The 114014-nt window shown below is 43.5% G+C and overlaps 1 protein-coding gene across 1 annotated transcript; it reads left to right on the top strand.

Moving 5' to 3' along the window:
* The first annotated feature begins 10857 nt into the window (after nt 1-10857).
* On the top strand, nt 10858-98789 carry LOC115205263 (vascular endothelial growth factor receptor kdr-like). Its single transcript, XM_029771039.1, has 30 exons — nt 10858-11441; nt 29659-29746; nt 31114-31316; nt 34259-34386; nt 35599-35758; nt 35859-35995; nt 36086-36269; nt 36742-36868; nt 37086-37255; nt 38740-38896; nt 45028-45142; nt 51903-52011; nt 53263-53550; nt 54964-55110; nt 58003-58131; nt 59198-59304; nt 66739-66862; nt 67467-67571; nt 70219-70332; nt 70511-70599; nt 70803-70956; nt 72227-72324; nt 73106-73228; nt 73748-73859; nt 75934-76033; nt 80924-81029; nt 83885-84006; nt 85132-85210; nt 85855-85955; nt 96453-98789. The coding sequence occupies exons 1-30, from the start codon at nt 11381-11383 to the stop codon at nt 96634-96636; spliced, it is 3921 nt and encodes a 1306-aa protein (XP_029626899.1). The 5' UTR covers nt 10858-11380; the 3' UTR covers nt 96637-98789.
* The last annotated feature ends 15225 nt before the right edge of the window (nt 98790-114014 follow it).

The following is a 114014-nucleotide window of genomic DNA, read 5'->3' as shown; positions in this document are numbered from 1 at the left end:
TTTCTACTGTATTATTGACTGTATATTTGTTTTACTCCATGTGTAACTCTGTGTTGTTGTATGTTGTCGAACTGCTTTGCTTTATCTTGGCCAGGTCGCAATTGTAAATGAGAACTTGTTCTCAACTTGCCTACCTGGTTAAATAAAGGTGAAATAAATAAATAAAATGTATATAGCATGTGTACAAACACCTGCACGGCATCAGCCTCAGGCAAACCAGCATTAACTGTAACAATACAGTGTCATTCAAGCTTACATTTTGTTATGTTTTATTTTGACTTTATTTATTTATTTATACATTTTTTACCCCTTTTTCTCCCCAATTTCGTGGTATCCAATTGGTAGTTACAGTCTTGTCTCATCGCTGCAACTCCTGTACGAACTCGGGAGAGGCGAAGGTCGAGAGCTGTGCGTCCTCCAAAACACAACCCACCCGCACTGCTTCTTGACACAATGCCCACTTAACCCGGAAGCCAGCCGCACCAATGTGTCGGAGGAAACACAGTACACCTGGTGACCATGTCAGCGTGCACTGCGCCCAGTCTGCCACAGGAGTCGCAAGAGCGCGATGGGACAAGAAGATCCCTGCGGGCCAAACCCTCCCCTAACCTGGATGACGCTGGGCCAATTGTCAATCTATGTCTCTCCGAGTGCTCATTGACTCATTGACTCTGGGGCTGATGAAAACCTTGGATGCCACGATAGTGTAACAGTGTAGGTTCCGTCCCTCTCTTCGCCCCAACCTGGGCTCGAACCAGGGACCCTTGCACACATCAACAACTGACACCCACGAAGCATCATTACCCATTGCGCCACAAAAGCCAAGGCCCTTGCAACGCTAGGGGAACAACCACTTCAGGTCTCAGAGCGAGTGACGTCACCGATTGAAACGCTATTAGCGCGCACCACCGCTAACTAACTAGCCATTTCACATCGGTTACACTCACCCCCCTTTTGACCTCCTCCTTTTCTGCAGCAACCAATGATCCGGGTCAACAGCATCAATGTAACAGTGTAGGTTCCGTCCCTCTCTTCGCTCCAACCTGGGCTCGAACCAGGGACCCTTGCACACATCAACAACTGACACCCACGAAGCATCGTTACCCATCGCGCCACAAATGCCGCGGCCCTTGCAACGCAAGGGGAACAACCACTTCAGGTCTCAGAGTGAGTGACGTCACCGATTGAAACGCTATTAGCGCGCACCACCGCTAACTAACTAGCCATTTCACATCGGTTACAATAGCTTTGGAGCTTGGTATTCCCACTCAGCCTCTCTCTGTGTTCATGGATGCTAGGGCACTGGACGGCCGCTCTATAGGGGAAGTCACCCATAGTACTGTGCCCATTCAATTATGGGTTTCTGGTAACCACAGTGAGACAATACAGTTCCTCCTCATTACATCTCCCCATGTTCCGGTTGTTTTGGGATTTTCCTGGCTTCAAAAGCACAATCCGATGATTGATTGGACCACAAGCTCCATCCTGGGTTGGAGCCCATTTTGCCATTCCCACTGCCTTCAAGCAGCACAGCCTTCCTCAAGTCATCTTCCTCAGGATGTTAGCAAAACTGTGGATGTCTCTGCTATCCCCACAGAATACCATGACCTCCTGGAAGTGTTCAGTAAGGCACTTCCCTTCCCCCGCACCGTCCTTATGATTGTGCCATTGATTTTCTCCCAGGCACTACACCACCTCGGGGTCGATTGTATTCTCTGTCTGGACCAGAGACAAAAGCTATGGAGGAGTACGTCCGTCCATCTGCATCTCCTGCCGGCGCAGTGTTTTTCTTTGTGGAGAGACAAGACCCTGCGTCCGTGCATTGACTACCGGGGACTTAATGGCATTACTGTCAAGAATCGTTACCCCCTACCTCTCCTCTCCTCGGCGTTTGAACCTCTCAAGGAGGCCACCATATTTTCCAAGTTAGCCTTCGAAATGCCTACCACCTGGTTCAGATACGCGAGGGGGATGAGTGGAAGACAGCCTTCAACACAGCCAGTGGACATTATGAGTACCAGGTCATGCCATTTGGACTCACCAACTGCTGTTTTCCAGGCTTTGGTCAATGATGTGCTTCGGGACATGCTAAACCGGTTTGTGTTCGTGTACCTTGACGACATCCTGTTTTTTTCCCAATCTGCACAAGAACACGTTCTTCATGTCAGACAGGTCCTTCAGCGCCTCCTGGAGAACCAACTGTTCGTGAAAGCCGAGAAGTGTGAGTTCCACCGCTCTACAATCACCTTTGTGGGATATGTCATTGCTGAGGGCAATGTTCAGATGGATCCTGGAAAGGTGAAAGCAGTGGTGGATGGCCTCAACCAATGTCCGTCCAGGGTGCAGTTGCAACGGTTTCTTGGTTTTGCAAACTTCTACCGCTGTTTAATTCGGGACTACAGCACCCTGGCGGCCCCCCTCTCGGCACTCACCTCTCCCAAGGTACCGTTCAAATGGTCTCCAGCTGTCGACAAAGTCTTTGTAGACCTGAAGCATCGGTTCACAACAGCACCCATCCTCATCCATCCTGGCCCCTCGCGTCAATTTGTGGTGGAAGTGGATGCTTCGGATGTTGGAGTGGGGGCCATCCTGTCCCAGCGATCTGCCCAGGACCAGAAGCTTCATCCCTGTGCCATCCTGTCCCATCGTCTCAATCCTGCTGAAAGGAACTACGATGTTGGCAACCCGAGAACTAATGGCGGTGAAGATGGCGTTGGAAGAGTGGAGGCACTGGCTGGAAGGAGCAGGACAGCCAATCCTGGTCTGGACCAAGCATAAAAACCTGGAATATCTCCGTACAGCCAAGCGCCTCAACTCCAGGCAGGCCCGGTGGGCCCTCCTGTTCACCAGATTTAACTTCACCATCTCCTACCACCCAGGGTCAAAGAATGTGAAGCCTGACGCCCTCTCCCGCCTATACAGTTCCTCTGCCACAACCTCGACCTCTGAAACCATTCTCCCTACCTCATGCCTTGCTGCCACTGTGGATTGGGGTATTGAGAACCTGGTCCACGATGCACAACACTCCCAGCCTGGACCTGAAGGGGGTCTGGCTAACCGGCTGTTTGCCTAATCCAGTCCGGTCCCGGGTCCTGGAATGGGCTCATTCCTCCAGGCTGACCTGTCATCCAGGGTCCCGTACACTAGCCTTCCTTCGACAACATTTCTGGTGGCCCACAATGGTCCCTGACGTCTCTGCCTTCGTCACCGCATGCACTGTGTGTGCTCAAAACAAGACTCCACGGCAAGCTCCTTCTGGCCTCCTGCAGCCACTACTGGTTCCTCATCGTCCCTGGTCTCACATATCTCTGGACTTTGTCACTGGGCTCCCTCCGTCTGATGGCAACACTGTCTTTTCTGACGGTAGTCGACCGGTTCTCCAAGGCCGCCCATTTCATCCCTCTCCCCAAACTACCTGCTGCCAAGGAGACGGCCCAGCTTACGGTGCAGCATGTCTTCCGTATCCATGGACTCACGGTCGACATGTTCTCTGATCAGGGTCCTCAGTTCTCGTCTCAGTTCTGGAAGGCATTCTGCACCCTTATTGGGTCGTCGGCCAACCTGTCATCCGGATTCCATCCCCAAGCTAACGGTCAGTCCAAGACCTGGAGACCACCTTAAGGTGCCTGGTCTCAATCAACCCCACTACCTGGAGCTGTCAACTGGTCTGGGTGGAATATGCCCGGAACGCTCTTCCCAGTTCTGCAACGGGACTCTCCCATTTCGAGTGCTCCATGGGGTATCAGCCTCCACTCTTCCCTGAACAAGAGCAAAAGGTCAGCGTACCCTCGGCCCAGATGTTTGTCCTCCGATGTCGACGTACCTGGAGAAGAGCCAGGGCGGCTATTCTCAAGACCAACTCCAGGTATCGTCGACAAGCGGACCGTCGCCGGACCCCAGCTCCCCACTACCACATTGGGCATAGGGTAAGGCTGTCCACACGGGACCTGCCCCTTCGGGTAGAGTCCCGCAAACTGTCCCCTCGTTTCATTGGCCCTTTTCCCATCTCCAGAGTCCTGAGTTCCACTGCTGTCCATCTTGTGTTACCCCGTACCCTCTGTATTCACCCTAGCTTCCAAGTGTCTAGGATTAAGCCTGTGTCTCACTGTCCTTTGTCTTCTGTCTCTAGGCCCATCCCCCCCCCCCCTGGGTTATCGGTGGCCAGCCAGCCAGCGTATACGGTGAGACGCCTCCTAAAGGTTCGACCACGGGGCAGGAGTACCTGGTTGACTGGGAGGATTATGGCCCGGAGGAGAGGTGCTGGGTCTGTTTCACCTGTGATTGTCTCCACCCCCTCCAGGTGTCGCTTATTTTCCCCAGTGTATTTATCCCTGTGTTTCCTGTCTCTCTGTGCCAGTTTGTCTTGTATGTTAGTCAAGTCAACCAGTGTGTTTTTCCCGTACTCCTTTTGCTATTCTCTTTTTGATAGTCTTCCCGGTTTTGACCCCTGCCTGGCTCTGGACTACTTTCCGCCTGCCTGATCATCCTGCCTGCCCTGACCTTGATTCGGCCTGCCCTTCGGTACCTTTTGGACTCTGAACTGGTTTTGACCGTTTTGCCTGTCCACGACCATTCTCTTGCCTTCCCCTATTGGATTAATAAATATTGTAATACTCCAACCATCTGCCTCCTGTGTCTGAATCTGGGTCTTGCCTTGTGTCATGATAGTTACACACTCGCCTTGTGTCCCTCACTGAAAATAGAAATGAGCTGAACTATTTACAAATGGCATTCGTGTTGGTTTTACATCCCAGGTGTAGATGATTAGATTTCACTTTCACCATAGCTTGTGCACGTCGTGATAGTCTTTGAAGCAGTCCCTCTCTGCCAGGAAACAAAAGCAAACTGGCATTTCACCATTTTTTTACCCCTGTGTTTTGTGCAATACTTGCAGTTCTTTCTTTGGCTTGTGTGTTGGATAGTGGCGCTCACCTTGATTGGGGGTATTGTGATGTTTGTGAGGTTGCTTTGGGCCCCCAATTCAGCCATTAGCAACACCAGCTGCTCTCAGAAGGCCAACTGGGAGAGAGGGGTTGACCTTTTGCTTTGGCCATCTGCTTGTGGAGATTTATTTAACTAGCCAAGCCAGTTATGAACAAATTCTTATTTACAATGATGGCCTACACTGCCCAAACCCGGACCAATTGTGCACTGGCCTATGGGACTCCCAATCCCAGCCGGTTGTGATACAGCCTGGATTTGAACCAGGGTGTCTGTAGTGATGCCTCTAGCACTGAGATGCAGTGCCTTAGACTACTGCGCCACTCGGGAGCCCTACTGAATTCACTGTAGCAATGTCCACAAAATGGTAAAAAAAAAAGGATTCCATTTCACAAAAAGCAGCTTGTCAGTCCTGATCCAATGTATGGTCCCCCTCTTCGATGTCTGTGTCATGTTGTTTACCTTGGTCTTGGGGAAACCGGTTCTGTTAGGACGAATGGTGCCACAAGCCCCTATTTTCTTTTTCAAGAGGTCTATTAAAAGCATGGGAGGAGTATAAAAATTGTCCACAAAGAGCTTGTACCTACTTCCAAGTAAGGGCAAGTCCATCAGCTGCATGACAGAGATAACTAAGGCCCATACCAGTGGGTGTGATAGATTTTAAGCAGTCCCCTTCTTCTGGTCATTCTTCTGATCCTTTTGTGGGTCACTCATGTGAAGAGTACGGTTGATGGCCAATAATCGTTTTTCCTCATGATGGAGGTAGGGAACTGGAACCGATAGAGTGGGGACTTGCTCCAGTTGTCAACTAGTCTTGATACCTTTACCAGCCCCATGTAAATCACCAAGGAAATGTAGTTGAGCATGTCACCCATGGTGACAGGTTTCCAGGACATCTTCCTTCCCCCCTGATGCTTCTTGTCCCCATACTTGTTGGTATTACTAATTTGTGTTCCTAGTACAGAGGTGGTAAAGTAGAGGAGAAACAGCTGTAAGGGGGTGTATGTTTCATCACTAACCAACTGGGCCTTCAGGTCGTTTGGGTTTAAACATAAATTGTTATGGCTCCTCATCATCTTCAAGGAATGTATGCCACCTGTCATCAGTTTCATCTCCCTCTGTTGTGCTGCTTCCCACTGCCTCTCCCTCTTCTCTGTTGAGGCCTAGATCTCCTCCCTGCCCCCGCACCTCCAGATGATCTTGCAGAGAGGGGAGTGGTGCCAGGGCCTGCAGTGGGGGTGGTTGAAGAGGAGTGGGGTCTTTGTCGAGTGGTGGATGTAGAGCCATCAGACGGGATGATTGACATAGCAGTGAGGGGTGAAGACCTTGACCAGCGGGGGCGCTTGCTGGGGAGGGGTGGCTCCAAAACGTCATCGTCCAAATCCTCTGCATCCTCCACTCTGTGGTGAATACAATAAAGGGATATATTGTTGTAAGACACCCAGAATTACAGTTGACTAAATTTACTAAACAACATAACTGTAAAGAAAAACACCAAGCCTAAACTTTATCTGTGCAGTGACTCACATAGAAGGTGTGAAGCACACACACAATGCAAACAGTAACACTTTGGAGAGAAAAGGCAGAGGTGAGAACCACAAATAAACAATGGCCATGAGAGTTTAGTGGCCTCTCCAATGATGAAACGTAGAACAGCAAACAGTGAACTAATATGAAACCGACAATAAGTTGACACCCATTGATGGAAAATGATCTGCCATTTTTTTAATAAGGGCAAATTATCAATTTTTTTAATAATATTATTATTGTTTTTTACCCCTTTTTCTCCCCAGTTTCATGATATCCAATTGGTAGTTACAGTCTTGTCCCATCGCTGCAACTCCCGTACGGACTCGGGAGAGGCGAAGGTCGAGAGCTGTGCGTCCTCCGGAACATGACCCCGCCAAGCCGCACTTCTTCTTGACACAATGCTCGCTTAACCCAGAAGCCAGCCACACCACTCTGTCGGAGGAAACACCGTACACCTGGTGACAGTGTCAGTGTGAACTGCACCCAGCCCGCCACAGGAGTCGCTAGAGGGTGATGGGACATGGACCGCTGCGTCACTCAGAGGCGCCAAATGATCTTTTCTCTTCCAACATATTAACAATCGTTTATTAAGTCATGTCATAGTTTGCAATAATTATTATTTTGATGAAAACTGAATTTTGCTTCTAACGTATTTACAAGTTACATTGATATCCCTAATTAATTGTCTCAATAAAATAATACAAAATTGGGCTAGCTTTCAGGCCTTTGGGGTGGGTTTTGAGTGGTCATTGACCTAAAAATCTTAGCTAGACCTAGCAACCCTGCACAGGAGTACAACAGTCTGCATGCCACATGAAGCACTGACGACAGACAGGGAGGGAGGGAGGAAGGGAGGAACACGTCACAAAAGGAGAAAGTCAGTGATGATGACAATGGCATGAATCATGTATTTCACAACAAAAAGTGAAGGTAGCGTTAAATGCTAATTTGCCATCTCTGACTACCTAGCTAGCTAGGCTACCCAGAGTTCGCTCTCAAATTTTAAAAAAAGTAGCTATGAACTCACATTTCCCATTTGAGACAGACAGGTGTTAAAAATACAAATAATGTAAGTAGCTAACGTAACTATTATCTCGCTAGCCAGCTAGCTAATGTTAACTGCTAGCTAGTGTTCCAGTCAGATGTCACAATGACAGCTGTAATCTTGGCATCGCACGAGCTACTCTCGTTAGGCGATGAAGAACTGCACAGGGATGTGGAGAGCAGCCAAAATGAAGGTGAGCCACCTGCCAGACTGAAATCTAGCTTGTCGTTATGATTGAAGCATCAAATTGTCAGGCAGGCCTAATTCACTTTTTATAGAAATAGTGTTTATTTTTGTCAAAATTATTTTGTAAATGAAATTGAATGTAAACATTTTAGAGCTGAAAAATGAAGTATACTGTTCTTTCCCACTTCTAGTGAAAACTTTTGGTGCAATTCTATTTTACACCCACAAGATGGTGTCAGATACTGGAGCACTGTAGCCTATCTATACTCTGATCCAAAATACAGTCTATTGAGCTAGGCCAGGGATGAGCATCGTTGATGGGGGTGGGGGCCACAAAAATTAAGAACTCATGAGGGGCCGCAGTGGCTCGCAGGTCTGCTCACCCACATTCATTCATATGCAAAATTTTGTTGGCTAACAAAATCAATAGGGGCCACCCGGTCGGTAATGATTACTACAAGTTTAGGTAGCTGGCCGCTAGACTAATTCACCAATTGACTGACATAACAAGAAAACTGCTGATGCACTACCAAATTTCGAAATTGTGCCGTGTGTATTCCACTATTCTAACTCTTAACAGTATGTTGAGACCCCAACTCAGTTCCAAAAAAAGTATTTTTATTTTCTTTGGGGCGGGGGGCTATAAAAAGGGGGCAGCGGCCACCAGTTGCCTATCCCTGAGCCTGGCTATCCACCATGGTCTATGTAGGTTAATAAAGATACAATGAAGATAATAAACTATTAACAAAAAACAACAACCTTTTTTTAATCAAATGGCTTTAATATAACTTTAAAATAAAAGTCTTGACATAGCCTACATAAAATGCAATTCCCAATTACTCCAGGTCAAGGTTACAACAGGTAAAAGTTACATATTAATCAAGGGATGATTGTTGGATGATGCTTTGTAAACGTCAATCAAAACAAACTGAACATAACCCGATGGCCAGGACATAGTGCAGTGTACTGCATATGTCAAGAGGTTTTCCACCTTCCTTTGCCATCGTATGACAAAGAGACTTTTTGAATGAGGGGTATCATTTACATCCTATTCCCATCATGGTCATTTGGTCACCGGCGGTCAGGGCCTCACTGAAGAAAGTCTTTGTTGCTACTTGCGCTCATTTTACTAAGCCTTTTATTGTTGGAACAGAGGAAAGACTGCAAGCTGCGTGTGTAGAGGTGGCCCTCTTATTGTGTTTCCTACCGCAGATTCTAAAATAAAACGTCTTAAAACCTCTCTCCTTTCAGCTCTCCACTTCCAGCAATTGTTTCTGCCTGAGTCTTATCTAGCTGCCCTCCCTTTCCCAAGGGTAATGTGCCCTGTTCTCTGAAGACTCCATCATATTAGTGAACACACTGCATAGCAGCTAGATCCTCACTCTGGGTGGAACATGGTGACCACATGACCAGTCTCACACGTTCTCATGTGGTCAGGAACAAAAGGTTTGATGAAGAAAATAACATTGTTTCATCATATTTTGAAGTCAGATTACATACAAATTGAATATATCCTCCTGCCTTTTTGTCCTCTCCATTATCTGTGGTCAGTGAGATGTCTCTATTTATTCTTCACTCAGCCCATAATCATGGCCTCTCTAGAGGATTATGTAGCCCATAGTCATGGCCTCTCTAGAGGATTATGTAGCCCATAATCATGGCCTCTTTAGAGGATTATGTAGCCCATAATCATGGCCTCTCTAGAGGATTATGTAGCCCATAATCATGGCCTCTCTAGAGGATTATGTAGCCCATAATCATGGCCTCTTTAGAGGATTATGTAGCCCATAATCTTGTGGTAGGCCAATCTATGAGGTTTTTTTTTTCAACCTTTAAATTTTTTTTATTGACACGTAAAACATACCACAGGCCAGGGTATTCTTGATGTATGATTGACTTATGTGCGTCAGTAAAAGTGATTGAACCTGCATTTCTGGACATATTATTTACCTTCAATAATCTGATGAGGGTTTTGACGTGTATTATACTGTCACATTCATGATTAATTCCTCCTATCTAGAGGGAGAGTTAAGTCATCATGATGTGTGATGTGCAGAATCACACACATTTGCAGAGCAAATGGCATTACTCCCACTACAAGTCGAGTTTTATCAATTCTTTCCCATGTTCTCATGTACCATATCACAATTTTTCCCACTGCAGGAGAAGGAAGAATGTTGTTCTTCACAGATCACGGCGTAAGTACTGGGTCTCACCTATCAGTTGTCCAGGGGCCATGAGGGAACACAGCCCAGATTGGCTCTGCGGTACTGCACTGCTGCTCAACTCCTCAGAATGGTAGGTCATGCAGGTCTTGAGTTGTGATGGGCGGAAAGGTGAGGCAGGATGTTCTTATTTACAGTTCCTGCCACAGAGAGCTGCCAGAGCCATTTGTTGCAGTGATTGAGGAAAACAGTCTGCTGCACATCCACACGCCATGGGGTGCTGCTTGGGAACAGAGGTCTCCTGCCACGTACAAAGTGTTGCCGGTATTTACATTTGATATAAAAAGCTGCATATCCTGTTTCCAAAGTTAAAAATAAATCCAGCAAATATTTATTGTAAACATTCGGACCAATACCTTCTATCAGATATGACAATGGTTGTTTACTTTTTGAAAGAAAAAAAACATCTCTGACATGCTGATGGTACCCCAGACAAGATTATCTCAACTTTTAGATACAAGGATTACTATTTTCAATTGATCAAGGTCAAGGGCGGGCACAAAACCAAAGTAGCCGGTTTTACATTCACTTTATACAACGTTGTGACTTGTTTGGGGCAATAAAGGGCTGTGTAAGTTGGTGAATTGTGAAACAGTAAATTCAAGAATTGAAATTCACTGTAATGTTGACGTTGCACTAAATGCATCTGTTTTTGGTGTCTGACTGGTTCATTCAAATTCTTTCTCTTCCTGTCAGTGAATTCTTTCAAAGGTTCTTCACGTCATTCAAAACCAATAAAACAATGCAAATGTTTGATGTAGAATAGGTGAGGCCAACACGTCATCAATAAATATATATATAATGTAGGCTATTCACATGTCATATACAGTGAACTAATGTAGAACTTGATTCTAGAACGTCACACTGTCACTGCAGTTTGTCTTTGACGTTGCGTCCTTCCTCTGTTTTTCACTATAAAGACTCGGCGCGTGGACTGCAAGCAGTGCTGAGTACAGGGGCGGATAAGACATTCTCAGACAGTTGCACATGAATTAATCAACACTACCGTTGTTCAGAGGATGAATGGCTGATTTTGCTCTGTGTTTTGTTTCAAATCTGAGGCTTTTGTTTTATTCTACAAAATATTTTAAGAGTCACCCACTTGGTGGCAATGCTTGTTTAAATTCCTTTCACTCAGTTCCAAAGAGTGGAGGAAAAACGTCTCACAGGTCGCACCTGCCCTCTGGGACTGCACTCATCTGTCTCTTCAGTTGCAAGTACTAGTCGGAGTGGAACCAAAACTGCACAGGGGAGCTGTCCTGCAAAACAAGCTATGGGATGCGTGGAAAACTGCTGAGTTTCTTACATATTGATCTAAGGATTTTTGGATTAAAAACTGAAAGGACATATTTTCATTTATATCACTTTTGGACTGTTACCTGAGAGACTATATCGCTTTTTATTCTTGGCTCTTTCTTGGGATTTTCTGAGGGTATCATCGGTGGTGGACAGAATGGCCCTGCTCAACTGTGCCAAACTCTCAGTCGTCTTTCATTTAATCACAACTATAAGCGGTAAGAATTATTCCATATGTATCCAGAGAAGATTTCTCCTTTTATTATTTGGCTATTCGAGTTGGACCGCAGTATAATTATGTTCCTTGAAGTCATTTAAATTTAATGTCTCTACATTTGGTGATTTATTTTCCTGTATGAATAAATTCAGATTGATATTCACATTTGTCTGTTATTATGCTGGAATGCAGCTTATTAATGAGCAGAAGACGTTTTTCTATTCAATTTGTTTCGAATGGTTTGAAGAGATGAACTAAGTTTGTTTTGGACTTGTACCCTTTTACGAAATATGATGTTGATGCGGCAAGGATAATCTTGTAAAGCATGACCATATCACACAATCCAACTGAGTTAAAATGTCACCTGTTGCTGAAGTTGAATGCACATGTTGTTTCTTGGGATTGAAATTCCATGTCGTTGAAATTGAGTCATTATGATAATTCAAGTTCATTGAAACGTCCAACAATCCAAGGTTGAGGTTCTGCAGTTAGGAATCCATACACGTATGGACATTGCAGTACAACTTGTCACCAGTAGAGGTAGTCACTTTCCATTGAAGAGGGGATGTAATTGAGTAAACGCTGCTGTGGTGTGTTACCTCGGTGAACTTATTACCTATACCTATGAGTTTATTACCTATACTTACCTATGAGTTTATTATGTATATCTATGACTTTATTACCTGTGCCTATGGATTTATTGGATTTATATAAGTTTATTACCTATACCTACCTTTGAGTTTATTACCTATACCTGTCCATGAGTTTATTACCTATACCTACCTTTGAGTTTATTACCTATACCTGTCCATGAGTTTATTACCTATACCTACCTATGAGTTTATTAGCTATACCTACCGATGAGTTTATTACCTATTCCTACCTATGCATTTATTGCCTATACCTATGCCTTTATTACCTATACCTTCGAGTTTATCACCTATACCTATGATTGTATTACTTATACCTACCTATGAGTTTATTACCTATACCTACCTATGAGTTTATTACCTATACCTATGAGTTTATTACCTATGCCTACCTATAAGTTTATTACCTATACCTACCTACTGTATGAGTTTATAACCTTTTCTGACCTTTGAGTTATTGCCTAAACCTATGAGTTTATTGCCTTTACCTATGAATTTATTGCCTAAACCTACCTATGAGTTTATTACCTATACCTATGAGTTTATTACCTATACCTATGAGTTTATTACTTATACCTACCTATGAGTTATTGCATGTACCTATGAGTTTTTTGCCTATACCTATGAGTTTATTAGCTATACCTACCTGTGATTTTATTTTCTACAGTACTGGTCAAAAGTTTGGACACACCTACTCATTCCAGGGTTTTTCTTTATTTTTTATATTTTCTACATTGTCGAATAGTAGTGAAGACATCAAAACGATGAAATAACACACATGGAATCATGTAGTAACCAAAGAAGTGTTCAACAAATCAAAATATATTTGACATTTGAGATTCTTCAAAGTAGCCACCCTTTGCCTTGGGGACAGCTTTGCACATTCTTGGCATTCTCTCAACCAGCTTCATGAGGAATGCTTTTCCAACAGTCTTGAAGGAGTTCCCACATATGCTGAACACTTGTTGGCTGCTTTTTCTTCACTCTGTGGTCCAACTCATCCCAAACCATCTCAATATGGTTGAGGTCGGGTGATTTTGGAGGCCAGGTCATCTGATGTAACACTCCATCACTCACCCTCCTTGGTCAAATAGCCCTTACACAGCCTGGAGGTGTGTTATGAGTCATTGTCCTGTTCAAAAACAAATGATAGTCCTACTAAGCGCAAACCAGAGGGATGGTGTATCGCTACAGAATGTTATGGTAGCCATGCTGGTTAAGTGTGCCTTGAATTCTAAATAAATCACTGACAGTGTCACCAGCAAAGCACCCCCACACCATCACACCTCCTCCTCCATGCTTCATGGTGGGAACCACACATGAGGAGATCATCTGTTCACCTACTCTGTGTCTCACAAAGAGACGGCGGTTGGAACCAAACATTTCAATTTGGACTCATCAGACCAAAGGACAGATTTCCACCGGTCTAATGGCCATTGCTCGTGTTTCTTGGCCCAAGCAAGTACCTTTTTCTTATTGGTGTCCTTTAGTAGTGGTTTCTTTGCAGCAATTCGACCAGGAAGGCCTTATTCAAGCAGTCTCCTCTGAACAGTTGATGTTGAGATGTGTCTGTTACTTGAACTCCGTGAAGCATTTATTTGGGCTGCAACCTGAGGTGCAGTGAACTCTAATGAACTTATCCTCTGCAGCAGAGGTAACTCTGGGACTTCCTTTCCTGTGGCGGTCCTCATGAGAGCCAGTTTCATCATAGCGCTTGATGGTTTTTGCGACTGCATTTGAAGAAACTTTCAAAGTTCTTGAAATTTTCCACATTGACTGACCTTCATGTCTTAAAGTAATGATGGACTGTCATTTCTCTTTGCTTATTTGAGCTGTTATTGCCATAATATGGACTTGGTCTTTTACCAAATAGGGCTATCTTCTGTATACCAACCCTACATTGTCACAACACAACTGATTGGCTCAAATGCATTAAGAAGGAAAGAAATTCCACAAATTAACTTTTAACAAGGCACACCTGTTAATTGAAATGCATTCCAGGTGACTACCTCATGAAGCTGGTTGAGAGAATGTCAAGAGTGTGCAAAGCTGTCATCAAGGTAAAGGGTGGCTACTTTGAAGAATCTCAAATATCCAACACTGTTTTGGTTACTACATGATTCCATATGTGTTATTTCATAGTTCTAATGTCTTCACTATTATTCTACAATGTAGAAAAAAGTACAAATAAAGAAAAACCCTGGAATGAGTAGGTGTGTCCAAACTTTTGACTTGTACTCTATACCTACCTGTGATTTTATTACCTATACCTATGAGTTTATTAATTATACCTACGAGTTTATTACCTATACCTTTGAGTTTATTACCTATACCTATGAGTTTATTACCTATACCTATGAGTTCATTTCCTATACCTACCTATGAGTTTATTACATATACCTACCTTTTAATTTATTTCTACCTATGAGTTCATTACTTATACTTACCTATGAGTTTATTAACTATACCTATGAGTTTATTACCTATACCTATGAGTTTATTAACTATACCTATGAGTTTATTACCTATACCTACCTATGAGTTTATTACCTATACCTATGAGTTTATTACCTATACCTACCTTTAAGTTTATTGCCTATACGTATGAGTTTATTACATATACCGATGAGTTTATTACCTATACCTATTTGTTTGTTGCCTATACAGATGAGTTTATTACCTATACCTATGAGTTTATTACCTATACCTATGAGTTTATTACCTATACCTACCTATGAGTTTATTACCTATATCTATGAGTTTATTAACTATACCTATGAGTTTATTACCTATACCTATGAGTTTATTACCTATACCTATGAGTTTATTACCTATACCTACCTATGAGTTTATTACCTATACCTACCTATGAGTTTATTACCTATACCTACCTATGAGTTTATTACCTATACCTATGCGTTTATTACCTATACCTACCTATGAGTTTATTACCTATACCTACCTATGAGTTTATTACCTATACCTACCTATGAGTTTATTACCTATACCTACCTATGAGTTTATTACCTATACCTACCCATGAGTTTATTACCTATACCTATGAGTTTATTACCTATACCTATGAGTTTATTACCTATACCTATGAGTTTATTACCTATACCTACCTATGAGTTTATTACCTATACCTACCTATGAGTTTATTACCTATACCTATGAGTTTATTACCTATACCTATGAGTTTATTACCTATACCTACCTATGAGTTTATTACCTATACCTACCCATGAGTTTATTACCTATACCTATGAGTTTATTACCTATACCTATGAGTTTATTACCTATACCTATGAGTTTATTACCTATACCTACCTATGAGTTTATTACCTATACCTACCTATGAGTTTATTACCTATACCTATGAGTTTATTACCTATACCTATGAGTTTATTACCTATACCTACCTATGAGTTTATTACCTATACCTACCTATGAGTTTATTACGTATAATTATGGGTTTATTATCTATACCTTATTAAGTTGACTGTTCCCACTTAATCTCAAATTTGTTCATTCATGTTGGTCGTTTCTTGTGTATCAAGAATCTGTATTGGACATTGGTGGAGTTATTTCTCAGATGTGTTACAGTTAACTAGGCCCCTGGAGGAGGTGAAATATATTTGAAAACAGAACCATTGTTTTCACTTACGGTGAAAATATTTATTTCAGCATTGTTATCATGTGGATCTCCAGAGTGAAAGGTTGTTCAACATCTTGAGAATAGAATGTGTTTCACAAAGTAAACCACATTGTTATCACTTGCCAGTTCCAGGGTCGTGATGCCTCTCCACATAAGGGAGTGAACTTTATTTATAATAAGGCTTACATGGAGAAAATTGGACCTCTGAAATGGAAATTATGGCCCTCCCTTCAGCAAAATATATTTTACGCAAACAATCCCTGAACGCTTAAAAAAAACAAGTGACCCTCCCCTATACCAAAATAATTAACACATAAATGGGATAGCAAAGAACATGCCTACTGTTTATCCTCACTTCTTGGACAGACCAGAGCCTTAGATATGCAGTTTTAGAAACAGTTTTTTGTCCTGTAAGCATTGCATGGCATTGCAGGAATTTTGATAGCGCACAGGGCTTCGGGCCAGAAGGTTGTGGGTTCGCAGACCACCGTTGACAAGAGAAGGGTTGGAAAGATCTATAAAAGCATTGAATGAATCTATCCTTTCATTTGCAGGTCTGAGAACACATGACCATTAATAAACATTTCATGCAATGCTACATTATTTTACATATTAGCAGTATCTTTTTAATATCACAAAAATTACCAAAATTACAGGCTAAGAATGGATAGAGAGCTAGGCCTATGTGTTCATCTCATCATATTTCTCTAATGCCAAATCCGTGTGTCTTGTTTGCAACAAAAATAATTAAATCTGAGATGTCATTAGGAATCTGAGCATGGTACTTTCAAAAGTTATGCCTACCTTTCCACCCCAGGCCTAGACACAGAAAAATGTAAGCTTTAACTGCTGGCTACTCTTCTTCCGTTGCTTAACCCAATGAGAGAAGTGTTTCCCCAAAATCTGTCTGGGTTTAGACTAGGGATGCACAATATATCGGTGAACATATTGGAATCGGCCGATATTAGCTAAAAATGCCAACATCGGTATCGGCCCGATGTCTAGTTTAACGCCGATGTTAAAAACCGATGTCAAAGCTGCCGTGCATGCCTATATGACGTAATAACGCCACATAAAATTTTGCTCTACACATGCAACACAGCATCCCTAACCTAGCCCACAATGTCTGCTGTGTGGATCAAGCAGTCAACAAGTCGAGCAGTCATTTGAAAGAGGAATACAATTTCAGCAAGACAACTCAAAGGCAAAATCCATTAAAGCCAAGATAATGGAATTCATTGCCCTTGACAATCAACCTTTCTCTGTCGTGGGTGATGAGCACCGGTACACACTACCAAGTGTGCTATTTTTCAGATGTTGCCCTACCGGAGTTACACAGTAATAGCGCCACTGCTATTAGCTTCACGACATACATACTATGGAACGCCGTTTGGGTCTTTGCGTGTCAAAAAAGATACAGTAGCACTGTCAAAGCTGTACAAAAAATTCTGCAAACAAGCAAACACCGGCCACAAAAGATGTGTTTACAATACCGCGTTGGTAATAAAGCATAATTTGTTCGACCGCAACTTCTGGAATAGCTAGCGTTAGCTTGGTACCTAGCTAGCACCAATACAACCAGCCTGAAAACAATGACCAGTAGAAACGGCAATCATTTTCATCATTCTTAGCAATGATTTAGGAATCCTTGTGAGTAAGTATTAGCTAGGTTGCCACTTGTTGTTCACCTATTGAAATGTAACAGTTCATGAAAATAAATAGCTAGCCAGCTACTTAACACTGTTCCCAAAGCAAACGTTATAAGCAGCCAGCTAACTTCATCTGGCTAGCGAGGCTCGACCGGACCGGGTTATGTGTTGTGAAGCTAGCCACAATAAGGATTAGGCACAATAGTGGAATTTGCGGTTTGCCTTTAAAATAAAAGTGTGTCATTGACAGTGATGCAAATGAATATAAATAGTAGAATTACTCCATACTTTTATTTTGAAGGCTAACCGCAAAGTCCACTTTTGTGGCTAATCCTTATTGTGGCTAGCTTCACATAGATGGGTCCGACCACCATTAATCAAATAAGAACTGTCTTATGAACGAGGGTTATTTTATATGATGACACCTAGCTATATAAACACAGCAAAAAAAGAAACCTGTTTTAGATAATTAGTAAAAATCCAAATAACTTCACAGATCTTCATTGTAAAGTGTTTTAACACTGTTTCCCATGCTTGTTCAATGAACCATAAACAATTAATGAACATGCACCTGTGGAACGATCGTTAAGACACTAACAGCTTACAGACGGTAGGCAATTAAGGTCACAGTTATGAAAACTTAGGACACTAAAGAGGCCTTTCTACTGACTCTGAGAAACACCAAAAGAAAGATGCCCAGTGTCCCTGCTCATCTACGTGAACGTGCCTTAGGCATGTTGCAAGGAGGCATGAGGACTGCAGATGTGGCCAGGGCAATAAATTGCAATGTCCGTACTGTGAGACGCCTAAGACAGCACTACAGGGAGACAGGATGGACAGCTTCGCGTTTATTGTCAAATGAATGAGCGTTACACCGAGGCCTGTGCTCTGAAGCGGGATCGATATGGAAGTGGAGGGTCCGTCATGGTCTGAGATTGCAGGCAATCTCAACGCAGTGCATTACAGGGAAGACATCCTCCTCACTCTCATGCGGTACCCTTCCTGCAGGCTTAACCTGACATGACCCTCCAGCATGACAATGCAACCAGCCATACTGCTCGTTCTGTGCGTGATTTCTTGCAAGACAGGAATCTCAGTGTTCTGCCATGGCCAGCGAAGAGCCTGGATCTCAATCCCATTGAGCACGTCTGGGACCTGTTGGATCGGAGGGTGAGGGCTAGGGCCATTCCCCCCAGAAATGTCCGGGAACTTGCAGGTGCCTTGGTGGAAGAGTGGGGTAACATCTCACAGCAAGAACTGGCAAATCTGGTGCAGTCCATGAGGAGGAGATGCACTGCAGTACTTAATGCAGCTGGTGGCCACACCAGATACTGACTGTTACTTTAGATTTTGACCCCCCGCTTTGTTCAGGGACACATTATTCCATTTCTCTTAGTCACATGTCTGTGGAACTTGTTCAGTTTATGTCTCAGTTGTTGAATCTTATGTTATTTACACATGTTAAGTTTGCTGAAAATATACGCAGTTGATAGTGAGAGGACATTTCTTTTTTTGCTGAGTTTAGTTAGCTAGCTAACTATAGCTACTGAAACAGATTATGTCGTTTTGCTATGTTTTTGGGGAAGAACATTGTTTGCATCCATGAGCTAGCTAGCTTTTTTTAAATGACCAGCACTGTAGGTGAGCGAGACAACTTTACCAGCATCATAGCATACGTATCGATGAATTGTTGTGAAATATGAAATATGAGTGATAGTGTAATCAATGTGTAATAACAAAAATTTATGAACGTGTTAAATTATTATGTGACGTGCAGTCATATTCAGATCCTGCTTGGTCAACAAGCATTTTTGACACGTCAAATAGTGTTATTATTTGAGGTGTATCTTTTTTGACATTAAAAGACCCAAACGGCGTTCCATAGAAATCCTGGTTGAGAATGAAACGACTGAACAAATGAACAACGAAACAGCACAGCAAGTAAGTGAAAGAAATACGTTTTGATTATGTTTTACTGGTAATGGGGACATACGTAAATGCCAACAAAATAATTTTGGGGTCAGTGTGTGTGTGTGTGTGTGTGTGTGTGTGTGTGTGTGTGTGTGTGTGTGTGTGTGTGTGTGTGTGTGTGTGTGTGTGTGTGTGTGTGTGTGTGTGTGTGTGTGTTTGTGTGTGTGTGTGTGTTTGTGTAACCCTTATTTAACTAGGCAAGTCAGTTAAGAACAAATGCTTATTTACAATGACGGCCTACACCGGCCAAACCCGTACAACGCTGGGCCAATTGTGCGCCACCCTATGGGACTCCCAATCACAGCCGGATGTGATAGAGCCTGGATTCGAACCAGGGACTGTAGTGATGCCTTTTGCACTGAGATGCAGTGCCTTAGACCGCTGCGTCCATGTGTGTGTGTTAACTGTTTAACTGTAGTAGAATGCTGCTTGGAAGGCCGCAATTTTTTTTTATATTGGTTATCTGTATCGGATTTATTTGGCAAGGAAAATATTGGATATCGGTATCGGCCAAAAATGTCATATCAGTAGTTCAAACATTTTCTATTGTACTTAATGTGAATAGTTTAATCAATAGATTGCGACAGAATTAGATTAATTCCCAAGCAAAGTCATTTTTTTGTCTCCTTGGCTACAGAAGGTTGTAGTTCAGCCTCTGAATGTCAAAGAAATTAAACACTAATGTTCCCATATGCATCGGAGTCACGTCTTTCCCGAGTATTTTACAGCTTGTTTCTAGAATATAGTATTGCGGACCAAAGCGTTGTTATAGATCACTTCATTAAATTGGATCCGTTTTATTTTCTTACAAATCTTAAGCTAGCAAATGCGTTTTGCCATTTTCTTTAATATAAACGTAGGCCTATGGCATACCCTCTCATACCCCCTAAATTCGAGTCTCGGTTTTAACTTAACAGCCCTTCATTGACACAGAGGTAGGCTATTTAAAGAGTGCATGGTGGGTGGAGGAATTGACCGACAAATCTATGGATATTTTTTAACTTTTTAAAATATTTTTTTTCACCTTTATTTAACCAGGTAGGCAAGTTGAGAACAAGTTCTCATTTACAATTGCGACCTGGCCAAGATAAAGCCAAGCAGTTCGACAACATACAACAACACAGAGTTACACATGGAGTAAAACAAACATACAGTCAATAATACAGTAGAAAAATAAGTCTATATACAATGTGAGCAAATGAGGTGAGATAAGGGAGGTAAAGGCAAAACGGCCATGGTGGCAAAGTAAAATACAATATAGCAAGTAAAACACTGGAATGGTAGATTTGTAGTAGAAGAAAGTGCAAAGTAGAAATACAAATAATGGGGAGCAAAGGAGCAAAATAAATAAATAAATACAGTAGGGGAAGAGGTAGTTGTTTGGGCTAAATTATAGGTGGGCTATGTACAGGTGCAGTGATCTGTGAGCTGCTCTGACAGCTGGTGCTTAAAGCTAGTGAGGGATATAAGTGTTTCCAGTTTCAGAGATTTTTGTAGTTCGTTCCAGTCATTGGCAGCAGAGAACTGGAAGGAGAGACGGCCAAAGGAGGAATTGGCTTTGGGGGTGACCAGAGAGATATACCTGCTGGAGTGCGTGCTACAGGTGGGTGCTGCTATGGTGACCAGTGAGCGGAGATAAGGGGGGACTTTACCTAGCAGGGTCTTGTAGATGACCTGGAGCCAGTGGGTTTGGCGACGAGTATGAAGCGAGGGCCAGCCAACGAGAGCGTACAGGTCGCAGTGGTGGGTAGTATATGGGGCTTTGGTGACAAAACGGATGGCACTGTGATAGACTGCATCCAGTTAGTTGAGTAGGGTATTGGAGGCTATTTTGTAAATGACATCGCCGAAGTCGAGGATCGGTAGGATGGTCAGTTTTACGAGGGTATGTTTGGCAGCATGAGTGAAGGATGCTTTGTTGCGAAATAGGAAGCCAATTCTAGATTTAACTTTGGATTGGAGATGTTTGATGTGAGTCTGGAAGGAGAGTTTCCAGTCTAACCAGACACCTAGGTATTTGTAGTTGTCCACATATTCTAAGTCAGAACCGTCCAGAGTAGTGATGCTGGACAGGCGGGCAGGTGCAGGCAGCGATCGGTTGAAGAGCATGCATTTAGTTTTACTTGTATTTAAGAGCAGTTGGAGGCCACGGAAGGAGAGTTGTATGGCATTGAAGCTCGTCTGGAGGGTAGTTAACACAGTGTCCAAAGAAGGGCCAGAAGTATACAGAATGGTGTCGTCTGCGTAGAGGTGGATCAGAGACTCACCAGCAGCAAGAGCGACATCATTGATGTATACAGAGAAAAGAGTTGGCCCAAGAATTGAACCCTGTGGCACCCCCATAGAGACTGCCAGAGGTCCGGACAACAGGCCCCCCGATTTGACACACTGAACTCTATCAGAGAAGTAGTTGGTGAACCAGGCGAGGCAATCATTTGAGAAACCAAGGCTATTGAGTCTGCCGATGAGGATGTGGTGATTGACAGAGTCGAAGGCTTTGGCCAGGTCAATGAATACGGCAGCACAATATTGTTTCTTATCGAGGGCGGTTACGATATCGTTTAGGACCTTGAGCGTGGCTGAGGTGCACCCATGACCAGCTCTGAAACCAGATTGCATAGCGGAGAAGGTGCAGTGGTATTCGAAATGGTCGGTAATCTGTTTGTTGACTTGGCTTTCAAAGACGTTAGTAAGGCAGGGTAGGATAGATATAGGTCTGTAGCAGTTTGGGTCAAGAGTGTCCCCTCCTTTGAAGAGGGGGATGACAGCAGCTGCTTTCCAATCTTTGGGAATCTCAGACGACACAAAAGAGAGGTTGAACAGGCTAGTAATAGGGGTTGCAACAATTTCAGCAGATCATTTTAGAAAGAAAGGGTCCAGATTGTCTAGCCCGGCTGATTTGTAGGGGTCCAGATTTTGCAGCTCTTTCAGAACATCAGCTGAATGGATTTGGGAGAAGGAGAAATGGGGTTGGCTTGGGCGAGTAGCTGTGGGGGGTGCAGTGCTGTTGACTGCGGTGGGGTAGCCAGGTGGAAAGCATGGCCAGCCGTAGAAAAATGCTTATTGAAATTCTCAAATATAGTGGATTTATCGGTGGTGATAGAGTTTCCTATCCTCAGTGCAGTGGGCAGCTGGGAGGAGGTGTTCTTATTCTCCATGGACTTACAGCACTATAGCACTATACATAGCACTATAGCCTAATTTAATCTGTCACAGAGGTAGGCCTACCTCTTATTTCTTAAATAGCATTTTTTGGACTAGGTCTAATAAAAATAAAATAAAAACAGAAGAAGCCTTTGACTCTCCTCCTGAACTGCTACAGTAAGCCTTCACAGCACAGACATTTTTCTTTGATCAGAAAGAGCAGAGCAGGCCGGGGCTCAGGGTTGGAATACTCATTGCATTGTGTAATGCAGCCTAGTTTTATTTACACCATCCCAAAGCAGCTATTTTAGAAATGCATGCACTTCGTAGCCTATAGGCTATGGATCGTTTGATTGAGACCGCACTAAATATCCTATAGGCGCATTTGATATTTCACGGCCAGCGGAAAATCAGAGATCACGGGCGGCATTGGGCACACATCAATATATAGCCTAATAAGCAACTATTTTTAAAACACTGAGAAATATAGACATTTCATCAATTACTAAATGGCATGACCCTCCCCTTGGCTAGATTAAAAACAAATGCTAAACCCTCCCCTTGACTGAAATGTAAAAAGCATGACCCTCCCTCATTTTCCTACAGGTAACCCATTCTGTACATTCGATCCGTCCCTGAACAAGATGGAGCAGTACTTTCTCTACGTTCTGTCTTGCCCGGTGTGCAACACAGATATATCTTCCTCCCAATGTCCAAATAGACATCACATCCAAACAGAGGAAATACTGGCCCCTCCCTCCCCTGCTACTTTTTCAGTATCTCTAGCTTTATCTACACTGTTTCCAAGTAGATTTCCTTCACTGTCCACACGCAGACCATGGGAAAAACACAAGGAAGAAACAGACAAGGGGTGGGGAGGGCAGGAGGCACCCTGGAATTGTTCTGGCCAATAGAGGTCACGGAAACATGACACACTATGCTCTCAGTGAAGCACCGGTGTATGTCAAGCCCCAATCTCAAGACAATGAGGCTGAGCAAAGGTGGACCATTGTTTCTGCATGGCGGTTGGCTGTATGGTAGAGCCATTAGTAGTAGACTAATCTCAAGACTGAGGCAGATGTGGAGAGGTTTGGTCAGTGGGACAGGTACAGTACAGCACCACAGAGATGGGGGGGGGGTGATTTGTCCTCTACAATCTGAAATAAAGCCAACTAAGTTGAATAACAGGCATCTATCTATTCCTTGGGTTAAATGAGGAACACACATTTAAGTTGAATGCAACTGACTAGGTATCCCCTTCCTCCATTTACATTATAGTATTGGTGGTGCTACTTTGTTTAGCATTGAGATTGTTGGTGGATTTGTAAGGCAATGCTGGTGATAGGTGAAATAGGAAGCGTTGATTACACTGTAGATGCTTGAAATGGGTAAATCCTCTTTCCTATTGCTTTTTCCCCTGACACACACACCAAGCGTCTCTGATTCTCTTTGATTGACTGCCAACATAGCCACCAGTGCAGTGTTATTCCAAGGTGAAATATGAACTGAGCTGTTGGTGTTTGCAGGTTCCTCAGATCTCTTACCTCTCCTGTGCATGATGGATTCTTGTATTGGGAGATTTCTACCAGCACAGCAGAAGCACTTCAGTTGAATCTGGATGTTCAGTTGCTATTGCTGTTGTTAACAGGGATGATAGCAGCATCCCTCTCTATAAGACATATATCTCTCTTGCTGAGCCAGCTGTATTTTTAGTTTTAACCCCTGCATGGGATTTCAATTTCAAGAATCCTCCTGGCTTACACAGTGGAAGAGCTCGTAGGAATCTGAATATACAGGATCTTCCTATAGTTAACCACGTTTAATTCTATATAACCAGGAAAAGCTGACTGGCCACCCATCTTGGCCAGATGTTCCTTTATTCTGCTTTTTTAAAGGGGAGGCTAGGGCATTCTGTCTCCAAACTCCCAAAGCTAATCTACGGACTAATAAAAAAGTCACTCTCTCTTACTGTTGTCTTAACCATATTGTTGGCAGAGTGCAGTGCTTTCTGAAGGACCCAGTGTGAGAGTGCTGTCACAACAGTTAGAAACTAACTGCACAGTAAATAGTAGTAACAACTTCTTATTTTGGCAGGTGGTCCCCACTCTTGTCATGGTTTTCAGGTCTCCGCTGTACATCTGCCACCAGAGCATAAAACATCTTGTGAGTTTGTCTTTATGTTTTTCTGTTCTGAAAGACTCAAACTAGAGACAACTCACCGTGAAATACCACTGTCTCAGAACGACATCGCAGCGGGCTGTATCGTCACACCATGAGGCAATGAACTTGAGGAATATAACAGCACAGGACAGGTTAACCCAGATGTAACCTTACAAAACCTTTATAGCCCACCAACTGTGAGCCAGTAAAGCCTGGAAATAAATAATGGAACATTTTAAGTTCCTTTTCTGGGAAATTCACAGCAACATTAAAGCCAGTTGCTTAACCAAAATATATTGTGATGAATGTGTGGAAATATTGTAATGTTCCATTGAGGTAAAAATGGTGGCCCTGAGCACCACAGTGCGATACAGGAAGCCAGTGATCATGTCGGTGGCCACTGACTGACTACCGCTGACTACTGTTGTGCTTCTCTGCTGTATCCATGGACACACTGCAGCGAAGATGACTCACAAGCCTCTGACCTTTCTCTTTCATAAAGGAGTGCCCCCCCCCCACCATCCTCTCTCTCCCTTTGTTCTCCATGTTGGACATACAAAGAGATGGAGTGGCAAGGTTAAACGAGGGAGTCATTATTCCACATTGTTGTTTTTGCCTTGAAGACCCCAAAAAAGATCCTTTCCTCCTCACTCCAGAGATGGCATTGCTGGTACATGGTAGGACAGGAAGCGCAGGGAGACATGTACCAGCCGCAGATGAGGGAATTCCGTACATTATACCCTGCACTTTAAGGTGTGACTGGGGATTTCCTCACAAACACAGTGACAGTACAGTCATCTCATACCGTAATAAATAATAGGGTTTTATTACATAGAATCAGACATGAGCTGTTGGCCGCTAGCCTGGACTGCCTGGCACAGCCACATTCAGACTCCCACTCTTGTTCTCTCACTTGCTCTTGCTTTTGTTCTCTCTCTGTCTCTCTCTCTCTTCCTCTTTACGCAGATTCACATTGGGTTCAGCAGTTTCTTACCCAAAGGATTCAACATCATGAGATAGTTGTTGTATTACACAAGTGTTTGGCAGTACAGCTGAAACTATTTTGGGGGTTTTCAAGAGCACACTGATTTCCATGGGGACTAGACACAAAGATAGGGGTTGGATTCGTTTAAAAACGGTCAAATTAGCAATGTTGGAATTGGTCATTGTTTGGAGGCCTTGTTTGTTCTCTGTTCTTTGTTTTCTGTTTGGCTTGACCACAAACACTTCAGAATAGAACTTGGAATCCCGTCATTTGGGAGCGAAAGTCCTTCCTGGAATGTAGCGACTGCAATGTCCTGTGCTGTTTTCCCAGCTTTAACCTGTAACGTGTACGCTAAGAATCGGGAAGCAAGTACAGAGACTGAATTTAATAAATAACGGCACATGAAACAAAACAAGAGTAGCATACAGACATGAAACACAGAAACAGAGTCAATAATGCCTGAGGAAAGAACCAAAGGGATTGACAGATATAGGGCAGGTAATCAGGAAGGTGATGGAGTCCAGGTGATTCTCATGAGGTGCAGGTGCGCGTAACGATGGCGGCAGGTGTGTGTAATAATGAGTAAACTGGTGACATCGAGCGCCGGAGAGGGGGAGCTGGGGTAGATGTGACATTACCTACAGGTGTAGGATCTAAATTTGAGCCAGTTTGCTTCAGCAGGAAAATAATCCTGCAGCAGCAGGAAATGAATTATTATGTTGATTATAGTTAATGGACTTTTTTTGTAGGGATGGATAAGGGCAAATCAAGTCTGACATTTTAAAGTGGGAATTGCAAACTTTAGAAGCATTTTTAAACCTATCGTACAAGTTAGCATTAGAAATTTCTCAGCAACAAAAGAGTAATCCAATTAAAATCCTACATCTGTAACATAGCAGGCGAAACACCTGAGCGGGGTCAAATGAAACCCGGAACCATCTTCTTTGCTTTTCCTCTGAAAATCTGATGCTTCCAGTTTGTACCGACCCTGCTGAGGGTGCCCCAGCTCTGCACAGAGGGAGGCTTGGGACTTATGAATGGGGGTCCCAGACTAACACTGACAATGCCAACTGCTGTTTGATAACTGGCACAAGAGCCCATAACCAGCCAGCAGAGTGAGCTGAATATGGCAACCTAGAGAGACATCAGATAGTGGTTCCATGACCATAAAATCCAATGCAGTTATGTAGGATTCATAGAGAGAGAGGAACTGGTTGACTGTAAATGGAGGCATGGTCTGGTTCCATGTCTGTCCTCTTCTTTAATGTCTCCTAATGAGAACCAGGCCCTCTGAACTGAACCAGCACAACAAGTACCATTTCTAGCATTTTCAGGCGTTCCACTGGAGGAATGCAGCACACAGCTGTTCGCGGGGGGTTGTGGCGGGGGGCCTGCTGAGGTCAGCGCTGGGCAGGCAGGTGGGGGTAGGATGGGATGGGAGGCTGTGGGTGGAGAGAGACAGGGACAGGGCAGGGAGTGGAGGGCTTGATGAAGGCGGTAAGCCGGGGGGGGGGGCTTTTTAAGTGGGCTGCCGGGGGCCCCTGCTGAACCATCCATCTGTAGTTTGTTATAGTGCAGAGCGGGGAAACTGTTCTTGGTTCCAAAGTTGCTACATTCATTTTTGGACTTCATTTTTGAACTTATAAATGCATGATATATACGCATTGATTCTTGAGGAATATAACTTATAAATGCCTCATGAGCTTAGTTCAACTGTTGTACCTGATCAGAACCCCAAATATAAGCTTGTTTTACTCCAATGTTTGTAAACAATGTAAACAAACACTGTATAACCTCAAAACATGGTTAAAACTCTCATTTTGATATCATGGATGTTCAGTCCATGACCATCCATGAGAGTGGTTGCATTTCTCTAGGTCCATCCCTTAGCGTAGTAACGTAATATCAACAGTATGTAACGGTCGTCGTATGAAAGGGACCAAGGCGCAGCGGGTTGAGTGCTCATTTTAACTTTTAATTTAGACCACTGAAGAAACAAAACAATAAACCACACGAGCGCACAGTAATGCACAAACAACTTCCCACAAAGGGACAGGTGAAACAGGGCTACCTAAGTATGACTCTCAATCAGCAACAACGATGTACAGCTGTTCCTGATTGAGAGCCATACCAGGCCAAACAAAGAAATACACAACATAGAAAACCATAGAAATACAAAACAAGAACATTACCCAAAAACCCCGGAACACATAAATCAAACACCCCTCTTATATAAATACGTATCCCTTAAACTCCGAACCACATAAAACAAATACCCGCTGCCACGTCCTGACCTAACTACAATAACCCCTTATACTGGTCAGGACGTAACACAGTAGTGTCCCAGACACCAATAAGGACCCATGCATGTCCAACCCTAAACATCCTGGAGGCAATTTGTGAACCATAAATAAAGCTTTTTAGGAATATATATATATATATAAACATTAATGGAAAGTTTTCTAGGAATCTCAGTGTACATTCTTTTTTCTCAGCTCGTGTTCAAGATGCACCGCCAAATTCTTCAGGCCTTTGTTTATGTACGTCGATCTATCTATATGTAAATACACACATGGGCAACGGCAACTGAGTAATACCTACAGACTATTAATAACGTGTTTGTCTGGAGATTCTGATCTCTGATTATGTTTCGCAGAAGTAGAAGTATTAAAGAGAGCGACGTAGTATACTTAGACCCTATACTGGTAGTACTCTGTCATACTGAGAGGAATGTTTTCATCACTTTGAAAACATTTCACCACATCCCTTCCCCTCCAAATAACCTTGGACTATGAAACAATGATGTTACAACATTTTGGAAGGAAGTTGATATTGAGTGCCAACATTGGCATGGGCAGTTCATTCTTGGACAACAGCTGTTCAGACCCCCACAATAAAACAAATTGCAACTCTGTGCACTTTTGAGTGTGTATGCGTGTGTGTGTGTTTGGTGTATTCACCTGCATTTGTGTGTGTCTAGGTTTCTGGAGTCCACCCAGGGAATTGGCCTTGTTGTGTAATTCCATTGTCTTTCTGGATACTGTCAGCGCTGGGCAGGCAGACATTTGCTCTTAAAGAGAACCTTTTATAAACGTGTTTGCCTGGAAACCACATGTTGACAGTACACAAGCTGCTTGGGGAGTAGAGAGTCAAAAGAAGGAAATCACTTGTGAGACCGTCACACCTCACGGACAGCAGAGAGAATGACAGTGCTTCCTATGCTGAGCACCGCGAGCAGCACCTATCAACAGCTTCAGCCGGCCCACCAACAACTGGGAATTTTAATCCACCGTTTCAACTTCCCCTATTGTCCCTCTTCCCTATAAATGTAATAATAGAATACAGCGCATGCAAGGTCAGAGGTCAATCAAAAAGTGAATCTGCCCATATACTTACTGTAAGTGTGTGTCAGCATTATTATATAATGGAGAAAGAGAGGAAGAGAGAGTGCCCACCAAACTAGATTGAGTGATTGAGCTGGAGGAAGTACTTGTGGACATGTTGCCGAGCTCATCTGGGTCTGCCCGGTTCTCCCCGGTTCTGACTGGAGTGACCTCTCTGGCTGAGGGTCACAGCTGCACCCCATGTCCCCCCTACTCCCCCTCCCCTTCTCATCTGCCTCACACCCACTCCTCTCAAACACACTCACATAACTCATCACTATCAGACCAGACCAGACCAGTATCCTCCAGCACCCTACTCTGCTCGGACTGCCCCGTAAACACCTCCCACGACCCTCAGAGCAGAATAGACCAGCACTAAGTGAATACACATGGGTTGTACTCAGGATGCATTTGTCACACCACTGGTGAGTCAGACTGTAGGATTCATAGAGAGAGAGGAACTGGTTGACTGTAAATGGAGGCATGGTGTAATTTGTTGTATGAGAGTACTATGAAGCGCCACTTTGAAGTGTTCAGAGTGTGTTCTTGTATCCAATGACAGAGTGTTAGCCAATGTCTGAATGTGTGTGTGTGTGTGTGTGTTTCCGTGTTGTACAGGTCAGGTCAGCCTTCCAGCCCCTCTGCTGCTGCCCTCTGAGGACACACACCTTCTACACACAGGGAATTCACTCAACCTCACCTGCAGGTATTATACACACACACACACTGAACCAAAAGACTTCATGTCAAGTTCCCCAACAACAAGAGTTGTTCCTGACCACACAAGTTTTTCTTGGTCAGGTCAGATGGAGAGAAAAAAAGGTGGGGATGACTGTTAAAATGTGTCATTCATTTTGATGACAGAGGTAAAGGAAAGAATCTGAACTCCCTGGCAAGGCTTTCATCAAAAAACCAACAGGTTCATGCCACCCCCTCCCCCGTTATTCTATTCATTAGATCAGGGTCAGTCAGGAGGTGAGGCCTGGTCCTGCTCCAGTTGATGGCTGTTCTCTGGACTATCACTGAAGCAATAAAGACCCAGGCTCTGATTTGGCCTTGTTAGACAGCTAGGCTAGGATAAAGAGAGGAGAGAGTATATATGAAAAGGACTGCGGGAGCATCAGACCACAGAGGCAGATAGGCAGTGACTCTCCCAGCCAGGCAACCAGTGTGGTCCCAATTTATCAATCTGTTCCAATTTCCTTCGGGGGGCCGGTGGGACCCCTGTCTGTCTGAAGTTCACACATTTGTTAAGCGTTTAGAGAGCCTTGCATCATTTTCTAGGCACGCCAGGAATGCTAACCCCTGTGGCCCAATGCAACGCTTCCCTACAAGGCCATGTGCTAAAAGGCCCAGAACGATAACTGTCTATGGTTTCTGTCCTCTGGATGAAGTTTCTTGACCTCAGGCAATGTAGGCAGAAGCAGTGGTATGCAGCGAGACATGTTTCAAGCTCCACCGGGATCGCTTTTAATGGGACCTTAAAAACGAGCACTGGAAATAATGTGTTATTTGAACACATCGTCCCAGAGATCCCAGCCATGTTCCCATGTAAAAGTCCCTGTTATCAAGATGACTCCAGGTTATTGGAACGGCCTTCAAACACTTCAAAATAAACCGAATTTGAGAGGTCCTGAGGGGAGGGGCCACTATCAAAGTCAAGTCAGGTCAAAGCCAGCATTTAACACTGATTTCACTATCAATCCTATATCTAAATAATCCTGAGATCGAATCTTGAGAGCTGGTGCCTGTGCCCTGTAAGAGCATGTTTGTGTGCATAAATCAGGTGAGATAATGAAGGTGTTTGACCTGGTGATGACATGCTGACCTGAGGATGACGACCCAGAGCTCTAGGGGGCGTAGGAGGGCAATAAGATAGGGATGATGCAGGTGGTCTGGCTGACCCTCTCGGATGGACCCTCTTTACTTTGTCACTTGACTTAGAGGTTGCCCTTAACCACAGATCTCCAATCAGATGTCCCTATCCTCAATCTAAATCTTAACCATTAGGGATAATAAATAATATCTGATCCTGTGTCAGTTCTTATGGATAACTTCTGCTGTCTTTATCAGAGGTGCGGCCCAGTTGCACTGGCTGCTGCCCTGGCGGAACGTCCCCTCGGAGGGGGTTCATGTGGAGGAGTGTGAGCCCCGGGTGAATGCCCACTGCAGTAAGCTGCTGGTGAGTAACCTGATCCCCAACGACACGGGGCTCTACAGCTGCAGGTACGCCCGGCCCTCCGCCGACATCAGCTCTACCTATGTATATGTCAAAGGTGAGACCCGCTTTATACTGTTCAGACATTGTTCAGACAATACTGTATATGCAGCCCAAATTGCTTTACATGTACATGCTGACAGAGTAGATCATCCTTGTTGAGTTCTATAATGACATTCTCCCATGAAGTCCATTGAAATCCAACGTGTGAAAATGGAAATGAAAGGGATCTCTCTTTGTGATTAAATCAGTTGTTGGATTCTGTTAACTTTAACGCCGTTAAGGACCATTTTCACATTTTTTATGTTTTTCTCCATCATTTTTTGTTTGAGTTGGTTTGTTTCACAGCAACATAAGTTCAAGACATTCTCTCTAAGAACAGGGGGGTGATGTTAAATGGGCCGACACCTTCCAGTGCAGTGTGGTGTAAACAGAGCCAACAAATACAACAAAACTTAGAGCCTCTTAACAGCCAGGGTAGAGCCACGGTCACTGAACATCCTGACGTTTTCCTGCATGATACAAGAGCTGGAAGCCAGCCAGTCCCCCCCCCCCCAAAAAAAATGGAATAAGAGAGAGAAAAAAAAGCGAGGGTCCATCCATTCCACACCTAATTTAGCTTAGCAACAAAAGCCAAGCTCTCCACATGTTATAAAGAGATAGTTTGTCATTACAGATATATGAGTATATGTAAAAGTGGGGGAGGTTTAGTCAAAGCCAGGCAGAAGGAGTTGTGCTTCTAACAGAGAGAGGAAGGCTTTCCTCCGCTGCCCGACTCCTTCTGGAACAGGGAAGGAGAGTGTGATCGCATCGGAAGCCCTGGTCATTGACTATTATTTCCTGCTCCCTCCGGCTTCTGTTTTTTCAGTCAGTCTGTCCTGGAGCCTCTCACGATACCGGCTATGGTCTCTCCCATGTTACAGGCCTAGTCCTCCCTTAAAACGTTGAGAATTGGCTCTACTCAGTGAGAGCAATGCAGGACAACACCAAATATTGACATCAGTGTCCCTTTAAAAATCTTAGTCTTAGTCTGAGGGACTGTGGTGGGGATACGTCTCATGGAATATCTGGGCAGAGAGAGATAAGAATGTCAAGCCTAATTAATAATCCTTTCTGAAAGAAAAACAGTGAGGTCCTTTCTATCTCTCCAGGACATGTTTCTGTCCAGAACATATTTCTCTCTCAGACATATTTCTGTCCAGGACATATTTCTCTCTCAGACATATTTCTGTCCAGGACATATTTCTCTCTCAGACATATTTCTGTCCAGGACATATTTCTGTCCAAGTCAAATCAAATCAAAGTTTATTTGTCACGTGCGCCGAATACAACAGGTGTAGACCTTACAGTGAAATGCTTACTTACAGGCTCTAACCAATAGTGCAAAAAAGGTATTAGGTGAACAATAGGTAGGTAAAGAAATAAAACAACAGTAAAAAGTCAGGCTATATACAGTAGCGAGGCTATAAAAGTAGCGAGGCTACATACAGACACCGGTTAGTCAGGCTGATTGAGGTAGTATGTACATGTAGATGTGGTTAAAGTGACTATGCATATATGATAAACAGAGGGTAGCAGTAGCATAAAAGAGGGGTTGGTGGGTGGTGGGACACAATGCAGATAGCCCGGTTAGCCAATGTGCGCGAGCACTGGTTGGTTGGCCCAATTGAGGTAGTATGTACATGAATGTATAGTTAAAGTGAGTATGCATATATAATAAACAGAGAGTAGCAGCAGCATAAAAAGAGGGGTTGGGGGGGCACACAATGCAAATAGTCCGGGTAGCCATTCAGGAGCCTGTTCAGGAGTCTTATGGCTTGGGGGTAAAAACTGTTCACAAGTCCAGGAAATATTTCTCTCTCAGACATATTTCTGTCCAGGACATATTTCTGTCCAGGACATATTTCTCTCCAGGACATATTTCTCTCCAGGACATATTTCTGTCCAGGACATATTTCTCTCTCAGACATATTTCTGTCCAGGACATATTTCTCTCTCAGACATATTTCTGTCCAGGACATATTTCTCTCCAGGACATATTTCTGTCCAGGACATATTTCTCTCTCAGACATATTTCTGTCCAGGACATATTTCTCTCTCAGACATATTTCTGTCCAGGACATATTTCTCTCCAGGACATATTTCTCTCCAGGACATATTTCTGTCCAGGACATATTTCTCTCCAGGACATATTTCTCTCCAGGACATATTTCTGTCCAGGACATATTTCTGTCCAGGACATATTTCTCTCCAGGACATATTTCTGTCCAGCTCCTGTGATGTGTGTGCACTACCTTTTCTTAATGTCTGGCCTTTAGAACAGATGCTGATATTCGTGGCCAAAGTAACATTGTGATGCAGAAAAGCACTGGACAGGTTGAGTGTCTTCCTACTGAGGTCCTAGCCTGACTCCCTGCCTTCTCTCTCTGTCTCCCCTGGCGATCTGACAGCCTGGTAGCCAAGTGTTTAGTCTAACCAGGACTCTTTCAAAGCCCTTCAACTGTTTATTACATCATTTTCCCTGTTTGCTTTTCAAATACTAGTCCCTTTATCAGGCCTAAACAGCTCAGCCTGCCACAAATCACTCAAGTATTTGTGTAACCACGAAGTTCCCACAGCAGGTCTGCGAAGGAACAGCCAGTCAGAGAGGCTCTGGATGCCTGCCCGGGTGAGAAAGACTGGAGCTGTGATAGCTATGATAGCTCTGTCTCCACCCTGTTTCTTTATCCAGATCTGCACCTAGCAGGAGGAGCAGGAGGATGAGCGGATCTCACTGGTCTGGAAGATTCTATTTGATCTCTGTGTGAGATGGATGGCCTAACATTACCCTCACTCTGATTTTTAAAACCTGATTTTAAAAGAAAATGTTCTCTCCTGCTTCACTTTAGGCTGAGAACCACAACTTTCAACTTAATACAGCAAAATAATTTAGTTAAATTAAAAGATATTCAAAAGTTATGACCTTAAATAATTATTGATTTTTTCTGATTTGTTCTACAGATGAAAAACATCCGTTTGTGGAGCACCATTTCCTCAAGCCGTCCACCCTGTTTAGCTACAGACACGAAGCCACCCTAGTGATTCCCTGTAGAACAACTTCTCCTGACCAGATCGTCACTCTTGAAGCGGTAAGACTTTTCATGATCATTTGTTTCTGTATCTTAAAACGTAATTTGAAATGGGCATATCATTCACATTGTCTTTCAAAATAGAGCAAATGTTAGCATTTATTATGAGACTTTGCAATGTTGACCAGTTGTATGAGATAGTATGGGCATGAGATTGATTACTTTACCAGAGTGTACCTTGACAATGTCTGAAAGACGTCACTAAAGTCAAGATTGCAAAGAGACATGGTAAACACAGGCCCTCTGCACAATGGACAACATAGGAGTTCTCACACCCATCAAACGGTAGGCCATTCAGGCATGCGGAAACGGCCGGGGGACAGTGGCCAGGGAGAAGGGAGGCTCAGGGGCAGGGACAGAAAAGGGAGTCATCCTGTCTGCTTCCTGTTAAGAACAGGAAGGTCCTCCAAGACAGATTTTCCTCAGAATAGAATCTCTCTCTATATATAGAAGATCTCTTTTTAAACATCTTGTCCAGGAAATGCGGATCCAATCAGAGGAAACAATAGGCCGATGATGCTCCTGGGTATAGTTAAGTGATTTTTAATACAATTATATCAGGAGGAAATCTCTCTCGATGTGACCAAGCTCCTTGTCTTTTTGCAGTAGCCTTTAACATGAGACGGCCTTCCTATAAATCATGTGCAACAGTGAACAGGGTGGCTCTTTTCCTTCACGATGCCACAGCTCAGAGCCACCACCCTCAACAATAGATGGCTGTGTTTGTATTCACAGGGTTGATATATATCTGCGTGTCACAATGCCTTGGACATGGACAAACAAGTCTTATTCAGAGGGCAAAGATAGTGGGTTGTGTGACCTTGCTACTGGAAGATCTATGGCATTTCTCCTTCCTGCCTGCTTCCTTCCTTCCCCTCTCTCTCCTAGCAGCATAACACTTGGCTGGAGAACAAACAACCACAGTAGTAGGCCTTGGCCACATCCATCCATATTTCATCCTTTGTTCAAAGTCAACAGTGCTCCGCGTATCACTGCGTGGATAATTGCGATGGTTACACTCCATAAAACCGCAAAAAGGAATTAGACGTCGGTTCTGACGGGCAGGCGTCGCCAGCTGAGCCCATTGGAGCGTGGAGTTTCATACCAAACCCAGTTGCCTGCATGAGTGCTTTTTAAAGACTGCAGAACTAGAAGCTCCACTAAACATATAAGCCCCTTCATAAACACCTTTCTACCTGTCTCTTCTTTCAGGTGCCACCCTTATCAAAGGAGGTTGAACAAGGGAAGGAATGGGACCCCAAAATGGGCTTCAAGATCCCATACGGTCCCTACCATTCCTATCATTTCCTAACCTGTGTCACCAGCGTCAACGGCCAACGGGTCAAGTCCGAATACATCCCTCTGAGGACAAGTGAGTAACTTGTCCTTTTCTTGTTGAGCTCTTAGAGCGACAGGGAAACTACTGATGCTGTTAATTCACTGTGTCTTCCCTTCTATCTCTGCTTGCATAGCTATCTTGCTGAGGAACGTGAAGATCAACCCAAGACATGTCAAGCTGTTAGTGGGACATAACCTGGTCCTCAACTGCTCCGCAGAGACCACCTTCAATGGAAGGATCAACTTCACTTGGAAATACCCAAAGACGATGGTAAGTTCTAAGTCACTCAACATCCTTTAAGATTACTGGTCGATGAATCTGCTGTTTCAGGGTTGTTGATGAGTGTCTTTGCGTCCCCAGGTCAATCGGAACCCTATCATCAACAAGTCCAAAGAAGATCCGGCTTTGGTCACCAGTATATACAACGCAATCACCTTTTCCAACATCACCATGGACAGCAGGGGCGTGTACAGGTGCACGGCTGATATAGGGAACGGTGAGATGGGGAACAAGAAGCACGCCTCAGCCAAAGTCACCATCTACGGTGGGTCACTGTGTTAGGAACTGGTACTGCGTGAAGGCAAGGTCTCACTGAGCTAAGGCAGAGGCAGACATAACTCCATCGTAATGTTAACCTTCGGCAACGATTGTGTGATCAAGCAATAAGGCCAGAGGGGGTGTGGTGTATTGTCGATATAGCAAGGCTAAGGGCTGTTCTTAGGCATGACGCAACGCGGAGTGCCTGGATACAGCCCTTAGCTGTGGTATATTGGCCATATACCACAAACCCCCGAGGTGCCTTATTGCTATTATAAACTGGTTACCAACGTAATTAGAGCAGTAAAATAAATATTTTGTCATACCCGTGGTATACGGTCTGATATACCACGGCTGTCAGCCAATCAGCATTCAGGACTCGAACCACCCAGTTTATAATCTCATTTATAATACATTTATGGTGTTGTTTTCAACACTCGTTTTCATGCTCTCGCCATTGGTCTTCTGTGTGATTTCAGAACATCCATACCTGAATGTGTCCTATAAGAATGAACAGGAAAGGATAGTGGTCTACACCGAGGGTAGAAACAAGCTGATGTTTGAACCCAAGGTCAATGCACTGCCACCACCCAACACTATGACATGGTAAGACTGAGTTCAGTTGCTGGGACTATTCACTGCTTGTATTGTCAACTCCTGATGAATATAATGGCACTGTTGTGACCGTGTGCACTTTAACTGGAGCGTACAAGTGTTCGATTTGGGACGTAGAGTTGCTGATCTGTTATCATCAGAACTTTCATATCAGTATGTTACGATTTGCTGAACTTCTAAAGTAAATGTGGGTGTATCCCATTCCCAGGTATAAGGATGGCGTCCCCATCAACGAGAACACCACCTGTTACAAGTCTTCAGGCTACAAACTCTTCGTCAAGGATGTGAAGCAGGAGGATGCCGGGGTCTTCACCATCGCCCTGGGCAACAAAGAGAGTGGCCTCTACAGGAATCTCAGCTACACTCTGGTAGTCCAAGGTAAAGCTCTTATATCCCCATGATATCCCGTCCTATATCCGTCCTTTATCCCTCCAAATGACTGGCGATCCTGAGGAAATGAAGCAATGCCCTGGACTTTGGGCCTCAGCATTTCGAGCAGCCTCAGCACTTTGGGTTGTGTACCCCCTGGTTGGTGCAGGGCTGCAGGTAGCAGCAGCTCCAGCGTGACAGGAACCTGGGAGCTTGTGGGGTTTGTTGTTTCCAGCAGTGGATTGACGTAGCCGGGCCAGCTGGTGTTGATTAGCCAGGCTCTTTTTGAAGGGGCTTCGCGGGTTGTGTAAACGGCCCTGTCTCTTCACTCTACCCACTAACCCTAACCCTTTATTTACATCATGTGTATGTAGCCTACAGCACCGCTCATGTAAACAACATGATACAGGGCTATATGTGTACTGTATATGATTTAACATAGCATTTGAAACAAATATATTGTAATGATTGCCATGTAAATACTGATGGTCGTTAACACTAGCGGTTATAAACGTGGTCGGTATTCTGTTATGGGGCTTTGATAGTGTGTTGGATGGAGAGTCGGGGGGTGCAATGTGCTTGCCGTTAAGAACTGTGTTGAGCAACATATGTGCCACTCTATTCCAAGCTGTCGATGGGGGGGGGGCAAAAAATGCATCACAAAGTATTCCATTCCGTTCCCTGCACATTATCCAGGAATCGCCCTACTCTGCCAAAGTGTAAAGGTCAGCCCCATATAAATTGTATTTATAGTCCCTCATGTTCCCGTTTGCTCCACGAATCATTATTATTGGAATGACAAAAAAAAAAATACTCACTCTCACAGACACAAACAATGGAAGGAGAAAAATAAAGGAGATTCCTGGGAACAGTTAGGGAACTATTTTAAACATCGTTCATCAAGCGTTTGAAGTCCAGCCCCAGTGTTCCAGATCTCAAATGGATTCAGCAGCCGGGGCTTGAACTGAGGACATTACTGAAAGAAACCATGTCACGACTTTGCACATACGCACACACTTACGCACGCACACACACAACACACACACACACAGTCAGACTGGTGGAGAATGATTAACTGATGTGAGCAGAGCATTCCTCTTGAGGTGGCATCCAGTCAGTAAGTCCGTCAGTCTGGTTTTGATTATTGCTATGGTCTCCCACACTGCTGATCCACTGACCTGGGACGGGGCATAGGGCCACATCTGGCCCAAAGGCAGCTGGGTAGAGACTGGGCCAAGCTCTGAGACACTGACACCCTGATGTGATGGACAACCCCCAGGGTATCAGGGCTATGCAATCACTCAACCTTTTTTCAAGCACTTCACAGCCGACTCTCAGAGGTTAGAAGACAACTGGTGTCCATGGGACCTTTTCCATGGTTATTCATCATGATGAATATTATAAAGACATTATTACCGCCAATGGCCAGGTGTAACTGTTGATGCAACAGTGTCTGATCTCTTTGTCTGTATGTGTGTATGTGTCTCCCACAGTGAGGCCAAAGATCTCCGAAGAGGAGGTGGCCTCGGAGGACGTGCAGTCCTACATGTTCGGCAAGCAGCACCAGCTAACCTGCACCGCCTTTGGAGTGCCCATGCCCGACATCACGTGGCTCTGGCAACCATGCCATCCTGACCCCACCGACAAAGAGTGAGTCACTAACAAAGAGTGAGCCATCCTAGGCTGTTTATCGTGGGCAATCCAGGTGGTTATATTAACTAAATCGTTAACTAAACTGTGAAGACCATTTTGTTTGTATTCACCTACGGTGTCAGTGCCTTTGAGCCTTCCAGTTACACAATTCTGTGTTCTGCACTTCTTGTTTTAAGTTTTCACAATGTTCCTTCGTTCCTGATGTACTTCAATGTGTTCTGTTATTTATTGTAAACCATAAGAATATGTTAGAACTGTGTAGTATCAATATCTTGCACAACCATAACACACCACTTCCAGGAAACAACCATAACACACCACTTCCAGGAAACAACCATAACACACCACTTCCAGGAAACAACCATAACACACCACTTCCAGGAAACAACCATAACACACCACTTCCAGGAAACAACCATAACACACCACTTCCAGGAAACAACCAAAACACACCACTTCCAGGAAACAACCATAACACACCACTTCCAGGAAACAACCATAAGGAACCACTTCCAGGAAACAACCATAAGGCACCACTTCCAGGAAACAACCATAACACACCACTTCCAGGAAACAACCATAAGGCACCACTTCCAGGAAACAACCATAGGGCACCACTTCCAGGAAACAACCATGAGGCACCGCTTCCAGGAAACAACCATAAGGCACCACTTCCAGGAAACAACCATAACACACCACTTCCAGGAAACAACCATAATGCACCACTTCCAGGAAACAACCATAAGGCACCACTTCCAGGAAACAACCATAAGGCACCGCTTCCAGGAAACAACCATAAGGCACCGCTTCCAGGAAACAACCATAAGGCACCACTTCCAGGAAACAACCATAAGGCACCACTTCCAGGAAGCAACCATAAGGCAGCACTTCCAGGAAACAACCATAAGGCACCACTTCCAGGAAACAACCATAATGCACCACTTCCAGGAAACAACCATAAGGCACCACTTCCAGGAAACAACCATAAGGCAGCACTTCCAGGAAACAACCATAAGGCACCACTTCCAGGAAACAACCATAAGGCACCACTTCCAGGAAACAACCATAAGGCACCACTTCCAGGAAACAACCATAATGCACCACTTCCAGGAAACAACCATAATGCACCACTTCCAGGAAACAACCATAAGGCACCACTTCCAGGAAACAACCATAAGGCACCACTTCCAGGAAACAACCATAACACACCACTTCCAGGAAACAACCATAAGGCACCACTTCCAGGAAACAACCATAAGGCAGCACTTCCAGGAAACAACCATAAGGCACCACTTCCAGGAAACAACCATAAGGCACCACTTCCAGGAAACAACCATAACACACCACTTCCAGGAAACAACCATAAGGCACCACTTCCAGGAAACAACCTTAAGGCACCACTTCCAGGAAACAAACATAAGGCACCACTTCCAGGAAACAACCATAAGGCACCACTTCCAGGAAACAACCATAATGCACCACTTCCAGGAAACAACCATAAGGCACCACTTCCAGGAAACAACCATAAGGCACCACTTCCAGGAAACAACCATAACACACCACTTCCAGGAAACAACCATAAGGCACCACTTCCAGGAAACAACCATAAGGCAGCACTTCCAGGAAACAACCATAACACACCACTTCCAGAAAACAACCATAAGGCACCACTTCCAGGAAACAACCTTAAGGCACCACTTCCAGGAAACAAACATAAGGCACCACTTCCAGGAAACAACCATAAGGCACCACTTCCAGGAAACAACCATAAGGCACCACTTCCAGGAAACAACCATAAGGCACCCCTTCCAGGAAACAACCATAAGGCACCACTTCCAGGAAACAACCTTAAGGCACCACTTCCAGGAAACAAACATAAGGCACCACTTCCAGGAAACAACCATAAGGCACCACTTCCAGGAAACAACCATAAGGCACCACTTCCAGGAAACAACCATAAGGCACCGCTTCCAGGAAACAACCATAAGGCACCGCTTCCAGGAAACAACCATAAGGCACCACTTCCAGGAAACAACCATAACGCACCACTTCCAGGAAACAACCATAAGGCACCACTTCCAGGAAACAACCATAAGGCACCGCTTCCAGGAAACAACCATAAGGCACCACTTCCAGGAAACAACCATAAGGCACCGCTTCCAGGAAACAACCATAAGGCACCGCTTCCAGGAAACAACCATAAGGCACCGCTTCCAGGAAACAACCATAAGGCACCGCTTCCAGGAAACAAAGCACTAAATTCCAAACTGTGATGAAGTCATATCTTTTTTCTCAAAAACCCAGACTATGAATCAAAATGTTCTGAGTCACCAAAACCATCTGACTGACAGAAACTACCGGATCACAGGGAGGGTCACTGCGCATTTCTAGTTATTTCTGTAACATAGACTGGGTGTTCTGAGTTTATTGTTTTTGTTCTTGGAAGTGCAGGACAGTCATACTTCCAGGTATCGTCCATATGTCCACACAGACCCTGAGATTTATTGTCCTCTCTCTGGTCTCTATCAATGGACATGATTAGTGAAGCAGACCAGCATTGTCCCTGCCAGTGCACATCCTGGTTATGTTTTGGATGAGTGTTTACGTTTGATCACCCTCTGGGGGGCCGGCAACAAGCGGATGCATCAGGTGTTCGTGGGAAATGGAAAGAGAGCCTTTGACGCGACTTCCGCTTTTGGGTGTTAACAAGGCAGCCCTCCATCTTAACTCCTCCTCCACATTTACTGGATTGGTTCAACAGTGCAGAAGAGAACCTCCCCCGGCAGTTTATTTCTTCTCATCAGGACTTTTACGCCTGCTGCATTACATTAGGGTTTGTTGATGCTGAGCTGAGCTGTCAGAGTATTGGAACTGGATCATACACACGCACACGCACACACACACACACACACACACACAGAGAGCGAGAGTCTGTGAGTCTGGAGTCCAGAACCACCGGAGCCCGAGGCTCCCTCTCCAGAAACAGGCTTGCATCCATTTAATTGACTCTGTCCCAAAATACAGACATTTGTCAAAGAAATGCAACCCCGGAGAATTCCCCACTCATTTGTGGCCAGTGGCTCTGTGGGTGGGGAGAGAGGATATTTTAGTCTCAGACTCCCCAAGCTTTTATAGAGCAGAACGGGGCAGAGCGTTTGGTATGGGCGTGAATGTCGACCTGCTAGGGAACCTTCATAAACAACATGAACAATTTATAAGACAGTTCGTATTTGATTAATGATGGGCAGTCCCACCTATATGAAGCTAGCCACAATACGGATTAGCCGTGTGGCTCAGTTGGTAGAGCATGGTGTTTGCAACGCCAGGGTTGTGGGTTCGATTCCCACGGGGGACCAGTATGAAGAGAAAAAAAAATGTATGCATTCACTACTGTAAGTCGCTCTGGATAAGAGTGTCTGCTAAATGACTAAAATGTAAAATGATAGTAGAATTTGTGGTTTTCCTTCAAAGTAAAAGTCTGTCTTTGAACGTGATACAAATTGTGGAATCATGCCATATTTAGACTAGATAATGCTAAACAAGGTTGGTATGTGGAACAATGTAAGAACAATGTATGTAAGAACAATGTAAGTCCTCCTCAGAGTTCTCCAAGACTCCAAAACATCCACTTAGTCAATGTTGCTCATTTCACAGCAGTTTCAGAGTCCTGCAATAAGAGCTAAAATGCAAATATTTGTGTAATCTCTTTGCAATTGTGTTCTGTGGGTGTCACTGAGTAGACTGATACACCATGTCATTGATCCACAATCCATAGGTAAGGCTGTACAGTGAAATAAGTATGCCCCCAATGCAATTCTAAAGTCTAATACATCCAGTGTGATTTCAACAGATTTTTGTCAAATTAACAAATGATTGTCTTTTGTTGAATTTATATAACAAACATTCCAACCTTGTTTAGCATGATCTATTCTATTATGGCATGATTCCACTATTTGTTTTAATTTGCATCGCTTTCTATGAGTGACTTTTATTTTGAAGGCGAAATGCAAATTCCACTTTTGTGGCCAATCATTATTTTGGCTATCTTCACATAGGTGGGTCCGACCATCATTAATCAAATACAAACTGTTTTATAAATTAGGGGTCTTTTAGATGATGACACCTAGCTAGATAGTCAACTAACTATCTATAGCTACTGAAACAGATTATGTCGTTTTGCTATGTTTTTGGGGAAGAACGGCTAGCTTTTTTTTCTGACCAGCACTGTCCTAGAGCTCGTGCGGCAGCGGCAGGTGCCTGAGACAAAACTTTACCAGCGTCATAGCATACGTATCTGTAAATCGCTGTGACATATGAAATACGAGTGATAGTGTAATCAATATGTAATAACCACTTTAAAAAGTTATGAACGTGTTAATAAATGATTATGTGGCGTGTAGTCATATCCAGGTTCTGATTGGTCAACAAGCTTATTTGAAGCATATGTTTTTTGACATGCAAAGACCCAACAGCGTTCCATATTTATAGAGCTGAACGGGACAGAGCGCGTGGTATGAGTGATTGGGCGGCTAGTGAACCTTCATAAACAACATGAACATTCCCTGAGAGCCAGAGCTGCCATACCCCTGTCAGTGACAGCAGGGGTCCTTTCTGAGGCGTAAACTCAGGCAAACAATGGGCCATTACCGCAGGGTTATCAAGTGTTGGTTATCAGGACCCAACACCGCTAGAAAAACACGGCTCGGGACGGCCTCACAATGGAGCGCCTGAATTATGTTACACTTCAGGCGCTGTAACTTGACAAATGCTTCTGTTAATTATCCATCATTCGTAAAAAAAAAGTAAATTAAAAAAACACTCCTGGTTGCCAAATTTGTAACAGAAATGATGGTGGAGGTTCAAGCTGTGTCAGTGTGCCTCATTTCTGCAGCCCTAAAGATAATCAGCTCTGGCATTGGAAAAAGTTGCTCATAAACGATTGAAGCTGAAAAGGTCCTGTTTTTTCAACAGCTAATGAGGGAGGTGCAACAAATAGAGGTTTCAGCCCAGCCACAGCCTAGTTGGAGGCAGATTGAGCCAAATGTTTGTTTATACAGTTCAGACCCCCTTCAAGTACAGTACCTGTCACTGCAAATTGACCATTTACCATTTCAGGATCAGACCTCGTATAAATCACAGTCCCCTTGTGGTTGGGGAAGCGTAACGTCTTAGATAGCAAGAAAGAGGGATGGGAGAGGGGAAGGAGGCAGGAACACTAGTGGTTCTGGGGGGGGGGCAGTGCCCCTGTGACAACAATTTTGGAACCCCTTGTGGCCCCCCTAAATGTGAAGTATGAAATCATTTTTACGTAACAAATTTTTGCTATCGTTCTTTTTTTACACCCGTTATTAGACAGTGGCAATGCGGAACATGGTCTTTTGCCTGCTAATGCCTGCCATGCAGTGAAGAAAACGATATGACAACAATAACGTCTAATGTAACTGGCCCCTCTAACAGTACAACTGGCCCCAGCTTGGCCCCCCCAGTTGAAATGGTCTAGAACCGCCACTGGGCAGGAAGGGTTCTTTCTTTATCAGCAGCAGGGTAAGAAGGTATCAGCTGTCTGTTGTTGACCCACCAAGGTCTGGGGATTAGCCTTATCTCCTCTAGTCAGAGAATGAGGGGGTTTCCTGTGCGAGGTGACGCATAGCACAGCCCTTCCTATCACCCTGCCGTTTCCTCCTGCCTCCCAGCCCGCTTGGCCTGGCCGCCTCACTCCTCATCAGTCTGATTGTTCCCCTCAGTAGACAGGAGGAAAGCAAGGAGAGGAGGAGAGGCTGGCTGGTGTTTGTCTGGTTTAACAAGCCTAGGCAGCCTGGGCTGTAGCCCACCCTAAAAGGCCACACAAAATCTATAATGTTAGTCAGAGCCTCATAAGGCTAAATGCCTGACCGTTCAGAGCGGCACATTGTGATACTGTTTGGACCGCTATCGCTGGTCCATAGTGTCATTTCTGATTCCCACTAATGAAATATAGGAAAGGATGACATGTCCACACAGCATTCTGCTCTAAGAGTCTTGTGTTTTGTCCACTGTTCTGTACTAATTTTCGAAACGGACTTTATACTTTAGGTAACCTGCAGCCGTTTCATCTAGATCAGTAATGACTGGTTTCCTCTGTCCTATAGGTGTACCCTTTACACTGAGCCAATCCCAGTTCAAATGGACGATAAGGGGAACTACTCACACAACTGGATTGAGAACATATACCTCAAAACTGAACTGGTACAAGGGAAGAACAAGGTATGCTTATAGTATAGTTTTAATGTCATTAGATTTGTTGAAACTGACACTTCTTAACGTTGGACAACATAGAACAATGATTAATGTATGTGTGCTTGTCATATATGATGCATGTTTGATACTGAGCATCAATTTCCATGGTAAAATAGTCCTTTATGTCGGTCAATACAACAATTACTTAAAGATTTATATGAAAAGGGGATCTAGATTAAATGTCCAGATAGAGAGAGAGAGCGCTCTGAGAGATCAACACTGAAGTGGGATTCTCCACGATCGTTTTCTTTGAGACGCCAACATCTAAACTTTACAATATGCCTTATTATTTCACTGTTTTATAATGGTTCATTCTATCTGCAATAATTTAGACTCATGTAACTGTAGCCAAAAGTTATGGAAGGAACATCAATATGCATTTATAATTGTTTTACTTTATTTTCAAAATTAAATTTAAAAAAAACTGTTTTTGATCAGTCATTATTGGGTATTATGTGTAGAGTGATGAGTAAAAACATTTTTTAAATACATTTTAGAGTAAGGGTGTAACATAACAAAATGTTGAAAATGTCAAGGGGTCTGAATTCTTTCCGAATGCACTGTAAATGACAGAAAATGGACACATCAAAATATAAATACAAAATATAAGCAGAAAGAAAAACACGGTCATAAAAACAAACACATTCATCAGTAATAAGGTCCTCTATCAGCTTTCTGAATTGCCCTAGAGGCACCAGAACATCACATTTTAAGAATGTTTTGAAGATTGTTCCACAAATAATGTGCAAGAAAACTAAAAGCTGATTTACCTAACTCAGTAGAGAGCAGGAATGTCCAGAGGCAGCCATCCCTGAGACCTGGTGTGGTAAATCCTGTCTTAAGTTTAGTAATGACGTTAGGTACAGTGGGAGTTTTGTAAGATTTCTTTATAGATGACAACACAGCAATGTATCAACCTACATGAAATCAAAGAAGGCCAACCTTCTGGTAGAAAATGCAGTGATGAGTACTAAAATTGTTGCCCATAATAAAGCACTGTGCTCCATGATAAACTGCATCTAACGGCTTGAATGAAGTGGCATAGTCTAGTACCAATAGGAACGTCGACTGAATAATCTGCTTTCTACTATTTAGCGAGAGGCAGGACCTATTTCTATAGAAGAAGCCATTTTTATTCTCAGCTTCTTAACTAACTCATCAATATGCTTTTTAAAAGACAGCTTTTTATTTATCCAGATGCCCAGATATTTGTAAGCAGGGACATGATCAATATGGACACCATCCAAAGTACATATGCTGAAATAATCAGTTATTTTTATACACTCAAGAGGACAACGTATGCTTAGTTTTACCTGCATTCAATACTCAATTCAGGTCAATAATGTTTTTCTCTAGTACAATGAAGGCAGACTGTAGTTCAGATAGAGCCTGTTCAACCGAGGGGGAAATAGCATACACAACACTATCATCGGCATACAATTACAGGTTACAATTTTATACAGACAAGTCGATATTGTTAATGTAAACAGTAAAAAGTATAGGACCCAGAATTGACCCCTGCGGGACACCTTTTGTAATATTCAGGAAACCTAATTTAACACCATCAGTAGATGGTTGAGTTCTTTCTGTCAAGTGATTTTTAAACCCTAACATGCAGCCTGGTCTAGGCCAATTAAGGAAAGCCTCTGAATTAGCAGCGAGTGATCAACAATATCGAACGCCTTTGACCGGTCAATGAAGAGGGCAGCACAATGTTGCCTTTTATCCACACAGTTAACCACATCATTTATAACCAGGGATGCAGCAGAGATAGTGCTATGACCTGGTCTAAAACCTGACTGATGTACATTAATGATTACATTTCTTAGGTAAGGAAGATCTTAGCTGAGAATTAATCAAGGATTCTAATATTTTAGCTAGGCAAGAAAGTTTATAAGTAAGGCCATAATTATTTAGGTCACAAGGGTCAATAATGAAATATAGTACAGTACATCATAAATACAGTTAATTTATACATTGTTGTATAAAATACAGTATGTACAGGGGGAAAGCAATATATGGTAAAGGACATTTACTGTATATCAGTAGGTATATTTATGACAAGGAATCGCACTTTTTTGTTTACGCTGTCTTAACTGCCAGGCATTTATAAGCAACTCACAAGTCAATTCATATATAGTCAGCAACAAATAGACCATCAAATCTGTCATTATTTGCTTTTGATTAAAAGAAGCCCCTTAGCCTTCAATTATAGTCAAAGCAAGTTGAGTGCCAGAACTGCCATGAAGAAAAAGCATTTTGGCTCTCTTCAGGGCAGTGCTCCTGAATCGTTCATTCGTCTGCCCTTCAACTGACAGACACCATTCATTTCACCCTGCTGGAGTGAAAAACACCCTCAGACAAAACGCAGGTCCTTGGATCTAAAGAAGCTAGGCCTGAAGCTCCAGCCAAGGCTCTGCCTGCTCTGCCAGAGAGCAGCGTTTATTCAGACATCACTGGATCATTGTCTGTTGGATCACTGAGGGCTGGGGAGCTCCATGTAGATAGCACAATACAACCATAAGGCTCAAGCCATGCGTGTGCAGACAGAGGAGAATGGCCTTTTATAGGTTCCCTCCTAACTCCACTGACCTGTGAACAGATCAGCTGTAATACGCTGAAACCAAATACGCTGAAGCCTAATAGGCTGACCACACCACTCGCGTCGTGTGCGCAAGCGTTGTAAAATCAATTTAGAAATCTATGTTATTCAATTATTGCACCCACACTGCTCGCGCGCGCCAACAAGCGTCTGCGTTGCCAAGGGCTAAAATAGAAGTCATTCCTATTTCTGACGCAGATCACGCTGCAAGTCCTGCCTCTCCCATCTCCTCATTGGTTTATAGAAGCAGGTACCCACGTGCCGTCTCCTCATTGGTTATACCCACGTGGGTGATTGAAAGACAAAATGTTTTGCCGGTAGTCTTGGTAATACGCTGAAAGTTTAGATGCCAATCACCATATAAGTTCAAAGATGAAAAAGCCGGGAAGGAGGAGAGATGACTAGAAACGATTAGGTCGGCCGTTTTATGTGTGGATTAATTGTCGGAGTAGAGGACCTTGTGCATTTCAGGTAAAATAACAACTCAATTTGTATATCCCAGGACAAATTAGCTAGCAACAGCAAGCTAGCTAAATAGGACAAATTAGCTAGCAAGTTCAAGCTAACTAGCTAAATTGCCATCCATGTTTAATGCTTTTCGACCTGTCCCCAAATTAATGTCATTGGTTCAGAGTTTGTTTTGATATTTTAACCTGCGTGTCGTGATCGCGTTTGGTGTAGGGGGACAAAATAAATGTATGCACGATGGCGCACGATGGCGCACGTGCGCAGCCGGTTTGGGTTCCGTGTAAGACCAAAGCACTCCTTAACAGCTTCTACCCACAAGCCATAAGACTGCTGAACAATTAATCAAATGGCCACCCGGACTATTTACACTGCTGCTACTCGTTGTTTATTATCTATGCATAGTCACTTTGCAAATTACCTCGACTAACCTGTACTCCTGCACATTGACTCGGTACCGGTACCCCTAGTATATAGCTTAGTTATTGTTAAGTAATTTTCTTGTGTTACGTTTAGATTTTAGATTTTTCACTTTAGTTTATTTAGTAAAAACAGTTTTCCTTGAACTCCATTGTTGGTTAAGGGTTCGTAAGTAAGCATTTCACGGTAAGATATGCACCTGTTGTATTCTGCGCATGTGACAAATAACATTTGATTTGATTTGAAAATATTGAAACGAAGTTTGGAAATTGGAATAATATGTTATTTTCATTGTTTTTGTCATATCTGTATTATTATGGTATAGCTGAAGGTAATGGTTACATCTCCTCTCACTAAAAATGGCCCACATCTTGGCATGCGTTCCCAAAGCTGAACATGGAGACTGTAGACATTGCAGCACATATCCTAGGGGAGCTTGTTACCAAAACCATTCACCCCAAACGTAATTAAGTGCAGGCCTCAACTGCTTTCCCCAAAAGCCTATTGGATTAGTTGAAAGACAGCCGTTCCAACACACTGGGTCAAATTGGGGCATAAATCCAGTCAGCATATAAATATTTCAACAGCACAAGCAAACCAACCAGTGAAGAAAATACTGGTAATTAGCCATTACCCAAACACATATACTGGTGTAGTAAACTTTTATTAAATGGTATTTCTCCTGCTTTACCCTAAAGGGAGATTTATGAAGGCGTTTCCTCCGGCTGATGATACATGGTTGATGGCATTTAGAATCATGCTAATTGTATACATACACAAGTAGTAATAGAGAGCCTAGGCCTCATTCACTTCCAGCACTACCAATCTCTGTTTGACATAAATAGGGAGGCACTCCTTATTTACAAGCGCTTGCGGCCTAAACACCGGTGCTTTATAGGGGTGAGGACTAAGGGTCATTGATAACAAGCGGCGGTTTAAAAGAGAGGGATTTGTTGGGAGTGAATTCCTCTCTGTCACCCCGCATAAATCGCCGTGCCCCGTGAACGAGAGTAAAGTGTTGGTCAGGGCTGCAGGGCTAGCCTCAGAGGGTCACAGTGCGTCTGGTCAAGTCACCACTTAGGGACAGAGTGCACTTTCTGAAACAACTGTTTTCCAGCTCCAGTTACATTATCATTGGTAATGGCAGTAACGCAACACCACACAACTACTCCATCAATACTCTGACCAATGTCATAGCAACTCGGGGTAACAACAACAACGTAACACAACTTTAAACAACTTAGCTAGCTTTTCCATCCAAAGATGTTTAAACAGCGCACAATTTGAGCTGGGACGTTAAAAACGTACTGAAACAGTGAAAATGTGTCACACACAGTCAAGTCTCATGACCAAAGCCCTATTTCTGAGGGTCAGAGCACAATGCCGCTAGAAACCCAGGAAGTTGACACCACCTAGACAATACAGCCACAGCATTCAGCACCTTTGATGTAGCTGCTCTGAAAACAGATGTCGTTCTGAACACAAAACAGAACCCCACGCGATCTGGACCCTTGCCCAAATCTTACTCACTATTATGTCTACTTAAGCCGTTAAATGGGTTCCACTCCAACGGCGATAAAATCTAGTGTGGCATTGTAAATGCTCTTCAGGAAATGACATGGAGGGCCAGGCGCTCGTTCTGTGGAGCGGTGCTGCTAGGAGAGACGCGGCAGGTTTTAAAAAGTCCAGATGTATCCTTCCATTAATGTGAACTAACTCAATAGAATAAAACAGGCTTAAGGCAGACCTCTGACCCACCTGCTAATGGCAAATAACCACACTGGTTTTGATGGAAAGTCTTCTGAGGTACAGTACCAATCCAAAGTTTGGACACACCTACTCATTCCAGGGTTTATCTTTATTTTTTGCTATTTTCTACATTGTAGAATAATAGTGAAGACATCAAAACTATGAAATAACACATATGGAATCATGTAGTAACCAAAAAAGTGTTAAATAAGGTCATCTGATGCAGCACTCGATCATGCTCTTTTTTGGTCAAATAGCCCTTACACAGCCTGGAGGTATGTTAAGTCATTGTCCTGTTGAAAAACAAATAATAGTCCCACTAAGCACAAACCAGATGGGATGGTGTGTCACTGCAGAATGCTGTGGTAGCCATGCTGGTTAAGTCTGCCTTGAATTATAAATAAATCACTGACAGTGCCACCAACAAAGCACCATCACACCTCCTCCATGCTTCACGGTGGGAACTACACATGCACTGATCATCCGTTCACCTATTCTGCGTCTCACAACGACACAACGACACAGAGGTTGGAACAAAAGGACAGATTTTGTGTTTCTTGGCCCAAGCAAGTCTCTTCTTCTTATTGGTGTCCTTTTGTAGTTGTTTCTTTGCAGCAATTCGACCATGAAGGCCTGATTCAAGCAGTCTCCTCTGAACAGTTGATGTTGAGATGTGTCTGTTACTTTAACTCTGTGAAGTATTTCTTTGGGCTGCAATGTCTGAGGCTGGTAACTCTAATGAACTTATCCTCTGCAGCAGAGGTAAAGCTGGGACTTCCTTTCCTGTGGCGGTCCTCATGAGAGCCAGTTTCATCATAGCGTTTGATGGTTTTTGCGACTGCACTTGAAGAAACTTTCCAATGCTCTTGAAATGTTCTGGATTGACTGACCTTCATGTCTAAAGTAATGATGGACTGTCATTTCTCTTTGCTTATTTGAGCTGTTCTTGCCATAATATGTACTTGGTCTTTTACCAAATAGGGCTATCTTCTGTATACCACCCCTACCTTATCACAACACAACTGATTGGCTAAAACGCATTAAGAAGGAAAGAAATTCCACAAATTAACAAGGCACACCTGTTTATTGAAATGCATTCCAGGTGACTACCTCATGAAGATGGTTGAGAGAATGCCAAGAGTGTGCAAAGCTGTCATCAAGGCAAAGGGTGGCTACTTTGAAGAATCTCAAATATAAAATATATGTTATTTATATATGTTATTTCATAGTTTTGATGTCTTCACTATTATTCTACAATGTAGAAAATAGTAAAAATAAAGAAAAATGCTTGAATGAGTAGGTGTGTCCAAACTTTTGACTGGTACTGTATAACGAAGCCAATCGGAAAAATGGTCATTAACCTTTATTTATACAGGTTAGTCTCACTGAGGTGAAATCGATTTTGCAGGAGATACATGTACAGCAGATAGGTACAACATTTGCTGGCTGTACTGTAGATCTAATGATTGACTTATTCTCTGTCCTCCATAGACTGTGAGTACGCTAGAGGTGGGAGCGGCTCACATCTCGGGGATCTACTCCTGCGTGGCCGAGAATGAAGTTGGCACCAGCACACTGAGAACCCTTTTCTATGTGGACGGTAAGTGGGTCAACCTAACACTACCCAGCGTGGGGAGTTGGTTGAAAGAACAACATTGGAGATGTTTTGTACAGCATAAGGCAAAATGCTGGTTGGTTTTTATTTCTACGGGCCAGGCGTACAGAATAACTGTAACATACATGACGTTTAGTTTCCATTGACTTACACATTTGCAATGTAATGAATCGCGAGGCAATTGCTAGAATGCACAGGATGTATTGTGTAATAAGGAGAGCTGATCCGGGTGGACATAAATTGAAACCGTCTTCCTCCGGAGCAGGCAGGCTTCAGGACCGAACGGAAGAGGCAAACGTCCTGAGCCATATGCTACAGTCCAAAAACAGCTTTGAGCATTCACTGTAGCGCCGGCAGGTCATTCATCTTCTTCTTTGAGCCTGCTGCTGCGTAATTCACTTGTTATATGCATCTGAACAGTTCCAAATGTTCATGAAATGAAAATTCCATCTAGTCCAGTTGTGTAATGACAAGAGAAATCAGCTGGCAGGCCATGCAAGCAGTCCTCAAAAATGACAAACTTGAACGATTTGAAGTTGAAAGCTGATTGATGGTAGTTTGGAATTGAGAATGGTGGTGACACTGTGATTGGGGACACTGCTGATGATGCCAAACTCTGAAGACCCGGATGAGAATAGAGATCATTTTCAGGAAGAAGCGCCGCAATGTATCACCATTCCTGAGGTGGAGGTGACTGAGAGCGCTGGATTGCTGCTGAAAAAGAGGACGGCGGAATTATAATAACAGCTGTCTTCTTTTACGGAACACAGAATGTTTCCCAGAGCAGTTTGGCTCCCCTCAGGCCCAGCCCCCAGACTGATTCCTAATGGACAGCTGTAGGCTGCCCATCAGCATCGCTCGCCGCACACCGCCAACCTGCTTACAATTAACACAGTGATGAAACAGGAAATAACTGCAAATTCGAAATTCCTAACATGGTGATGTGCAGCTTGATGTTTTAGAGATGTACTTTCCCAGGATAGGACAGCTTCAGTCAGACACATAGCATGAGATAGTCAACTATCTCCCTTAGTGAGAAGAGAGAGTTGTACTAACATAGATGCTCTTGTAACCCACTTACATACTGGACAATGTGTTCATGTATTGCATAATCTAACCAATACTTATGCTTGATAGTTTTACTAGGTACCCAAATGGGGTGTGCCCCCCCCCCCAAAAAAAAGATGCTCTAACACTCCTTATGACCTAATGTGTTTTTCCCCTCTCCCCCACCAGATCACCCTCAGCACCTGGCCATCGAGCCCCAGACTGCCATCGAGGGTGATGACGTCACTCTGACTTGTCGCGGCACTCGGTACCTGTACACAGACCTGCAGTGGTACAACCCTCAGAACTACACTGTCACCTCCGCCAACATCACGGCCCTGCAGCTCAGCCCCTACGCTATCTCTCTCTCCCTCTCCCTGCACAACGTGTCCAGGAGTCACACAACAGGCTACCAGTGCTTGGCGGGTAACCTCCACAGCAAGAGGGACATAGTCCAGACTGTGCTGACTGTGGATGGTGAGTAGGAGACAGGAGGAGCATTGCCTGCTGGGTGATCAATAGGTCTATCAGAACAGCAATTGCCGCACCACTGTCATGTCATACGGGTATTGCTCAACTCTTTCTAAGAGTAATCAAATCAAATGTATTTATATAGCCCTTCTTACATCAGCTGATATCTCAAAGTGCTGTTCAGAAACCCAGCCTAAAACCCCAAACAGCAAGTAATGCAGGTGTAGAAGCACGGTGGCTAGGAAAAACTCCCTAGAAAGGCCAAAACCTAGGAAGAAACCTAGAGAGGAACCAGGCTATGAGGGGTGGCCAGTCCTCTTCTGGCTGTGCCGGGTGGAGATTATAACAGAACATGGCCAAGATGTTCAAATGTTCATAAATGACCAGCATGGTCAAACAATAATAATCACAGTAGTTGTCGAGGGTGCAACAAGTCAGCACCTTAAGAGTAAATGTCAGTTGGCTTTTCATAGCCAATCATTGAGAGTATCTCTACCGCTCCTGCTGTCTCTAGAGAGTTGGAAAACAGCAGGTCTGGGACAGGTAGCACGTCCGGTAAATAGGTCAGGGTTCTATAGCCGCAGGCAGAACAGTTGAAACTGGAGCAGCAGCACGGCCAGGTGGACTGGGGACAGCAAGGAGTCATCATGCCAGGTAGTCCTGAGGCATGGTCCTAGGGCTCAGGTCCTCCGAGAGAGAGAAAGAGAGAGAGAAAGAGAGAATTAGAGAGAGCATACTTAAATTCACACAGTACACCGGATAAGACAGGAGAAATACTCCAGATATAACAGACTGACCCTAGCCCCCCGACACATAAACTATTGCAGCATAAATACTGGAGGCTGAGACAGGAGGGGTCAGGAGATACTGTGGCCCCATCCGATGATACCCCCGGACAGGGCCAAACAGGCAGGATATAACCCCACCCACTTTGTCAAAGCACAGCCCCTACACCACTAGAGGGATATCTTCAACCACCAACTTACCGTCCTGAGACAAGGCCGAGTATAGCCCACAAAGATCTCCGCCACGGCATAACCCAAGGGGGGGCGCCAACCCAGACAGGAAGACCACGTCAGTGACTCAACCCACTCAAGTGACGCACCCCTCCTAGGGACACCATGGAAGAACACCAGTAAGCCAGTGACACAGCCCCTGTAATAGGGTTAGAGGCAGAGAATCCCAGTGGTCAGAGGGGAACCGGCCAGGCAGAGACAGCAAAGGCGGTTCGTTGCTCCAGAGCCTTTCCGTTCACCTTCACCTAATATGGTTGTATTACATCGTATTTCGGTGAAAGGTGACTGTTCCTGGATATAATCACACTCGTGATTATGCAACCCAGTAGGGGGATGCGTTTGTCTGGGAAAGTCTTGAAAAGCAGAGTGATCTCATTCAGATGTGTTTTTGTGGTTGACGCAGAGAGGAAGAGGCCGTGGCTGAGACAGAACCTGACCAATCAGGATGTAAACAGCAGCAGTACTCTGACTATGGCCTGCTACGCCCTGGGTGTGCCGCCACCCTACATCACCTGGTACAAAGACAAGCTACCAGTACAGGAGGGTCCAGGTAAGAAATGCTGGAAATTACTCGTGATTAGGGGCCCTGAGGTTTCCATGGTCGGGCCCTACTCATTGCTTTTAGTGTTTCAGTTTAAATTATTATACAAAATTCTTGAAACGAATAGAATATTATATACAGTATATGGTGGATACAACCTCAGCTCTGCAGATTTTGCTGCGAAGAGGCAAAATCATTTAATCACTTGTTTTGGTACTGCCCATATGTAGCTTATTTTGGGCACAGGTTCAGGAATGGCTGAAGAATTGAAACATTCATTGGAGCTAACTCTGCAAATTGCACTGATGGGTGATCTGAAAAGTCATAGTCAATCAATCAACAATATAATAATACTCTTAGCAAATGTACAATCTGTCGAAACTATGAGAATAGAAAGGTTCAGAACTTTTGTGAAACATCCTAGCACAGTTTAAATATATATGGCAATTATAAATCAAAACTGGATGGTCTTCAGAGATAGATGGGAGGGGTTTAGGGGAGCTGAAGCTGGAAGTAGAAGACTAAGTGTTGTCCATTTAGACAAATCTAAGTTTGGGGTGTTCGGATCACAAAGAAGAACATTCGTGAGTCGCAGAAAAAATGAAAAGATGCTGGAGTAGTGCTTGACGCCATCTGTCAAGCATTGTGGAGGCAATGTGATGGTCTGGGGGTGCTTTGGTGCTTGTAAAGTGGGAGATTTGTACAGGGTAAAAGGTATCTTGAAGAAGGAAGGCTATCACTCCATTTCGCAACGCCATGCCATACCCTGTGGACGGCGTTTAATTGGAGCCAATTTCCTCCTACAACAAGACAATGACCCAAAGCAAAGCTCCAAACTATGCAATAACTATTTAGGGAAGAAGCAGTCAGCTGGTATTCTGTCTATAATGGAGTGGTCAGCACAGTCACCAGATCTCAACCCTATTGAGCTGTTGGGGGAGCAGCTTGTGGGAGGTGTTTATTTGAACAGTGAGAGACAGAATAACAACAAAACAATCCAGAAAAATGCATGTCAAAAATGTTATAAATTGATTTGCATTTTAATGAGGGAAATAAGTATTTGACCCCCTCTCAATCAGAAAGATTTCTGGCTCCCAGGTGTTTTATACAGGTAACGAGCTGAGATTAGCAGCACACTCTTAAAGGGAGTGCTCCTAATCTCAGCTCGTTACCTGTATAAAAGACACCTGTCCACAGAAGCAATCAATCAATCAGATTCCAAACTCTCCACCATGGCCAAGACCAAAGAGCTCTCCAAGGATGTCAGGGACAAGATTGTAGACCTACACAAGGCTGGAATGGGCTACAAGACCATCGCCAAGCAGCTTGGTGAGAAGGTGACAACAGTTGGTGCGATTATTCGCAAATGGAAGAAACACAAAAGAACTGTGAATCTCTCTCGGCCTGGGGCTCCATGCAAGATCTCACCTCGTGGAGTTGCAATGATCATGAGAACGGTGAGGAATCAGCCCAGAACTACACGGGAGGATCTTGTCAATGATCTCAAGGCAGCTGGGACCATAGTCACCAAGAAAACAATTGGTAACACACTACGCCGTGAAGGACTGAAATCCTGCTGCGCCCGCAAGGTCCCCCTGCTCAAGAAAGCACATATACATGCCCGTCTGAAGTTTGCCAATGAACATCTGAATGATTCAGAGGACAACTGGGTGAAAGTGTTGTGGTCAGATGAGACCAAAATGGAGCTCTTTGGCATCAACTCAACTCACCGTGTTTGGAGGAGGAGGAATGCTGCCTATGTGTAACAGCTGTCGTGGAAGATAGAACGGGACCAAGGCGCAGCGGGTTGCGTGCTCAATATCTTTATTATAAAAATGAGAACACCACGAAAAAACAATAAACAAACTAACGACAGGAACAGAGTCGCAGGCTCAACAAAAGCAGTGCTAACAAATAACTACCCACAAGTGACAAACAAAACACACACCTACTTATAGGACTCCCAATCAGAGGCAACTAGAAACACCTGCCTCCAACCTAGAACATACCCATAGAAATACAAACATAAACCAGTGACCAACAAACCCCGTAATACATAAATCAACTACCCTCTGCCACGACCTGACCAAACTACAATAACAAAATATCATCTATACTGGTCAGGACGTGACACTATGACCCCAAGAACACCATCCCCACCGTCAAACATGGAGGTGGAAACATTATGCTTTGGGGGTGTTTTCTGCTAAGGGGACAAGACAACTTCACCGCATCAAAGGTGCGATGGACGGGGCCATGTACTGTCAAATCTTGGGTGAGAACCTCCTTCCCTCAGCCAGGGCATTGAAAATGGGTTGTGGATGGGTATTCCAGCATGACAATGACCCAAAACACACGGCCAAGGCAACAAAGGAGTGGCTCAAAAAGAAGCACATTAAGGTCCTGGAGTGGCCTAGCCAGTCTCCAGACCTTAATCCCATAGAAAATCTGTGGAGAGAGCTGAAGGTTCGAGTTGCCAAACGTCAGCCTCGAAACCTTAATGTCTTGGAGAAGATCTGCAAAGAGGAGTGGGACAAAATCCCTCCTGACATGTGTGCAAACCTGGTGGCCAACTACAAGAAACGTCTGACCTCTGTGATTGCCAACAAGGGTTTTGCCACCAAGTACTAAGTCATGTTTTGCAAAGGGGTCAAATACTTATTTCCTTCATTAAAATGCAAATCGGATTTTTTGTTGTTATTCTGTCTCTCACTGTTCAAATAAACCTACCATTAAAATGATAGACTGATCATTTCTTTGTCAGTGGGCAACCGTACAAAATCAGCAGGGCATCAAATACTTTTTTCCCTCACTGTATATATATACCCCCCACCCCAAAAATGTGTTTTATTATAATTTTCTCTATAAAATCTGAGCTGTAGACTTCATGCTGTGTTCCAGGTATTAGTCTGAGGGAGGATGGGGTGCTGACGATCGAGAGAGTGAAGAAAGACGATGAGGGCTTGTACGAGTGTCTGGCCAGCAACAATGAGGGGAGTGTGAAAGCCAGCGCTGTCGTTACTGTCGTGGGTGAGTCATTTACCTCTTTATTTCCATCATGATGGTCTTCACGATAATCTATGTCAGGCTGGTACCGAAACACAATGAATCTAACTACAGTACATTAACCACACCAGTGACCAAACACACCATGAACTCAACCAGCACAGCCACAGCCGGACCAATGACAGCTCTTGGCCAAACTGGGCTATGTTTTCTTGTCACCAGTACAAATAACTCTGGCCAGACTTCAATATGAAAACTCTCCCCAGAGAGAGAAGCCAAGAGTCTGCCAAGAATGCCCAGCGAATTCCTCCACTGGCTGGGGAGGGGGGGGGGGAGCTCATGGAGCTCTGAGGTCCCCACCCATGGGACGTGACTTGCAATAAGTGTGTGAAGAGTTCCCACTAATGACTGTGGGCACGGCCAGGGGAGAAGTCCTCTCGTTAAAGAAGCATGGGACTGGAAACATGATGACACAGACTGGGGGGGAGGTCATGCGACGGTATTTTGATGACTAGACTTGGCACCAGACATGAATTCCTGTTCCCCTAAAAAAGTTCAATTTCCCTCAACGTCCAACCCCAGTGTCAGCACAATCCATTACATTACTAGAAGAAAATGTCAAAAATGTGGCATTACTCTATCAAAACTATTTGACAATTCCGTAAAGCTTTATGAATGTGAGCTTGCTAGGACAGTGAATGTTGAGATGGATAGTTAAGAAAATAGTTTCATGTGAGATGAAGGCGCAACAATGTCGGATGCATAGCCCCCAAAAAACGAAGAAATAAACTATGGAGTGTGTTTTGACTTGTGTTTTGACTTGTCGGAAATGAGTTAATGTAGCAAAAAACAAAGAACTTTCAGAGAAATGCGTTGTTTAATTCCCGTTCCTTGGAATCACTTGGCAAAATGGACTTTCAAGTTCTGCATAAGTAGGTCAGTGTCATGTTACAAACAAAACCATTCCTCTGTTGTGTATGTCCCTGTATATATTTGTTGCCAGTTATCATATTGTTTTCATTTTTCAACAAGCATATGAAACACCCAATGCAACGACAGTTGACTAACGGTTCCTGTGGTCTCCTTCCAGGTGATGAGGGGAAGCCCAACATTGAGGTGATCGTCCTGGTGTGTACAGGAGCTGCTGCCACCTTCCTCTGGCTCATGCTCATCCTCTTCATCCGCAAGCTGAGGAAGGTAACAAGAGATCTCCCTGCGATCACAGCTAGTTCTCTAGTGTCTCTCCCTCTTCTTGACTGTGAAGACATTTGAGAGTGTAAACTGTTTGGATACTGCACTGAGCATTTCGCTCACCGCAGCATCATGCCATTTAAAAAATGCTCTTCTCAAGACCTATTCAAACACCCACACTACATTTTTGAAGTTTTTGTATGTGTTTCAGGAATGGAAGCAATCTTGTTATACAAATTCCACGAACTGCCATCACTGAATCATTTCTCTTGCGAAATGCAAATTACTTTGGATAATTTTATCTCTAGGTTTACAATTTCCACATTTCCTGACATTGGAGAAGTGCTTGTGTACTGCATGTTGAGAAAGAATAGGTTCAGAGACAGCTTATATCTCCAAGCAATAAGACTGCTGAATATCTCAATGGCTACCTACACACTATCTGCACTGACTCTATCTGCACTGACTCTATGCACACTTATAGGTCTCTATCCACACACTCACACACACTTAAAATATAATGAAATAAAGTTGTATTTTTCACATGCGCCGAATACAACAGGTGTAGTAGACCTTACCGTGAAGTGCTTTCTTACTAGCCCTTAACCAACAATGCAGTTCAAGAAATAGAGTTAAGAAAATATTTACTAAATAAAATATTGTAAAAAAATAAATAAAAAAGTTACACAAGAAAATGACATAACAATGGCGAGGCTATATACAGGGGGTACCGGTACCAAGTCAATGTGCGGGGGCACAGGTTAGTCGAGGTCATTTGGACATGTAGGTAGGGGACGACATCGTCCCCGACACTGTGGGGACGACATCGTCGATGCACTTATTGATGAAGCCGGTGACTGAGGTGGTATACTCCTCACTGAAATTGATTTAAGTTTGCCTGCATTAAAGTCCCCGGCCACTAGGAGTGCCCCTTATGGATGAGCATTTTCTTGTTTGCTTAGGCCCTTATACAGCTCGCTGAGTGCGGTCTTAGTGCCAGCATCAGTTTGTGGTGGTAAATAGACGGCTACGAATAATATAGATGAGAACTCTCTTGGTAGATAGTGTGGTATATAGCTTCTCATGAGGTGTTCTACGTCAAGTGAGCAATACCTCGAGACTTCTTTAATATTAGACATTGTGCACAAGCATTTATTGACAAATAGACACACACCCCCACCCCTCGTCTTAACAGACGTAAAATTTGTTACAAACAGCTCCATTATTCTGAACATTTTCACTCTCACTCTCGCGCACACACACACACATATACACACACACATACACATACTGACGACACAGACACTAACACTTTCACACACACACACACACACACACACACACACACACACACACACACACACACACACACACACACACACTCATGGACAAGTACAACCAGTCCTGCTATGCCCTCAGTAAGGCAATCAAACAGGCAAAACGTCAGTATAGAGACAAAGTGGAGTTGCAATTCAGAGGCTCAGACATAGGTGGCAGGGACTCCAGACAATCACGGATTATAAAGGGAAACCTAGCCACCTTCTTTGCTCACTTCGAGGAAAACATAGTGCCGCCGCCGCGAACCACCGCCGCTGGCCATCTCTCCCTATCCCAGTCTGTTGTCCCCACTTGCTTTAAGATGTTCACCATTGTTCCTATACCAAAGAAAGCGAAGGTAACTGAACGTCAGTACAGAGACAAAGTGGAGACGCAATTCAACGGCTCAGACTCGAGACGTATGTGGCAGGGACTCCAGACGGATTATAAAGGGAAAGCTAGCCATGTCACGAACGCGTTGCTCCCGAACAAGCTAAACACCTTCTTCGACTGCATTGAGGAAAACACTTGATTTGATTTTGATTTGACTAAATGACTATTGCCCGTAGCACTCACTTCTGTCATTATGAAGTGCATTGAGAGGCTAGTTAAGGATCATATCACCTCCACCTTACCCTACACCCTAGATCCATTACAATTTGCATACCGCACCAACAGATCCACGGATGAGGCAATCGCCATTACACTGCACAATACCCTATCCCATCTGGACAAGAGGATCACTTATGTAAGAATGCTGTTCATCGACTTCAGCCATCAACCCCATCGTGTCCTCCAAGCTTATCATTAATCTCAGGGGTCTGAACCCCTCCATGTGCAACTGGGTCCTGAACTTCCTGATGGGCCGACCGCAGGCGGTAAAGGTAGGCAACACCACATCCACTACGCTGATCCTCAACACGGGGGCCCCACAGGGGTGCATGCTCAGCCCCCTCCTGAACTCCCTGTTTACCCATGATTGCATGGCCACGAACGTCTCCAACTCAATCATCAAGTGTGAAGACGACACAACAGTGGTAGGCCTGATTACCAACAACGACGAGACCCTGGCGGAGTGGTTCCAGGAAAAGAATCTCTCCCTCAATGTCAACAAAATTAAGGAGCTAAACGTGGACTTCAGGAGAAAGAAGGAGGAGGGCACCCTCATCCACACCTACGGGGCCGCAGTGGAATGGGTGAAAAGCTTCAAGTTCCTCAGCGTACATTTCACGAACAACTTGAAATGGTCCATCCGCACAGACAGTATGGTGAAGAAGGCGCAACAACACCTCTTCAACCTCAGGACACTGAAGAAATTTGGTTTGGCCCCTAAGACCCTCACAAACTTCTACAGATGCACCATTGAGAGCACACTGCCAGGCTGTATCACTGCCTGATATGGCAACTGCACCGTCCACAACCGCATGGCTCTCTAGAGGGTAGTGCAATCTGCTCAACACATCACCAGGGGCACACTGCCTGCCTGCCTTCAAGAACATCTACAGCACCCGGTTTCACAGGAAGGCCAAAAAGATCATCAAGGACCTCAGCCACACGAACCACGTCCTGTTCACCTGCTACCATCTATAAGGAGGAGACAGTACAGGTGCATCACAGCTGGGACCGAGAGACTGAAAAACAGCTCTTATCTCCAGGCCATCAGACTGTTAAATAGTCACGACTAAGATCCGCTCTGTACCCTGCCCTGATCTTAGTCACTGTTACTACCTGGCTACGACCCAGTACCCTACCCTGCACCTTAGAGGCTGCTGGCCTACAGTATGTACATAGTTAGGGAACACTGGTCACTTTAATAATGTTTACATACTGTTTTACCCACTTTATATGTACAGTTGAAGTCGGAAGTTTACATACACCTTAGCCAAATACATTTAAACTCAGTTTTTCACAATTCCTGACATTTAATCCAAGTAACAATTCCCTGTCTTATGTCAGTTAGGATCACCACTTTATTTTAAGAATGTGAAATGTCAGAATAATAGTAGAGAGAAGGATTTATTTCAGCTTTTATTTATTTCATCACATTCCCAGTGGGTCAGAAGTTTACATACACTCAATTAGTATTTGGTAGCATTGCCTTTAAACTGTTTAACTTGGGTCAAAGGTTTCAGGTAGCCTTCCACAAGCTTCCCACAATAAGTTGGGTGAATTTTGGCCCATTCCTCCTGACAGAGCTAGTGTAACTGAGTCAGGTTTTTCAGTTCTGCCCACACATTTTCTATAGGATTGAGGTCAGGGCTTTGTGATGGCCACTCCAATACCTTGACATTGTTGTCCTTAAGCCATTTTGCCAAAACTTTGGAAGTATGCTTGGGGTCATTGTCCATTTGGAAGACCCATTTACAACCAAGCTTTAACTTCATGACTGATGTCTTGAGATGTTGCTTCAATATATCCACATCATTTGTCTTCCTCATGAAGCCATCTATTTTGTGAAGTGCACCAGTCCCTCCTGCAGCAAAGCACCCCCACAACATGATGCTACCACCCCCGTGTTTCACGGTTGGGATGGTGTTCTTCGGCTTGCAAGCCTCCCCCTTTTTCCTCCAAACATAATGTTGGTCATTATGGCCAAACAGTTCTATTTTTGTTTAATCAGACCAGAGGACATTTCTCCAAAAAGTACAATCTTTGTCCCCATGTGCAGTTGCAAACCGTAGTCTGGCTTTTTTATGGCGGTTTTGGAGCAGTGGCTTCTTTCTTGCTGAGCGGCCTTTCAGGTTATGTCGATACTGTGGATATAGATACTTTTGTACCTGTTTCCTCCAGCATCTTCACATCGTCCATTGCTGTTGTTCTGGGATTGATTTGAACTTTTCGCACCAAAGTACGATCATCTCTAGGAGACAGAACGCGTCTCCTTCCTGAGCGGTATGACAGCTGCGTGGTCCCATGGTGTTTATACTTGCATACTGTTGTTTGTACAGATGAATGTGGTACCTTCAGGCATTTGGAAATTGCCCCCAAGGATGAACCAGACTTGTGGAGGTCTACAATTTTTTTTCTGAGGTCTTGGGCTGATTTCTTTTGATTTTCCAATGATGTCAAGCAAAGAGGCACTGAGTTTGAAGGTAGGCCTTGAAATAAATCCACAGGTACACCTCCAATTGACTCAAATGATGTCAATTTGCCTATCAGAAGTTTCTAAAGCCATGACATAATTTTCTGGAATTTTCCAAGCTGTTTAAAGGCACAGTCAACTTAGTGTATGTAAACTTCTGACCCACTGGAATTGTGATACAGTGAATTATAAGTTAAATAGTCTGTCTGTAAACAATTGTTGGAAAGATTACTTGTGTCATGCACAAAGTAGATGTCCTAATTGACTTGCCAAAGCTATAGTTTGTTAACAAGACATTTGTGGTTGAAAATGATTTTTAATGACTCCAACCTAAGTGTATGTAAACTTCTGACTTCAAATATATATATATATATATATATATATATATATATATATATGTGTGTTTTCATCAATCTACACACAATATCCCATAATGGCAAAGTAAAAAAACTTCAATATCACATTTATGTAAGTTACTCAGTACTTTGGCAGTGATTACAGCCTTGAGACGTCTTGGGTATGATGCTACAAGTTTGGCACACCTGTATTTGGGGTGTTTCTCCCATTATTCTCTGCAGATTCTCTCAAGCTCTGTCAGGTTGGATGGGGAGCGTCACTGCACAGCTATTTTCATGTCTCTCGAGAGATGCTTGATCGGGTTCAAGTTCAGGCTCTGGCTGGGCCTCTCAAGGACATTGAGACTTGTCCCGAAGCCACTCCAGCATTGTCTTGGCTGTTGGCTTAGGATCATTGTCCTGTTGGAAGGTGAACCTTCGACCCAGTCTGAGGTCCTGAGCGCTCTGGAGCAGGTTTTCATCAAAGAACTCTCTGTACTTTGCTCCGTTCATCTTTCCCTCAATCCTGACTAGTCTCCCAGTCCCTGCCACTGAAAAACATCCCCACAGCATGATGCTGCCACCACCATGCTTCATCGTAGGGATGGTGCCAGGTTTCCTTGGCATTCAGGCAAGGCCAAAGAGTTCAATCTTGGTTTCATCAGACCAGAGAATCTTGTTTCTCATGGTCTGAGAGTCTTAGGTGCCTTTTGGCAAACTCCAAGCGGGCTCTCATGTGCCTTTTACTGAGGAGTGACATCCTTCTGGCCACTCTACCATAAAGGCCTAATTGGTGGAGTTCTGTAGAGATGGAAGGTTCTCCCTTCTCACCTCCCTGACCAAGGCCCTCCTCCTCCAATTGCTCAGTTTGGCCAGGCGGCCAGCTCTAGGAAGAGTCTTGGTGGCTCCAAACTTCTACCATTTGATGGAGGCCACTGTGTTCTTTGGGACATTCAATGCTGCAGACATTTTTTGGTACCTTTCCCAGATCTGTGCTTCGACACAATCCTGTCTCAGAGGTCTATGGACTATTCCTTCGAACGTATCAAAATGTGGAAAAATTCAAAGGGTCTGAATACTTTCCGAATGCACTGTACATATACAGTATACTGTATTTATATTCTGACATTGCTTGTTCTAACATATATATATTTCTTCATTCCTTTCTTGGGGGATTTGCGTGTATTGTTTTGTATTGTGAGATATTACTGTACTGTTGGAGCTAAGAACCTAAGCATTTCGCTACACCCACGATAACATCTGGAAAATATGTTTGGTAGTTACAGTCTTGTCCCATCGCTGCAACTCCCATACGGACTCGGGAGAGGCGAAAGGTCGAGAGCCGTCCCCCAAAGCACAACCCATCCAAGCCGCGCTGCTTCTTGACACAATGCCCACTTAACCCGGAAGCCAGCCGTTACCAATGTGTCAGAGGAAACACCATGCACCTGGCGACTGTGTCAGTGTGCACAGCGCCCGGCTCGCCACAGGAGTCGCTAGTGCGCGATCATACAAGGATATCCCTGCCGGCCAAGCCCTCCCCTAACTCGGACGACGCTGTGCCAATTGTGCGCCAACCCGTGGGTCTCCCGGTCGCGGCCGGCTGCGACCGGGAGACCAGAATCTCTAGTGGCACAGCTAGCACTGCCATGCAGGGCCTTGGACCACTGCACCACTTGGGAGGCCTGTCCATGCTTTTTTTAGATTCTATTCTGGATTTTATTTTTGGGGGGGAAGCATTTCTTTGAATGGTTTACACCTGTTGTATTCTGTGCATGTGACAAATAAACGTTGATTTGATTTGAATAGTTTCCGTCATAACATAAATATACTAACAGTGATAGTATCAAATCAAATCAAATCAAATCAAATGTATTTATATAGCCCTTCGTATATCAGCTGAAATCTCAAAGTGCTGTACAGAAACCCAGCCTAAAACCCCAAACAGCAAGCAATGCATGTGAAAGAGGCACGGTGGCTAGGAAAAACTCCCTAGGAAAAACTCCCTAGAAAGGCCAAAAACCTAGGAAGAAACCTAGAGAGGAACCAGGCTATGAGGGGTGGCCAGTCCTCTTCTGGCTGTGCCGGGTGGATATTATAACAGAACATGGTCAAGATGTTAAAATGTTCATAAATGACCAGCATGGTCAAATAATAATAATCATTGTAGTTGTCGAGGGTGCAACAAGCACGTCCGGTGAACAGGTCAGGGTTCCGTAGCCGCAGGCAGAACAGTTAAACTGGAGCAGCAGCATGGCCAGGTGGACTGGGGACAGCAAGGAGTCATCATGCCAGGTAGTCCCGAGGCATGGTCCTAGGGCTCAGGTCCTCCGAGAGAAAGAAAGAAAGAGAGAAAGAGAGAATTAGAGAGAGCATATTTAAATTCACACAGGACACCGGATAAGACAAGAGAATACTCCAGATGAAACAGACTGACCCTAGCCCCCCGGCACATAAACTACTGCAGCATAAATACTGGAGGCTGAGACAGGAGGGATCAGAAGACACTGTGGCCCCATCCGATGATACGCCCGGACAGGGCCAAACAGGCAGGATATAACCCCACTCACTTTGCCAAAGCACAGCCCCCACACCACTAGTAGAGCATGTGTTCTTGTCTTTTAGTTAACATACTTACTGCACAATGCGCTCCATCACCATTTTATTATCTTCTATTACATTCTATTTTATTCTCCCCCCTTCCAGCCGGACTACATGATGGGTCCATCCATCATCATCGACCCAGACGAGTGTCCTCTGGACGAGCAGTGTGAACGCCTGCAGTACGATGGCAGCAAGTGGGAGTTTCCCCGAGACCGCCTCAGACTGGGTGAGTACCTTACTACACCATACGGAACTGGCACAGTCTAAGAAGTCACTCACCATGACCACGCTGTAACTCAAAGGCCTATACGCACCATGAATTGGCACATACTGTAAGCGTATTTACTTGTCCAGCCTACATTTCACATCCACAGGTTAATGTCATGGGGATAAGGTGACACCCACAACTCTGGGTCCTCTTAAACTGTGTGACCCTGTTTGCCCGTTACATTGAAATATAGTGCCAGAGAGGATGGTATGTGGCAGAGGTGTCACCCCCCTGTGAAGAGGGTGTAGCGTCGTTGCTCATCAGCGACCCTCCACTGTCGCCTGGTCTTAACGGCACTATAAATCCCCTGGAGGAGCGCTTCACGGGCCCAGTGGTCAGAACCTCAGCAGGTTGTTTTAATTACCCATAATTCCCCTGATAGAGGACCCAACCAGATTTACTACTCCCCAGCCACTTTCATTTACATGTAGACCTATTGTAACTCACTGGCCCTTCTCTCTCTCTCTCTCTCTCTCTCTCTCTCTCTCTCTCTCTCTCTCTCTCTCTCTCTCTCTCTCTCTCTCTCTTTCTCTCGCTCTCGCTCTCTCGCTCTCTGTTCCAGGCAAAACTCTGGGCCATGGAGCCTTCGGGAAAGTGGTGGAGGCCTCTGCTTTTGGGATTGACAAGCTCTCAACCTGCAAGACTGTGGCCGTCAAAATGCTGAAAGGTATGGAAGCAACATTATTATCAAGACTTTAATCTGAACATTTTATATATGCTAATTTACAGTACTCTCATGTGCACTTCTGTTGAAAAAGCATGTTGAAAAGTCACACAGGCTGTCTTCCACATAGCTTCCTTTCGCTCACACCTGGTGGAAATGGTACTGATAAAGGTGCTCCTCGCCAAATACAAACACAATATGCATTGTTTTGGGTGTAACAGATGTAAAACAGCCATCTGTCATTTCAGCAGACAATTTGGTTTTCTCGTGCATGATATGAATTCAAAAGCCGTGCTAGCACACGTGCGTGTAATTAACAGTCGCGCACGGGCTATTTGTTCAAAGGAGGCGTGCGTTGGCTGCTTCTCACTGTTTGTCCTGAGCGAGACTAGGACCTTGGTGTCCCTGATGAGGATGACAGTCTGCAGGAATCAGGATAGCATTCCACTTGGTGTTAGCGATTGAAAAGTTTAAAAGTGTAAAAAAACAAAAGTTGTAAAATAAAGGTTAGAAAAATAAAAGTGCTTATTAATAATTGTAACCCAGATTCTTTGGAGATACACAAACAATTGGAAACAATGACCCCCCCACCTGCTTCCCCACATATGATTTGTGGTCACCATAAATTATGGTCACATTTCAGTCTTTCTAAATCTGGCAGAGCATATTTATCCCATCAACAATTGAGTAAAAAGCAGTAAAAAGCAATGCAGAAGGAGAGAGACTCCGAGAGAAGGGGAGGGAGAGAGAGAGAGACTGTCCAAGGAATTTTACCTAGTGATCTTAGCAGAATAAACATTTCAGCCCAACATCACTGACACTGGCTGTATCCCCTAAGGGTTGATGTGGTCCAACTAACTTTCCTCCTGGTTCTGTTAGGATATTCAACTCTAACTCTGTAGAGTAATGGGACCACAGATGGATGCTGATGGTGTTGTGAAAGATCTAGCTACATGGGGATGATAAATCAGGTCATTTGTTAGATATTTCTGTCAGTGTCAAGGCATTAATCATCTCTATCCATTAATCATGGAGGAACCAAGCTCACCAGGCCGGCTGCTGCTCCGCTGCTCTACTGCTCTACTCCAGGCTCCCCAGGTCAAACATAATGAAAAGCAGCTCACTTCCCTAAACTGACCCTCCGTGCAGTGTGGTTTGAGACTCACCGTCAGTCAGCTCTAGCTTCCAGAGCAGGCAGGGACCACTGTGAAGAGCCACATATGACAGAGCAGAAGTACAGTCCCACAATTCACAAGTTCTCCATTCATTATTTAAACTGTTTAAAACCTTTTACTGCAGTGGGCTAAATCAGGGTCACACAGAGTGTTTCTTGGTAGTTCTAAACAAATAAAGTATCCACCTCACACACATGGTTATGGGCTTTAAAAAGAAGACACCTGTACCATGTCAGATACAGCGTTTCAATGTATTACATTTGGAGTTTGCATCCCAATATTACACTTTATATACATCACAGAAGACTGAAATATAACATGTTTATTAATTATGAAATTATGGAAATATGAATAACCTTCCACCCATGAGGCCACTAGAGGGCGATTTGGTCATTTGTTTTCCCCCTCACCCATTTTTTGGTGATTTGGTCATCGGAAGTTCTCCATTCATTTTGTAAATTCAAGTCGTTGATTCATTATTTAAATCGACCAAAATCCCCGTTAGAGTAAACCACATCCAGGGAGTCAGTGATGGCTGAGAGCAAGATTATTTCGCAACACCATTTTGTTCAGTCAATGTTTTCATTCTGTTTATCAGTTAGGGACATTATTGGTACCGTTGCTAACTCCAGTTAATAAAAGAGAGAGACATTACACAGGCACACTGGACGCATTAGGCTGCCACCAAACATTGACTAGTTGCTATTCCACAGTCTTTGAGCTCAATGTTACTGAGAGGTTTAGTTATGGGACCGTTAATCTTTGCGTCGATGCCCCCCCCCCCCCCCCCCCCCCCCAAAAAGGATGAGTCACTTTGATGGTGTTTAGTTTACGTGGTTAAGAAAAACCCTCCCTCTGATCTCATACCCTTCCTGACCCAGATATCTGCCTCTTATATGATGTGTAGACTAGCTATACAACTGAGAAACAAAACCGCATTTTCTATTCTGGGGAAAAAAGAATGTTACTGTCATGTTGACTCTTCATGTGTGCTGCAGTGTTTATTGTGATGTAATGTATGGCTGTGCTTTGGGTCGTGCCCTCGTGTATGCGAGTATCTAATTTAATGTGAGAGAATGCTGATGTTTGTGTTTTAAGTTCTATATATTCCCATGTTGACTTCATTTATTTCCCGCTGTCCATCTTTGCATACCATCTTAACCTTGCACATTGAATGTTCTCATGCAGATAATCATATTACCTTATGTGAAAAATGTCTTGCCTATCTAAAATCTCCTCCACATGCGTAAAAATCGGTTATTTATTTTCCATCTATACTGTTTGGTTTCCAGACGTCCATGAACGTACATCAGTTGGAGTAATCTTAAAGGAAGATAAAGAATTTATATGACATTTTAATTAAAAGCCAAAATACATCCACTCTTTTGTGGAGTTGTATGAAACAGTATCCCCGCAATAGGACATGTACATTGAACCTTCATCCCTGTAAATAGTCTGTGTTTATGTTGAAACAGGAGGAGCTACGACAAATGAGCGCAAGGCTCTGATGTCGGAGCTGAAGATCCTGATCCACATTGGTCATCATCTGAACGTGGTCAACCTGCTGGGAGCCTGCACCAAGCCTGGAGGTGAGAGAGAGAGGACAGGGTTAACTCTGTTTAAACTTAGTCACACTGTATGACTTGCATACAATTTGTGAAGTACATTTATAAATTGATGGAATCTCAGAGAAAATCCTGTTTTTACTGTTTATGAATCGTTACTTGTTTGGAATCTTCTTTGAATTCCGTGCTTCTTTCTTCTCAGGTCCATTGATGATGATAGTGGAGTACTGCAAATATGGAAACTTGTCAAACTACTTGAGAAGCAAGAGGGCTGATTTCATCGTTTATAAGGTAAATCAGCAGCTTTCAGAAATCCTGCTTTCTCATCAAATCAAAAGCCTTCATGATTTAGTCTACTTAGCTGTCAAAACCTTCATGATTCAGTACATTTCTCAACCTAACAGGAAAACCCCAGATTGTCAGAAGAACCGTTTTCTAAAGTGACTCAAGGTTTGCATCTGTATTTTTGATCTGGTGTGTGTCTCGTATGTCAGAGCCAGGACGGTAAGGTGGTGACGTCGGGGTCGGGCTGTGACCTAAGCGAGCTCATCAAGCGGCGCCTGGAGAGCGTGGCCAGCACCGGAAGCTCGGCCAGCTCCGGCTTTGTGGAAGATAAGAGCTACTGCGACTCAGAGGAAGAGGAGGAAGGTAAACTAAATGAGCCAACAGCGTCTTCCTTCCCCTCACCGCCCCCTTCACCCTTCCCTCTCACCTCCACCCACACTCCCATGCCCCCTAATTGTTTTCTTCCCTGGGCCTGATGGGACGTTTCCTCCTATTCATAAATTAAATCGATAGGACAGGAACCACGGGCTGATACCCACTGGGCCTTGGGCAAAAGCAGGAGTGGAGGAGGAGGCCTCTGTTGACATCCTCCTCTGTCCTGACTGTTTACCTGCTGCTGGCACGTCGGCCATTTAAAAAAATATATATCTAACTATCTATATGAATGTTAAATAATGTATTGTCATTTTGGAATCACTTTTGTTGTAAATAAGAATAGAATATGTTTCTAAACACTTCCGCATTAATGTAGATGCGACCATGATTACGGATAGTCCTGAATGAATCGTGAATAATGATGAGTGAGGAAGTTACAGGTGCACCAATATCATACCCCCAAAACATGCTAACCTTTCACCATGACAATAACAGGGGAGGTTAGCATTTTATATCATACCCCAAAGACATGCTAACCTCTCACCATGACAATAACAGTGGAGGTTAGCATTTTATATCATACCCCCAAAACATGCTAACCTCTCACCATTACAATAACAGGGGAGGTTAGCATTTTTGGGTGGGTATGATATTTATGCCTCTGTAATTTTCTCATTCACCATTATTCACGATTCATTCAGGATTATCCGTAACAATGGTAGCATCCACATTAATGTAGAAGTATATTCTTATTTACAATAAAAGTGACTTCAAAATGACACAATACATTATTTACCATTAATTTCCATTGGGCAAAAAATAATCTGAAACACAACCAAAACAAACTGCAAATGCATAAAAATGGTAAAGTCACAAGCATGATGTGACAAATGTAATAATTATGTGCAAGGAATGTGGAACCAATTTATTTACTATTTATTTTTACATTTACATTTTTTATTTTAACTTTTGTCTACTTTAATAGACATATAAGGGAATTTGTCCCAATAATTTGGCTCCATTATAATGGGGGACTATGTACAAAAAGTGCTGTCATTTCTAAACAGTTCACCTAATATGGATAAAGAAAATACCATCAAATAAAAGCTGACAGTCTGCACTTTAACCTCATAGTCATTGTATCATATAATTTCATGCCAAAACGTTTGTAGCTCACTGTACGTGTTACACCGTACTAAATCATGTTCATGAAAATAGTTTGTATTCATTTACACTTTATGCTCCGTTTTACCCTCAGAGCCAGAGGATCTGTACAAGAGAGTGCTGACAATGGAAGATTTGATTTGCTACATTTTCCAAGTTGCAAAAGGCATGGAGTTCCTGGCTTCGCGCAAGGTATGCACCTCCTCCAGGCAAATTACGGTATCAAAATACTTTGCTAAAGGTAATCTTGTGACACACATGTTGGGTATTAATCTAATACCAGTTTATAAAGCTTTATTCAGTCCAGTTGACTTTAGATTTAATAAAAGGCTGTTGTATTTTGACAGCTGGGGAAGTTGTTTTGTTCACATTTTTTATTCATAGAACACTATGTTCGGGCTGCAGGGTAGCCTAGTGGTTAACGCGTTGGGCTAGTAACCGAAAGGTTGCAAGTTCAGATCCCTGAGCTGACAAGGTACAAATCTGTCATTCTCCCCCTGATTAAGGCAGTTAACCTGCTGTTCCTAGGCCATCATTGAAAATAAGAATTTGTTCTTAACTGACTTGCCTAGTTAAATAATGGTAAAAATGCTTTTTTTTAAATAAATGTTCCTTGTGAGTCTATTGGCTATAATCAGTCTAAAACTCATTCAGATTTAAAGGTCTGTCACAAGCTCTGAGAGAGCAGATGGTACTAATTAGTGAACCCATTGTTGTCAATATTAGAGAGAAGGCTTTAACCTGGGTATGGAACACTTCGCATTCCGAATACAATTGATGACTGTTCCATATGGTTGCCTTAGCTGAGATGCACAGGGCATTGAGTGTTTCCTATCAGGTCACATGGTCAGGAAATAGTCCTAGCCATGCTTTATCACATTAGGCTGAATCGTAACTTGAGATATGTCCACATAACTCAAACGTTCATGTAAAGTCATGCATCGATGTCAATCCTTTCTCTTCTTTTTGTTAGTGTATTCATCGTGATCTGGCTGCAAGAAACATACTACTGTCTGAGAATAATGTTGTGAAGATATGCGATTTTGGACTGGCCAGAGACATCTACAAAGACCCAGACTACGTTCGCAAAGGAGATGTAAGTATGAACAGCAATCTGATCTTTTTTACAATGCTATGCTGTGCTACTATTCATCTGACATAATAAGTCAATTACACGTGATGAAACGCACCAACGACTTGACGTCGATTATCGGCTGTTGTGTGAGAGAGAGACATTCAGAAACACTCAGCTTGATGGAAAAGAACCAGAACACGTGTTCTGTTATTACCGACTTGGCAAAAACAAAAGAGCGATTGAATAAATGCAGGAGATCTGGGAAATGCCAGATATTCTGGGCAGATTTCACTGTTTGTCTGCATATTTAATAAACGTGTCTGTCTACATAGACTAGAGGACGATTGGTTGTTGAGGATGTTTGGTAGTACTATGCCAATGAGGGCATTTACCCTACTTTACTCAACAAGCCCTTCTGATTCTCCTCAGATGTGACAGGTTGGTTATTGATGGTATTGATGAGACAGCCAGTCACACAGGTGAGATGAGATACTCATTTAAAAGAGCTTTCGTCTCTTATCTCCATCTCTCCCCTCACAGGCCAGACTGCCCCTCAAGTGGATGGCGCCAGAGGCCATTTTTGACAAGATCTACACCACTCAGAGCGATGTGTGGTCCTTTGGAGTTCTGATGTGGGAGATCTTCTCTCTGGGTAAATATACATACCAGGAATGACTCACCATGCCTTGTAGTCCCTCAGACACATGCATACTCACATATGATAACATACGCACTATACCCACGCGTACACATGGATTTTGTGTTGTAGATATGTGGTAGTGGAGTAGGGGCCTGAGGGAACACAATGTGTTGTGAAATCTGTTGTGAATGTATTATAATGTTTTTAGAATTGTATAACTGCCTTAATTTTGCTGGACCCCACCCAGGAAGAGTAGCTGCTGCCTTGGCAGGAACTAATGGTGATCCATAATAAATACAAACACAAATATCTCACCTGACCTCCCCATTTGCAGAATGAATGAGCAGAAATGAACAAACATCTGTGCACAGCCATTTGGAACAATACAGACTTATTCAATGCAGATTTCCTCTGTTGTGTAGGTCCTGAATCACGTCTACGAGGACTATTGTTTTAGGATTGTTAATGAAACTGCAAACTGACTGCTTTGGTGCACACTGATCTTTTCTGGCCTGTAATGGATTTCTATCAGAGAATTCTTATGATGCTATTTATGATTTTTTTATTACTCAGTAAAAATGTTACTGCTTATAATTTGTTTTTATCAAATAGTCACAAAATAGTTTGAAAAAAACTATTGTCTGTATAATTCTTTGCACACATAATCTTACAATTGTGCACATGGCGTGCAGTATTCCTTCCAAAGGAGGGAGAGGTTTCTTTCCCTCATCAGCCAGCAAGGTTCAGCGAGGAGACTAGTTTCCAGTCAGCTAGCCAGGCGAGGCAAGGTGCCCCCAGCCATGCAGCTCCTCCAGATGCACTGGGTCATAACTGGCTTCTGCTACTGCGTAATTGTGCCTCTGGGACAAACAGGGCTGCATTGTCAGCTTGAGAAAACCATAGGTAGCAAGGACAACATTCAGAGTAAATGTTACAAAAGTGTAAGGAAAGAACAGTACATGGATTCAGGGCTTTAGGATTCATTGGGCATCTACACTTCAACCTCTGCCATGGAGCCAATCATTTTCGAGGGAACTGGGTCCAAAAAAAAGTGTGACATTTCAAATACCTCAAGACATGGGGTGCATTCAAACACTCGTTCTTTCTCTCTCTCTCTCTCTCTCTCTATTTCTCTCTCTTTCTTTTCTCTTTTTCTCTCACTCTCTCCCGTAATCTTTCTCTGTCAGAACCACACACACAGAACCACAGACACTGATACATATACCTTCAAAGAACCATTCACTCACTCCCACATCTGGGTGGTGTTAACATGGTCTCAGAAAGATAAATTAGGACACGAAAACAACTGCAAAAAAATGTCAAACACTCAAGTCTGGCAATCTGATACAGATAGTTGTTCAGAGGTCAAAAGTTTGCTCCAGTCCCAAGGTGCTGGAACATGCATATCGCAATGTGACCCGCAGGTCTAGCAGCTTGAGTTTTGTCTTATGTTTTTGGATTTCACCGTCTTGTTAGTTTAGGTGTCAAACCTTCAACTACACTTCGGTTTCTGTGTTAGACTTGAGTTACGCGGTAATCTGCCTATTTACTTAGCATGTTGGGTTGATGTGACGAAGAGAACGTATAACATGGCGTACTAGTAGATGTTACATCGTATCAACATAGTGCTCTGGAGCTTTCGATGCTATCTGATATTGTGTCAGGGATGACAGTCGGGTACATGAAAATATTGGTTCAGGAGTCTGGACATTTTTATGGATTAGATGGCGTGGGCAATATTTTCCAAAACCCCAACTGGATTGGATATTCGATACAAGTTGGCTTAGTCGTGTGTTATTGTTTTTGTTTCGGCTGAGCCAAGCATAAATTCAAATTATTCTCGAAAGAGTCTTACTTCAGACCCAGTAGTCCAATTAAATCATATTTCTGTCTCTAGATGTTATTCAGTGTATAATATCATTGTTGTCGTGAGGAGAGTCATGACATTGTCCATGTGCAAGGTCAATCAGTTGAAGTCTTAACTGACTGTTTATGAAGCTTTCTTGTCTAATCTGTGTAAAGTATCCGGGCCCTCTCTGTGTGGGAGATTGAAGTGTCTGATAATCCCCCCCCCACCCCCCCCCAGGTGCCTCTCCGTATCCCGGCTTACACATCGACGAGGACTTCTGCTGCCGACTGAAGGAAGGGACCAGGATGAGAGCTCCGGAATACTCCTCCTCTGAAATGTAAGGATCAAGCGATCTTTGTTACTCCATTACTCCATTACTTCACATACAAACCCCAACCTCATCATCTAACTCAGGGCAAAAAAAGGAATACACTTGCAGTTTGAAGAGTGGCCTATGTCAGAAAGCTCTCTCACCTCTTGGCAGTGCATAATGCATCGAGCTCCCTTGGCTCGTGAAACTTTTAAAGACCCCCAAGCATGCCTCTAGTCCTCTCAACGTATCCCCCAACCTCTCCTGAGGGTAATTATCCACCAGGAACTCTTACTCAGGGCAACACATTAGAGGGCAGTAAAGAAAAGCCTCCCATATCGATATACTGGAGCTGAAAAGAGGCCTTGTATCTGCTCCTTCATTCGTCAGAATGAGTGACAGGGCCTGATAGGCATCATGGGTAATCCAGCTCTGAATGCGGAGGGGAGACAGGTGCTGCTGATTGGCAGTTAACCGAGGGGTGTGGTGGGCGGCGAGGTGCGGATCCATTTTCGGACTGACATCGATGCGGTCGTAATTGAGCCCCACATTTAAAGGCTGTGGGAGTGGGGAGTGGCCAGGGGGTAGCCGGGCACAGGGTAATGAGAGCAAGGAGCGGGAGACTCTCCTCCCTTGTCCACACAAGGGGGATCTGAAGCAGGGCAGATGTGGACGGTGCTGCTGAAACAGAATATCTTTGGGGGAGTCTAGGGGGGTTTCTCCTGCCCCTGTGGTGTCAGTGCTGTTAGTCTAGCAGAGAGGTGGACTGAACAGGAGGAGCTGGGGTTGTTGCCTTTATGAGGTGACTGGACAGGGGGATCTGGGGTTGTTGTTGCCTTTATGAGGTGACTGGGTGGCTTCTCAGCAGGGAGAACTAAGTGCTGGGGCTCTCTCTCACTCACTGTCCCAGGCTATGGCACACGTCCGAGTTTACAGGGTTGGGGAGTAATGGATTACATGTAACTGATTATTTTTTTAAACTGTAGCTGAAATCTGTTACGTTACCAGCAAAACTATTGTAATCAGATACTTTTGAAAAACGACATGATTACTTCTAGGATTACTTTTAAATTCAGAAAGGAACCTATGACATCTTTCTGTTATCTCAATGACATTCAAAGCAAAATTGAAAAAAGGGAAAATATTGGCCTCCTGAGTGGCACAGATGTCTAAGGCACTGCATTGCAGTGCTTGTTGCGTCACTACATACCTGGGTTCGATCCCAGGCTGTGTCACAACTGGCCGTGACTGGGAATCTCTTAGGGTGGTGCACAATTGGGTTTGTCTGGGGGGGGGGCTGTTCACAAAAGTGTATTTTAACCCAATAATGGTTGAATTCAATAAGTTTAAGCTGCCTATCAATCATTGTTTTTGCAACCAGTGGACAGACAGTTAAAAATGCACTTTTGCAACAGCTGCATAGTGCGGATCCCAGCCTATGGAATAAAAGTTTGAAGGAGTTCCTCCCTTCTTAACTCCTCTGTGGTATTGTGCTCCACAGTGTCAACTACAAGTTTAATTTAAGAAGACCACGAGTGGGGCTTTTATTGCTCAATCTAATTCTTGCAGATATAAAAATAAATGTATCCATAGGCCTAATGGACAAATGCTCAAACTCGCACACTTTTGATAGACTTCAACAGCTGCAAATGATTGAGATATCGGTAGTGCTCAAAGCATGCCACTCCATGAGAGCAGCATTTATTTTTCAACTTGAAGCAATGAGCCCAATCAGTCCTCCATGACAGGGTTTCCCAAACTCGGTCCTGGGCCCCCCGGGTGCATATTTAATTATTTTGCCCTAGCATAACACAGCTGATTTGAATTAACCAACTCATCATCAAGCTTTGATTATTTGAATCAGCTGTGTAGTGCTAGGGCAACAAAAAAAGACATGCTCCTAGGGGGTGCCCCAGGGCTGAGTTTGGGAAACCTCGCTCCATGACAACCAAATCATAAACAACAGAGTAGTATAATTCATCTTTAGTTTTTGGGTTATGCTCCGGTAAAACAATTTGGCTAATGTATATTTCCAGGTAGTGGCAGGTAGCCTAGCAGTTCGAAAGTTAGGCCAGTAACCGAAAGGTCAGACCGCTAGTTAGAATCCCCAAGCCAACAAGGTGAAAATAGGTCTATGTGCCTTTGAGCAAGGCACATAACCTTAATTGCTCCAGGGTTACCGTTGATAATGGCAGACCCTGGTTGTGACCCCACTCTCTGAGAGTGTCTCAGGGAGAGTGGGATATGCAAAAAACACATGTCCAATTCACACATGTGCATTAATACACACTTGAACATGTGTGAATAGGAGAAATATAAGCACGCCCCAAATTATTTTATTAATTATTTTATTTCCAATTCGTATTCTTGAAGATCAAGGTGTGTTAAAATACCTTGGTTTTTAATGTAAAGATATTACCTAGCTAATATATTATTGTCTGTAGTAGAAAGAATTGGTTTAGAAGAAGCCTACATAACCAACCCATAAAGTAACATGCAACATCCATTTAAGGCCAGCTATGTAAACTCTAACACTGATTTATCCCGCAATAGATGTTTTTCATTTGGTAATATTGCCTCTTATGGGGAAAGTAATCTAAAAGTAACTGAAAGTAATCAGATTATGTTAGAGTTTTTGTCATCCAAAAATGACGTTACTAATTACAATTTTGAATATGTAACTAGCAACTGTAACGGATTACAGTTAGAAAGTAACGCACCCAACCCTGCGAGTTTACAACCTACTCCCAACGGACCCCTCGCTCTCACATCCTGAGCACTGCTCTCAATCTATCTCACATTCTGCTGTGTGTGTGTGTGTGTGTGTGTGTGTGCGTAGCGTTTGGTTTTCATTTGTGACAAAGCATGGTGGAGTTATACTCCCTCTGTCTTATTCATTTGGAAAGGATCAATCCTGTACTTATGTTTTATAACCCTTTACCACCGGGATGTCCAGAATGTTTAAAACATCTTGTGCCAACTGCAGCCAATTGAATGGATGTATCATGGAGACATGGGAGATGGTGATTGGAGTTGACCTGCAAATATATGATCCAGACTGGAGTCTTAGAGCGTGGGGACTGGGAATAGAGCTAAACAGCAGCTCTGTAGGTCCAGAGTCAGACCCACTGGTGCCAGGTTCTCCTCTCTAAGATCCTTTCCATTCTGGTTCAAAGCAAAGTGCTCCATTGACCGAATTAAGATAGAGAGCAGATAACACTCTGCTAAGCTCATGCCAAGGAACCATGAACTACAACCTGCTGATATCAGTTTAAATGGGAAGCAGGGGAGCGGTACTCCCTCTATTCTACAGGGGTAATACCCCTGTCTCCCACACTTCTCTTCAGAGCCTCCCGGGCCTGATGTTGATCATGTGTGTGGGAGCCTGGGATCCAGAGCCCCTGACCTTGACCCCAACCCCCCGTTATATGGATGATGAAAGGGGCCGCAGGGCCGGGCGATATGGGGTGGTAAATCTACCCTGCTGCTGCTGCACTGGCTCATCAGGAATGTGACCCTCCGTTTAGAAGATTGGAAGGTCCACTTCCTCCATCAGCCTAACGGTGCGCCGATCTGATGCATCCTCATCAGAATGTGGAAGACGCTCCTCAAGACGCAGGAATCGAGAAAAACGGATGTCCACCTCCCAACGTCCCACAGCTTTCCTGCAGGGAAGAGAGAAGTGGACTTTGGAATTCGTACCACCACAATGGCCCCCCACGGCAGCGTATTCCATGAAGAGACAGAAGGGGGGTGGAACCAATTTTTTCCCATTACGAAGCAGACAGGAAGCAGGGTTGAAATTGTGCTGTCCACAATGCTGTCTACATCCCCTCTTGATTTGTTGGCCATGTGGGCCATGGTGGTCTACTCTGGGCTTCCATCCTGTCATTGAGGATGTTAGGAGTCCCTCCACCTGGCCAAGGACACTCATGGACATGGGGAATCACAGCCCAGCCGCTTCCTCCAGCCAATCTCCACCGCACAGAGGGGAGAGGAGACGTCTTGCCAAGCCAAGGTCTAGGTGTCCTGAATACAAACACAGATGGAGAGGGCAAAAGGCGAGGGTATGGGGGAGGATCGAGGGCGTAATGGACCATCTGCTTTTTACTGTAATTTTCTCCAAACTCAAATTGACTCAATCTGGTGCCAATCAGAGGAACATAATGGAGCTAATGGGCACCTGGCTGTGTTTACGTAAGGGCCTCTGTGTTTGGGGGCCGCACTCCATAGTATGAAGCGAGCTAGGGATTCATCAACACCCCGGCCGAGCTCGTTCACCACGCTGGCTATGGGGTTTGATTTAAACAGCAGCAGCGGCCGGCGCTCTGTCTCTGAATTCCTCCACGTCCGAGTCCGGCCATTATTACAGGCCACTGCTGCAGTGAAAACACAGCACATAACGGCCCTGAGTCTTCCCACATGGGCAGAGACGCTGACAGCTCGTCAAAGAGCTGAGGGGCGGGGGGGTTCCTAATGTTCACACCGAGACCTAGGGAGAACGAGATACAGCCCCAGAGACCAGATGATCGTTGGAAAAAGAAATATTTGGTATATGAGTATTGTAGATGACAGTTGATTTGGGTGAATGCCAGCTACAGGTCATCTCTCGTGTCAGTTAGCGTCCACACACACACAGGGCCTGTCTGGTGGAGGAGGAGAGCATTGGGTTTCTCTGAATGTCAAAACACTCCTGATTGTAAAAGATTGAGTATTGTTTGCCTAATGGTTAAATTTCTCAAGGCACTGCAGAGCGAAGCAAGCCTAGCAACCCATATGGATGTGAATACTTGCGATTATCATGTGATTACCATAATTGATTTGACTTTAGCTCAACAGTATAGCTACACATTGTGTCTGTGTTATTAATGTGCATTTGCGAGCCAGCATAATGACATGATGTGTATTTTTCCTCAGATACCAGACCATGTTGGACTGCTGGCAGGCTGAGCCAGGAAACAGGCCAACCTTCACTGAACTGGTGGAGAGACTAGGAGACCTGCTACAGGCCAGCGTACAGCAGGTAAGATCCCTATGGCTTTGTTCTATCATTCCTTCCACCCGTGAGGGTACCACTAATCTGAAATGAGTGACTAGGTGAAGGTGGTTGAACCCATGAAGGGTTAAGGTGTGTCACATGATGAAGACCAGGTTCAAGGTGACCTGGAGATCAGAGGTCAGCAGAGTTGTGGATAGGGCCTTGTTTCATCTAAGTGCTTAAGGCTTGTGTGACGTACTGTTTTTCTTCTGACCAGTAAATGTCTGTAGCTGAGGCAAGAGCCAAAACAGTGTGGAGGAGAACATTTGTGGATGACGTATGCTCCTCACGGAGTAAAAGGGTTTAAGTAAGTCAAGTTTAGGCAAATGGCTCAAAACCACTTCCGTGGAGTAAGCTAAAACCCAGTGAAGGACTTGAGCCACATTGTCCTTACAAAACCACTTTTAACAATGAAATTAGTCCCTGGTTCTGGATGGTGACTCACACAAATTGCAACTATTCAGGATGCGGCTCCTCTGAGTAAAGCACTACAGACTGGAGATGATGCGAAGGGTTCTGGGCCCAGGGGGGTGCTCACGGGAACTTGGAGGGGAAGTCACACTCCCTTTAGCTGGCGCGTAAGAGGAACCGCACTTCAAAACTGTAGGAAAAACAATAGTAATACTAATATGACGCAATATCATAAGCTCTGTATTAAGGTATTCACAATGTGGTCAATTTAGTGCAGCAGTAGTATATGTGGGAGGGAGGCTGTACATTTGGGGAGGATTTAACATTGGAGAACTTGAGTACAACGGCCATTTATGACAATGGAAACATCCCAAACCCAGCAGGGAATGAGGAGGATCACTTTTATCATAAACACTGACAGATCGTCCTCAAAGGTCTGGAGGATTACAGATGTGATCAATCTGCAGCTTCTGACACTGACTAAATCCCCTTTCACATTAAAATCACACCTCATCACTAGCCCCAACCACCAGCTGAAAGATGACCAGATTGAACACATCTAAATAATTTAGGCCATGAAACCATGACACAAAAACATAGTCCTGGGCTATACTTTCCTACACTGTCAATAAAGAAAGGGCTGCTTTTGTGGTAATGGAATGACAGGGAGATATTGATAATGAGGGATGGAATCAAGAGAGGGAGAAGGAAAGCAGCGATTGTGAGTGCTGATGGAAAATTGGCTGTTTCCCCAGCGAGAACAAAACAATAGGTTACCATCAAGACCTTATAATGCCCAAAACTTTGAGTTTAAAAGACAGTTTAAAACAAAGTCACTGAGAGAATGGAAGAGACTTCCTCAGATATCTACAGCCATGCTCCCAGTTTCACCTCTCTCCCAGACATAAGGCCCGGGGCCCGGTTGCATAAAACACCCTAAGTTAGCTTTCATTTTAACTTAAAGTTTCCTTAACTTTAAGTAATTTGCACAAAACATTTTAAGGTGCATTTCCCCCTTAAATGAAGTAAAAAAGTTAAGGGTGCTTCAATCAGTATGGAGGTGAATCTTGCTTTCCTCTGCCCTGGTTTCAAAAGGAAAACATCAACCAGCTAGCTAGTTAGCTAACAGTTAGCTACTTAGCTAAACAATGGAAGGTGCACAATCCACGGCTACAAAGCTATAGTAGCTGCGTAGATAGCTAGCTACTTTGTAAGTTCGCTTGACGTGCTAGAAAGTAATAGAAACAAGTTGAGAGAAAAAATCCCTACAAGAAACATGCTTTATTATCTTCTGAATCAATTTGGTTATCCTGTCTTGATTGTAGAAGTACTATTTTACCATCTCACAAAATACATGCGATCTCAGGCCGTATCCATGGTAACCAGATACTCCTTCTGCCGTACATGCCTTGAAACTACCGTAAAACCCCTTAAGTATGCCCTTACCTAAGGAAATATTTGAGGGGCTCTATGCAACGTCATTAAACAATTCCCTTAGGTAACACTTAAGATGTTTTATGCAACTGGGCCCAGGTCCAGATAGTTCATTAACTGCAGACAGACCCAGACACACACAGACAGGACTAAAATGAGACCAGACAGTGGTGGGGATAGTAAAGAGATGATAGCAGGCCAGACCTCCCATCAGAATAAAACCACCGAATTAAAACACTTTATAACATAACAGATCACTCTCGCTGAAAACCAACCTCATGGGAACCCATCCTGACAGTACAGAAAAGAGCTGAACAGGGAGGATTTCAACACTTTCATTAATATAGGTCTGTTACATACAGACTAACTCCTTTACAGGCCAGTCAGCGATGTTGTCTCCACCAGCATCATCACCCCCTCCTCAGACATTCCACATTGGATTTATTAGGCATGACCTTGGTTTCTTTGGCAACATTCCCTGCTAGTCCTGGACGGATTTTTGTGAAGCACACGAACAGTATCAAGCTCAAATCTCCCTAAGCTTTACACGTGATATCACACACATGTGCTTTCCGTCATGCTATGATAGCAGTTAGCTAGGCCTATGGTCTATGATAGCTGCTAGCTAGGCCTTTCGTCTATGATAGCTGCTAGCTAGGCCTCTCGTCTATGATAGCTGCTAGCTAGGCCTTTGGTCTATGATAGCTGCTAGCTAGGCCTCTCGTCGATGATAGCTGCTAGCTAGGCCTCTCGTCTATGATAGCTGCTAGCTAGGCCTCTCGTCTATGCTAGCTGCTAGCTAGGCCTCTCGTCTATGATAGCAGTTACCTCGGCTTCTGGTCTATGATAGCTGCTAGCTAGGCCTCTGGTCTATGATAGCTGCTAGCTAGGCCTCTGGTCTATGATAGCTGCTAGCTAGACCTCTCATCTATGATAGCTGCAAGCTAGGCCTCTGGTCTGACATGTTGTGTTCTCTCTTCTTTCTGTCCATTCAGGAGGGAAAGCATTACATCCCTATAGCAGCCCTGCTGTCTAAGGAGGGAGACCCCTCCAACACAGCCCTGTCAGAGGAGACCAACACCAGGCCACTCTCTTACCGCGACTCGGGGAGCACCTGGTAAGAAGGATGAGTCTGTCAGCTGGCCAGTCGGTTCACTACATTACCCTGCTATATTACCCTCAACCTAACAGAGAGATATTACCCTCAACCTAACACACGAGATCACACTCACACCTGTGGCTCACAATAGTATTGAATAAGGTTCTCACATTTATTGTATTGCAATTTAGGGTTCCATTCAATCTGCATTGTGGAAGTTCAGCATTACAGCGTGATTGAAATTTAAAGGCAATGTTCCCGCATTAGTGGAGACTGCATTCACAGTAAACCCTGCATAAGTCGGCTCAATGGGAAATTGCCTTAAAATTTCTATCACGCAATCTGTAACGCTTCAGCGATATACATATTGAAGAGCGCTTAGTTGAAGAATTCTGCCGTAAGTCTATGTACATTATATACCATTTAATAGAGAAATTTCAACAGTGAAATGTAATGTCTCCATGGGCATCTTGGCTTAATGGTAACGTTAATCTCTCTATAAATCTGTGTTATTTTAACTGAACTGCGTGTTAAGATAACAACCAATCATTTCCCCACTCTTTATTCAGTACATTGTCCAGAGCCCACTCCATTTTCTTTGCTTGGCTTTGTATGCTTTGTATGCTTTGCTTGGCGGGTCAGGTACTTTCTCTTAAAGAAGTGCAAGTAGATCTGCTTGAGGACAATGAAAGACCTGATAAAGATTGGGATGAGAACTATATACACTGGCAGTCTGAAGGTGAGGGAGCCCAAAGCATTGTGGCCCCTTCAAAGATTTTCCTCCCAAACCACAGACTCTACTCCAGGATTTATGTCCCCTTAAAATAATATTTGTTAAACCCTCATATTTTCACAGGTCCTACGAGTGGGTTTATTGAGAATGTATTAAAATGCTTTAATGTCAGTTATCCCTTAAGCTGAATTAAGCAGTTATTTGATTCTCTCTGTGTTGGAAAGCCAAGAAAATAGGGTTTATTTTTAAAGATCAATTCCCCCGACACTATGTAATTGTTGACTGAATTGATTATGTTCCCGATTATTGTGTTTTTTCAATGCTTTTTGGCACCTGTGTAATCTTGGATTTCCCTGACTGGGACATTTTTCCTACATTGGGATCTGACTTTGGAAATCGTTTCCTTTCAGGAACATTAAGATCCGTCCAGCAAGTGTGAAGACCTTTGATGAGGTTACCATGGAGAACGATTCTAACGACAACCATGAGGTGAATTAGCCCATCACCCCTATCCCAATCTCACACGCTGAACACCAAGTGACCCAAACCTCCCAGCAAACCGGGAACATTCCCAGAACATTAGCTAAGATTCCCATGAAGTTCTAGTTAGGGTTGTATCTAACATTAGCATGATAACATCCCAAAAACATTCAAAGAATGTTGGAATCGATCCAGGGTCTGTAGTGACACCTCTAGCACTGAGATGCACCTGATGAAACATTATGGGAACCTTTAAAGAACAGATTAAATGTTTTTCTAGGAACGTTCTTGCAACATCAGGAGAATGTTTTAGACAAACATTCTATAATCATCAGCAGACTGGAAAGTTTTTGCCTTATGAGAACATTTGCCGCGACCTAATGAATGTTCTGGGAACTTTCACAGAACCAATTTTGGTTTGCTGGGCTAACATGATGATTTCTCTGAACCACACGTACAGAGCTGCCCCGTTAGTAGGTTGTAAAACATCTGGCCTATAAGAATAGACATGTGAGACCATTTTGGTGAACTCTGACACTTTCTCTTTCTCTCTCTCTCATCCTTGTTTCTCCCTCTATCGCTCTCTCTCTCTCTCGCTCGCTCTCTCTCTATCCCTCTCTTTCCCATTTCCCTCCCTCTCTCTGCACGTGCAGGGGGGCCAGTCGGACAGTGGGATGGGCCTGTCGTCTGATGATATGAACACGCTGAAGCGCCTGGAGTCCTTGGCCCGACCGCTCAGCATCATGGCCCTGGCGTGAGTCCACATGATCCCTGTCACTGACAGCATCCAGAGACACAGGCTGAGGCAGAAAGAGGCAGGGGAGCCACATGCAGAGGCACTGGAGGCAGGGAGGGGTAGAGACCCAGGATAAAGATTTAGGGGAGGCAGAAAGTGCCAGGGGGAAAAGGAGAGGGAGGCCGCTGGCCCTGCCCTGGAAACCCACCTGCTGGCCTGGAATGTCGACGTTGGAATTGTCACACACACACACGCACACACACACACACACACACACACACACACACACACACACACACACACACACACACACACACACACACACACACACACACATATATATATATATATATATACACACACACACACACACACACAGTCCCTCTCACCCCCTTAACCTCAATGACTGGTTTTCCTTTTTGTCAAAAGAAAGCATGCTATAGCCCCAGCGAGACAAAGGACTTGGGGGGAGGAATATTGCCCCAAGGTGACAACCCAAATGATAGGGAACAAAAGCCCAGTGGAAGTGTGACTCGGAGCCTGGGTGGTTTAAGAGCACGCACTAAAACTCGCTTTGGCGTTCGCCAAAAGACTGCTCGGGCCTGATTGAGACGTCCTCCGACAGCTTGCTTGTCAAGGTTCAGAGTAGAGGCAGAGTTTCATACGTCAATCAACCGCCATAGTTTGAGATGACATAAGAGGTTTGTGATGTAACAGATGTTATCAGAACAACATTGTCATTGGCTGAGGAACAGTTGTGGACTCAGGTGTCTCATCGCCCTGGATGTTATCTGGTCCGGTATAAACAGACTGTGGTGTCTGAGGAAATGTCTACCATCGCCCTGCGTCTTTGAGGCTCCACTATGCAATGACCTGAGAGCTGATGTTCAGATAGAGAAAACATTAAATGATGCATGTACTGTACACCCACTGTCCCAGATCAGCCTGTACATTGTGTGGACGATTTAGGTCTGAGAGATTGTTTATCGTTTTGAACGTCGGCCAATCGCAGGGTTAATGTAGCAGGTCACACCCCTGGGCTCTCTCTCCTTACACTCTGGTCCTCAACATGCTCAGAGAACGAGCAACGTTCAAGCTGAGTAAACAAAGGGGTGCGTTCGGGTTATAGAGAGTTTACTCCCGTGATACAGCGAGCAACCACCCATTTTTAGAGTTACTACCACTCCTTGTCATAACCCGTCGTACCTGTGGAATAGAGAGAAACCAGGGCTGAGGACAGGTTAGGCTGCAGAAACTCTCCCAGCTATAAATGACACATTATCCATTGTGTACTTCAAGGAGCAGAATTGCGTGAAAAATAGATATATAGATGGTTTCTGTCTTTCAAATGCCCAGCTCACAAACACCTCTTCCCTGGACAAAAAAAAGATTAGGACTAACGCATATTCAAATGAGCAAGGACAGCTAACAAAGGAATGTTTTTTTTAAATGCAATAATCCTAAACTGACAGAAAGGGAGCATGAAATAAAAAGGCGAGGGGAGTTTGATATCATTTTTATGGGGCCGGCCGGTGGCTTTCACCGCGTTTAATGAAACTCTTCCGAACCCCCAATGAACATACCGGAAGGTGTTGGCTTGATTAAAAACATTCTGGATCCTCTCCCTCAGCAACCATTGTACCCTCCCAGCCCCAATCCACCCCCACACACCCATCAACTCAATTACAGTGCTCCCCTCGTCTCTGTGCCCCTATGTGATGCACAACGCTGGGCAGAGAGAGACGAGACCACTGCCTGTGAGCACAGCCACAGCCTTACCCATATTGCCATGGCCTCTGCCATGGGAGAACCAGTCACCAGAGGTATACAGAGAATGATCTATTTATTGAGGGGAGAGAACCCTCACTGGGTCGCCGCTCGATCACTGTCACCTTTGACCTTCTGGAGGTTTACAAGGGAGGGCTGTAGTAGCGCTCTCTCTCTCTCTCTCTCTCTCTCTCTCTCCTCTCTCTCTCTGCTCTCTCTCTCTGCTCTCTCTCTCTGCTCTCTCTCTTCTCTCTCTGCTCTCTCTCTTCTCTCTCTCTGCTCTCTCTCTGCTCTCTCTCTTTCTCTTCTCTCTCTCTGCGCTCTCTCTTTCTCTTCTCTCTCTCTGCACTCTCTCTTTCTCTTCTCTCTCTCTGCTCTCTCTCAATTATTTTTCAATTCAATTCGCTTTATTGGCATGACGTAACAATGTACATATTGCCAAAGCTTATTTTGGATATTTACAATATATATATATATAAAAATAAATATATATATAAAAAATATAAAAAATATATAAAAATAAAATAAAAAAGAGAATCAAAATTGTCAACGGGACACCAGTAACAACAAAATAACCATACATCCAACAATAACAATAAGCATACAGTAGAGTACATGTGCAGGTTGATTGGTCTGTCAGACACTGTCCCTCAACCTATGGCAGGCAGCAATGTAGTGCACTGCCAACCCACAGCTCTCTGCGTCCTCCCCCAACAGGATGGGTAGCCTATCCTCATCAGAGAGGTCTTTGAAACCTTGAATAAGGGTTTCAAATTTGGGAAAATGACACTCTCTAATTGTTTTATATTTTTGACATTTTGTCAGGAAATGCAGCTCCGTCTCAGGTTCTGCTGTGGTGCAGTGGATGCACAGCCTTTCCTCTACAGGGAGCCAGGTTTTCCTGTGTCTACCCTTCTCAATGGCAAGGCTGTGCTCACTGAGCCTGTACTTTGTCAAGGTTTTTCTAAGGTTTTGATCAGTAACCATGGTCAAATATTTAGCCACGGTGTACTGTCGATTTAGGGCCAGATAGCACTGCATTTTGCTTTGTGTTTGTGCTTGTGTTTCCCAATAAGCAATGTAGTTTTGTTTTGACTGTGTTGTAATTTGGTTTATTCTGATTGATTGGATGTTCTGGTCCTGAGGCTTCAGTGTGTTAGTAGAACAGGTTTGTGAACTCAGCCCCAGGACCAGTTGGATGAGGGGACTCTTTTCTTTGCTCAGCTCTTGGCATTGCAGAGCTTGGTAATGATATGAGAGGGGGTCACTGTATTTTAGATGTTTCCACACCTCGCTGCCATAAAGTGCAATTGGTTCAATGACATGTTCAATTAGTTTTAGTCAACTTTGAATAGGTATTTCAATTTGAATTTGCTTTTTAATGGCGTAGAATGCCCTGCGTGCTTTCTCTCTCAGTTCATTCACTGCCTCATTAAGGTGTCCAGTTGAGCTTATTTTTAAACCTAAGTAATTGTAGTGTGTACAGTACTCTATATATTTTGTGCCAATTGAGAACTTTGGTCTAATTCCCTGAGATCTGGATCTTCTCTGGAATATCATTATTTTAGTATTTTTGGGGTTTACTGCCAGGGCCCAGGTCTGGCAGTACTGCTCTAGCAGGTCCAGGCTCTGCTGTAGGCCATGTGCTGTGGGTGACAGCAGGCATAGGTCATCTGCGAAGAGAAGGCATTTAACTTCTGAAGTGTGGTGACTAACACCAGGGGCTGAGGATTTTTCTAGAATAGTGGCCAATTCGTTAATGTAAATATTGAAGAGTGCAGGGCTCAGATTGCAACCCTGACGAAGGCCCCGCCCCTGGTTAAAGAATTCTGTTCTTTTCTTGCCAATTTTAATGCTGCACGTATTTCCAGTATACATTGATTTAATTATGTCATATGTTTTACCCCCTACACTACTTTCAATAACTTTGTAGAACAGTCCTGTATGCCAAATAGAATCAAATGCTTTTTGGCAGTCAATAAAGCAAGCGTATATTTTGGTATTATTTTGGTGGACATGTTTATCTATCAGGGTGTGTAGGGTGTAAATATGATCAGTTGTGCGATGTTTTGGTATAAATCCAATTTGGCTTTTACTCAAGACATTGTGCTTATTAAGGAAGTTTAGAACTCTTACATTTATAATACTACAGAGAACCTTCCCCAGGTTACTGTTCACACAAATGCCTCTGTAATTGTTAGGGTCAAATTTTTCTCCGTTCTTAAAGATTGGAGTATGAGTCCTTGATTCCAGATGTCAGGGAAATAACCTACACTCAGGATCAAATTAAACAGTTTTAATATAGCCAATTGAAATTTTGCACTAGTAAGTTTGAGCATCTCATTTAGGATGCCATCAGGTCTGCATGCTTATTTCAATTTGAGAGCCTGAAGTTTCTTATAGAGCTCCTGGTCAGTAATTGTTCTGCATTTGTGTCAATTTGAACGGTGTTGTAGAGTGTTATAAAATGGGTTGTCCATATGTCACCATTTTGTATCGCTAATTCCACTTGTTTAGATTTTTTTGTTTTTTTCCAATTTTGCCAGAAGTTGTTTGTGTTTATGGACTCCTCAATTAGTGTCAGCTTTCTGTTGTACTGTGCTTTTTTGGTTCTGAGTGTACGTTTATAGAGTTTTAAAGTCTCACAGTAATGAAGGCGTAATTCACCATTATTTGGGTCTCTGTGCTTTTGGTTGGATAGTGTTCTAAGTTTTTTCCTTATAATTTTACAATCTTCATCAAACCAGTTGTCATCTGTGATCTTTTTTGTTTCGTTTTTTATCAATTTCAATTGTGCTTCTTTTGCCGTTTGCCTGAATATATAGTTGATGTTTTTTACTGCTAGATTGATGCCTTCTTTAGTGTGAGTGAATGTGGTGTCCAGAAAGTTATCTAAGAGTGTTTGGATATTTTGGTTCCAGGTTGCTTTCTGGTATTCTTCTGTGCTGTTTTGGGCCCATCTGTATGAATTTCTGATGTTGTACAGCTTACTAGGCTGTGAATGTGTGGTTGTTTCCATGTCTGTTCTTTTGAGGAACAACGTAATTTGGCTGTGATCAGACAGAGGTGTTAGTGGCTTGACAGTGAATGAGCTGAGAGAGAAAGGGTCAATGTCTGTAATCATATAGTCTACTGTGCTGTGGCCAAGAGGTGAGCAGTAGGTGAATCTCCCCAAAGAGTCCCCCCGTAACCTACCATTGACAAAGTACAGACCCAGGCTTCTACAGAGCTGCAACAGATCCCTTCCGTTTTTGTTGACGGTGCTGTCACTGTTGTTTCTATGGGGGAGATTAAGACAGTTAGAAACAGTATGGCCTGTAATAAAGCTGTCCCCTCGTGTGGTTGTTCGATCAGGTAGTGTTCCTGTGCCGCATTTGTGTCCCCACAGATGAGCAAATTTCCCTGGGCTTGGAAATGGCACGTCTCTTCCTCAAGGGTGGGGAAGATCTCCTCTGAATAATATGGGGATTCTGAGGGGGGGATATATATTGCGGAAAGGAAAACATATTTTTCTGTCAGTACAAGTTCTTTTTTCAGTTTAACCAAATGTGATATTTACCAATTTTGAGGGGCTCAATTAGATTTTGTAGTTCGGATTTGTACCAAATGATCAATCCTCCAGAGTCTCTGCCTGTATTGACAGAGCTGTGTTTCTGTTATGGCACAATGACCTCTCTGTAGCCTGCGGGACAGTGAGTGTCAGCCTTACACCATGTCTCCTGCAGAATGATGACGTCAACATCTTTCAGATTTTTGTTGAACTCCAGTGCGAAACTCTTCAGTCCAAAGGTTGATGAGTTTAGGCCCTGAATGTTCCACATGCTAACTGATAGGGATTTCATGTTGCAAAAAGAAAGAATAGCAGTCGGAAATACAGTAATTATTAACTAATAAGTTGTTAAGAGTGAGATAAACAGGATAACAGCTAACATTTTTTCTGTTATATATATAAATATTCCTATTCATTGAACAAGTACATTCTAGTACTGTGTGTGTCTCTCTTCTCTCTCTGCTCTCTCTTTCTCCCCCTCTCTCTCTCTTCTCTCTCTCTCTGCTTAATCTCTCTCTGCTTAATCTCTCTCTTCTCTCTCTGCTCTCTCTTTTTCTCGCTCTCTCTCTCTTCCTCTTCTCTCTCTCTCTCTGCTCTCTGCTCTCTCTTTCTCTGCTCTCGCTCTCTCTGCTCTCTCTCTCTCGATAGTGCTTTCTCTCTCCTCTCTCTTTCTCTTCTCTCTCTCTGCTCTCTCTCCTCTATCTCTGCTCTCTCTCTATCTTCTCTCTCTCTCTCTCTCTCTCTCTCTCTCTCTATAGCTCTCACTATAGCTCTCTCTATAGCTCTCTCACTATAGATCTCTCTATAGCTCTCTCTCTAGAGCTCTCACTATAGCTCTCACTATAGCTCTCTATAGCTCTCTCTCTATAGCTCTCTCTCTAGAGCTCTCTCACTATAGCTCTCTCTATAGCTCTCTTTATAGCTCTCTCTATAACTCTCTCTATAGCTCTCTCTATAGCTCTCTCTATGGCTCTCTCTATAGCTCTCTCTATAGCTCTCTCTATAGCTCTCTCTATAGCTCTCTCTATAGCTCTCTCTATAGCTCTCTCTATAGCTCTCTCTATGGCTCTCTCTATAGCTCTCACTATAGCTCTCTCTATAGCTCTGCCTATAGCTCTCACTATAGCTCTCATGGCTCTCTCTATAGCTCTCTCTATGGCTCTCACTATAGCTCTCTCTATAGCGCTCACTCTCTCTATAACTCTCACTATAGCTCTCTCTATAGCTCTGCCTATAGCTCTCTCTATAGCTCTGCCTATAGCTCTCACTATAGCTCTCATGGCTCTCTCTATAGCTCTCTCTATGGCTCTCACTATAGCTCTCTCTATAGCGCTCACTCTCTCTATAACTCTCACTATAGCTCTCTCTATAGCTCTGCCTATAGCTCTCTCTATAGCTCTCACTATAGCTCTCTCTATGGCTCTCTCTATAGCTCTCTCTATAGCTCTCACTATAACTCTCTATAGCTCTCTCTATAGCTCTCTGCAGTTCTCTCTGTAGCTCTCTCTATAGCTCTGCCTATAGCTCTGCATATAGCTCTCTCTATAGCTCTCACTATAACTCACTATAGCTCTCACTATAGCTCTCTCTGTAGCTCACTCTATGGCTCTCTCTATAGCTCTGCCTATAGCTCTCTCTATAGCTCTCACTATAGCTCTGCCTATAGCTCTCTCTATAGCGCTCACTCTCTCTATAGCTCTCACTATAGCTCTCTCTATAGCTCTGTCTATAGCTCTCACTATAGCTCTGTCTATGGCTCTCTCTATGGCTCTCTCTGTAGCTCTCTCTATAGCTCTGTCTATGGCTCTGCCTATAGCTCTCTCTATGGTTCTCTCTATAGCTCTCTCAATAGCTCTCACTATAGCTCTGTCTATGGCTCTCTCTATGGCTCTCTCTATAGCTCTCACTATAGCTCTCACTATAGCTCTCTCTATAGCTTTCTCTATATCGCTCACTCTCTATAGCTCTATCTATAGCTCTCTCTATAGCTCTCTCTATTGCTCTCACTATAACTCTCTATAGCTCTCTCTGTAGCTCACTCTATGGCTCTCTCTGTAGCTATCTCTGTGGCTCTCTCTGTAGCTCTCTCTATAGCTCTCTCTATAGCTCTCTATATAGCTCTCTCTATAGCTCTGTCTATAGCTCTCTCTATGCTCTCTCTATAGCTCTCTCTATGGCTCTCACTATAGCTCTCTCTATAGCTCTCTCTATAGCTCTCACTATAGCTCTCTCTATGGCTCTCACTATAGCTCTCACTATAGCTCTCTCTATAGCTCTCACTATAGCTCTCTCTATAGCGCTCACTCTCTCTATAGCTCTCACTATAGCTCTCTCTATAGCTCTCTCTATAGCTCTCTCCATAGCTCTGTCTATAGCTCTCTCTATAGCTCTCTCTATAGCTCTCTCTATAGCTCTGCCTATAGCTCTGCCTATAGCTCTCTCTATAGCTCTCACTATAACTCACTATAGCTCTCACTATAGCTCTCTCTGTAGCTCACTATATGGCTCTGTCTATGGTTCTGCCTATAGCTCTCTCTATGGTTCTCTCTATAGCTCTCTATAGCTCTCACTATAGCTCTCTCTATAGCTCTCTCTATAGCTCTGCCTATAGCTCTGCCTATAGCTCTCTCTATAGCGCTCACTCTCTCTATAGCTCTCACTATAGCTCTCTCTATGGCTCTCTCTGTAGCTCTCTCTATAGCTCTGTCTATGGCTCTGCCTATAGCTCTCTCTATGGTTCTCTCTATAGCTCTCTCTATAGCTCTCACTATAGCTCTGTCTATGGCTCTCTCTATGGCTCTCTCTATAGCTCTCACTATAGCTCTCTCTGTGGCTCTCTCTATAGCTTTCTCTATAGCTCTCTCTGTAGCTCTCTCTGTAGCTCTCTCTATAGCTCTCTCTATAGCTCTCACTATAGCTCTCACTATAGCTCTCACTATAGCTCTCTCTATAGCTTTCTCTATATCGCTCACTCTCTATAGCTCTATCTATAGCTCTCTCTATAGCTCTCTCTATTGCTCTCACTATAACTCTCTATAGCTCTCTCTGTAGCTCACTCTATAGCTCTCTCTATAGCTCTGCCTATAGCTCTGCCTATAGCTCTCTCTATAGCTCTCACTATAACTCACCATAGATCTCACTATAGTGCTCACTCTCTCTATAGCTCTCACTATAGCTCTCTCTATAGCTCACTATATGGCTCTCTCTGTAGCTCACTATATGGCTCTCTCTATAGCTCTGCCTATAGCTCTCTCTATAGCTCTCACTATAGCTCTGCCTATAGCTCTCTCTATAGTGCACACTCTCTCTATAGCTCTCACTATAGCTCTCTCTATAGCTCTCTCTATAGCTCTTACTATAGCTCTGTCTATGGCTCTCTATATGGCTCTCTCTATAGCTCTCACCATAGCTCTCACTATAGCTCTCTCTATAGCTTTCTCTATATCGCTCACTCTCTATAGCTCTATCTATAGCTCTCTCTATAGCTCTCTCTATTGCTCTCACTATAACTCTCTATAGCTCTCTCTGTAGCTCACTCTATGGCTCTCTCTGTAGCTATCTCTGTGGCTCTCTCTGTAGCTCTCTCTATAGCTCTCTCTATAGCTCTCTCTATAGCTCTGTCTATAGCTCTCTCTATGCTCTCTCTATAGCTCTCTCTATGGCTCTCACTATAGCTCTCTCTATAGCTCTCTCTATAGCTCTCACTATAGCTCTCTCTATGGCTCTCACTATAGCTCTCACTATAGCTCTCTCTATAGCTCTCACTATAGCTCTCTCTATAGCGCTCACTCTCTCTATAGCTCTCACTATAGCTCTCTCTATAGCTCTCTCTATAGCTCTCTCTATAGCTCTGTCTATAGCTCTCTCTATAGCTCTCTCTGTAGCTCTCTCTATAGCTCTCTCTCTATAGCTCTCTCTATAGCTCTGTCTATAGCTCTATCTATAGCTCTCACTATAGCTCTCTCTATAGCTCTCTCTATAGCTCTCACTATAACTCACTATAGCTCTCTCTGTAGCTCACTCTATAGCTCTCTCTATAGCTCTCTCTGTAGCTCTGTCTATGGCTCTCTCTATAGCTCTCACTATAGCTCTCACTATAGCTCTGCCTATAGCTCTCTCTATAGCTCTCTCTATAGCTCTCACTATAACTCACTATAGCTCTCTCTATAGCGCTCACTCTCTCTATAGCTCTCACTATAGCTCTCTCTATAGCTCTCACTATAGCTCTCACTATAGCTCTCACTATAGCTCTGTCTATAGCTCTGTCTATAGCTCTGTCTATAGCTCTCACTATAGCTCTCACTATAGCTCTCTCTATAGCTCTCTCTATATCGCTCACTCTCTATAGCTCTATCTATAACTCTCACTCTATGGCTCTCTCTGTAGCTCTCTCTGTAGCTCTGTCTATGGCTCTCTCTATAGCTCTCACTATAGCTCTGTCTATAGCTCTCTCTATAGCTCTGTCTATAGCACTCTCTATAGCTCTCTCTATAGCTCTCTCTATAGCTCTCTCTGTGGCTCTCTCCATAGCTCTGTCTATAGCTCTGTCTATAGCTCTCTCTGTGGCTCTCTCTATAGCTCTGTCTATAGCTCTCTCTATAGCTCTCTCTATAGCTCTCTCTCTATAGCTCTCTCTATAGCTCTCACTATAGCTCTGTCTATAGCTCTCTCCATAGCTCTCTCTATAGCTCTGTCTATAGCTCTCTCTATAGCTCTGTCTATAGCTCTCTCTATAGCTCTGTCTATATGGAAATGCTTGGGATAGTATTGTTGTCAGTACTTGACTCACCAATCTAACATTTACTGATCCATTACAGAATATAATTGTTGTAATACACCACCCTGTCATTTCCCCACTCTCATAGTCAATGCAGCCAGTCAGTCATGCGATTTACCCCACCGAGAGCCAACCTTGGCCCCTGTGAGAGAAGTTCTGGAAACTCCTAGCAACCAGAAGACAATAGTAGTCAATTACTCATATTAGGAGCATTTACGGGAGTAGAAGAAGTCAACATCCGTGAGAGAGGCCAGAGAACGTGATTGATGATATGCTTTATGAACAATTACCATGGAAATGCATTATTGTTATATTTTTGTATTTTACGGATCCCCATTAGTTCCTGCCAAGGCAGCATATTTTACTGAGTCTGTTTTCTCCCTCTCTCTCTCTCTCTCTCTCTCTCTCTCTCTCTCTCCAGGATGAAGGCAGTGAGTAGGAGTAAGGAGTCGGTGCTGACTGAGGGAGAGAAGGACAAGTACCCTCAGCCTGTCTCCTCTCTGGACTTCACCCTGGACGACTCGTCCCTGGAGCCCGGTCTGGAGTGCCACAGCCCACCCCCTGACTACAGCTATGTAGTGCGCTACTCCACCCCACCTGTGTAGCCCCACGCCGTCGCCGTGGGAGACGCCCCTCCGCCCCAAGGAGAATCTATCTGACTAAATGCCTCGAGGCCTTTCCTTTGTTCTCCTCTGTTCTGACTCCGTCTCCGGACCTCACAGCGCACCGTAAAACGCCTGCTGCCTCCCCCTTTTTAACTTCTTCCATTTCTCCTCCTCCCCGAGGCTTGAGAGAGAGACACGTTTGAGACGCTTTATTCCAACGTGGGAGCTGTTACTTTAGGACACTCTGAGACACCTTACTGTAGAGCTGCACTTAGCCTGCCTGCTTCCCATCAGCCCACTCTGCAGGAAGGAGGAAGAAGAGCCTGTAAAGGTCTCAGCCTGACCCAGAGGTTCTCCTATGTACTGCTGGCCTTCTCCATAGCTCACTCTGATAGCCACACATACAGCTAGCTATAGAAAGATGCCTATAGACTTATGTAGACCTATAGACAGCCTCAGGTATTCCTATAATCTACTGTGAACAACACCAAGAAGCACAACCGATTCCAGACTTGTAACGAATTACAGTCCCATGAAATGTATTATTGGCAGTTTATACTGTAGTGTAAATGAAAAGTGTGTTACCATGGGGATACAAAATGGAGATGAGAAGGAAATAAGATGGGGGAATTAGGGTGTTTTCATTGATACTATTTTATTTCTGTACAAATATTTTATAGAATTGAAAACTGGAAAGTAATGTGCTATTTTATTTTATTATGTAATGATTATTGATATAAGTTTGCCGAAATATTTGTGTCACAAAGTTGATCTTTTCAAGCATATTCCTCAGGTTGACTTGCGCTAAAGCTCCCGATTTTAAAAAGCGCCTGTCAGACAGATTACAGGAACAGTTTGTGAATAATCGAATGTGGCCGTCTGAAAAGATTTCTAACTTGAGTACTCCGATCTCCAGTATTCCCAGTCAACATGTTGTTGCTGTTTGGAATATTTTTTTCCCTTCAACTCAGAGGGAGAGACACATGGGTTGCCAGGGTTGTCTACAGTAGATGGATATGGCCCATAGTCCCTTAGGCTCAGTCTGAGTAGTAATAGCTTAAACAGCCAATAGAATCCCAGCTCCCAGCGTCTCTGAATGGGGTTAAGGCATGAAGAGGACAGGAGAGGGCAGAACAGAGAGAAAGACCACACTGCTTTGGATTTAATATTACATCTCTACCGTGAAGCCATTTTAAATGAAAAGTTATATTTGGATTCCTTCCCCTATCCCGATATGGGACTAACTCTGTGTATTATTGTTATGGCCGAGTGGAAAAAGGGAAATTGGATGATACGAGAGAGACTGGTTTGTTTGTATGTGTACAAAGCTAGTTAAAAACATGAGCTTGGGTTAGAATTTCATATGAAGAGTGTCTATGAAAGCACCAGTGAAATAAACAATGCATATTTATTTAGGTTTATATTCTACAATGTCACTTATTAATTTCACACTGAAGATTTAACCAAAGGATTTGTACCCACTGCCTCCTTGACAACACGATATGTAACATTCCAGTATTTAATTCCACATGTATATTCCGTTTGCACTGCTGAACACACTATAATTACATTAGTAAAGATGAAGGAATTGACTGTTTGTAATGGAAATCTTCAGTTACTGATCCATTTTGTTGTGCTAAAAGTGTGACTAAAGCTTGCAGGGCAGGCTCCAGGAATCCTACATGTCATCACCAGGCTGGTCACTATACTGGTGACGACTTTAGCACGTTTAGCCTACGTAATTACCTTTAAAAACAAGGCTGAAAAATGATCAGGATGAAGAGTCTAAATGTTTGGATAATTCAAAATGTTTGGTTAAATTAAAATTCCAGTCACTCCAGCTAGTGTTTTGTTACACATAGGAGAGAGGGAATAGCTTGTGTGTGTAAACTGCTAGATAATATTTTGCCGCACAATACGTAATTCTATAAGGTTTATTATGAATGCTGTCTCTGCACCCTTAAATACTGCCAAATGATGTTTGTATTGTTAATGTGGACTGATTGGGTCTTGTGTCCATTGTGGAGGAAAAAAGTGTATGCACTGATTTAGTTTTCTATCGAATATAGATTTTTGTACTCTAAATGTATTTGTATTATTAACCAAGCATAAGAAGTGAATAAATGAATAAAGATCGATATATTTATGCATTACTTCTAGTCCAGAGATATTTTTTGCTAGTTGCTGAAGTTGCTAACATTGGTTAATATATCAACCCTCAGCTTTCTCTAGGACATTCTCCCATTTTCTACCCTCTGAAGTCCTGGCACCAGGTCATCAACACTATTTAAGCGCGTAGCACAAAGGTACAGACTCTAAAAATGTGTGTAGCACAACTTGTCTCTGGCTGGGAATGTGGGGATGGGTGAGGCGTGTGTCCACCGTTGGTGTGTGTCATCAGTAGGCTACTCTCCCCTCGTCCTGCTCCATGGACCAGCGAGACACACTTCCTGAGCGGGGCAACATGTGCCTGTCACCGGGACAATGCCACTCCAAACGGGAAAGGAAGGGGCCCTTAATCATCCTGGTACGTCACCACGCAGAGAGCTTCCTACGAGGCCCCCCCCCCCGACCCATTTTACTGGCACAGGGTGTGTCCACTGGGAACGCCATACAGAACAGGTTGGGCTCTCCACTGTCTCCGCTCATCCCTCCTGAGATTCACTGTGTTTACAGATAGGTGATCGAGAATGCTTAACAAAAACACTCCTGATATACAGGACCAACGGAGTGAATTATTGAAGTCTCAAGCCAAGCAGGTCAGCTCCGATGTAAACTGATTCCGGAATATGGAGTGTAAACAAACATGAGAAGCATGTTGGGGGTTAGCGACCTTAACACAACAGGGCTTGCGTATTTACGCACACACCTAGTACTGATGTAGGATCTTAATTTTAGCAGGAAATGCAAAAGTTTTCAAAAGCTTCTAAAGTTTGTCATTTTCACTTTTAAATTACAGACTTGATTTGCCCTAACGAAAACTGTATCAACCCCTACAAAAATGTCCATGAATTATAATTTACGTAATAGTGCACATTTCCTATTACTGTGTGATTATTTTCATGCTGTAACAAACTGGCTCAAATTATGATCCTACATCTGTAGTTTTCCACAGACAGACACAAGCAGGAAAACCTTCCTGGGCCTTTCTTCAGGGCTGGCCACCGGACAGACAATGCCTCTTTTGTGAGTACTAAGCAGTCATAACATCTGAGTAAGGTCAAATAGGAATCTCCTAAGACAATTGACATTGCAAAAACTGCATTTGAAGCTAATAACGTGCAGAATATTGATAAAATATTATCATAATGTGTACTGTACAGTATTGATATGGAAGTTGTATTGCGTTAATTCAAAATATATAACAAACCAATTCCTTTAACATGCATCCATGATCCTTGGATGGCACGATAATACAGGCAGAATTCAATGTGACACCATTGCTGCAATAAACTACAGTGCCTTTGGAAAGTATTCAGACCCCTTGAATTTTTCCACAGTTTCATACATTACAGCCTTATTCTAAAATTGATTAACTTATTCTGCAATCTACACACAATACCCCATAATGAAAACAGGTTTTTTAGAAAGTTTTGCAAATGTATCAAAAATAAAAAATAAACTGAAATACCTTATTTGCATAAGCATTCAGACCCTTTGCTATGAGACTCGAAATTCAGCTCAGGTGCATCCTGTTTCCATTGATCATCCTTGAGATGTTTCTACAACTTTAATGGAGTCCACTTGTGGTACATTAAATTGATTGGACTTGATTTGGAAAGGCTGTCTATACCTGTCTATATAAGGTCCCACAGTTGACAGTGCATGTCAGAGCAAAAACCAAGCCATCAGGTCGAAGGAATTGTCCGTAGAGCTCCGAGACATGATTGGTCAGAGAGGTGACCAAGAACCCGATGGTCACTCTTACAGAGCTCCAGAGTTCCTCTGTGGAGATGGGAGAACCTTCCAGAAGGACAACCAATCTCTGCAGCACTCCACCAATCAGGCCTTTATGGTAGAGTGTCCAGACGGAAGCCAGTCCTCAATAAAAGGCACATGACAGCTCGCTTGGAGTTTGCCAAAAGGCACCTAAGACTCTCAGACCATGAGAAACAAGATTCTCTGGTCTGATGAAACCAAGATTGAACTCTTTGGCCTGAATGCCAAGGAAACCTGGCACCATCCCTACGGTGAAGCATGGTGGTGGTAGCATCATGCTGTGGGGATGTTTTTCAGCGGCAGGGACTGGGAGACTAGTCAGGATCGAGGGAAAGATGAACACAGCAAAGTACAGAGAGTTCTTTGATGAAAACCTGCTCCAGAGCGCTCAGGACCTCAGACTGGGGCAAAGGTTCACCTTCCAACAGGACAACAATCCTAAGCACACAGCCAAGACAATGCAGGAGTGGCTTCGGGACAAGTCTCTGAATGTCCTTAAGTGGCCCAGCCAGAGCTCGGACTTGAAAAAGACCGAACATCTCTGGAGAGACCTGAAAATAGCTGTGCATCTACGCTCCCCATCCAACCTGAAAGAGCTTGAGAGGATCTGCAGAGAAGAATGGGAGAAACTCCCCAAATACAGGTTTGCCAAGCTTGTAGCATCATACCCAAGAAGCCTGAAGGCTGTAGTCGCTGCCAAAGGTGCTTCAACAAAGTACTGAGTTAAGGGTCTGAATACTTATGTAAATTTGATATTTCCCCCAAAATGTGTTTTTGCTTTGTTATTATGGGTTATTGTGCGTAGATTTATGATGGGAAAAAATGTTTTAATCCATTTTAGAATAAGGCAGTAACGTAACAAAATGTGGAAAAAGTCAAGGGGTCTGAATAGTCTCAGAATGCACTGTATGATGCAATGAGTGGATAGATCTAGGAGAAATATGTAGTCACTGGAACTGCTCTGCCAGTAAAGACATAAAACATTGTTAAAGCAGAAACCAAATAAATTGAGTGGCGCTGGTCTTTCATAACAGAACCTCTCAAATGAAAACATCCATCTTGATAGTACAGTGAAACATGAACGTTGCCCCTAAAACAGCTTTCCTGAAGGTCGTGAGCATAGCCCAACATCACCAGAGTATATTGTTTGCCTGGTGATCAGAAACATGACTAATAAACCACCTACACAGAGATGACAAAAAAACATAAATCTGCCATCTGAAGCACCCAGGGCTTGTGATGAAGCATCATTAATATAATGCTTTGACTGTAAGCCAACACAAAACAAGCTGTTAGTCACAGTTTGTGTGTTGCCCCAAGTAACCCAATGGTCTCTGCAACAACAACAAAAAACGGACCTGTAAAAAAAAACATCCAGTTGGCCTCTAATTAAAGGACCTCACCTATTGAGCTCTGTCTTCCTTTCTTTCCTTTAACTATTGTATTTATTAAATTTTCCCCCTTCCCAGAAATCCCACTTCCACAAACACAGCCCCCCGTAGCCGAATTCTACATTAATCACTATAACAGAGGCGACACATTGAGGGCCCTCTGAAACCATGCCAAAACACATTCCCTTCATCAGGGGAAAATTAAAGCAGCTTGAAATCCTATCATGTGCCCATTTGAAGCCATCCACCACACAATAATGCCCAATAACTATTCCCAGACCCCTTGCCCCGAGAAGGTGGACTGTGGGTCACGTCCGCACCTCCTCTCACCTAGAAGCAGAACAATGGCCCGGATGCTGTCTGCAAAGACAGACTAGCTGGAGCTTCATCCCACCTTTAAACAGCAAGGAAGTATCACAAGCAACAATAAGTGCAACTAAATAAAGATTCCTCCCGAAAATGGACTTGGAAACTCCAGGGGTGCAGAACAAGGTGTACGGGTGTGAGAAAGAATCGCTGTGTGTATAGACCATCAGAGTTCCAGCAAACATTAGCTGGTTCCCCACCAACAGTGACTGAGGTTTTTTATACTTAAAACTCCTAAAAATCCATTTAGACTGCAAAGAAAATGCATTGCATCTGCGAGAGTGTTTCAAGGCAAAGCGTTTGTGAGGTCTAGAAATAAAAGCCCTCCAGTTTGTCATTTGATTTGGACCACAGATTCCCCAAAAGCTGTACTACTGTAACTGCATTGTCTTAAACAGACCTCTCCTGTTGCCTGACATTGAAGAGAATGGCCTGCAAATCAATACAAGGGAAAACAAGAGATGGGATTACACATTCATTCATTTATTCATGAATGATGTATGATCATTTAAGCCAAACTAAACTGCTGAAAATGTTGGCACTGTGTAGCATTAGACGCAGAGGCGTTGAGGCTAAACCAAACTCTGCATGTTCACCATCACAGATCTGAGGACGGCTGGTTGATGCTGACAGACAACAGGAAGTCGTGATGTGATGTCCAACATGGGGACCAGTTGACAGGGAGCATCCTAGACACAGAGCAGGCGTTGGTGGGTTGGCGGCCGGGATGTGTTGTCTTCCCAATGAAAGCCTCAGCACCACCAGACCCAGCCAGAGGGGTCTGGGCAACCATGATTAGCGCCGCAGCCTACCACAAACTTGGGTTTGTGCTCATAAATAGCTGCGGCGTTCCTCGGAATTGATTATGGCAAAGTGGTCTCTGCATTTTTCCCATGCACTGCGTTCTCTCTGTGTTCTCTGATGCAGTGGCAACACGGGTGAGCTGGTTTCACTTGAGTTTTTCATTTGATTGGCAGGGATAAATATGCAGGCATTCTCTCTCTGCCTAATGGTTGGCATACTTAGTCAATTACATTTTCGGTGAGGACTAAGATGTTTTTGACAGATCTTGGACAAAAACCAAATCCATCATGTAGGTTTACAAGTCCAGTTTAGTCTGCAGTCTGTATTTGTGAAAACTGGAAGCAGATCTTCAGATTAAGTCAGTTTGTCTGATAAGCATGTAGTGTGTTTTCAGTTTACCCGCAGATACACAAATAGAGAACGACAGGAGGGAAACACGCCATGAATAGAGTAAACATTGTGCAATATCTCTTTGAGTTGATTAGTGTTTCCCACAATGGCATGCCTTTCTGATACAAATAAAGACTTCCACACAGGCATTCCATTGTTCCACTCGTCTGTTTTTCAAAATCTTTCTTTAAAATCCTAATTGAGCTATGTCCATCTCATCTCCCTAATGCACAACACATGAATAGAAATGAACCATACATAGAATGAGATCTTTGCTGTCGTTTATTTGGAAGAGTACTCAGTCTTGAAATGAGCATGCTCTAAGGTGCATTTGTCGAACACATGTATATCATGCTCCGTTTTCCTGCATTCCTTTTAGCTTGTTGTCATTAGTCATTTCCAGCACATTCTATCCAAAGCAACGATGGCCTACAATGGCCTAGTATTTAGACAAAGCTACAGTGCATTCGGAAAGTAATCATACCCCTTGACTTTTTCCACATTTTGTTACGTTACAGCCTTATTCTAAAATTGATCAAATATTTTTTCCCCTTCATCAATCTACACACAATACTCCATAACGACAAAGCAAAAACTGTTTTTTTTTACATTTTTGCAAATGCATAAAATAAAAAACAATCACTGAAATGTCACATTTACATACATTACCTTTCAAAAGTTTTGTGTCACTTAGAAATGTCTGTCATGTCCTGACCAGTAAAAGAGGTTGTTTGTTATTGTAGTTTGGTCAGGGCGTGACAGGGGGTGTTTGTTTAGTGTGTTTCGGGGTTTGTTGGGCTATGTTCTTATTTAAGAGGGGTGTTTGTTTAGAGTGTTTCGGGGTTTGTTGGGCTATGTTCTTGTTAGTTTATTTCTATGTTAGTTCTAGTATGTCTATTTCTATGTGGTGTTTATTGGGTGGACCTTCAATTGGAAGCAGCTGCTCCTCGTTGCTTCTAATTGAAGGTCCTATTTAAGAGGGGTGTTTTTTCTGTGGGATTTGTGGGTAGTTGTTCCTTGTATAGCTGTAAGCCTTACAGGACTGTTTATCGTCATTGTTTTTGTATACCTTTGTTTTGGTTTTCCTTCTTTCTGCCAATAAAAAAGAAGATGAGTATACACACTCCCGCTGCGTTTTGGTCAAATCCGTACGACGCCCGTGACAATGTCCTTGTTTCCATGAAAACGTACATGAAATTAGTTGCCAATTTGTTGAGGTAATCTGAAGAGATTTCACCCCATGCTTCCTGAAGCACCTCCCACAAGTTGGATTGGCTTGATGGGCACTTCTTATGTACCACACGGTCAAGCTGCTCCCACAACAGCTCAATAGGGTTGAGATCTGGTGACTGTGCTGGCCTCTCCACTATAGACAGAATAACAGCTGTCTGCTACTTCCCTAAATAGTTATTGCATAGTTTGGAGCTGTGCTTTGGGTCATTGTCCTGTTGTAGGAGGAAATTGGCACAATTAAACGCTGTCCACAGGGTATGGCATGGCGTTGCAAAATGGGGTGATAGGCTTCCTTCCTTCAAGATCCCTTTTACCCTGTACAAATATCCCACTTTACCACCACCAAAGCACCAACAGACCATCACATTGCCTCCACCATGCTTGACATTCTTTCTACGTCTCACGAATGTTCTTTGTGATCCAAACACCTCAAACTTAGATTTGTCTGTCCATAACCCTTTTTTCCAATCTTCCTCTGTCCAGTGTCTGTGTTCTTTTGCCCATCTTATTCTTTTCTTTTTATTGGCCAGTCTGAGATATGGCTTTTTCTTTGCAACTCTGTCTAGAAGGCCAGCATCCCGGAGTTGCCTCTTCACTGTTGACGTTGAGACTGGTGTTTTGCGGGTACTATTTAATGAAGCTGCCAGTTGAGGACTTGTGAGGCATCTGTTTCTCAAACTAGACACTCTAATGTGTCCTCTTGCTCAGTTGTGCACCGGGGCCTCCCACTCCTCTTTCTATTCTGGTTAGAGCCAGTTTGCGCTGTTCTGTGAAGGGAGTAGTACACAGCGTTGCACAAGATCTTCAGTTTCTTGACAAATTCTCACATGGAATAGCCTTCATTTCTCAGAACAAGAATAGACTGATGAGTTTCAGAAAAAAGTGATTTGTTTCTGGCCATTTTGAGCCTGTAATCGAACCCACAAATGCTGATGCTCCAGATACTCAACTAGCTACAATAGTCATTTACAACATTAACAATGTCTACACTGTATTTCTGATCAATTTGATGTTATTTTAATGAACCAAAAAATTGATTTTCTTTAAAAAACAAGGACATTTATTCAGTACTTTGTTGAAGCACCTTTGGCAGTGATTACAGCCTCGAGTCTTCTTGGGTATGATGCTACAAGCTTGACACACCTGTATTTGGGGAGTTTCCCATTCTTCTCTGCAGATCCTCTCAAGCTCTGTCAGGTTGGATGGGGAGCGTCGCTGCACAGCTATTTCCAGGTTTCTCCAGAGATGTTTGTTCGGGTTCAAGTCTGGGCTCTGGCTGGGCCACTCAAGGACATTCAGAGACTTGTCCCGAAGCCACTCCCCAGTCTGAGGTCCTGAGCGCTCTGGAGTAAGTTTTCACCAATAATATCTCTGTAAGTCCCCACAGCTGTGCTTATTAGGGGATATATATATACTGCTCAAAAAAATAAAGGGAACACTTAAACAACACAATGTAACTCCAAGTCAATCACACTTCTGTGAAATCAAACTGTCCACTTAGGAAGCAACACTGATTGACAATAAATTTCACATGCTGTTGTGCAAATGGAATAGACAACAGGTGGAAATTATAGGCAATAAGCAAGACACCCCCAATAAAGGAGTGGTTCTGCAGGTGGAGACCACAGACCACTTCTCAGTTCCAATGCTTCCTGGCTGATGTTTTGGTCACTTTTGAATGCTGGCGGTGCTTTCACTCTAGTGGTAGCATGAGACGGAAGCTACAACCCACACAAGTGGCTCAAGTAGTGCAGCTCATCCAGGATGGCACATCAATGCGAGCTGTGGCAAGAAGGTTTGCTGTGTCTGTCAGCGTAGTGTCCAGAGGATGGAGGCGCTACCAGAAGACAGGCCAGTACATCAGGAGACGTGGAGGAGGCCGTAGGAGGGCAACAACCCAGCAGCAGGAGCGCTACCTCCGCCTTTGTGCAAGGAGGAGCAGGAGGAGCACTGGCAGAGCCCTGCAAAATGACCTCCAGCAGGCCACAAATGTGCATGTGTCTGCTCAAACGGTCAGAAACAGACTCCATGAGGGTGGTATGAGGGCCCGACGTCCACAGGTGGGGGTTGTGCTTACAGCCCAACACCGTGCAGGACGTTTGGCATTTGCCAGAGAACACCAAGATTGGCAAATTCGCCACTGGCACCCTGTGCTCTTCACAGATGAAAGCAGGTTCACACTGAGCACGTGACAGACGTGACAGAGTCTGGAGACGCCGTGGAGAACGTTCTGCTGCCTGCAACATCCTCCAGCATGACCGGTTTGGCGGTGGGTCAGTCATGGTGTGGGGTGGCATTTCTTTGGGGGCCCTCCATGTGCTCGCCAGAGGTAGCCTGACTGCCATTAGGTACCGAGATGAGATCCTCAGACCCCTTGTGAGACCATATGCTGGTGCGGTTGGCCCTGGGTTCCTCCTAATGAAAGACAATGCTAGACCTCATGTGGCTGGAGAGTGTCAGCAGTTCCTGCAAGAGGAAGGCATTGATGCTATGGACTGGTCCGCCCGTTCCCCAGACCTGAATCCAATTGAGCACATCTGGGACATCATGTCTCGCTCCATCCACCAACGCCACGTTGCACCACAGACTGTCCAGGAGTTGGTGGATGCTTTAGTCCAGGTCTGGGAGGAGAGCCCTCAGGAGACCATCCGCCACCTCATCAGGAGCATGCCCAGGCGTTGTAGGGAGATCATACAGGCACGTGGAGGCCACACACACTACTGAGCCTCATTTTGACTTGTTTTAAGGACATTACATCAAAGTTGGATCAGCCTGTAGTGTGGTTTTCCACTTTAATTTTGAGTGCAACTCCAAATCCAGACCTCCATGGGTTGATAAATTTGATTTCCATTGATTATTTTTGTGTGATTTTCTTGTCAGCACATTCAACTATGTAAAGAAAAAAGTATTTAACAAGATTATTTCTTTCATTCAGATCTAGGATGTGTTGTTTAAGTGTTCCCTTTATTTTTTTGAGCAGTGTATTTTACCACCAGGTATTAGCAAAAAAGAGTTTGGTTTTGCCTCAGTGGGTTTTCTTACTGCGGCTAGACTCATACTACGTAACTGGAAGAGCGCAGATAGTCCGAAATCAACAGATTGGCTCAAACTCATAGTGGAGACGCCATCTTATGAATCAATGATAGCAAAATTACAGGAGAGGAAAGGGAAATGTAGTAAGATATGGGAACAGTTTTTGAATTATATAAGGGACGTGCAGGTGAGAAGCTAGGGCATAAGTTATAACAAATATATATATAATTGGTGGGATTTTTTGCATTTAAAAAAAAATATATTGTTATTTGTTTTATTTGCTGTTTAATATTCCAACCACTGATATATGGTTGAAAGGTACTGTCTTGTTTGCTGTTTTGTTAAGTGTTATGTTTTTGTTGTTATTAGTGTTATGTAATGTCATGTTGATCAATTTATAAAAAACTCCATTCATATTTCCCTTGATCCTGACTAGTCTCCCAGTCCCTGCCGATGAAAAATATCCACATAGCATGATGCTGCCACCACCATGCTTCACCGTAGGGATGGTATTTGCCGAGTGATGAGCGGTGCCTGGTTCCCTCCATACGTGATGCTTGGCATTCAGGCCAAAGAGTTCAACCTTGGTTTCATCAGACCAGAGAATCTTGTTTCTCATGGTCTGAGAGTCCTTTAGGTGTCTTTTGGCAAACTTGAAGCGGGCTGTCATGTGCCTTTTACTGAGGAGTGGCTTCCGTCTGGCCACTCTACCATAAAGGCCTGATTGGTGGAGCGCTGCAGAGATGGTTGTCCTTCTGGAAGGTTCTCCCATCTCCACAAAGGAACTCTTGAGCTCTGTCAGTGACCATCGGGTTCTTGGTCACCTCCCTGACCAAGGCCCTTTTCACCCGATTGCTCAGTTTGGCTGGGGGGTCAGCTCTAGGAAGAGTCTTGGTGGTTCCAAATGACTCCCAATTAAGAATTATGGAGGCCAGTATGTTCTTAGTGACCTTCAATGCTGCAGGAATGTCTTAGTACCCTTCCCCAGATCTGTGCCTCGACACAATCCTGTCTCAGACTTCTACGGACAATTCCTTCGACCTCATGGCTTGGTTTTTGCTCTGACATTCTCTGTCAACTGTGGGACCTTATATTAACAGGTGTGTGCCTTTCCAAATCATGTCCAATCAATTGAATTTATCACAGGTGGACTCCAGTCAAGTTGTAGAAACATCTCAATGATGATCAATGGAAACAGGATGCACCTGAGCACAATTCTGAGTCTCATAGCAAAGTGTCTGAATACTTATGTAAATAAGTTATTTAAATGTGCAAAATAAATTTTAAAAAACTGTTTTCGCTTTGTCATTATGGGGAATCCAGGCTGTATCACATTCGGCTGTGATTAGGAGTCCCATAGGGCGGTGCACAATTGGCCCAGCATTGTTCGGGTTTGGCCGGGGTAGGCCATCATTGTAAATAAGAATTTGTTCTTAACTGGCTTGCCTAGTTAAATAAAGATTACATTTAAAATTGTGTGTAGATTGATGAGTAACATTTTTTATTTACTAGTCAATTTTAGAATAAGGCTGTAACGTAACAAAATGTGGAAAAAGTGAAGGGGTCTGAATACTTTCCGAAATGCACTGTATTTGATGGATTGAAATACTTGTATTACTCCTTGATGACTACAGCCTGTGACTAAGTTGTTTCTCTCACTTAAACAGTGTAGAGTAAGTTTCATCAATCTATAGGTGACTAGGATAGGACCTAGTGGAAGTGCAGCTGCTGATACACATACAGTACATTGTGCTCTGAGAGGGATGTCTTCAACTTGAAATTTCCTGTACATGTTTCCTCTATGAAAATCTTCACTTCTCTTGTCATATCCTGTCCTGTAGACGCACAAAATGTTCACTGTAAATCTCATGATAAAACACAGGGAGGGAAAAGGCTGTTTCAACAACCCCTTTCCTGTTATCCCCTGAAGAAAATGATTGAAATACTTGAACCTAAGTTGGGCTTCAACAAGCATCCTGTTTGAACTTGAGAGTGCATGTGAAGACGTTGCATCCCATCAACAAACTGAGAACCAGTGTCTGTTGCTCTATAGGCCCTACATGGGTCAGAGCAGCGACTCTAGAAATACTAGCACAAGGTCATGTTCGAGCACTTCTCCTGCAGTGATGTCCTGGGGTCCATCTCAACAACATCTCTGGACTTATGCAACCAACTGAAACCTTGTGCTTCTCCAACCTCAGCTCGAGACGCATTTCTGTTCAATATTGGGTTGGTAGCAGAAACGAGATACACAACATTAAAAACACCTGCAACATAATTTAAACATAGTTTCTCCAACAAAACCTCGCTGACATATAACATGTTCACTGAGTACACAAAACATTAGGAACACCTGCTCTTTCCATGACATAAACAGACAGGGTGAATCCAGGTGAAAGCTATGATCCCTTATTGATGCCACTTGTTAAATCCACTTCAGTAAGTGTAAACGAAGGGGAGGAGACCGGTAAAATAAGTATTTTTAAGCCTTGAGACAATTGAGACATGAACTGTACATGAGTACCATTCAGGGGGTGAATGGGCAAGACAAAATATTTTAGTGCCTTTGAACAGGGGTATGGTAGTAGGTGTAGGCGCACCGGTTTGAGTGTGTCAAGAACTGCAACGCTGCTGGGGTTTTCAATGCTCAAAAGTTTCCTGTGTGTATCAAGAATGGTCCACCAACATAAAGACATCCAGCCAACTTGACACAACTGTGGGAAATGTTGGACTCAACATCAGCCAGCATCCCTGTGGAACGCTTTTAACACCTTGTAGAGTCCATGCCCCCAACAAATTGAGGGTGTTCTGAGGGGAAATTCAATGCAATTCAATATTAGCAAGGTGATCTTAATGTTTTGAACACTATGTGTATATACAGTGCCTTCGGGAAGTATTCAGACCCCTTAACTCCACATTTTGTTACATTACAGTACCAGTAAAAAGTTTAGACACATCTACTCATTCAAGGGTTTTTCTTTATTGTTACTAATTTCTACAATGTAGGATAATAGTGAAGACATCAAAACTGTGAAAAAACACATATGGAATCATGTAGTAACCAAAAAAGTGTGAAACAAATCAAAATATTTTCTTTAAAGTAGCCACCCTTTGCCTTGATGACAGCTTTGCACACTCTTGGGATTTACCTGGAAGGCTTTTCCAACAGTCTTGAAGTTTCCACATATGCTGAGCACTTGTTGGCTGCTTTTCCTTCACTCTGCAGTCACGGTGGGAACTACACATGCTCGTGTTTCCTCACCCAAGCAAGTCTCTTCTTCTTATTGGTGTCCTTTAGTAGTGTTTTCTTTGCAACAATTGGACCATGAGAGCCTGATTCACGCAGTCTCCTCTGAACAGTTGATATTGAGATGTGTCTGTTACTTGAACTCTGTGAAGCATTTATTTGGGCTGCAATTTCTGAAACTGGTAACTCTAATGAACTTATCCTCTGCTGCAGAGGTAACTCTGGGTCTTCCTTTCCTGTGGCGGTCCTCATGAGAGCCAGTTTCATCACAGTGCTTGATGGTTTTTGCGACTGAACATGAAGACCTTCATGTCTTAAAGTAATGAAGGACTTTTCATTTCTCTTTGCTTATTTGAGCTGTTCTTACCATAATATGGACTTGGTATTTTACCAAATAGGGCTATCTTCTGTATACCACCCCTACCTTGTCACAACACAACTGACTGGCTAAAACGCATTAAGAATGAAAGAAATTCCACTATTTAACTTTTACCAAGGCACACCTTGTGTGAGTTAATTGAAATGCATTCCAGGTGACTACCACATGAAGCTTGTTGAGAGAATGCCAAGAGTGTGCAAAGCTGTCATCAAGGCAAAGGGTGGCTACTTTCAAGAGTCTCAATTATAAAATATATTTTGATTTGTTTAACACTTCTTTGGTTACTACATGATTCCATGTGTTATTTGATGGTTTTGATGTCATCACTATTATTCTACAATGTAGAAAATAGTAAACATAAATAAAAACCCTGGAATGAGTAGGTGTGTCCAAACTTTAGACAGATACTGTATATATATATATATATATATATATATATATATATATATACAGTACCTATATATATATATATATATTATTTGATGGTTTTGATGTATTCACTATTATTCACTATTACTCTAGGCATTATCTCAACAAGCTTCATGTGGTAGTCACCTGGAATGCATTTCAATTAACTCACACAAGGTGTGCCATAGAGAGAGAGAGACAGAGAGAGAGAGAGAGAGAGAGAGAGAGAGAGAATATGGATTCATTGGACTTATGGAAGTGTTGGCATTTTGAGACTATATTACCATATATGTTAAATTTCCATAGTGATTTTGGGTTTACAGAGACAGAGGAATTAATGTGCAAAGAGGAGTTCACTCTGTCACCAGCAGAGGGCAATCACTGACAAGCAGTTGTCACAGGGAGCTGCACAAACTACACTGTTCAGTAATGAATACCTTTGTATGAAGATTCTATTTACACGTATTTATAACTAAATCCACACATAAAAACATACATAAAAGTGCCCCAAAAATGTAGAAGTAACTCCAACACATCCTGTGGTTACGCATTGTACAAACGTATGGAATGCCCTTATCAAGGTACATACAGAGGGATATCAGCTGATGAGTTGGTTTCAGTAGGGGATTTTTTACAATTCTTTATTTAATGTAATGAATATTATTTTTGCCGTTCTGCTCTGGGAGAACTTATACACCATATAGGCCTACTGTAAAGCAATTATTTGAATTGTAATAATAATTCAGCACTTTAGAACTGTAAATGGCTCTCGATAAGTACCTTTGCTGTAGGCATCAGTGTCTTGTGCACAAGTTGCCAAACATACTCCATGGTGAACAGTATCTCATTCTCTGGTAGATGGTGCCCTCTTGAGGGGACTACATGACAGTTGTTAGGGATGGATTTCACCTCTGATTGGCCACTGATGGGAGTTCTGTATCCATCCACAAGGGAGCAGTGGTTCTCAATTATCTCAGCAAAAATATCCTTCCACCAAGGCCTGAGGAAATAAGCAATTTCTTGCTTACAGTCAGTCAATTCACCTGGCCTGTATCAATGTATGGTCAATGAGATTCAGATGCCATACAGATCTCTATTTGTTTCCACACTTTGCATACTTTGAACAGAAAAAAAGCACACTTGAGGACAAATATAGGGCAGCAGGGATGATGCAATAAATAGATTGTTTTTTTAAGGTTAGGGAAATGTGCCACTTTTTAGGATGTCAATATAAATGAATGTAATGTGGCTGTTTGTAATTTTGTCTTGCCTTTTAATAATAATATTTTTATTATTTTATTTAACCTTTATTTAACTAGGCATGTGTTGTTGTTTTGTACCATCGAGGACCGCTTTGGAAACAAGACGTGTTTTAATTCATACTTGGAAGTGCTATCCACTGGGTCCACATTGTATATTTTGTTGTATATGTCTGTTACCCAAATACATTCAATTCAATTCAACCTTTATCTCCATCAGGGTTATTTGATGCTAGCCGAATCCAACTGTCTCTTGTGAAAACACTTATCAGTCACCAAATATAAAAACAACAAATGACTTCAAATATATACATATTTGTAAGCCTAGTAGGCCAAGGTACATGTGTTATTAGTAGGCCTGGGACTAGGCCTATGTTTGACAATTGTAATTCGATTTGTGTTGATTTGTTTTATGGTAGATATTGCCATTCATTTGAGATTTATTACGGAATCTCTTCTGCAAAAGCGGGATGGATAACAACCAAGATCATGCCAAATATAATGGCACGCACGGGAGCGAGACCACATTGTCGTTGAGCGGGTGTCATAGGTGATACTTCAGGTTCCTTTAAACCGGAATTAGCTGCGAAGTGCGACCTTGAGGTGTTTAAGTGCGGATTAGAAGGAATGTGAATAGTTCGCCTTGCTGCAGGAGAAAATATCATCATACTTAGCTGTACCTCCTTTGTAAGTGAATAGCTTTAACAAATACGATCGGCTTCTGAAGGCGTGAAACGTGGCTGCGGACATGGGATACGTTGCGTGGGAGACGTTGCGTGGGAGACGTTGCGTTCGCAAAGACATTCAACGAAAGGAGAGGAGTGTGACCATGCACGCTCTGACAGCGCTGTAAATGTTTAATGCTGTCTTTTATTATTCTCGGACACATAACAAAATGAAAATAACACAATCAAGAAGCTGACATCCAC

This window comes from Salmo trutta, chromosome 13 (assembly GCF_901001165.1).
Source record: "Salmo trutta chromosome 13, fSalTru1.1, whole genome shotgun sequence".
NCBI classification, from domain to species: domain Eukaryota; kingdom Metazoa; phylum Chordata; class Actinopteri; order Salmoniformes; family Salmonidae; genus Salmo; species Salmo trutta.
The sequence above is the reverse complement of the archived record's forward strand: the minus strand, read 5'-3'. Positions and strand labels throughout refer to the sequence as shown.

What these genes read in the sequence shown, in the direction of transcription:
- LOC115205263 (XM_029771039.1), top strand. Translation starts at nt 11,381, where the DNA reads ATGGCCCTGCTCAACTGTGCCAAACTCTCAGTCGTCTTTCATTTAATC. An exon ending in AACCCTTTTCTATGTGGACG is followed by an intron (nt 52,012 to 53,262) that starts GTAAGTGGGTCA and finishes CTCCCCCACCAG; the next exon opens with ATCACCCTCAGCACCTGGCC. An exon ending in AGCCTGCACCAAGCCTGGAG is followed by an intron (nt 70,333 to 70,510) that starts GTGAGAGAGAGA and finishes CTTTCTTCTCAG; the next exon opens with GTCCATTGATGATGATAGTG.